The following is a 144179-nucleotide window of genomic DNA, read 5'->3' as shown; positions in this document are numbered from 1 at the left end:
AGTGTGCAGAAGGAGCGAATGACACGAGTGATGGAAACACTGGGGCGGACTCAAATTGCTGCATGGGCAACCAAACACAAAGTCACAAGGAGTGTTTTAAATGATTTACTAGAAACTTTGAGAAAACAAGGACACAGCCTTCCAAAAGACCACAGAAACCTCTGCAGTGCCCGTGAAGGGAAGAAGTTGACTACGCCACCCCTTGGTTTATCTGGAGCAAAGGGGAGCTCGGTGTAGCAAAAAACAAAAAAATAATATAACAATGTAAACCAATTTGGTTGGAAGCTCTTTATATCATTTATTGCAAGCAGTAATGCTGCTGGGTGGTGAGCACCTTCTACAGCAGTCCTTGGGATAATCAATCATGACCTTCACACAGATGGGACAATTCTAGGTTCAGAACATATCACTGATAAAAAGGCAGCAAAAATGGCATGCATATATGTGGTCACAGCACAAAAAAATAACCCTCCTATAAGCCTGGATATGCGCTCAGTCTGCCATAGTGTCGCACAAACCAATTTAACCCTTTTGCACGTAACTTATTTTATGCTATGAAGCGCGCGTGTTAAGTTACATGGTTTGTTATGTTTTCATTAGTGTTACTAAATTTCTCATAGTTTTCACTGCCGCATTTGCTATATTTTTTAATGTTAAATCATTGTTTCCTCAAAGCTATCATTAGCTAGAATTTTTCCAATCTAGTGTTCTAATTGCACCGGTTTTACCGTACGCACTAAACGGATAATCACACTGGTGTGATCATACATGCAAAAGGGTTAAAGAATCTAACCATAGTTAAAAATGCTAATTACAATTTAAAAAGACTAGCTTCCGATTCCAGAAGCTAGTCCTTATGCCACAGCCACAGCGAAAGCATCAGGAAGTCGTACACAATCCAGGAGGTATTCACCTGCAGCTGGGAACACCCCCACAGGCAGAGTCAGCTCGCAGAGGGATCGAATGACCATTACAGACACTTGCAGCTCTAAATTTAAAATGCAAATCTAATGTCTAAACCTAAGCAATCTAAACCAAAGCAAAAAGAACAGTGGGTGACAATACACAAATAAAGATATGACATGAGAAACATTGCAATACTCATTTCGTATTCCTTCTGTGGCAAATTCCCACATAAATGCAAATAATGTGTACAAAATAAATGATAGAACAATTAAGGAGAGCACTTTACTACTTGCTCGGTAGCAGAAACCTGTTTTCCAAGCGGTCTTATCACTTGCACAGTAACTCCTGGGCACTGACGTGGATATAAGATAAGGCCTTCGGCCTGCACTCTTCTGTTACAAACTTTTTAGACTGCGGTATCTCTGTGAATTCTGGCTAAATTATACATCAACTCAGAGATACTCTTGTGGAGATTCTCACAATGTCTTTGGTTCAGCACTGTGATGAACAGTTTTTTAATTATGAAACTTTGTTTGGTCTTTGGTTTCCCCTCAAGGTACCCAGATTAACATTTGATATTTAAATTGTTGCAATGGAGCCAATCAGAGAATGGTGCTGTGAACTTACTGCTCTGTGTCAGGCTCCACCACGAGATACAGAGCAAGTTTGATGGGAGGGGGAGAGGGAGACGGCAAGCTCAATGCACACAAATTCCCGATTTCACTTCCACGTTTGAAAAGCACATATTTTTAAACTGCCGGATCTCCACAAAGTCTGGCTGTACATGGATAAATCCAGTGGCGCCTGGTGAGCTGGAAATAGATTTAAAGGTAATGTTTCAGCCTCCCCTGTTTCCAGCTCACCAGCCGCCACTGGATAAATTATACATCAATACAGAGGATGACTTGTGCAGATTCTAACCATGGCTGCATCCGAATACTCATACTTCCATACTATATAGTACGCAAAAAGCAGTACGTCACAATCCGTAGGGTGTCCGAATACTTAGTAGGCATTTAATAGTAGTCGAACGGTACCCGGATGACCTACTACATCCGAAGTATGCAAACGTACTACACTACGCTATCCCATAAGTCAGCTGAAGCCCGATAACCGAAGAAGAATAATTCCCCGGGGAAAAAGAGAAAGAGGATGGCGGTGTAGTCAACTTGGTTAAGTTAACAAATCAATTGGCTTGTTACGTAACGTTAACTTTTCATTTTACCTCAGGTTGACAGTCAGCTAAGTAAAGCAGACTGATTTTTAAAACATGTAAACATTTAAACATCCGGGTCAAAGGACAAGTAAGATGGCGGCGGAGTACGTCCGAATTGTGTCCTTACTACTCGCTGGCATACTCAATAGTACGTATTACAGTAATGGTGGGGTATTACGTTCTTAACCGAAGTTAGTGCACACTGAGTATTCGGATGTAGCCTATGTCTTTGGTTCAGTGATGACGGTTTAAAAAAATTGCTAGTTTTACCCCCATTCAAAACCTTAAGCGAGAACAGCAGGAGTATTTCACTTCTGTGTTTGAAAATATGTATCTGCAAATTCTGGCTTTGCACACATAAATTATACATCAAAATAGAGGAAAATTAGAGGACATTTCAAAGAGCTGTGATGTATGGTTTCTGAATTATGAGCCTTTGTTCAGTCTTTGGTATACCCTCACTCTGACCATTCTAACAGTTGATATTTAAATTGTTGCAACGGAGCCAATCAGAGACAGCTGGTGTGAAGTTACTGCTCTCTCTCAGGCTCCTGCACCAGACACAGGAGGGAGGGAAGAGAGTGACAGCAACTCCAATACACACAAATTTGCGCGTATGGTCAATAATGCAAACAGGCAACCACACATCTCATTTTCTTCAGGAAATGCAAACAAATCTGTTGTTATTATTATTATGTATTCTTCTAGCTCTAAATGCGCATAAACGGTTGCGCTACAGACACCAAACCACCATCAGTGTGCTTGTACTTTTATGAATTTATAGTTTCATTGTTTTAACAATATTCACGATATGTCTCTACAGCGGAAGACCTGATCTGAATTAGAAAGGGATGTTCATTGGATGCCTTTGATCCAACATACTGTAATGCAATGGCATTCTTCAACTGTGAAGAAGGCCAAATTTCAAAGAGTGGGTAAAGGCGTTAGTTACTAGTGTTTCATTTACAAAGTGCACATTCATGTCTAGTGTCTTTTTTTCTGCGTCTTCCAGCAATTCCATTGCTGCTGACAGGTGTCTGGCTGAACCCTTATACTCTGCTTTGCGCTTCCCTTCCTGCTTGTGTATGTTTTGCCATTCCTCTCTCTGCCTCTGCCGACCCTCTCTCATGCTGGGTGTGGCATATTCTTTCAATACTGGTTGTCTGTGGGATACCTCTCGCATGCTGCTCCCTCCTGTTGGGTGACTGGTGGTGCAACGTTCTCTGCCTGTTGCACCATCTGTACCTGCTGTGTCTAGGGTAAGGTCTGTCTATCAGCCGCAACTTCCTTGAGAGCTCTTCGTCCTGAATTCCCATGACGAATCCGTCTCTGACATGCTCTCTTCCTTTCTCCCCGAACTCCTCAGCCAGTCTGTAGAATGCTCTTATGGATGTCTCAGCTGTCTCACCAGGTTTCTATCTGTGCTGGTGGGAGAACACCCTCTAATACTTTTCTTTGGCACAAAGTGTTCATTAAACCTCTAGCAACAGACTATGGCATTTTCATTGTCACTGTCTGCAAAAACAAATGATTTTCCCCGCCTTATTCTCATCAAGTAAATAAGTGTGCATCAACACTCTCATAAGGAGGGTCCCCACTCACAACCTCTTTGAAGGCATTGTGTAATCCACTGTCCTCATTGACTGTGGAATAGTACTGTTGCAATGAACCGATGCCTTTTGTGTTATTCCAGTGTCGTCTTTCCTTTTTTTTTTCCAGCAGTCTATTGACTGCTGTTCCTGGAATCATTTTCCATTTTTTTCCCACTTGGCCTGGGTTTTCTGGTTTTTAGATTCCCTCTACATACAAAACTCTCTATGTTGTATGTACAGAACTTTGTGACCATCTCAATTGTAAAAATGCACAATACCAAATAATATTTGATGAAGTAAGAGGCTCTTTGAATGACTCTGGTAAAGTTCAGTTGAGAGTCTTTGAGCAGCACTGAAATAACACAATGGTGAAATTTGTCTTCACAATACATAATGATAAACAATTCTCACTAAAGGTGTGGCTGTCTGGCTTCTGCAGTATTGATGACTGTGAGGTATGAAATGGCATAACTTTTTCCTCACAAAGATCAACTTTTCTTAGAATATACGCATGATTTGATGAGTAATTGCATGTCTGAAATTTCTGTGACCTTTATTATTTTTAATGGTCAAATAACAGAATATTATTTATTTTCTCATTTTATAAATGAGTCTTTTTAAGGATATGGTCAGTTTACATTTGTTATTTGATACCAAAAATAAATGGCAGCAAACATATATCTGTATCTCTGAATATCAATTTAATTTCTTTTCAACAATCAGAATGAACTCAGACAATATCTCTTTAATCCCTCCTAGATTCAGAGTGTAACTAAGAGAGCTCTTGCTATGTTCTCAAACATAAACATAAACATGCAGTTTATTCTATACGGAATCGGACTTTGTCTTTAGCATTTAAGGAAAAATTACTCATTTTACAAAGTTCTTACTTCTACATAATTAATTTAACTAATAATTACCACAGTTATTTTAAATCATGCATCTCTGTGTTTAATTGTGAAATTAATTCTCTTATATAGCCATAAACAAATCTAGCAATATAGATTCATAAGGGGGCATCTTCCAAGGGAAGTTTGTCAGTACACATTATATGTACACACACATCAAAACAAAACATGTATTTTCTAATGCCAATGTAACATGCATAATGTTAATAATTCAGTTGCACACATATACTAAAACAGGAGATGCATATCAAAGATAAATCACAAATCGAGACTGCAATATCATTGACACAGTTTCTTAAAATGACTGTATGTGGTGCTCCTGAAATCTACTCTTCATCAGGTTCTCACCAAGATTGCGCAGGACTGTACATGGATTGTTCTTACATGTTCTCACATAACAATGTATGATCCTGGTCATAAGAAGATTCTTTGGCTCTAGGGTTTTAAGACTGGATTAACCAGAATGGCAATGCTCTGCTCCCTAGATATATTGATATATTATGAATAAAAAAAGGAAATGCATCTTCATACTCATCACCTGTGGCTTGGAAAACATGCTTACGATCTGAATATTTACTCTTCCATTAATTACTCTCACACTGGTGTTATTTTCATGACTGTGGAAACATACACTCGTGGTGGAACAAAACAGGCATTTTTTTGCAAATACAGAAGCTCATATAAGGACCATTTTGTGTCATTTTCATACTGGTTTCTACATATTTATATTAATTCACACTCATGCTTCCTTGCAGCCATGTCATGGTTGGCAAAGGTTTCTAAGAATGACTTTTCCATCAAAATCTTATTTGTTTTGATTGGAGATATAATAGTATCTGTCTACCAGTGTTCTGGTTAATCCAGTTTTCCCCACACAGAGCTAAGGAGCCTGCCTCTCCAGGTTCTTATATCATTGCTTTTGTTGCTACCTGTGGACATTTGTGAAGACCTTTTCACAGACAGCACAGACACACTAAGAGCAAAAAGCTGAAAAAACTGATCCATGGTGACTTTGAATCTAATCAATCTGAAAGTAATAAAACCACACCTTTGAATATAAGTGAACAAACATGTGAGCTGCAGACACAGTTTCGCCAGTAACAATTATAATTGGCTGTGTGAAGCTCTGGTTCTGGAAATACAGAATCCAGGACATGTGGTGTATCATTGTCAATAAAAAATGATCCCATATATTCTTACTTAATTTCCAGTACATGCTGTAAAATCAATAGGGATTTACACAGTAAAATTTTGCAGTTTACAGTTTTTTTTGCCTAATTATTAAAATGTTATACCTTATTCTTAATATCATTGCACAGAAGACAGTCAGGCTGTTCCCAAATAATACATTTTATTCCAGAAAACATACTGGTCAAATTTATTCACACTCATGTAGTTAGCATTTTTAAGTCCTCGTCTGTTCATTTCTGGTTTTTATCTGTGAGCTGTGATCTGAAGCATGGTGATTGAAATAATCAGTTGAGAACAAGTGCTCAATTCCCCAATTAACTGTAGATTTGTATGCATGCTCTTAAGTTTCCATTTCCAGCCAAGCTCCATTTCCTTGCTTTACTTGCAGTGGGGATCATGGGCAACTTTGATGGAAGAGGCCCCTTTTGGGGTTAAGCTACAAAAAAGGCAACTTGAATTTGCCAAGCTAAATAAGAAGCATATCCCTTTCAGACTTAGAGATTCAGACATGCAGATACCTGCATCCAAAACTAAATCCAAAACTAATGGTTAACTGAGCATAAAGTAAAAGTTCTCATCTTATGATTTCAATCACCACCTAAATGTAATTGAACATTTGTGGTTTAAGCTGAAGAAAGTAGTTCACAAATGAAACCACAAGTTTACATTTCACAAGCTTTCCCCACCCCCACCCAGAAGTGCCAGAATCTCATAAAACACTACAGGGAGCATCTTGTAACTGTAATGTATGCCAGAATAGGATTTTAAAATCACATTCTGCTGGAATACAGTGTATTAATTGGGAACAGTATGACTTCGTTCTGTACAATGATATATAGTATATGTGTGCCTGAGAGCAGTGAGACATAACCCTGGCCAACATATGCACCCCTGTATCCCCAGCAGATGAAAGACAGTTTGCTCTAGTACAGTGCACTCAAGGTCATTGTTAGTTGATGCCACAGTTGGGATTGAACCTGAGCTCTAGAGCTCAGCTTGCACTTGAGGTGAGCATCTTAACCACTGAGCTACTTGGGAGGCTTCTTTTAGTCAAAGGTATGAATAAATCTCAATAATGCTATGAGCACTAAAAGCATGTAGCACAAGTGTATGCTTTAAAGATGGCTGGTTGAGTGGCCTCTGGCACTGCTGGTATCTGCAGCTCCAGGGGACAGGTGCTTCATGCCTCCCTGCCCTACTGCAGACAGGGCTTTCACCATGGCTGTAGTCCAAGAGCTCTCCTTCACTGTCCCTCCCACCAGATTTAGAAGCACCTGTCTGTCTGGAGCAGAGCTTACATCCTGTGGAGAAAATATTATTTAAAATTTTGATTACCCCCAATGCACACTTAGCATGTGACACTGCATGGGGCCTGGACAGGAAATCTAGGTCGACAGTCTGAAAAGATATGTCTAGTTTTTGTTTCATATGTTTCATATATTTTTTTAAAATATATGATTAAAGAAGAACTTGACTAACACATAACTTTTCCAAGGAAGTGGCTGTGCTAAATAGGTAAATGATAACATATAAGGTTAAGTATAAAAGAGGTATGCAACCAATAGCATATTTACAGTCCTCTGTAGAACCTGCCTCAGCGTAATCACAGAAAAATAATTCCAGAAAGTGTCATTCTATATGAAATCAATCCATGCCTCAATCATGCTCTGTCTTGCTGGCAAAATTATTAGCAATCATTTATATGAAGATATCTGAAATTTAGACTCTAAATTTCCAAGTCCCAACATATCAGGAAACAATGTTGACAGAGGTCTATTTCTGGTGGCGAGAACAGGGACCACATCTACAGAAAATTACTCATCTTGAAATAACGTACTTGTCGAATTATAAATATTGCTTGATTACGTAGCACTGATATAGCTACATACAGCAAAGTACACTTTTTACTGCTGAGATAATTACATAATGAAATTCATGAAGCGCTCACATCTTTGGTATTTTCCATTAGTTTTGTCATTGTTGCTCTGTGCTTGTTCCTGTTGGTGGCTTTCAATTCCACGGTCCCCATGGTTGTGTCTAGTTTGGACATGACACTGGCTACAGAGCACTCCAGCTGAAGAACCTGTCCAACTAGCCTGTGATGCATAAGAAAAGAAGCTGCAATTATAGCAGAGTATTTTCTTTTTAATTTCCAACACAGCAATGAAACAGTATTTCTGAGTACACATTGGCTATGATTTTATCAGCTGATACAGTACCTTGCAGATGCAATATATCTCAGCTGCATAAAACAGGCTTGTAAGCCACATCACATTGTTGGTCTGAAAGTCAAGTTTACATGGTGTTTCCAAGTGTTGATAATACATAGTTGAAATGCTAGTTCACCCTAAAGAACATAAATTTTGATTGCTGTTGTGATCTTGAAACTTTAAGAAGTTAGAAAAAGACTTTCCCAGAATTGTCTCTTTCAGGAGATCTCTTTATTCACAAGGCTTTCACGAGGACCTTAAATAAATCGATTACCACAGTCATTTCTCATCTGAGTAATATGAAAAGTATTAAGTTGTTGCTGCATTGCATGTCCTACCTCTTTTCTCTGGAGATAAAATGATCTCTTCAATAAGCTGACCAAGCAATAATCATGCCTGAGTTTCATTCATACTTGGTTGTGCCAGCACACCAAACAGAAATCTAAACGACTAATTCAGTCTTTCTGTCAGCGTATGTTATATAATGTATCAATTTATTGTTCCACTCATCAATCTGAATGAGGGTGTGCTGTGCAGACTTATCCATGTTAAAATCAAAACCAGCTGACAGTGATTGTTTCCACAAAGAAAAAAGTTTTACTTCATTTGTTTCTGTCCTTCATATGCTTAAATGTGTAAACAGTTTTTGTTTTTTTTATCTGTGCAAGCATATCTTTGTTCACTAAAGGCAACATGCTTGCAATGTTCACCACTGGGTAGCATTGTTTACATGTATCACAGGAAATAATTTTTTCTTTCATCTATTTAACACATCCTACCATAGATTCATAAAATTTCAGTTTACTTTCCCCCCTCTTTCCCCCTGTCTTTGGAATTACCCTGGGCCTGACTGATTAAGAATGCTATTAAGGGCCAATATTTTATGTGTGCAAGTAAAGCAATTGCACATGCAGTCTCTCCTTTTTGCGGAAGAATATAGTCTAGTAAGAGATATACTATGTAAATAATGACAGCTGCAAAGAGTCAAATTTAAATATGGGCTATTCCTTTCAAAAACAACTGTTTTCAATTCAGTGTGGTTAGATTATATACTATGCATTTGTATAACGTTTTCTTTTGTATAATTATTATATATATATATATATATATATATATATATATATATATATATATGTGTGTGTGTAGGTTAAGAGTGCAAGAGCAGCGCCGTTCACCATTTGCGCTGTACACATACATATGAAACTCCTCTTGGGACACGGGGACCATTTTGTCATGGCTGCCCTTCATAGCAGCTAGCTCTCCAGTCTGGTCAAGTGTGTTGTTACCATAGTTTCTTCCCAGGATGCTTAGCTCAGCATTTAGTGCATCCTAGGAATAGAACATTTAAGGACACAAAGGAAATGGTGAACTGAAGATGACTTTTCTCAGGCTGGTCAACAATAATTGATGAAAAATATACAATGCATGGCTGTTTTGCAATTATAATAATGTACCAAATTTGGATTGAGTAAAATTGATAATTTTACCAAAGCATGTCTTTTACCAAATCCACGTCTTTGATGGATTTATTCATGCAAGCATGAGCATTCCGAAGTACATAAACATTTTGTAAGAGGCCTTAATAAATTCTACTGTCATTTAAACAGAAAGAAATGGAGGTCGTGCCTGTGAGGAGCAGGAAGAGTAGCAGAAAATACCTCCTCAACACATGGCCCTCTCACACAACATGAGACAACATATGCAAGCTAGAATTGCTTTACATGAAACAAAAAAGTCAATTGTATTCATGGAATCAGAGAGGTTTTTTTTGCTGCTGTTGGTTGCTAGGTAGTTGTCCAAATAAAGGTGTGTGCTTGTCTACACAGGACACAGATATGTTAATATTAGCATGGTGTTGTTATCCAAAGGAGCCAGTTATCGTAGCTAGGTACTTAAGAACCCAATCACATATTATTTGTATTAGTAGCATTAATTGACATTATTTCAGTCCTTAAGTATTTAATAAATCAATGTTCATTAGTAATTAGTATTAAAATAGTGAAAAAGTCCCCCTTTTTAACCCTTTTGATTGGAATTTTGGTAGCCACTCACATCATTATTGCTAGGAAATCAATAAACAGTCAATTCAGACCCAAGACCAGTAGCATCCTCAATGATGTAATTGGGTACAGCAGTGATAAACCAACACAACAATGACACTTCAAAAGGCAATACCAACACAATGGTATAATTGTACTTTAAACACATGCTTGCCAACTGGCTGCCACCAGCCCAAGGACGTGGGCAGAGCTGCCCAAGCAGGCTACCAGCTGGCAATCCCAGGGCAGTCTCCTCCAGACCGCACTCTAGAAACACTACGAGATCCTAGAAAGCAGCTATATTAATGTAATCCATTAATAATGTCTTTTACCAACCCGTTTTTTCTTCCAGCTCATGTTTCAGTCTGGTCTGCTCCTCCTCATCGAGTATGTGATTACCATCTTGGTCAAATCTGGAGAACGCTGCAGAGATCTCACTGTCCGCATGACCCATTCTGAAGATAGAAAAAAACTGGGGTATTGCCATATTTTCTGAAGTCTACAATACATTTTGTTTTTGTTCAATAAACAATTCCATCATTTATTCTGTAAATCCCTGTATATTAGTTTTTATTTGTCTTTTTCCTCATTCCAAGCCACACAAGTGAACTGCAGCTGCTACTGATCTGCGATGATGCAGCCTTTTATTATCTTGAGGAAGATACCATGCAAACATCCTGTGAATTAAGAGGTAACTGCCTCTGCTAGGAATGGGACACCGGGGCCTGGGGACATTTTGATAATTGTGTTGTCTGCAATTGCAAGCCTGCAACTCAAAATTCATGCTGACAATTATGATGTTATATGATATTATTTTTTTAAATAAGGGTCTTCAATTGTTTTTTTTTTCCCAAACAACAAAATACATAAGCCTTACATTCATAATTATTGGACATCAGAAAAACTTTACTGTTCACAAAGATTACTACTAAAACACTATAGTAGCTTAGAAGGGTAAACAAATGTCATTCCAACATTTAGGCAAATAATAGTGGTATCATAAACTAGCATTCAGGTGTACATGTGATTTGTATATTTTCTTTAAGCATGTGTCAGTACTTCGGCCCCCTAGCTGTTGTTTTGGTGTTTCTCCCTGTCTGTCAGCGTCGTCCATGTGCTTTTATTTACAGTGCCCATGTGTTCCAGCCCTGCCTTGCTCTCTGCCCTGTCCCCGCCCACCTGATTACCTGACTCGCCACAACTGCCTACCTGCCCACCTGCATCCTATCTCCTCGTCAGCCCCAGGCCTTTATATTCCCTGCTTGTGTCTGTCTTGTTTGCCAGTTCATCTGGTTTTTGTCTGCTTCATACTGACCTACCTGACTAGTTGTTGGTACGTTTGGTACTGATTCCTGCCTGACTTCTGACCTCATCTCTGCCTGCCACCCTGCCTTGATTGCCTGATCGGCCTGCTACCCAGTTTACCCAGCCTGTTGTGTTTTTTGATCCCTGCTCTCCCTTTGGACTGCCTGCCTGGTTTTGACCCTGCCTGTTCTGCCATTACACTTTTCTCCAACAATTCCTATAAACCGCTTGGAACCTGAGTACGTGTGGTCTGCATCTGAGTCCGTGGCCTGAGCCCTGACAAGTATGATGATATAAATTGTGACTCACCGCTTTCAGGCTTTCTCTGAAGTCATTAAACTCCAAATTCTTTCGAACCAGATTGTAGAGGCCTTTTCCACATCAGAGATTCTTTCTTTTTTGAGTTTTAATTCATAAAGGTCTTCATGTAAACTCTGAAATGTAAAACACGTAAACAACTCTTATACATTTTTTACTTCTCTTGTCATACTTCAGAAATCCATTTAAGATTCTACCAGGATACTGTAAGGTGATTTTATTCATTACCTGTTTGATAATGTCAGTGATCTGGAGCTCATCTTTCTGGCTTGACAGCTCCTCCTTAACCTCTGAGTATGTGTCATTAATAATCGCCAGGAACATATTCTAGAAAAGCAGAAATGTTATTTTTTTAAAAGCCTTGTTTATAAATCTTGTAAAATACTTTTTTAAAATGACTTACAAGTAATACGAAGAAGACAAAAAAATACGTAGGTGACAAAATAGATCGGCCCGCAGGATTCTGTTGGCTTTGTCAATGGCATCAATAATCAAAATCTCCCAGGATAATTCTGAACTGCGTAAAGCTAGGACAGAACAGAATCACAAATGAATCACTGCAATACAATCATACCTCATTATTACCAACACTGTCTGGAAATACACCTACCACACCACACCAAAGTGTACAGATTATTATTTACTGCTATTAAACATTAGAAATTAACACTACATTTTTAACATTTTTTTTTGGTGTGGGGGCGGGGGTGACTGACCTCCAAGTAATATTTATTTACTTTTATTAACACCTACTAATCTTCCACCAATATCTTTCCATTTCTCTCATAAATAAATGAGATTTTCCTCTTACATGCATTTCACAAAGGTACTGAAGGACTCCACTTCTGATCCAAAGGCAAATATCCAAGCTGAGCATAAGCAAAAAAATACAATAAAGAACATGAGTGGCAAAACCCAGGATAATCCTTAGCACAGCGAGCTAGTGTGGAGGACAGCTGTGTCATGGTCTTATTGAAACTGATATACTTGAACACCTAAAAGAAATAGAGAGGCAGTGAAAAGATGAGTGTCACATTTGACAATATGAATACACAAACATTTTTAATGAGAAACAATGCTCTGATCATTGACTTATAAAACACATTATAAATCAATTTACAGACATCAGATTGTACATACACTTTAGTTTTATACAGCATTTGAAACAATGCCTTTGATGTCTTTCTGTTGTGGTTTAGATTCACCTGCAGCTTTATCTTTATTCACTGTCCCAAAGTTTGATATCATTTGCAACAAAGGTTTGACTATTTTTGATCACGTCAAATCCATGGAAACTGGATTAATACATAGCTGCCTTTTATCTCATGGACTCAATCACAATGATCTGCCCACCAGTGGAGACTAAAATACCTTGAGATTATCTCTGGAGCAAAAGATCATTTTGTTACATTATCGGCGTTTAGCACTTATCTAGACTGACTTATATCAGTTACAATGTTATCCATTTATACAGCTGGATATTTACTGAGGCAAATTGGGGTTAAGTACCTTGCCCAAGGGTACAACAGTAGTGCCCCCACCGGGTAACCGGGAAATTGAACCAGCTACCTTTTGGTCATGTGTCCTGCTCCTTAACCACTATGCTACACCACTGCCCCTTTTTTGTTCTTGAGCATATATGTGGTTTACTCACACTAGGCGATCCGTACCGTGCCCGAGCACATTTGACCCCCAAAGTCCAGTTCGTTTGACAAGTCACTACTGTGATTGCTCTGTACCGTGCCCGGGCCCGCTTGAAGAGGTAGGCTCGGGCACGGTTCAGTTGGACTTGGTCACGGTACGCATAAGTGAGATCGCTAACCATGCCCGAGCACGGAATTCGAACATCCACAATTGTGCTCAACTGTAGGACTATAGAGGGCAGTGTATTTGATCTGTAAAAAGCATATTTTTCATGTCATGCATCCAGGCACTTATGCAGCACACCCTATTTCTCAAAATTATTTTTTACTGATGCACCACTGAGCTCAACTGAGTGTCATTAGACCCCATATTTTGGTCCTAACTGACTGCTAATTCAAAATAAACATTGATTAATTCTTGGATTTGTTTAAGTAAAGATGTTTAAGTATGATATGGGCCCTAAATATCATATTACAAAATAATTCCTATGAGTGGATTACTGAAGCAGCATTACTATAGGTACACTTGTCAGTATCAGTACCAGCAAAATAAATCTTCCTTCCCATGGGAGAAATCATAGACCCCAGGCTCCCTCTTCTATAACATAATCATTGACATTACTGTACCTTGATCCATGCAAAGAACAAATTGATGGCATTCATATTGTTGTACTGAGTTTGCCAAAATGCAAGAAATTCAAAGTCTGCATAAATATCTGGTTGTTCCAATAGCTTCCCCAGTAATTTGTCCACTTTGATGGTCCGGAACACATTGAATATGATGGCAACAATGGCAAGCTGTGGAAAATAGAATTATTAACAACCACTTTTCAAAGATATTGACAGCAAATAAATGGTCTTTTATTTTTGTTTTTGACTACCATTGAATATACAGTTGATAGCAAACTATATATATGGCTACCAGATTTACAGATGATCTGTTGGATGATTTATGGATGTTTTTATTTTGAAGTCTTGAGACATTAGAATAAACCTTAACAGCCACACATCTCTACAGGTGATTGTTCCAAATACATAGATTGCATTTGTTTAGAAAGGGATACAGTTCATTATAAAGGAAGAAGGACCAAAGGCCCTTTTTGCCCTTGTTCAAAGTGGGTTGTGTTTCATATTGCTGTGGATGTGAATGAGAGCAGAAAACTGCATAGTACACCTAGCCATTCTGAAAAATACTGCTTGGACACCTAAACAGAAAGACATGTTTTACAATGAGGTGCTTCTGTTGTTTTAAAAGCTGATCTGGATTTATTGTAGAGCATCAATATGGAATCCATGAATCTACCTATTGAAGAATGATACGACTATGGCGCAGGTGCCATAGAATCTTGAGTGAACACTTTGAATTAGAACTATCCTATAAATGCAAACAATCTTATTGGCTGCCACAAATATGTAGGAATGGATGAAAATATAGGAAGATGCAGTAATGGCAGAGAGTGGATGAAATATTGAGCACAACCGACTCATCTGTGCCAAGACATTCTAAATAATGTCATATTTACAAAATGAAAAAATGCTATTTCATGTCCAAAAACATTTTAACCATGATTATCCTTATCTGGAGAAGGCCTGTCTTTGTGGTTATCTACTCTGAATAGTGGATGGGTCAGAGAGAATATAAATCTCTTCTTGGATGAGTGCTCCTGTAATGATGCTTTTGGAATTTTCTATCTGCTGAGTTATGTGGGTCGGACCTCATGTCTATATAGCACTCAGAGCTAGGCCCTTTACCCCATACCTATACAGCACTGAGAGTTAGGCCCTTTACCCCATACCTATACAACACTGATAGTTAGGCCATTTACCCCATACCTATACAGCACTAAGAGCTAGGCCCTTTACCTATACAGCAACTACCTATACTGCCAAATGTTTTCTCCCATGGTAAATACTTAACACTTACTCATTACATGTAGATGCAATTCAATAAATCAATCAATCAATAAAATGTTATTATAACATATAAAATTGTCAAAAAAAAACACTGAACATGTAGCTCATCTTTTGCACTTGTTTGATGTTGATGCTACATTTCAGGAAATGCTAATAAAGATGCAAAAATCTCAGAGCTTAATTATTTACTTTAATGTATGCAACTATTTTTTATTTTTCCAGTGAAAATGTCTAATTCACATAAATATTTTCTCACAAATGCTTAACTGAAGTCATCCTTTTTGTGCCACTTTTGTGTCTTTCCAAGAGTGTTTTAAGATATGATTGCTGTTTCTCTAAACACAGCTCACTGCACCAGCCTAAACACAGCTCAAAGCATCATCAACCTAAACACAGCTCACTGGATCATCAACCTAAACACAGTTAATTGCATCATCAACCTAAATACAGCAAACTGCACCAACCTAAACACAGCTCACTACACCATCAACCCAAACACAGCTGACCATGGCAACTCTGAGGACATAAACAGGTCTGTCAACACTCTATGACAGTTGTGAGTTGTGACAGTCCTAAACAGAGCTAAACTTCTCCCGGAAGGTTAAAAAGGTTCCCAGTAATAAGGGAGTGAAATTCCTTTTTATGGACAGCAAAACTCTTGTTGAATTACTTACACAGTGTTTTGGCAGCTTGAAAAAAGGGCATTGATATGAAACTATGACTTGAATTTGAAATGTAAGTTGCCATTATGATGGGAAAGGCAATAACATAGCACTGAAAGTTCAGTGCACAACAAGAACAGAGAAATTGTGTAGAATATATCTACACAGAATATATCACAGAATTTTACACTTCAACAACAGCAGCTGACAAAATGTATTTTCTAAAATAAGTCTTATTTTCTGAAATTGATGCTACACTCACCAGAATGACTACCACATCCAGGATGTTCCAGATGCTTGAAAAGTAGGCAATCTTATGGATGCGAAGCTCAAGAATCTCTTCCACCACATAGTAGAAGATGAACACACAGAAGACCATTTCACAGCCCATAATGAAAAAGTCCCAGGTGTCGATGTAGCGGATCAACTTCACTGTCCTGATCTGGTACGACGGGATTGCTCCTCCAGTGGCTGGAAATTCTATTAATAACCTTAGGGAAAAATGACATTGTCAAAACTCCGTCTTTCACCTTCTTTGATCCAAAAATAAATTCATTGAGTGTTTTGTCAACTCTTATTGACTATGTGCTTCTTAGAAATAAGACAAACTATTTCTTACCTGATGACACAGAACAGATTAATGTTGGCATTGTAAGCAGAGAAGTCAATGAACACAGCCCGGGTTCCTCGGTCGAGCCACAAGTTGTTCCTCAGGTCCACCAGGATCATGGCACTTTCATCCTTTGTCATTTTCAGGTCCTGGTAATAACCTCCACCGCTATATGTAGTAAGCAGTCCCCAGTGAGAAGAGCCTTTTATCTCCTTCTCTGTGTGGTACTGCCAGCTAGATGGTAATAAAAAAAATTCTCTGATGTAGAATCCTACATAGAGCAGATTTTTACTACTCCCTCCTGCCTGCTGCCTCATCCTGCTCCACCTGCACCCTCACCCTCTCATCCTGCTCCACCTGCTCCCTCACCCTCTCATCCTGCTCCACCTGCTCCCTCACCCTCTTATCCTGCTCCACTTGCTCCCTCACCATCTAATTTTTCAATAACTCCAACAGTATCTCAGTTACAGAGAAACCCTGTCAACATGGCAGTTCACCACTTAACAAGCAAGTTATGCATATCAAATCATCAGTGACAAAGAACTATTGGCAAACTTGATATTTTGTGCATTTTTCCAATTTTCATCCAGCTTTGGTAATTGTGAATTGTAATGCTTCACTGTCGGCTGCTGGTGACATGGCCAGTTTTGAATACAAGGTATAAGTGTTGTCCTACACTCAAGACAAGTGCTTCACTGAAACTGAATAACTTTTACCCTAATCAAAATCTTCCTACAATTTTCTAAACAAAAACAAACTCTGAGGCATTGAATGCTTGTTTTACAGCTACAGACAGGTCATTCTTAACTTCTGTTCACTACACATCACCCACTAAGCTCAGGAGATATACTGCATAAGTAATATGAGCTGCCTTCAGAAACAGATTTCAAACCTCACTCCCACACCTTGGCCATGTAGTTGTATTGTTAGTGACAACCACAGTGTCACTAACAATACAATACAATACAATACAATACAATGCATAAGTAATATGAGCTGCCTTCAGAAACAGATTTCAAACCTCACTCCCACACCTTGGCCATGTAGTTGTATTGTTAGTGACAACCACAGTGATGTGTTCAAAGGAACGCTGTTCCCATTATATTCTCTAAGTGTTTCTTAAATTGTATTCATGTTTCTCAAATATACTGGACTGGTACAATTGACACAACTGGTCGGCAGTCAGATTGGTCTTCAAGTACATCAGAACGCTCTCTCTGTCCGTGGCGTGTGGGGAAATATTTTCAGGAAAGAGTGCCTCAGTAAGCCTGGCAAGTTCTCCTGGTTTTAACATCAGTTTTCAACTTTTTCCAGCTTTATTGGCTCGTGCTTCAATTTCCTTTAATCTCAAAATGTTTATCGCAACTTGTTTTTTCAGCAATCATTGAAATCATGGAAACTCATCAAAGAAAATAACAAAAAAAGCTAAAGGCCACATAAATATCAAGTTGAATACTTACAGATATGAATCGAAATATCTGTGTATTTGACATCAACACTGGTCTATAATAGGTCATGGTTTTGAGGATAGTAAGTGTTTTTAAAAGGTGTAACCTCTGGTTGATGTACATGATATGATACATGCTGTCTAAAGAAATGTGTCTGAATGTGTAGCATGCTTTTGAGTAATAATGAATTATTACTGAGGATAATTATCAATCCAGAGGCATCACAACAGTGGCCCAGATGGAATTGGATACATGAGGGTTTCCTTGTATGAGAGATCATGAGAATGTGAGTGTACTCACGCACTTCCGTTGATGAGGCCAAATTCAAAGGTATCCTCTTTGTCGTTGTTGTACACATCGTAGCAGCCTGTGATGTTGCGTTGGAAGTCCTTGTGCACCTTGCAAGAGTTGTTCCTCACTTTGAGCTGCCTGAGCCTGGGGACCCCCAACAGCAGGTTCTCATAGTAGATAAGGGAGTGACTGCTGGCCTGTAGTGACTGATTGTTGTACCACTTTGTCCAGTAGAGGCCATCAAGTAACGGGCCTTGTGTAAACTTTTCACATTTAAGAAATGAAAAACAAGAATAAGAAATCATGCACCCCCAAAACACACAAATAAACACACTTGCTTTCAGATATTATTAGAACTTTCTATACATGTTTATGTAGCTCAGTATAAATTCAACCACAAATGTGCATTTGATTTGTGTAAGTCACTGGGTTACTTTAATTCCATGCCATATAAAATGTCAGTCTGTGGACCTCCTTCAGTGAATAAGTGCATATCCATGTTAACCGTATTAGATTAGCCAAGTTAAGACTGTATTTTGGTCTTAAAGGCCTTGCATTGTCAGAACGTATCAGAGCAATATACAGACCTGGCAGAGAGGAGAGAGGCAAACTCAAGAGTGTGAGATGAGAATGACAGAGGGAGATTACTTTTTATCTGCCCTTGTTTGATGTAACAACTGGGAGATCCACTTCATTACATATGTTTGTATCGATGTTTTCTTTCTAAAAAATTAGTGATTTATCATAATTGCCGACTTTCTGTTTTGTAAATATGGAGGCCCTTGTTCTTGTGTGTGTTTACCTCAGTTCTTTGCTTTCCAAACATGCCACTCAACCAGCAAACTGGGCTGGTTTGTCAGAATAACATTGTAATTTTCAAGTTTTAAATAATACTGTATAGGGACACAGTCTGAGTGTATAGAAGATCTTGAAAATGACCCAACTAACTGACTGATCAACAAAAGCAAATTCATCTATCTCCTTCAGGCCTGTTATATGTTTATACATGTGTGAAGCAGCATGGTACAGTGTCTGCTGACTGCATGCTCTGATCTGTTCTACACTTATCAACACAAACCACATACTTGTAGAATAATTGTAAGAAATTGTAGAATAATGTTACATTTGTAAGCATTCAGCAATGATTTTCATCATATAGTTCACATGGACTGCTGTGTCACTGTGCGCTTTCCTAAATGTCCAATCACTGCATGTCTCTTAGTACTTTAGTATTGAAACTAGCTGGGCAAATATTGTTGACACCATCGCACTCAGTAGAAACATGATACTTACTTCCCAGAAGTCAGCCATGCTACTAATGGACTGAAATGTAACACCATTCTCACTGGGTGTGTTCACAAACAAATCCGTCATCACTTTAGTGTAGTAGAAGGCATTGGAGCTGGCCATGCCATATGTCACTGCAAGGGAAAACAGGTAGATATGATGATGTTATTAAAAATGTAATATAATAGTCTGAGCATTTATAAAAATGAAGTTCAATCTTGACAACATCAAAATATATTGATTTCCGTCATCCATGGTTAGAATGTAGTGGAATTAATTGTATTTTTGAATGGATACATGCTTTTGAAAAGCCTGTCACTCTGACTTTGCTCAGGCTGATACTGATAGCCATACTGACAACTGAGATAAGAAATGTCAATGTCAGCCAAGCAGTGTCTTCATACAGAAGCTGTCATTCAGTTCCAAAGCACATCTTCTTGGCAATCTGTTTAAAAGCATGCACAATGGTCTACACAAAAAGCTTGCTCACACAATGTACATCCAGCATGAATGCACAGGGCTGCAGCCCAGCTCTTATCAGTGAAAAGCAGCACAGGGCTGTTTGTGTTCCATTCAGTCTTACTGGTTTGCCTGACAATTGTTTTTAAATATCTTAAGTGGGGAGTGGTGCAATATGATACCAGCAAAGGCAGTAAAGTGGAGATAAAAGACAAAGGATAAATCAAGTGGTAATAATGAAAAAAGTTATCTTTGCAAAACACAAGCATTTTAATCACTTTGTTTATTGTGGTATAAGGTGAATCAAATATAAAAATGATTTTCTCCAGACTTTTTCAGAGATTTGTTGTCTGAAAGCTCAGAGCTCAGATGCAAAAAAAAAAAAAAAAAATCCAAAGTCATACATTACACAACAATTCATACAGCCCATTTTTGTGGGTTTCAGTTTCGTTGTTGTATTTTAGTTAACTTACATAGACATATATCCACAAGGAACACAATGTAGACAATTAACTCTCTCATAGTGGTCTTCACGAAGAGCTCACGGTTCTCTGCTGTGTTCTCTGTCAATGTGGTGCCCCACAGCCCTGTCCAGATCACACAAAACCCATTACAAAGTGAAACATGTGGAAGGAAACAGGCTGTTTTCTGACTGGACTAAGCAAAACCTGACTCTTTAGATAAACATATAAATTTACTACTGCTGAAAGGGATATTGCAGAATGGAGTTAGGAAAACAGAACAAATGTTGCTTGATGTTTTCTCTCACTGCATTTGCTTTATGATCTGTCTTTTTCATTTTTATTCTAGGCATGTATAAGATAATTTGGCACTTCTGTGGAAGATCACTGGCTTTCTGTTGAAGAGCTGTTCTCTTCTGTTGACATGCTGAGTGTTTAGCAATATTACATAAAGTAGGGTTTAAAATGTCTGAAAACATGAAATGACAAAAGTGTACTGGCTGTTCCATTGTTGACTTACTAATACTCTTTTAAATACTCTTTTACAAATTTATTACTACCAAAAAATTCCAGGTTACACGTAGTATCTAATCTATTAAAGAACAATGGAAGCCTCTACCACACAACATCACAGGTAAACGAGTATACATAATGGACAAAACTTGGATCCATATAGATGTATTGCAATATTTTAGACCATTTTATATGATGAATAACCAAAATATTGTCCCTATTTGTTGGCCAAGAAAACATTATACTCTTGATGTAAATGGTCAGTGATCAGCATAGGTAAAACATATAATTTTCTTACCACGAAGTCCTTTCACAATAAAAGAACAGCATCCAGATGATTGTTTCCCCTTGTCATGGTTGAAGGCCTTTATCTCCGCTTTCAAAGAAGCCGACACCGGGTTATGCATGTTGTCATAGGGGTTCTCCAAGAGAGGCTTGGGATTGTAGATGGTGCTGAGGGGTGACAGTGGAGGAGAGCTACTGTAAGCCATGTTCATTATGCCACTCCCTTCCATGTTGTCTAGCTCACTCTCCACCTGTGGCCTGAAGTGGCTCTGTGCCCGGTTGTTCAGATGTGAGGCATGCATTTTCTATATTATTAAAGTCTACTCTGGCTTACTTCACAATTTCAGCTGAGGACAGACAAGAGTCAAATCTGCTGCTGCATGTAACAGGTCAATAGGCTTTTTTTAATGCAGCTTCTCAATAGCTTCTCTTTATAAAGTCCATGACATAAGGGTAGGAAGAGGGAGGAGCTTTTATTTGTGAAGTTCCCCATAAACCACCAGGTCTCTTAGCAATGGTCCCTGAATCATCCCCATTGCTGTCCATGAACAGCATTTTTATGGAAATTACCCCAAAGAATGATGGGAGTTTCTGTTTGTACTGCTCCTGTGACAGAATACATCAAATCACTGTTTTGCAGAGAAATGAGAGAACAAATTATATTCTACTAATTCATGATAAATCACAGTGAACTCTATGATACTTTTGAGATTCATGAATAAAATTTAGGTCCCATTCATTAAATTACATTACATGCATTTAGCAGCCGCTCTTATCCAGAGTGGCTTCCACCACAATGTAATATAAGTGTAACCATTCAATTTAAACAAGCAACAGTGTCAGACCAGGCTCACACCACACAACACAGGCTCACAACAGGTATTACAGCAGCACTTTATTATCCCAGTGACTGTATTTGATATATATAACCTTAGATCAGATTAGTTCTATCTCGCTACACTGACCTTGTGCTCAGCTTCAGCACTGCCTGCATTGTATGACATCTTGTCCTTGTGCCTGTTGTTTGCCCACTATATGCACTTTTGTACATCGCTTTGGATAAAAACGTCTGCTAAATGAAAAAATGTAAATGTAAACAACACTCCCAGACCTGTGAGTGTGAGCATAATATTATTCAAGCCCTACCACAAGTTAACTTATGCACTCTGACAAAAGCTAAGTATACTATGATAAAGTGTTTGTAAATACAGCATCCGGTAATGGGCAAATATGAAGCAACACTTATCCTGTGTATAAACAGGATTTCAATGGTTCTGGAGGATTTCCAGCATCAACTACAGTTCTGGTTTATAAGGACAAAGTGGCACAGATTGTTAAACAGATTTCACCACCTTATCAAGGATATAATTTTAAAATGTATTTTTTAAATCAAAATGATTGTAATTTGAATCAAGATGGTTCTAAATGAAGTAATCTCACATTTATGGATTAAAGCTGCTGTTGCATTTTTCTAAATTGTAAATTCAGATCAAGGTTGCTGTAATCAAATGGCTGCTGCTTGTCTGTGTGGGGGGAGTCATCACTGGATGACCATGCCAGAGCATACAGAAGCTCTACCCCAGCTCTACTCCCTTATGCAATGAACAGCAAAAGTAGTAACGGGGTTACCACTGTCCTCATTCTTCAATATTGAAAGTTTAAAAGCAGAAATGTGTATGACAGACGGTTAGCTAGCTACACTCAGGGTTCCCACACCTTGGTTAACTTCAAATTCAAGGACCTTTCAAGGACTTTCCAGGTCCAATACACTCAAATTCAAGGACTTAATGTGGCGATACATTTCAAGTGAGAGCAAGGTTACATCGTGTTACCTTGTCAGACCAAGGATACCATGTCACAGTTTTCATGTGTCGAACACAACTATGCAAAAAAGCTTATTTTTGGTCATATGACAGAGATGTGGTATTCTATTTGTCATATTTTGCATGAAACTGAAGAATATGCAGTACATCCTATACTGTATTCTAAAATTATCTGAAATTAACTTTTGCATGGATTTGATTGAAAAGAGCTTAGGCTCATGTAACCAGAAATTTTAAGATATATGAATATACAGTTAAGGTATTCTTGCGTCATGAGTTTACATTATCTTAACAAGCAAAACTAGTTAGTTACAGTAGACTTGTTGGTTTATTCAACATTACATTAAATAAAATATTTGGGCAACCGGTTATCACAAATGTTTTATGTTTATTTAACATATTTAGGTTCACAGCGTAAGATCTCCCAAGCTATCCACTTTGATTGATTTACAGCAGGCTCTGCACCAGGCCATGTGATGGTTCTTTGGATCTCTGGCAAGCCATTCTTTAAAATCCTATTTGGTGAGCCAAATATCTTGAAATTTACATTTTTCAGGCATCACGCCGATCAGCCGATGGTGTGTGTGAAACAAACATTGAGGTACCGTCGTAGCTTCGCGCGCGCATGAACGTCATGGCAACGTAGAACACAAAGTAGAAAAGTAGCCGCGTAACCAGGATTCGAGTTATGATTTCATCTCTGTGGGGGTCTCCAAACTCTTAAAATAAATAAATAAATAAATAAAACGTACGTATAATTAAATAGGTGCGCCTTTTGGAAGTGAAAGGCTACGTGCTTTATTGTACAACACTTGCGCGCACACACAGATGCATACACGCTGATCTTTTTTATTTTTTGTTGAAAATATTGTTTGTGGTATTTTCCTACAGCCCACGCAACAAACTTTAAACAGAGGGAGAATGCATTCTAGTAGAAAGTAAAAGCCATCTCTTACCATTACGCAGACAAAATAGACTGATAGGCGCACCTATTTAACTTATTGATCTTTGTCTTGAAAACGTATCCAAGGAATGAAAGCAAGGTCAAGTGTCTTTTTCGGATTAACGTTCGCGAGCTCACAAATTGATAGTTTGCCCGCATAGTGGCGTGAGATCAGAGCAGATCACCTTTTTGTTTTATATTAATGTTCAGAGAGGAGTAACAGTTAGATCTTTGTATGTGATAAGGCAATTAAATCAATGGCGTGCTTGTTTGTTTGGGGAGTTTGACCTAGGCCTACAATTCATGCGCCTACCATGTGAAGGTGCATGCTCAATGGAAAGCAGCACTAAACAATGTGAACTTACTGTACGTGGAGAGCTACCCCACAGATAGTAATAACAGTAATCCATACCATATATATCCTAATAGTTACCACCATACCTGGCTGAAAATAAGCATAGGACAACTTTGTTGCCTGTTGTTGGAAATGAAAACGGTTTTTTTTCCTGTAGGCTAATACGTAAGCAGGCATACATGTTAGCACAGTACATCTACAGGTGTTGTATATTATAGTCTTTTCACACATCTTTATCAAGGGAACCCTTAGCCTAATAATTTTAATAATATTATGATGACACGATATGGACCTAGGTCACTCACAGCAATGTGGGCTTAGTCAACGCGATGCTGATAAAATAACGTTAGCTAGTTAACGTTAGAATAGTCAGTCGAAGTTGCGACTGCATTAAGGAACTACGCTAGCTACAAACGGAATGCCAAATAGCTTATGCTGCGCTATTTGACATTGACTGAAAGACTGACCACCAGCAGTAGGTGACGGTCTCACTTTATGATAGCGTTACGTTATGTTATCATCGACATTAATTGAATTAATCATCATCATCCTCATCATGGCATGGCTCACACACTACCTCCCTGCGAATCCTTGTTAATCATGAAGCTACTCCATGCTTACCGCTTCAGCTACACTCTCCTCCTGTTCCTGCTTACTTTGTCCCTCGGCCCTGTCATGCTCACTCTGGCCCTCATCGGCTTCCCTGTCACACGCCTGCTGCTCTGCCTAGCCGTGGCCATGGCCAGCCAACTCTCCACCTTCAAATTCCACCTGTTGCTGCACAATGTCGGGCTAGTGTAGATGTTGAAGCTACTACAGCCCCTGCAGCAAACATGTCTGTTATTTTTGCACATTTGGTGGCATCCGCCTCTAGATTTTTCATTTTTTGGCCCGCAACTTCTCCGCACCCCTTGTGCTTTTGTTTATCCATTTTGACGCCCTCATACATCCACGGATTTTTGGCTCCGAGCCATGACATCTGACACGAGAAACAGAGGACAAAGGGGGAGGGGTGGGGCCTTGTAAAAGATGTGATTGGGCCAACCCAGTGTCAGTATAGAAAATAAACCAATGGGCCGCTGTCCCTGCTTTATGGGCCGGTCGTTGGCCGTTTTTTTTAATTAAAAATGAAAACTCAAACTATATCAGCCCCAAGGTGCATCTAAGGTGCGTCGGCCCACCGGGAAAATGCCTGGTGTGCCAGATTACCAGTCCACCTCTGCAGCGTGGCTCTCTCAAATCGTTTGTGTGACAACCAGTTTCTTCTTGGCGTTAACACAAGACTGCCTAGGCTGAATAGCCTCTCCACCGGCGCAATGGCTGGGGTAGCGGTGTTGAATTTTATGAATATACTCTTTATTGTAGGGAAGGGATTCAGGACTTCCATCTCTGACCCCGACTTCAAATACTCGAGGACTTCTGTGTCAGAGTTGAAGGAAGCTGTATCCTTCCTCCCCTTCATCGAAATCAAAGAAGTTCTTCTCAGAGGCAGTGGTGTAGGAGGCGGGAGGTTTCTGATTATGCACACCCGGCTCCGTATCACGGGGTAAAGCACGACACTCAAGTCAGCAGTGTCCGCACGGCTTCTCTCCTCTCCTCTTCCCTAAGCCATCGCTAGGTTAGGTTAGCTAGCTAACTAGCTACCGAAGTACTCAATCTATGGTCGATCTTCATGTTTGCAGGAACTAAATGGCTTATCCATTAGTCACTTTTAATAAGGACTTCTGGAAAGTACATGTGGAGAACAACACTGTAATGCAGGGTTTGACATTAACGTTTAGCTACCAGCCACTGCGGCTAGTTGATTTCCAAAGTTAACATTAGTCGCCAACAGGTGTGTACTGGGAAAGAAATTCAATCAGTCCTGGACTTATCTACTAGGACCGGCCCCGGGGGGTGTGCTCGGGAATTAAAATGTATTTGGATACGATTCTCAAGTTCTGTCTACAACTGAGACCTTATAATGAGTTAATGTGCGTGGACTTTACAAACGATTATATTCTTCTGAATACACGTCACGTAGCAAGTTTTATATCATCGCGTTTAATGCTAGCTAGGTACAACTTCAGGACGAGCGGTCCTGAAGTTCCCTTTAACCCCCTAGGTGGCCAGCTAGCTAGCTAGCTTGCTTGCCGTGATAACGGGACACAGCTAACATTGAAAACTTGTCTCGTTTTATTTAGCGTTAATAAAAAAAACGGGGGTGACAATGCATTATTTTATTTAGGTTAGATGAGCGCATTGTTGGTAAGCTTGCGAAACTAAGCTCTGTTTGAACTAATCGTGACGTGACTTTGTCAGTGCCAAAGGATTACATACGAATGTGTGTCATTGAAAACTGCTGTGCAGCATGCCTTAACAATGAAAGCATTCATGAAATTATGGTATCTTGTTATTGAAATAAACGTTCATTTCTCAGTCCTCGCCATCAGATGACAGGCACACAGAGGGAGCCGGTAAAAACTTTATTGATTTTTTTTGACGGTACACCGACCCACCGATGCGGCGGCCCACCGGGATTTGTCCCAGTATGCCCGATGGCCAGTACACCACTGGTTGCCAGCCATCATTTTCACCAGGCAAAGTCTTTATGCCTAAAGTGTAACTGCAATTTATATTTTAACTAAAAAAACAAACAAACATACATACATACAACATACAAACATATTAACATATTGTGGTGGATATCCCCCTGGTCTGGGCCAAATGGACCGAGGGTCTTCCTCCACATTTTGATGCCTTCCAGAAAATAATAAGTCCTCACAGAGTCTGATGTAATCATGGTTGTTTGGTTTATTGCATATGGTGATCAATCACATACAGTAAACCAGGTTGGTCCGCGGAGCAACAGGAGTATATGCGGTGTGTATACATTCACAAACACTCCCCAATCACTCCGCCTTCCCCTCAGCCTACATCCTTCCTTTATGCCTTTTCTCACTCCTCCTATCCCAGACCACAATTTCCAACTCCTCCCAGGCTCCTCCTTCAAGATCATCCCATTTTCCATTTTAATACACCATTATTTAATTTTTAATCTGTTACATTTACCCCGCCTGGAAAGTCCCATAAACTTCCCATTATTTCCACTCCACACCTATATGATTTTTAAACATAATTAAATAATACACAGCATATATGCCTGGAATATTACCATTATTTCCAGGCCCACATTTAAATAATAAAAAAGGTTAAGTAACTCAGTTAGCCAGCCCGCGGTGCTGCAGACTGTAAGAAGGCACACAGATATCTATGTGCCATAAGCTACAAGGTTAGGCCTTAAAGCAAAGGGTTAATGTAAGAACTAGGCCCCGTCTGGACACGGCCCAGAAGACGGGCCACAGGAACAAGACAAAGAGGAATTAAACCCCGCAAAGGGGGGCCGTTGGCTCAGCACTACTATGATGGGCAATTATGACAAACTGCAGTAAATCCACATACAGTTCGCAAGCATTTGCCAGTAGATGTCAGCTAGGCCAAAGCAGGCAATCAGCTCTTATTTTCTAGCTGTATGACCTCTAAAAGAAAATATAAAACTAAAATGGGATGCATATGTTAAAAGGAGGCAAAAACATGCTGACACGCTGTAGGGGCATGTCAGGGGGAGAAGATACAATAAGCGAAGGTGGCATGACTATGAGTCAGAGAAAAAGGATACAATAAGCGTAGACCGTAAACCAATAGGAGAAGTGAAGGGAGAGAAGATACAATAAGCGTAGATTATGAACCAATAGGAGAAGTGAAGGCAGGAAAGATACAATAAGTGTAGACCATGAACCAATAGGAGAAGTTGGCATGACTATAGAACAGCAACATAGTGCACGAAGGTTCTGGGGTAACTTCCAGGGAGGGCCAATGCTGAAGGCAGTGTTCCTTCTCCAAGGTCACCCACTGTCCTGTAATAGCTCCCAAGATTACCCCCTAGTCTTACAATGGCCTACATGCAATGTTTATAACCTAGGGTAACCCCCAGCATTATTTAGGCATAGAATCACATCATATTACTTTTCAGTAGTAGTGCTTAATGCAAACAATATTTTCCACTATACAAAGTATAATAGAATACATATTATTTCAATTCAATTCAATTCATTTTTATTTGTATAGCGCTTTTTACAACACAAGTTGTCACAAAGCAGCTTTACATTGTTCCCAGGCCTGAGACCCCCTGAGAGCAAGCCAACAAGGCAACAGTGGCAAGGAAAAACTCCCTATGAGGAAGAAACCTTGAGCAGAACCGGGCTCATGGGGGGGGGGCCCATCTGCTTCTGGCCGGCACTGGGCAGATAGAGTTAGACACAAAATTATGCAATGTACATTTGTTATTGACAAACAATAGCAGTTAACAGTAGAGTGATTATAAGAATGTCTCCTAGGATGTCCGGGTCTTGGAATGCAGTTGGCTTTGATGGGCAGGGCAGCGAGGTAGCAGGACTGGAAAACGAGATGAGACGCTTGGGCTACAGCTCCGGACAGGAGCCCGGAGCAGGGAATAGGAAGCAAACAGAAAACAGTGGTTAGTGGATGATAAGAATGGCAGGGATGTAGAACAGAGAGTTAAGAGTATTTAAGGCTAACATATTAGATTGTCTGGTTTCCTTATACACTTCTAGACCTCCACATGTACAGTAAAGATAAAGTAAATAGCTAATGTAATATATCAATAACCTCAGTTAATATGTCAATAATTGTGGTTAAAATCAAAAGCTAACATCTGTTGGCAATGCTTATGATGTTTGCTGGCAATAACTTATTTCCACCATGTAACAAGCTTAATCGTACCACGTCAAGCTCCGCTTTTCTCTGGGGGGGGGGGGGGGGGGGGGGGGGTGAAAGTGGCAATACTCATAATTTACATATGGGGTATACACTTTATCAAAAAATTTCCACCACAATATGCATATAACACCTATTTTGGGATAGAAAAGGGACACTGAGGGAATCCAATCACACTTAGTTTCTCTATATATCTGCCCCTTTCTTCAGGCAGAAGGGTATTGAAATAGGCTGGCTTTTACATTTTTTGTTAAAGCTGTTTCAAGACACGGTGTCCCGCAACTTCCCATTCACTCCCGTCTTCGCGGAATGTTTTCCCCCCACGGGGGCGTGGTTTCCCTCCGATGACGTGTTGCGCTCTGCCTCTATAGGAGAATCCAGTAATCTTCGCGTGCACTGTTAGGAACTGTAGTGTGATTAGTGAATTTAGAACAGTAACGCGTTACATTACTGCCTTACAGACAAATGTAATGTGATTACAGTAACGCGTTACACCCAACACTGTTGAAGAGTATGATATATTGTGTTAAAATGAAGAGCTATTGTCTTCCTTCATTCTTGGTAGAAGGGTGTTTTCCAATGCTACCCTGGTCTTTTTTGTTTGGATGTTAAGTATTTCGTGTTGTATGGGAAAATGTTTATTCAAAGAAATTAAATTTGATTTTAACTGTGATTTTAACTGTAAGAAGTGTGCAATGTATTATGTTGCATTTTTGCATTATGTTTGCATTTTAATATCCTTCCCCAGATGTCATAAAGACTAAACATTTTAGAGCAATTTGGTTGAGAAAAATTCTGGCCTCCTCAGATTTACAGCCCACTGGCTGCCATTGTCCTATATACGCTCTAGAGCAGTGGTTGTTAACTCCCCTGTTGTGTTCTGGTCAAATTTGACAGATTTACAATTTTTATGGCTGAAAAAAAACTCCATGACATTGTGCACACAGGCCATTTGAAAACAAAATAAATTTAGATCATTTTCATTACATTCAGGGGGTTTTATGTAACTTTTGTACATCTGTGGTGTTCCCAGTCAAAAATGACTGGCCATTGGATATTAGTTGGTAAGGCTACATTAGGAGAAAAAGAGAGAAATTGAGAGTTCAGGAGCATGTCCACCCATCAGATGGACACACTGACACTCCCTAACCCCATATGTGCATGTGTGCATGCATGCGCACACACTCACACATACACACACCCTTCTTGGGTTTCCCTGGCAACTCTGGAACCTTTCCCCTGTGGAATCTTTCCCTCATGGGAACCACAACTTTCACAGAAAATATTATGAGTATGTGTTGTGGGAATTTTTATATTTAGACCGCATCACAGCACAGAAACCGCTCTCTCAAAAGTGCTTAATGACCTACTTCTCTCTTCTGACAATGGCTGTATCTCCCTACTTGTGCTCCTAGACCTAAGTGCAGCCTTCGTTACTAACGATCATTTTATTCTGTTAGACCGACTTGAAAACCTGCTTGGCATAAGTGGAAATGCTCTATCCTGGTGCAGGTCTCATCTGTCAGAACAACATCACTTTGTCTTCATTAACAATAAGTCTTCCAAACGCTCCAGAGTAAGACATGGAATACCACAAGGATCTGTGCTTGGACCATTGCTCTTTTCTTTATACATGGTGCCTCTTGGAAATATCATTTGTATACATGGTGTAGCGAAGGGCAAGTGCATTCTCCCCACTCGAACCCGGGTCTATGGGGTACCAACCATGCGACTTTGACCGCAACACCAAAAAGCCTGGCTTATTGGTATGGCAGTCAGAGGGCATACTCAACCGTAGTGACGGCACTCTGTCACACATGGTATTAATTTCCATTGCTATGCAGATGATACCCAGTTATACATATTGGCCAAACCTGATGTCTCCTTGAAATGTCAAACATGGAAGCCTGCCTCAAAGACATGGATGGCCGGTAATTTCCTCCTTCTAAATTCGGACAAAACAGAAATGTTGGTTATTGGCCCAAAGTCTATCACAAGCAAACACACCAATATTACATTAAATCTTGATGGTGTCTCGCTGGCCTCAAGTGCAACCATCAAAGACCTTGGTGTCATGATTGATCCTGAGCTGCCTTTTGAAACACATATAAAAAAACCTCCAGGACTGCTTTCTTTCATTTGAGGTAGGGCTATGACCTATAAATGATATTGTGATATTTTGAGGCTATATCGCAATACACAATATATATCTCAATATTTTGAAATCTCCTCTGAAGCACTTCATAAATGCTCGATTTAACCCTTTGATGCATACAATCACACCAGTATGATGATTCTAATAGTCCCTGCAACATATGTCTGCATTAAAACATTCTTGTTTATATTCATTACTGGTTTCTATCGGAACAAACTATTTTAATCTTGCATGCAAAAAGGGGGAAATCACAACCACAATCACAAGTTAAATTTAAGAAAACAGTATTCAAACCAGGCAATGGTTTTGCTGCATATTTTGCAGATAACCGTTGTTTGTTCAACATCTTCATTGCGATACCCAAACCAAGGTTTCCGTTATCCGGTAATTACCGGAGTAATGAAACTTGTCGGTCAAAATGTCAGGTAATAATGATTATACAAAACGTAGCTATAACAAAGGACATTTGTGTTTTGATAGCGAAACGTGCTTATTTATGAGTTCAGCGAGTTATACCCCGACTGGGCTACACTGGCTAAAATTGCCTGTGTTCTGCCCGTGTCAAGTGTGCCAGCAGAGACGGGCTTCTATCTGCAGAGTAGAAGAAGGCACTGCGAAGTCGTCTGGAGGAGGAGAGAGTGACGCGGCTTATGCACATTGCAAGCTGCAAACAGCAAAGATACATTGGACACATTTTATTTCAACTCGGCAGCAGAGGACTTTGCCGCAATGAAAAAGTAGCCTATAGGCTACATTTGATGCCATGTAGGCCTAGTCTTTTTTCTTTAAAAAAAAAAAACAGGCTACAGATGTTTTGTAATAGCCTACATTTTAGCGGCTAATGTTGAGGTTTTGCTCAATCGTTACTGTTCATTAAATAGTCAAACTGATTTGTGGTCGTTGCCATTCTTTCGACAACCTAGGTGTACATTATATTTGCGTTTGTAACATAGACTGTTATTGAAACTTGACCGGTAAGTTTCAGATTTGTCCGGTAAAATAAATTCTTTCTGGACACCGGACCGGCAAGAAAAAATCCTAGCGGAAACGCTGACCCAAACCACTACCAGACGGTGGATCCAGTGCTGTTTCTTATCGGAACCAATTCGCCCGCTTTCATCTTCTATTAGGCTACCGTTTCCGAAGTCAACACGAATAAACTTTGCTTTCGCTATATCGCGAACATCGAGTACAAATTGTCACCTAATTTTTTTTAAAGCAGCTGGCATGAGACTTGCTTTGGCGTTTCGCTTCTCTCCCTCTCTCCCTCTCACAAACACAAAAAGAAAAAAACTCACACACACACTCGCCCAGGAGAGTGGTCTGGATGGGCGGGCCAGGGTGTGTGACGTATGTATGTGAGTTTTTTTCTTTTTGTGTCTTAAAAAATTACGTGACAATTTGTACTCGATGTTCGCGATATAGTCATTTCATCCCACGTAGAACAAGACGTGACACATCGAGTATATTCGATATATCGCCCACCCCTAATTTGAGGAATATAGCCAAAATCGGGAAAATTCTATCAATACACAATGCTGAAAAGTTAATCCATGCTTTTGTTACATCCAGATTGGACTACTGTAATGCCCTCTTGTCAGTATGTGCATATGTCTCCCTAAAGCCCCTTCAGTTGATTCAAAATGCAGCTGCTCGTATTCTAACCAGAACAAAGCGCTTTGAGCACATCACCCCAGTATAAGCCTCTCTCCATTGGCTACCTATCAAATACCACATTGATTTCAAAATACTTCTCCTTACATTTAAAGCTTTAAATGGGCTTGTCCCTCCTATCTTAAAGACCTTCATCACCCATATTCTCCAAAACAAACTCTACATTACCAAAGCACGGGAGACTCTCTCCACCTTTAAGTCTAGGCTAAAAACTTACTTCTATTTCAAATCTTTTAGTTGAGGGACATGGCACGGTGCTGGCATTGATCATAGAGTCTCTGGTGGACTAAGTGGTCACTGCTGTCACTACATCATGGCTTGGTTACTCTGTGTTCAGCTGATCCAGCTGTGGTCTGGTGTTGACTGCCTTAGTGTTGCCCTCATGATCGTGCTGGCCCCTTGCCTCTTGTCCTCTAGGTATGCTGCCATAGTGCTTATCTGCCGCGATTTTTCCTTACTGCACACATGCATCTCTCTTCGCCCCTCTGCTCGCCCCTTGCCTTTATGCCTTTATGTTTTCATTCCTGCAATTAACATCCACTAATCACTGTTTTCTATTTGTTTCCTGTCCCTGCTCCAGGTTCCTGCCTGGAGTTGTAGCTCAAGCACCATGTCCTGATTTCCAGTTCACCTCCAGCTACCTCGCTGCCCTGCCTATCAAGCCAACTGTGTGCGAAGAACCGGACATTCTAGAATTACATTATATTATTTGATTATACATTTATAATTACTCTGTTGTTAATTACTACTGTCTATCAAATTCAAATTTCTTAAGTACATTATACAGCTTTAAGTATTCTCTGTAATTCTATCTGCCCAGTGCTGGCCAGAAGCAAATGTATCAAATACAGAAATAACAATCTCCAGAAATTAATACAAATTGTACCTCAAAGTCTGATGCAAATAGGTTTATGGTACATGGATCAGAAATCACATACAGGGACTTCTGGTTATGGCGGCTTTCTAGGAAGACGTTGTCAGGGCTCCGCCCCCTTAAGCCTGTGCTTTTGTTTCCCTTGTGTTCCAGCCCCGCCCCGCCCCGCCCCCTGCCTGGTCTACGCCCACCTGATCTCCTCATTACCTGCACCTGCCTGCCTGCTCACCTGCATCCCATTGCCTCGTCGCCCCAGCCCTATATCTTCCCTGCGTGTCTCTGTCTCGTTGCTAGTTCGTTTCAGTGATTTCCTGTCTCGTCCCCGCATTTATTCCCGTGAATTGTTTGCTGTCGCCATTCCTGCCTGATTCCTGACTTCGTTTTCTGCCCGCCGATTCGGATTTGTTTGACGTCACTCGCCTGCCTGGTTCCTGACTCTGCCTGCCTCGACCACCGTTTCTGGATCTGCCCCGGACTGCTTCCCCGTGTTTTCGAACCCTGCCTGTCCGTGTACCACGAACTGCCTACCGATTACGATTAAACGCTTGGACCCGTATACCCTGTGGTCCGCGTTTGTGTCCCGATCTCCGATCCTGACACATTAACCTAATTGATAGATGTACACCTTTACCTATCTCCTTACTTGGAAGAATTAGTATTTTGAAAATGAATATACTCCCCAAGCTGCTTTATTTATTCCAGAACATCCCACTGCCTCCTCCTTCAAATCTATTCTCAAAGTTATAGAAATTATTTATAAAATTTCTGTGGAAGAGCAAACGACCCCAATTACGCTTATCCTTCCTGTATTTATCCTATGATAGAGGGAGGCTCCAATGTCCTAATCCTCTCTGGTATTACTGGGCAGCCCAGTTGAGAACCATTATGTTTTATTTTATAAAGGACAACCCTCCTGCTTGGAGAGAGATGGAATCTCACTCTTTAAAGTTACCTCTTCCCATACACATGTACGAGGCTAGTCCTAAAATACTCCAAAAAAGAGAAACTAATAACCTCATTAGTTGAAACATGATCAAGGTTTGGTTTGAGGTGAAGAAGTACCTGGGTGAATCACTTCCTATTTCACGTTTTAGCCCAATCTGGGGGAAATGAAGATTTCGCTCCAGGCAGAACTGACATTGGGTTTAAGATTTGGTCAGACATGGGGGTGCAGAAAATTCAGGATTTATATAGGTTAAATGATGATAAATTGATGTCTTTTGAGGAGCTTGCAATTACATATAATATTCCACGTAAACATTTTTTCAAATTTTTACAAATTAGAAGCTTCATTGGAGCAAACCAAAAACATTCATTAGATATACCTCCCTACTCACAGTTAGGGGAAAATATTTTAAAGGTACTGGAAAAGCCATAATATCTGGATTCTACAACTTACTCATGTCTAGGTCCTCTGAGTCCTCTGAAGCTAAACTTCAAGTTTGGAGAGAGGACTTACAGGAAGGTATTTTATCTGATGAGTGGGAAGATGCTTGTAAAGAAGCTCAAACACAAACAGCTAATACCCGCCTTAGGCTTTTGCAATACAACTGGCTGATGTGCACCTATATCACCCCAGAAAAGCCAAATAAATTTAATAGTAACATTCCTGATTTATGTTTTAAATGTGGACAATCCAAGGGCACATTTTTACATTGTGTGTGGGAATGTAACAAGATTCTGTTCTGGGAAGAGGTAAAACATATGATAGAAGAGATTTTATGTGTACAATTAGCAATGGAGCCCAAATTTTTCTTATTAGGCTGTTACCCCAAAGAACATTCTTTAAGAAAGAAAGAGCAGATCCTTATAGATCTATGTTTGTTACAAGCAAAATGGATGATAGCATCGTCATGGAAAAATGTACATAGACCAAGTGTTGGTAAATGGTTAAAGGAACTGTCTGTATGTGTATCCTTAGAAAAAAATACTTATTTTATGAAAGGAAAACAAGAGCTCTTTAAAAAAAGTGTGGGGGCCTTTTATTAACTATCTTGAACATACAAATTTGGAAAGTTTGTTGGATCGGGGGAATGAAATTGAGGATGATTAATCGCTCTTTTATTAGGAGTAGGATGTGGGCCTAGCACACCTCGCTGTATATGGTCTGTATGATGGGTTGAAGTAGGACACTGGTGATTGCTAGTTATAGGAGAAACATTTGTTAGATAGTTATCGATTTATTTTTATTGTATAGTGCATTTGGATGTAGGTATATGTATACAGGTATGTGTATTTATTTATTTATTTTTTGTTTGTTTTCTTGTGTTCATTTTTGTTGTAATTATGGGTTGTCTGTTTGAAAACGTAATAAAGAAAGTGTTAAAAACAAAAAAAGAAATCACATACAGTAAACTGGGCTGGTCCACATGGAGCAAAGCAGTCACACCCTCTCTTGAGAACCAGGTCTGAAGAAGCACCTCAAATTCCCCTTCTTTTATACCGTTTTCCTAACCCTTCCCATTGCTGAGCTCACCTGCCAGCTCCCACTCTCAAGGTCCACCCTCTTTTTCTCTTTTTGGTTTATTTATGCTTTTACACAAGTATTTATTTATTATTCTCAATCATTCTTAGTTTTTCTTGGGTTTTTCTTCCAATATTTTCACGCCAAGCCAAGCTATATTTTTTAAAATAGGTGGCGCTCTTCCAAAATTTAGATTGGCAGTCACCCAGGCTTCCTGGGTCCATTACACCTGTCCTGCAATGACCTTAAGCATGCACGGTGAACTTAATACAACCTTTTGGCGGTGAGCTCAAGCTAATACACAGTGTTGCTAAGATAACGTAATTTTTTCTACCACACCATTCTCTATACATTCTAGAGACTGTTGTGCATGAAAATCCCAGGAGATCAGCAGTTTCAGAGATACTCAAACCACCCTATCTGGCACCAAAAATCATCTCACGGTCAAAGTCACTTAAATCAGATTTCCTACCCATTCTGATGTTTGGTATGAACAGAAACTGAACCCCTTGACTATGTCTTTGTGATTTTATGCTTTGAGTTGCTGCCAGATGATTGGCTGATTAGATGTTTGCATTAATGAGCAGATGTACCTAATAAAGTGGTCACTGAGTGTAAAGCTTCCTTAGGGACTTGCTCACCATTCACTTTGTGGGACCACAGTGACCAAACACTATACTATATGTGAAGCTCTTGACCACATCTTTGATCCTGACACTGGCGAGGAGGGGAAAGTCCAGGATGAAAGTGCATCAGAAGTAGAAGACAACACTGACTATGATCCAGACCATGCAACAACTGATGAGGAGCAATCAATTGCTGATAATGGTCCTGCTGAGGTTCCTTATACATTCTGGTCGAAAGAATGGGAATTTGTCCTGGTCTTCATCCCCAACTGGGAGGATATGTGATATCTCAACACCATAATGATAAACATGAACAACTTGGAGGGCAGACATGTGTACAAAGACAACTGAAGTGACCAGACAGATGTGGCATGGCAAAGTGTTAATGTGTAAATAGGCTTAGGCCTATGTCCTTTCTTTACTAATAAACTCATAATGGTCAGATTTGACCAGGAACACTACAGATGGTAGTTTGTGCCACTGTTTTAAAAATTGAAAGGGTTTCAAAATTTCCTAGTTAAACATTAAATCAAAATAGTCTGTGATGAACAGGACAGTATGTTTAGTCTGTTATTTACTATAGTCAAAATAATCCATAAATGATGCTAGTTTTACTCATGTGTTGAGTAAGCTCAGGTCATTAAGACATACTGGCCAAATGTTCCAAATAGAAATACAAAACCTGCAAAATAAAGTGTTAAAAATGAATGATTAAACGCCTATATCATTATTACAGGTTTATGGGCTATCCAACAGTGTACGAAAATCTAATACTGAGTATACAAATAACAAACCTAAGGATATAAAGGACTAAAACTAATCCTGTCTTTATTCATGATCACAGTCTGTGAGGCTGTGAATGCATTATAGCATTTGCTAACACAAAGGCCTAATCTGAACACAAAGGAACAATTATGCCCACTGTGGAGAGGAAGAGCCATGAAAGGAAGCACTGCCTTTATTTTGAGATAAATGCCCATTCCTGATACGTCACACCTATTGATTCAAATGATTTGGATTCATGAGAGAGAAAGAGCATAAAGCTCACATTCATTGGCAGGGGGGAGAAACTGAGGTGTGGTCCACGTGTCTGAACCATTTAACTAGGCACACACCACACCTACTAATTGTGCTTTAAAACTATTTTTATAAATAGGTGAATAGACAATGAGCATAAGGAACAATAAGTGAACGTTCACGATGCATGCTTGGCCTTGACAGGCATTATCAGTGGTGATATAAAGGGCTAGCAGGGCTTTAAAGATGGATGGAAGGCCATGTTTATAAAATTAAAGAGAGACAAAACCGTATTTGAAAAATAAGCAGAAATGCCACCAAACCAGAGAATTGCCAATATAAACAACATATTACACAAAACGAACATGGCAATGTCATCACAGGTGGCTACAAGCAGGATGGCAAACAATAAAGCAAGAAAAGAGGGCTCCATGTCCATTTCTTTGGTTGGTCTTCCTTTTGAGAATTCGGACTCAACAATATATGTCAAAAAACAGATGCTGGAAGAAAGGTCAGCTGATCACCTAGCATGCAGAGAAATGCATATTTGTAAATCACACAGTGTACCTGTGAAACAAAAAGTATTGTGCTTGTAGAGCACAATTTGTAGTTGTAGCTTCCAATCCACACTCATGAAATAAAATGTAAATTTCAACAGTCAATTTGCATGCCTCATCTTGTACCAGTAGGTGGCACACATATGAGCAGTTTTATTACTGAAATCTTAAGGCAAGTACAAAACTTTAGTACAAGTTTCACAAATTTTGATTTATGAATTACAGAATTTATTTTTCAAATGCTGCTAGATTTGCATGCTACTACTTCTGGAGTTTAATATAAGAAATCATAGCCTTACACAATAAAACAATATGTTGTTTATATTGGAAATTCTCTGGTTTGGTGGCATTTCTGCTTATTTTTCAAATACGGTTTTGTCTCTCTTTAATTTTATAAACATGGCCTTCCATCCATCTTTAGGTGGTTGCTTGGGTATTGCTGGGTGGTTGCTAGGGTGTTGCTAGGCAGTTGCTAGGGTGTTGCTAAGCGGTTGCTAGGCAGTTGCTTTGTAGCAACACCCTAGCAACCACCCGGCAATACCCAAGCAACCACCTAGCAACAACTTAGCAACACCCATTCAACCACCCAACAACGCCCTAGCAACCAAATCATATACCTTAGTAACCATCTAGCAATGCACTACCAACCACCTAGCAACACCAGCAATCAAATCATATACCTGAGTAACTATCTAGCAACGCGCTACCAACCACCTAACAGCACCCTAGCAACCACCTCATATACCTTAACAACCACCTAGCAACAGCCTAGCAATCACCTAGCAACGCCCTGACAATCACCTAGCAACAGCCTAGCAACCATCCAGCAACAACCTAGAAACCGCTTAGCAACAACTTAGCAACACCCAGGCAACCACCCAACAACACTCTAGCAACCAAATCATATACCTTAGTAACCATCTAGCAACGCCCTAGTAACCATCCAGCAACAACCTAGAAACCGCTTAGCAACATCTTAGCAACCACCTAGCAATACCCTAGCAACCACCGAGCAAGACCCTATCAACCACTTAGCCACTTCCTAGCGATCGTCTCATATACGTTACCATGTTTTCACTGCTGGGTTGCAAGCACATTCTGCATTTTCTTCAGGAAATGCACTTTTCTAGTTCTTCATCTTCTTCTTCTTCTTCTTCTTCTTATTCCACCAAATTTTGTCCCGCTTCTCCTCCCACAGTTTTCGAGATATTGACTCCAAACCAACTATAACCCGTCTGGTCTGACCCCGATCGGTGTGCTTGTATACAGCTAAGTCGTACCTGCACTCGTTCTCTGGTTTTTGTCATTTTTTCATCCCTTTTTTCCCATAGACTCCCATTCATTTTCAAAATCACCCCCCTCACACTTCATGGCCTTCCCACTTGCTCACTTTTCACCCCATAGCCACCATGTGAGAACACGTTGTCTCAGAATAAATCACCCAACACTGATCCAAGATCATCTTGACCCGCACTTGTCTTTTTGTCGTTCACTCATCCCTCCATTCTGCTATTGACCTCAATTCAGTTTTCAAAATCTTACCGCTCGATCACCTTTCGGCCTACGGTCATAGTACCTTGTATGCTACCTTAGGTCATGCCAACCAACACTCATTGAAACCCACACTGACCCCGCACTTGCCCTTTACTTGTTTATTCATCCTTCCGTCCTCCCACTCACTTCAGTGCATTTCTCAAAGCCTTACCACTCTGTCACCATTTGACTAATAGCCACGGGACTTGATTTGGCACTTTGGGTCATGTGACCCAGCACTCATCAAAGGTGGGTGTGTCCCTAGCAACCATATTGTTTACCCTAACAACTGCCTAGCAACCACTTAGTAACACCCTAGCAACCGCCTAGCAACACCCTAGCAACTACTTAGCAACACTTTGGCAACCACCCAGCAATGCCTTAGCAATGCCAGTGACCATATTGTTTACCATAGCAAACACTTAGCAACACCCTGGCAAACACCCAGAAACGCCCTAGCAATGCCCCAGCAACCATATTGTTTACCCTAGCAACCACCTAGCAACAACTTAGCAACACCCTGGCAACCACCTAACAACGCCCTAGCAACCAAATCATATACCTTAGTAACCATTTAGCAATGCCCTGCTAACCACCTAGTAACACCCTAGCAACCACCTAATATACCTTAGCAACCACCTAGCAACAGCCTAGCAACCACTTAGCCACATCCTAGGGATTGTCTCATATACGGTACCACGTTTTCGCTGCTGGGTTGCAATCACACTCTGCATTTTCTTCAGGAAATGCACTTTTCTAGTTTACAACATATTATTCTAATTTTAGGGACATTATAAGCACAAACTGTACAAGTACAAAATTAATTTCAAGAAAATGAGAAGAAAAAAATTAATGAGCTCTTCAGATAAAACAGAACAGGAAATGACTGGGGCTTTCTGTATCAATCACAGTGCACTACCCACTAGCACAATCCTCTGGAAGGGTTCTGGCCCTGTATGGTTCTAGCTGGTGTGTTTCAACTTGTGACTACTGTTTTCCTTTCCTGATGTAGTTTTTCCTTGTTTGGAGTATGCCGTCATGATTTCAGATGCTGTTCCCCTTGACATATTAAATAATTTTACTGTTTCTGTGACTGTTGCATCTGCTATTTGGGCACCAATTATTTAATGTCTTTTAAAATCTGTCAGATTTGTCATGTTGATTTAGAAACTATCATATTGAAGTGTTGATATTAAAACATCTTTTATAGCCAAAGCAAATTTTTATTGGCATTGATATTATCAAACATAGACATAGATTTCTTTAGTTTTTTATCTGATGTTTCCGTTATTTTGTCTACCCACTGTATATCTTTCATGTATATCTTTCAATGAACCTCATTTATGATACATTTTTGTCTATGCAAACCTGTGTATCATGTGGTTCTTTTGTGACAAACCATTAAATTGAAATATGATGATACATTCAGTTGAATACATCCACAACGTGTTTGAGCATCATTTGATCCATTGTTTCATCATGATAATGCAGATGATCCAAAGAGACATGTGGTAAGGGAGTTATGTGGTAAGTTAAGATTAGCTATGTGTCATCGAGCAATACAGGAGACAAAAGAATTCATTAAAATTAAATTAAATTCTAGTCTGAGAAATGCTATCAAAATTAGCTATCAAACCATTTTGACAACTTAGATCAGGTTTGGGAGAATTTTATTCACTATTCAGGGCATTTCTATGAGTATGTTCTAGTGAATGAATTCCTAAAGCCAAAAGCAAAACTACAGTGTCGTTTTGTATTTGGTTGTGTATCTGGCCATCACTTGTCACTGGGCTGAAGCGTTTCATTTGACAGCGTTGAATAAATCCCTTTATTGGTAATACCCATGGCTCCTGAGCCTCTGTATCTGAGAAACTGCCTTGCTCCAGTCCATCACGCCCAGGTCTGGGTAAATAGTGATCAAGGTCAAGTATCAATAGATATCATAATTTGAAATCAATTATATATTCCTTAAGAAATCAATTATATATTCCTTAAGAAATATTTTTGCTGTAATGATCAAATATTTCATTTGCAGAGGCCAAATAATATTAGCGCAATCCACATAATTATCTAAAGAACATTTATATGAGCGCCAGGAAATAAAAAGCTTACACGATTCTTTTGACAAAATTCTGTTACAGACATAATGAAGTATGTTCGAGAAATTACAGATTCCCCCTTCTCACTGTATAGAATCAAGTGGTTCTGTAAAGTTCTTCATTTTCGTGTAGATGTTACCCATAGCTTGTCCTGGCGCATAAAAAATAAATATGTCAATAAAACAACAATATATGTCAATAATATAACACACACTTATGAAAAAGCGTAACATAAAACAAATGCAAATACTATTTTGTAACAAAGGGTATAAAATAATGTGAAAATGAATGTATAGTTAGATATTGATATCACATTGAACTCTGGTAAATAATAGAATAGATTTTTTCCACTGTCCTCTGAAATGGCTTTGTTTCCTCCACAGGAGAATGTGTGTGAATAAAAATCAAGCCAAAACCAAAAGATACATAAAAAACAACAAAGATTCCTAGGGGTGAAAGGAACTGAGTGATTACTTACATTGTGAGTGGTGAGTCTGAAACAAATCAATTTTGAAAAAGAATTTTTCATTAACTGCAACCAGTAAAGAATATACAGTATACAGCAGTTTGAAATTTGATGAAGCCATATCTTAACTTTTTGTGACTGCATTACATATGTTCCAGAACATAAAGGATTTCCTGAGGCTACAGGCTGAAAGTTATTCAAATTAGGCTTAATTTCTTTCATGTATGTATCACTTTAACTTTGACACACATTAGTATGCAAACAAAGGCAAAGGATCTACAATATCCATCTGCATAATTTATGATGCAAAATATAGCTCATACATGTAAAACATGTATGATGCTTGAGCAACACAATAAGCTTAAAAAACCTATTGTTATGGTTGTATGGAAAAATCTTACTTCATAAATACCGTTTCTAATCATCTGATTTGCTACAGCTAATGAAATGGAGAGTATGACAGCTGACACAAAATCGTACCTCCCTTTTCTTAAGAGCATAAGAGTTGGGTAAACTGTAGCTGTTCATGCTTCATCGGCATTGAATGCAGATATTACACACACACACTGCACCACAAAAGACTTAGTGTTCCCTTGGTCCCCCGTTAGCAGCAAGGTCTGACACACATGCTGCCATTATGGACCCATAGTGGCACAAGCCACACATAAGTTTCAAATTAACATCTGTGGAACAATGCTCCCCCTCACAGTGCTCACAAAGTCTCATGACTATATTATCCTATTCTCATCATAGGCTTAACAAACAACAATGTAATATATTCTCAGAAAAATTAGTTATGCTCACACCACCATTCTATGAATACAAATGCAGCTGGAGTATCCCTGTTCCAGTCATACCCATCCTGATTCAAAGCTGCAAGACACAGCTGGCTAATACATAAGACAAAATATATTGCTTCAAATACAGTAGAAAAATATGCATTGACTTAGAACTTATAGTTGAGACACTTTTGCATCTCATATTCATATCCAACAGTATCAATGTGTTTAACATTGATAATATGATAATATTGGAAGGATAAAGGTACACTGTTATTGTAGTATGAGTAAACTGACTACATACAGTAAGTAATGAATGAATAGTGGTAGTGAATAGCACTTGTTCTTGCCCTTCATGTAATTGATTGTTAGTTGTATGGAACTGTTAGGTGTAGAGAGCAGAAAGGTAAGAGTAATTTCAATAGCCAGAGACCATTTTCAATAGCCAGAAATCAGCCGCGCTATTACAACAGTAATTGGTGACATCATTTTGTTCTGTTAACCTATGCCATAGTGAGTCATGTGAATGGGTAAAAGTTTTCCTGTCATTGGTTGTTTGATGTTTAAAAATCCTTGTCTCTGTGGGAGAGGTGGGTTTGCACAACAGGATGTGGCTGGATGCCCTTGTGAGGGCCGGCTTTATGTGTGTCTGTCCATCTGTTTTAATGCATTTGCATCTTTTTTTTTTAATTAATTCTGTGATAAAAATAATTAAACTATGTTTTGTGGTACATGTGTGTCTATGGCTGATTCGGACATAAGCATCCAGTCAAGAAAGCCAGTCTGCCGAAGCACTTATTGCTCGCAGAGGAGGAAAAACAAAGAAAGGAAGAGAGCAAGAGAGGAGAGACAGAGGGAGAGAGGGATAAATTATAGCAGTATTCAAAGAGAGAGTGAGTAGTTAGGTCCTATGACCAGGAGGGTGAAAGTGGGAAAAAGCATTGGACTTTCTCAATTTAAAAAAGAACTGTCCTATTTTCACTCACCATTTCGTGACAGTTTGCTGTTTGGAGAAACTTGCCTTTGTGGCATGCTCAACTTGTATTCTGCTCAGTAGAGTTAATCCAGCACTTCCACTGGTCAAATATAAATACATGATAGTCTGAGTGGGAAGTTATGAAAGTGCAAGTGGGTAAGATAGGAGAAGAAGGTGTTTGTGAGAACCTAGATAGAAGTGGGGGGACATGCTTCTTTAGGAGTGTCAAGAGAATAAAGACTATTCTGGGAGAAATAGAGTTACTCTGTATAAATATGTATATAAGTTATATAAGTTATAACATATATACAATGTATATGAGTAATAGGGAAACAAAGTGAAGGGCATTTTTGATCAATAAAGAATGAGAGATGGGTTGAAGATTTCCATTTTAACACTATTAGATGTGATGCTAGTGATGTAATAATTGCCACTATGTTGAGAATATACTTAGACTTCTTAATAATAGAAGTTAGAATGCCAATAAGGCAATCATAGGGGTAGGTTTAACTTGCAGCTGTTATAATTCTGAGAGAGAGGAAAATATTTTGGTCCAAGCTTATGCATAGACAAGCATATAAAACCTTAAAATGTCTGTTAACTTTAGTGGGTCTGAAGTAACACTATGTAGAGTTTGTATTTGTGACATTGTCCTGCACCTGTGCAATCCCCATACTTCAAGTTATCAAACTAGGAAATAAGTTGATAGTCCCAAACATTGGTAACATTATTTATTGTCTCTCTTTTACCATTTACCTTCTTCTCCTCAGTGTGGAATCTGGTGAAGGGTAATTCATTTAAATTAAATAAGCATTTGACTTGTTTAAATAAATTAGCTTCTTGGTTTCTTTTCCCACTTTCTTAAAAGTGAAAATCTATTAATCTAACTCAGGACAAAGTGGACATATCTCATCATTCCCCTAAAATCAGAAAAAATCTATTTATGGACATTGGAGCTGGATCAAATCCGCAAATGGGAATATTAAATCATTTTTAAAACACTCAATTTAGCACCATTGGTAAGCAGTTAATATGTGGCAAATTCCTTATGAAATTACTTATGAAATTCCTTCATGGTGAGCTTCAATATTTATACTGAATTCAAACTTCATATTGAATTCTTCTAGAATCACTTTAACATGTAAATACATATTTATCTTAGCACACACTTTCCCCGCCAGGGACTGCAGTATCTACTTAGCTCCCTGACTAACTTCATGAGGAAGATTAATGCAAGCTGGTTGAAATTTTGTCATATCCTAACAGACTGATCACAAACTGATTATAATAAACAAAACCAGTTTTAGAAATGACTCTGTAATATGAGGCCAGGAAGGTAATTGCAACAGGCAGCACAGCTCTTCATTTCCCTAGTACAGAATATAGATTGTTATAGTTCCATAGTATATACAGTTTTTTTTTTTAAATGGTCAAGCGAACTAAAATGGTAGACCTAAATCACTGCTTTGTAAGAACCCCTGCATATTTGCCATAATTGAAGCCTGAATGCTGAAGCATGAAATTTCCCCATCCACTCTCACCTTTATCTGACACAATCCTATACTCACAGTTGATGGGAAACATTTATCTTTTAGTCCTGGGAGAAATAAAGAGAAATAACTCTATTCATGACCAATGAGCTATCTCTCTTGAAATGAGGAAGCTTATTTTGAAATCATACTGCAAAAGAGGTGGCTTGAATTTTGGGTCCAATAAACCAGCTGAATTGACGCATTGGTAAGTGCACAGGGTAGTTTGGTCAGTGGCAGCCATTATTCTGAGCACAAGCATCTTGGTAAGATGCCTCCCTTTTTCTCTCCAGCACTAAAGCTAAGCATGGGTTAGAAAGCAAGCACAAGTAACCCTGAATAACTGGGTGCTGAAGCATACCTTGAGGTTGTGGATAAAACCCAACAACACAAATTAAGCGAAAAAACAGGCTGAGACACCAAAAAGGTCAAAGGTCAGCCCCCTTTTTGACTTCAATGATGCAGTCATTAGCTAGCCAGTGAACACTGCTGTAAAGCAGAACTGTCAGCATACAGTTTCACACATCATGTATTGCACAACACTAGTCACATCAAGAATTGAACAACAGAGCAGAAACTGTTCAATAGACAGAACTTAACATAAAATACTGAGAAATCAGTAGTTGGAAACATACTATTTAACAATAACATCACTTAAAAACTCAAATTGGTTTTTGAAGTGTGTAGTGTAGTAGAATACACCTTTAAGAAATTATATATAACGTCACATCCAGCAGTCCTGAAGTGAGCTGGAATAGTTAGCATATGCAACAAGTTATGACCCTACCTGTAAGTTAAGGAATTGTTCAACAAAGCATTTACATTAACTCAATACATATGAGTGGATATCAGATCATTACAAAGAGTAACCACTGAAAACAATTTTTGATATATTTCACAGGCAGATAAGATGTAGCCACAGCTAGAACATAACCGCTCATTCTCATGGTTTATTTTTATTTTTCCAATATATCAGTAAGAGTTTTCTTTGAAGACAGGTCTTAAACCTCAAACATTTGGTGAAACATTTGAAACAAAGCAATATAAACAATGTAAATAACAGTGATTTAATTGATAGTCTTCAACTCTCAAAATCTTGTATTAATTGTATTACATTTTGAAGACCCTGTTTAAAAATATTTTTTATATTTATACCTTTGTAATTGAAAGTTTAAAATAAGTAATATCAAATATTTATTTCAATTTCAAGCCTTCATTCTCTTTTTAATGGCTCATTCAGCAAAAGACAGGACAACACACATTAGCTTATTCACGATGAATAATCATGCCAATTTAAAAATGTTCAAATAGCCATGAAATTAAATTCACCTTGGGTGACCTATTGACAGCTAATTGCCTCATTTAGCCAGATGCTTGGTGCTGCCTGCTGAGGGTCCGTCTGGCCCTTGTGCACAACCTCCTCTTTCTCCCCACAAACGAAGACTCCCTCAGTAAACATGCATTATCCTTTTTCATGTCTGTTTGGATTTCATTCTGAACATTTGAAATGTAAACATTGTGTAAATTTTAGTGCACAAATTCATCTGTCAATTCTTATTACACTTCACTTCACTTTGTCTTACTGTCAACTTTTTTATTACATAATCTTAGGTTCCAAAACTATATATATATATATATATATATATATATATATATACATATATATATATATATATAATAAATAAAATAAATTATACATAAATAAATTTATATATATATATATATATATATATATATATATATATATATATATAGTTTATTATTTATTTATTTTTTACATATCCTATGAGGCTTTGTTGGACTAAGAATTAAGACAATAAGATTGTTACAACAAAAACAATACGTGCCAGATAAAAAATCATCTACAGTTTATGATTAGTAATTAAGCCATTCTGTCCTTGTACTTGAAGACATATAGTTTCAACTCACCATGTAGCCCATCCAAAATCCATTTTTGATATTTGTGTTAATGTTTGCTCCCAATTTGTGGGGGTGGTTGCTGCTTGTTATGATATTTTTGTGGAAACAAAAAATAATTCTGTATTCATATTGGACGACATACTTTAGCAAGCCATTCCCAATTTAATGTAATTTAGTGGTCATATGTTACTTCAGTGCTCATCTTTTTCTCCAGGCAAGTTTTGTAGTACTCCCCAATGTTTATAATGTTTATAATCTTTGTAAACTGAGTGATATCAGACAGGACATTTCTTCAGTGTGACATATGGGTAGATGAGCCTTTTTCTGTCCCAGACAAGCATGTTGTGTGATCTGGTGGAAAGCTGAGGAAGATTTGCAAGTTTCCTTTGATTAGAGCAGGCGGCAGCTGGCCAACTGCACCAATTTGTAATCAATGAATCAAACTGGTGCATGGGATTATATGCCTATTTGCACAGCAAAATTGCCCATCCACAGCAAGCAGACAGCTGGGGTTTGTGGGGCAGATAATGACCCCTTCAGGATTTCATTAGGGATCTGATGTCTTGAATCTGGAGAATATTGTTCCTTACAATATCCCTCAATAACAAACTATGGACCTTAGTAAATCAACATTGTAAACTATCCTGTAACCTATATTTGAAGGGACTTACGCAAGCAGAGCAAACTACCTTGACCACAGAATATGTCTTATTTCTCACTGGGAGTTAGTTTTGTTGCATCAAGCATTTAAAAATATGGAGAAATTTTTATGGTGTACATATTTATAACCTCCAACTTCATCTCATAAAACTACACCCACCAGTTTATCCAGTTGCTTGAAAGCTTTTATTGTGGTGTTTTGTAAAGGGCTTCTCTATGACAGTACTTGACGTTAGGGGGGCTGGGGGGTTGCGTGATGCAGTGTTGGTCTGCCACAGACTTGCTGAAGTCATTAGTGACAGATGTGAAAGGAAAACAGTTACAAACAGTTTGTCTTGTCTGTCCTAGTTTGTCAGACAGCTAGACAGACAGATGAATTATGTATGTAACAGATGTAAATGTATGTAGAGACCAGCATGTAAGGAGCACTAATTAAAGACACATTAGACACACCAGTGTCACCCTTTTTGTTCTCAATGTATCAACAGACATGGGAACATCAACCCTCACATACTGTCTATATGTCAATAATTATCAAAGGGAACATAAAAAATGAAGGCAAAATATATTTCCCTGTATACTTCAAGTTGAATATAACATATCGGAAAATGCAAAAAACACATACAAGCATCCATCCTGCTAGTGCCCTTCATATTTATTGACATCTCTGATTAAACTGAACCAAAAGATAACAAAATACATTCATGTATTTGATATATTGTATATTAATACATAATAGCATTTCATAAAGCATATTGTCATACATAATGATTTTTTTTTTCTAGAAAAATTGGGTCTTTTAAGAAATTTTGAATTAAGTCCAAAAAAATAAAAATCTACACCAACCTTATGCTTTCTGAAAGTTGAATAAGAGCTTCAGAAATTATATAGTGGCATCAAAAGGCTTCCCACTTCCCTGGGGTATTAAAGGAGATAACACACTCAGAAAAGATTCATTAGTAGCATTCATTATTGTAGTTAAGGTCAGAGAGCTCTTAGAAGACTACAGGCCAGTGGTCATGGATAGCCACAAGTTGGGAGATGGGTGTACAATTCATGAAGGGTTGAGTCTTCCACTCCATTGCAATGTACAGCTAGTGCCACAGTGCCAACCCTGTGAGAATTGTCTTGCAAGCAGAGAGAAGTCATTCTGGAGGCAGATGTAAATCCAGCAGTGGTAGCTGGAAATATTTGAAACAAACTGACATCTTCAGGACACAAAGTGTCTAAGTGTCTAAAAGTACCATTCAGTGGCACCCTGCATGAATGTGGCACTCATGGTTGGGTTGGAAGGAAGAAAACTTCATTTTTGGGTGAACAAAAAGCATGGGCTTGTTGAAAATTACATCTGAATGGCATCTGGGAGTCTGCAGCTGCAGCTCCTGCTTTCCTTAGTAACTTAGTAACACCACTCCGGCACCCACACACAACATTTTAATAACAATAATAATAAACTTTATTTATATAGAATATAGTATATGTATATAGCATATAGTTATTTGTTGCCCAAAGTGCTTCACAAAAAAGATAATATAAAATGACAAAAAATCTAATAACAAAATACAGTTATAAAACAAAATAGAGTCAAATAAAACAAAAAAGGTTTTATTTCCATTTCGGACATAGCATACATATACATGCAGGGATCCTAGACATCTGTAGCATATGACATAAACACATAAATATAACAGAGGCATTATATATATAATATATATATATATGCCTCTGTTATATTATAAATATAACAGAGGCATTATTTCCATTATACTTTCATAATGCACCAAAACTTCATTCTCATAAAAATGAGCCAACTTTGACAACAGCAGTGTTATACTTTTCAACTTTAATAAACATGTGGCATTATGGTGTAGTACAGTGCTGTTATTGCAAAGAATGATTGTTATCATTCATTTGTGAATTTTGGTTTTGTACTGTCTTTGTTGTCTTCCTTTCATCAACTTCAGAATTTTTTTCTCTGAGACTTGGTTAGCTAGCTGGCTGGCATTTGTCTATATGATGGGAGTTATTTTCAAATGATTACTGTCTTGTCTGTTGTCATGTCAGTATATAGATAGCTATAGCATACTGTACATTATAGCTACATCAAATTAGTTTTATCTGGCTTGCTAACTTGCTAGCTGGCTAAATGATATTATTGGCCAATGAGTTAATGATATTTCATGGCCAGAAGGTGTTGGTTAAAGATGTAGGGTGATCACACTGGTCCCTTTAGACTTCTGAATAGAGTTCTGAGGCACTTAATTACATGACAATGGAATTATTACTTTATGTTGGTTGTAGATTAAACTTTTTCTGACTGCCCAGCAAATTGATGCAATTAGCTACACAGTACATAGGCTGCAACGTGTCATGATAAGCTATACAGTAGAGCACAAAATGCTCACACATAGTCTTAAAACTGGGTAGGTCTTTTTGGTGCAGTGCTAGGCTGTTTTCAATCATATCATATATGGGGAGACATTTTATTCTTGCTTGAATCATCAGGTTTCAGAAAGGGTTGATATTACATTTTTTTTCCTACAGGGCTCTCTGTCTTTATATATGCTTCCACTTGGTAGAATCACTTACAAAGTTTTGCTGAGGATACTCAGTTTTACATCTTTATGGTTCCCTATGAAAAAAACAACAACAACAAACAAGTGCCTCAGACTTCACAGAGGAATTCAAAGGTGATTTCACACCCAGATTTAAGTTACCAGTCACATATAAATAGTGTTATCAAAACAATTTTTTCATGTGAAATATTACAAAGTTAGACCACTTAGAACTTAAATTGATGCATGCACTTGTTACCAGCAGAGCTGATTATTGTAGTATTCTACAATTATGTAACTCCTTCAGACTGTGACTGTGAGTATATTGAATGTTGAAAAAAATAACATCTCCCTCACATCTGTTCCTGTCTCCCTGTGTAATGATTGCGAAAGAGGTTGACATCTCCGCTAGTGAGACCGAAACCTCTGTTCTCATAGCCCCCTGCCTCCATAGGCAGCAACACTAAGTAATGCAGTGTCAGGGAGTGATGTTACCTCTGAAACCACTCTGCTAACTGTTATCCAGTCAATTTTATGCAGGACTCAAACATTTACATTTACATTTATTTATTTAGCAGACGCTTTTATCCAAAGCGACTTACAAAAAGTGAGTGGTTTTCCTTTGAAATTACTATAAAATCAAATTTCAAAAAAACATATACAGCAAAACCAGTTACCTTTGAGAAATATAAGAAAACTATGAGAGAAATAGGAGTTAAATATGAGAACACTGCATTAAACTACTATGTCAGCTGATTTTTGATTCTTTTTTGAAAATCATGAAACAAATTCTGAGATGAAATCTGTGGCCACCAGACCATGTGACCTATGGACATAAACACCAATTAGGAGGCTCTGCACTGCCAGTAAAGGGGCACATGAGATGTTATGCTGCTAATACTCTTTTATGAAAATGGGATAGGAAGATGAAAAAGGAGAATGATAACAATGCTACACACCCTCCTGGCCCTGGTCTGGCCCTCCTTAACACTGAACTTGATGTACGAAATTTGACTTTGATACAGTTTTTCCACAAACAGAATAATGATCACATATTTAATACACCATGGCATCCTTCCATAGATATATTTGAGAGTATATCTGTGGTTTTAGTGTTTGTGAGAGTGAATTAAATACTGCATTCCCTCATAAATATTGGCATCATATTAATTATATATAGCTTCCCTTGGCCTGACATCTGTCATGCTGGAATACAGCACAGCTCAATTACAAACCAGTTTCACTCTGTCAGAAAGCACAAGATTCTGCAGTTTGTGAAAATAATTTCCTAAATAAAAGTCTCCCACAAAAACATAGTTTGGGATATTCACAAAGCAAACTCATCTTTTTTAATCATATTTTTGTTGTGGTCCCTTTACACCAGAATTACTGCATATCTTTATTTTTAAACTATACACATTCATGTTAATGCTTTGTGCTTAATTATATTATATTCTGCTTATTTATATTGCTATTGCACTGTATATAATTGTATTGGTTATGTATCTTTTTACATCAACATACAAATCATTTCCTAATTCTTGTGTTGTGTTTTGGATTATTCTGCCTAAAATATCTGTCTCACAATGCACACACACACACACACACACACACACACACACTCAAAGGATTAAAGTATCAGTCAGGATGGAAAAGCATGGGAGGGTTATAGGACACCCATGTAATGTTGCATTTCCTTATACTTGGCTTTAAATCAAGCAAAGCTCTTAGATATAGTTTTGCTCACTCATGAGGATTCCATTACCAAAGCCAGATGGTAAATTATCAGTTTTTATAATGCATGGCTGTGAGTGCAGTTTCAGGCAGGCAAAGCCTGTGTTAATTGGGATTTCATTAATTTTTTCTGTGTGTGTGTTTCCCAGGGAGCGATGCTTGGATGTGGGGCAGAGAGAAGCCACCCCACCTGCTGCCACCTGTTCACCTCCCTGCCCTGCTGTATAAAAGCACTCTGCCCCCACAGAGGACAGCACACAACACAGACCAGCTGAGCCTGGGAGAGGCGCCACAACATTCTGCAAGTTTGACTGCTGTGTAAAGAAATGCTGTTATTTTAACAAGCAGGATCAAGGATCCATTATGAGTCCATGATTGCATTATTTACAAGCACTGAAGTATTTTTTACAATATCAAGCATCAGTTTTTTTTTTTTTTTTTTTGGGGGGGGGGGGGTGGGGGCAGTGCTTGGTGACTGAGGACTGTGGAACAGACCCCTATTGAGAGCATGAAGTCCAGGTCCAGGTGTGCAGACTCTGGCTCTGAATTGGAATCCAAAGGCTCAGAGAGGTACAAGAGTGCAGCCAGGCGCAGGATGGCCGCCAACGCCCGTGAGAGGAAGAGGATGCAGGGACTGAACAGTGCCTTTGACTGTCTTCGTAAAGTGGTGCCAAAGTGGAGCCAGGATAAGAAGCTTTCCAAGTATGAAACATTGCAGATGGCACTGAGCTACATAATGGCCCTCAGCCGTATTTTAAGTGATACCAGGAGGCATAACACCCCCCACAGGCAATGGTTGGACCTGCATATTGAAAGTTCACACCAGGAAAACTATCATTGCTATGTAGGCCAAAGCGCTCAGAGTAGTAGCGAGTATGTTCTCTCCTCCTATCCTTATCGGTGTGACAGCTTCCAGATCACTAATTAGACTGAAGTGAAGGACACTGGTTATGGAAATATAAATATGTGTGATTCACTGATAATGCAGGTAATGCACATTCTCCCAAAAATAATTTTGCAAAGAATGTATAATTTAGCTGTTGTCATGTTACAGCATATACAACAGATGGTAAATTACATGTAATTACGCATACTAAAATCTGTCATCAATTGATTGAAAGAATATGACTTAATTGTTTGAATGATATTGCTTAAGGAATTAAGGTTTCTCCAATGCCCAGGTAAAGTGTTCATTTACATTAAATTAGTCTTACAACATGTATTTTTAGACACAGTTGAAAACCTTTGAAAAGGGTAAAGAAATCTCCAACAAATTGTAACATTTCAGGACCAGTCCTGTGTATTTTCTGCAGTTTGAAATACTTATATTTTATTTTATATTCTCATATTCTTATAACTGTTGTGTAGAGAATGTTGCATGTTCCTTTTCCACTATAGTACTATAGTGATTCTTATAATTTGGAATACAGGTTTGTTACATACAAACATTATATATATCATTTGTGACTGTAAATGAGATTATAGATTTACATTATATAATTGTGTGTTTGTCAGTTTTTTGTGTTTGTCTAAAGCTACCCTGGCTTTTAAATTGAATTGCCTTTCTGCAATGGTTATGCATATCCCATATATTGTTTTATAGTATTTCACTAAATTTTTCGCAAAATATTTACTCAATACACAGAAATGGACAATTACAAACATTTTCATGCAGAAAGCATTCCTATTCACTTACTTCAACAACAAGAGTAATAGCTCATTGATTCACATTCAATGACAATATTTCTTTTTATAAAAGAGCATGAATTAATTTACAGAAACTTAAACAGTAATACGGATTAGAATGTGCTGTACTCTCACAAAATAATGTGGAATATACTGTACTCACACACAGCCATGTAGAATATGCTCTACTCTCACATAGTAATGCAGAATGTTTACTCACACACACAGTGAAGAATTTTCTGCACCCTCACACAGCAGTGTAGAATATGCTGTACTCACATATGGCAGTGTAGAATATGCTGTACTCTCACACAGCAGTGTAGAATATGCTGTACTTTCACACAGCAGTGTAGAATATGCTGTACTCACACACGGCAGTGTAGAATATGCTGTACTCTCACACAGCAGTGTAGAATATGCTGTACTCGCACACGGCAGTGCAGAATATGCTGTACTCACACACGGCAGTGTAGAATATGCTGTACTTTCACACAGCAGTGTAGAATATGCTGTACTCACACACGGCAGTGTAGAATATGCTGTACTTTCACACAGCAGTGTAGAATATGCTGTACTCTCACACAGCAGTGTAGAATATGATGTACTTGCATAAAGCAGAATATGCTGTACAGATAAGCAAGCTAACCTGCTTTTGCGAGTTTTAGCTGGCGATCTTCCAGGCTAGCAAATAGTATTAGTAATTAAACTTAACAAGACAAGACCCACTGTTCATTGGAGCTATATATCTTTACATACTATTTAAAGCACTTTAAAATTTTAAGTAACTCATCACCTTCCAAGACAATTTTTGTTCTGTAGCTACAGGTTTCTTTCTTCTCAGGCTGAGCTATGCTAACGTGACATGATGACAACTTGTTCCGAGGGTACTATTACTTACATGGCTGGGAGAATACTATACTGGTTCAACAGAATAAACAGGTTGGAAAATGTGGAGGAAGGGGTGGAATTTCATTATTGGTTGGTAAACCGCCGCTTTAATTAAACCATCATTTAATTACTCAACCAGCTGAAGTTGCTAGAATGTAGTTCCGGGTACTTCTAGTCCAGTTTAAATGCTATTTCTGTCTGAATGTTTGATATAAAAAACTGGATGCCACAACATTTCTTCCAATTGAATGAAAACAGAAGGTCTTCTGGTCCCAAGAAGCAGAGAGATGTGAGTATAGTAGCTAAGTATGCTTGGCTAAATATGAAATATTATGTTAAAAGCAAAATGTCTCTTTATGATAAAAAAGCAGACAATAAGGTTATTTTTATCACTGTCAGTTGCTGAGAAAATCACCCATGCTTTAACCTAAGCAAGATTATATGACAGCAACTTAGTTATACTATTACATTTTCCAGTAGCTTAAACACATTCCACCAAAGCGTTCAAGGCCTGTAAGGTATGGTACTACTGTGCAAGTAAGGTATGGTACTGCTGTGCCGGTAGGGTAGGATTTGGTACTGCCGTGTGGTAAGGTACCCTACCCTACCTTACCAGCACAGCAGTACCATACCTTACTTGCACAGTAAATGAAAAATGTACTGAAACAATAAGTGAACTCATTTCAACAGTTATAATCAATGCAAAGTAGAAATGGCAATGCTGTGCTTCTTTTTGCATTCATTTATTTTGTGAGTAATATGCTTTTCAATTTATGCAAAAGGCCCAGAAAAGATTTCTTAATAGGGCTGATAAAGTCTTTTTATTTTATACTATATTGTAAATACATTGGGAAATAACTAATATTCCTGTACATCTAAAACTCCTTTCAAAACTAGTTAGTTGTCACCCCCCAGTTCCATTAATATGTTCCCTTTTTAAGAGTCATATGGAAGTGAAATGATGACTGCTATCTGGAGTGAAGTGAAAAGTGAGAAAATGAATTCAACTTAGTCTCACTAGTGATCAATAAAATGTTAATAGGGAGGAACTCAATAGAAAAACATTTTTTTTTGAATAAATACAACTTTATTCACAGAAAAAGAGATTTTCTTACAATTGATGCAACTTTACAATAATAAATTATTTGCTTATTATCATTCAGCCTATTGCATCTCAATGCTTACAGAATGTATACTTGAAAGCACTGTCAACTCCCTCCAAAACTGTGCAAAACCAGTCTTTTTTCACATTGATTTATGTTATTCAGTTTTTTTAACCCAAATGTACTATAATTTTTGTAAATTTCTGCTGATGTAGGAAATTGTATAATTTCTGACTAACAATAAAATAACCCCTTTAATTACAGCATCAGTGACAATAATGTGAAATAAAAATTTAGAATGGAAAAAATACACTTGTGGTTAGATTGTATACAGCAAAAATAGCAACAAAGACACCTCAACTTATAAAAGTTTAAAATCCATAATAATGGATCCATAACACAAATGCTGTAAATACAACTTTCAAGAGAGGTCCTGGATCTATACAGCCTTAAATATGATTACATGTTTAGGATGGAACTAACTACCTTTCAGTTTGTTTTGTCATCACTCACATGACATTTTGAATCCAAGACCCAATGAAATAAATGAAAAATGTACTGAAACATGTACTGAACTCATTTTCAACAGTTATAATCAATGCAAAGTAGAAATGGCAATGAAGTAAGATAATCCCAACCTCATTTGCAGGCTGGAACAGCAATAAGCAAGTGGTATATTAGACAAAGTTGGTTAATTACTTTCTCATTTCAGACAATAACTAAGTTTCTTATAAATGCTTGTTTGTGTACTTATTCTAGTTGATAATACACTGAAATGATGCAATGGAATACATGGAATAAGTTACTTAGAATAACCTAGTTTTGTTATAGTATAAAGTATATTCTTAAATGACTGAGCACATTTTTGCTTCTATAGATAACTTAAAAGATAACATAAAAATGAGAATTAAACAAACTCACACAACATATCTAAAATGAAGAAAACTGTAAGGTCATAGCTGTTTTCATCCTTAATCCCACCATCACATTTAACAGGCATTAGAAAAGACTAAATATATAACACAAAATCTTTTTGAAGGTAATACTCTGTTAACATCCATTTATTTCATCAGAGCAGAAAATCATTCAGCAATCAGTTATCTAGGTGTAACCAATCCTGCAATTTTTCAAGCTTCACACTTTAAAGCTTACTTTGCTGGACAACAAAAGGCAGAAATCTGGTGAAAGACTGCATTCATAAATGTGGCAAGGCTTATTTGAGAGGGCTAGAGTTTGGGTTAGCCCAACGCCACAGGTCATGGGCTGGTTCCTCCAGGCCCTTACAGCTCCTCACTCTCCAGGACTGCTTCTGTGGGGGAGCTGGAGAACAGGATTGGGTCGCTGTCTGTGCTTGGGAAGGCAGACATGATGTCCAGGCCTTGGCTAGTGAGGGCAGCATAGCGGCTACCCGCGGGGCGCACATTCCTCATAGGCAGGGAGATCTGCTGGTGCCACTGAGCTGCCGCCAACAAAGAGAGCCAACAGGGAGGACTTAGTGCAAGACAACCCACAGTCACTCACAGGAAATGACACAGAGGAAGCAGAATCAGCGGTGAAAGGAATTAAGAACAGCAGTGAGAGAAATTAAGAGCAGTCTGTGCTGAAAGACCAGAGAGCCTTTACAGACCAGTCAAAGAAAAGACTGTATGGATCTTATAAATTCATGATTAGTTGCTAGTTGTAAGACAAGACATATCCAAAATATTTTGGGCAGAAAACTCAAGAAAGAGGGCAATTTTGAAAAAAAAATGTGGTAAAAAGTACCCATTTCATGGAAATACACAAAAACATCCACACCTCTGCCTGAAATTTCCATACCTACCAGACATTGGATACATACAGATTTCTAAAATGATGTAGTCTGTGTTGGCTAAAATCCTGAGAAAAACACAACAATCTAGCCTGGTCCCAAGCCACCAGCTGCGGTGGGTTTGAGGCAAACAAAGCTAACCTGCTGTTAAAGCACTAAATGTGCCAATGTGAACAAGGGATCCAAGTCCTCACAGTAATCTAGAGAGAAGACGGGAATTTAAAGACATTTGAAAGGATGTATCTAAAACAGAAATATTACTGCTTTGAGTTACCATCTCATTGTAATTTAAATAGCTATTTTTAGTGGTACTTTTCCTTCTCAAGGTGTAGGGGACATTCAAAATGATTTGCAAGCTATTTAACAATCAGATTCACAGATATAATCACCTTCTTTATGTTTTTTTTTAACCTCACCTTAAGCTTCTTTGTCCAAAGGTTACATCATGTTTGTGGCAAAACTTTAGCAGTGCAGTGCGAGGATTCTGTGGTACTGGTCAGCAGTACCATGGAGTGTGTGTAACTTTTGGGTGCACTATGTAAACTGTACTGGATAAGCATCTGCTGAATGATTAAATTGAAATTGCAATTATGTACTCACATGCACATAATAACAATATATTATAATACTTGGCAACATTACAAAATACAAAAAACATGTCAAGCACTGCTTCTTTCACACATCAGCCCCCACACCCATCCCCTTTCTGTGGGCCCCTAGTCATCATCAGCTGATTCAAAGGGAATGCTCTGGCCACTGAGCTACTTGAACTTTACGTGAAGTTACCATGGTTATACAGCAATTGGGTGGGCACTCACCCTCGGCAGAAGTAAATCCGTATTTGATGGATAATTGGTGATATAGTCCAGTGACAGGACATTGTTTTTATCTTTTCAGTGTTGAATGCTTGTCTATCTTTTATACAAGTTTCAAGCAAACAGTGGCTGAGGAGTGTACAGTATGTTTTTAAAATGGACATTAAGTTACCAAGCTAGCTGTCTAGCTAACTGCCACATGCCACACATTTTGATCTGAGCTTTGTTTCATATATGAATTAAGCATCCTGCATGAACTTGCATTGTCCTGACAACTAGGATACCTCTTTTAGACATACACTGAGGACACATTTGCATACCCTACCCACTAAAAGACCCAAAAAGCCAGCTAATGATAGTTTCTTTGCTAGCTTGATACATGTTTGGAAAGGGGCACTGAGAGACTTGTCAGCAACTTCCCATGGATGGGTACCAGTCAGTGGGCTGGGGATACAGAAACACTTCTGTACATCATTTATCTGGATAACTCTGAGTACCATGTATACAATAATATTAGCGGCTGTCATGTGTGAGAGCGTATGTTTGAGTTTGACAATGGTGGGGACACATTTGACCATTTATATGTTTATCTGAACACTTTTTTCTCTCAGGCAGCAATTCAAGTTGAGAGGTAATGACAACAATGTGGGGCTGTTTTTAGGGTTTGGGCTAGGACCCTTAGTTCCAGTGAAAAGTAACATTAATGCTACAGCATACAAAGACATCTTAGACAATTGTATGCTTCCAACTTTATGGCAACAGTTTGGGAAATGTCCTTTCCTGTTCCAGCATGACTGTGCCCCTGTGCAGAAAGCAACGTCCATAAAGACATCATGGTTTGACCAGTTTGGTGTGGAGGAACTCCAGTGGCCTGCACAGAGCCCTGACCTCAACCCCATTGAACACCTTTGGGATGAATTAGAACTCAGACTGCGAGCCACGCTTTCTCAACCAACATCAGTGCATGGTGCAACTCCATATTAATGCCCATGGTTTTGGAATGGAATGTCCAATAAGCTCATATAGGTGTGATGGTCAGGTGTCCACATACTTTTGGCCATATCGTGTATCTACTAGCAATTGACTTATGTTCAGTCATAAATGTGCACTTAAATAAGGTAGTCCAAGATAAATTATACTCATAAAATATATTTGCACGTAAATGTAAATTACATATATATTTATATATTTACACTTATAAACCTGTATATATTCACACAATTACAGACTTTTTCCAGACCCCAATTTACAAACCTGCTCAGCTGAATTTTTTTAGGCTTGTGCTTTTGTGGCTTAGGCTGCAAGCTCTTATACATGCTCATTCACTCAAGAGAATGTTTGGCTCAAAAAGAAATCTTAGCTCTGAAGGCAGAGACTGGGTGAGCTGGGTGTTCAGACTTGTGCCCTTTACCCTAAACATAAGGCTGATTTCCTAATGTTGATGTCATGTCAGTTTTTTCCTTCTTCCAGTACATCTGAACATGTTTTAATTGCGTTAGATATTCAGAATGTGACACCCCCCTAGCATCTAGCATCAGCACCCCTCTTCCAAACCCCTCTGCCTCAGCACCCCTCTGGAGTGCCCCAGCTTAGAAACCGTAGGTTACAGCATACGACTAATGTTGCAGTGCCATTGATCTATATTTGTGTTGGTTGTAGAGTTGCAGCCTAGAATACCGAATAAAAATGCTGAATTAGTTTTGAACCTGTGACCAGAGTATGGCAATGGTATAGAATAACAAGTGTTTTTGCAGACATTCACTAGCTTTTTTCAGACTTGTCCCGGGCTGGAAATGATTAATTTTAAGTTTCCAGACTTTCAAGATCTGCACAGAAACCTTGTAAACAAGTAAATAAATTATTAACATTGTTATAGCAGTGGAGATAAATTAAGCTATCTTTATCTTACCATATATGTCTAGCCTGGCTGTGCATGATATTATTCCTGCTTGGTTTTTAGCTGATACCGTGTACCAACCAGCATCCTCTTTCCTGGAAGGCTGAATCAGCAGGCAAACATATCCTGTTGAATCCTGGTGCATGCTGGGATCAAAACAAATTTCTTTAATTAGTTTGTATATAAATAACCTCAAGTGCATGTTCTCACAGCTAAGATAATTCATGGAAAATGTAAAAATGCATTGGTTAAAATCATATCAAAATCCAAGTAATTAACCAGAGAAAATGTCATATATAGAGTGCATACATAGTTGTATATAGTATTATTTGATCTATTATAAATAATCTGTTTGATGGCTATCCACACCCATAATGAAAAAGCTATCATGGAAACATACATTCAGTTTGCTCCATATTCATTTTAAAACATTATACAAAAAAAGTGTGTATTAGATAATTTTCAATTTAATTAAAATATTGTCATACTTTCATCTCAATAACATTCCACAGAGCAAAGCCATTCTGGACATGATTACAATAATAATGAAATAATTATATTCCAGAAAACAGGAGAGTTGTATTTCTTTACAACCATGTCATCAGTAATTTATAAATTCTCTTCTGGCATTGATTACACTGACAAGATGTTTCCTATAGACTTTTATGAGGATCTTAGAGGGATATTTGAGCATGTCTACAGAGAGAACTACTGTATGTCCTGATCTGATGGTTTTTATTTTTGAACCTCTTTCAACTGGGTTCAGGTCTAGAGATTGAGGTGGCCATGGGAATATACATTTTGTGCTGAATTCACCATTTCTCTGCAGACCGGGTTGAATGTTTAGGATTATTCATTTTCACTTCACTTTCACTTGTTGGCACTAGTGGGGCACAGGCCACCAACGAGAGTTCTCCAGGCATCTCGATTCTGGGCCAGTCGCTCCAGCTGCCCCCAGGTGAGTCCCATTCTCTTGGTGTCCGCCAACGTGTTCCTTGGCTAGCCTCTTTTCCTTTTCCCCTGTGAATTCCAGATGAGAGCTTGCCTTGCTGTGCTGGATGCGGATTTATGGAGGGTGTGGCCAATCCATCCCCAGTGCCTTTGGAGGAACGCTTCATCTACAGGCTGCTGTCCCGTTCGCTGCCACAGGTTTTGGTTAGTGATGGTGTCAGGCCAGCAGATCCAAAGGATCCTTCTGAGGCAGGTGTTGATGAACGTCTGGATTCTCTTCATGGTTCTTACGGTGGTTCTCCAGGTCTTGGCTCCATAGAGTAGCACAGGCTTCACGATGGTGTTAAAGATCCTTATCTTGATGTTGGTGGTCAGGTTCATGGAGCCCCAGACGTTCTTCGGCTGATGGAAAGCTGACCTTGCTTTGCCTATCCGAAGTCTTACATCGGCGTCTGTCCCACCCTGCTTGTCGACAATGCTGCCAAGGTAGGTAAAGCTCTCCAACTCTTCTAGTGCTTTGCCTTCCAGCGTGATGGGGGTTGCATCAGTTGCGTTGACTTTTAGGGCCTTACTCCCTCTGTGGACGTTGAGGCCCAGGCGTGCTGAGTTTTCCGCAATGGTGCAAGTCTTTTCTTGCATCTGTTGCTGAGTGTAGGAGAGAAGGGCCAGGTCACCGGCAAAGTTGAGGTCATCCAGCTGTGTCCAGAGGGTGGATGTCATTTTGCTTCTGGGCTGTGGACGTCTTCATAATCCAGTCAATGGCCAGTAGGAACAGGAAAGGTGACAGCAAGCATTCTTGTCTCACTCCTGTCTACACTTGGAAGGCATCAGTGGGTTGTTCGCCATGGACCACTCTGCAGGTCATCCGTTCATAAGTGTTCATCGTGGTCGATGAAGTTGATGTAGAGGGGTGAGTTCCACTCCAGCGACTGCTCCAGGATGATGCATAGTGTTATGATCTGGTCGATGCAGGATCTATCCTTGCGGAAACCAGCCTGCTGGTCTCGGAGTAGGGGGTCAACAGCATCTTTCATCCTGTTCAGGAGGATTCAGTTGAAGACCTTACCCGGGATGGACAGAAGTGTTATCCCTGTGTAGTTGGAACAGGAGCTGAGATCGCCTTTCTTCGGGAGCTTGATGAGGTAGCCCTCCTTCCACTCTGATAGGATGTGCTCCTCTTCCCAGATCTTGCTGAAGAGGGGGTAGAGCATCTCGGCACTGGTTTCGTCTTTAGCACCTTTAGCGCCTCAGCCGGGATGCTGTCAGGTCCTGCAGCCTTGCCGTTCCTCAGCTGCTCGACGGCCTTGCAGATCTCCTCCTTTGTGGGCGTGCTGCAGTCAGTCAGCAGGTCACTGTTGGCTGGCTGAATGTCCGCTAGGTCCTGTGGGGCTGGTCTGTTCAGCAACTCCTCGAAATTCTCCGCCCATCTGTTCTTCTGTTCCTCCTCGTTAGGTATTGTCTTCCCTTCCTTGTCCTTCACTGGTCTCTCTGGCTTGCTGTTCTTTCCGGAGAGCCTCTTGATGGTGGCGTAGAGGTCCTGTATGTTCCCGTGGTGCGCTACTTTCTCTGCTTCTGTTGCCACTGTCTCCATGTAGTTTAGGATTATTATCATACTCTAATGTCCTTTTTCCAGAACCCTTCAGAGGCCTCAATACTGATAGTGTACATTTGTTGTGATTTATTTAAAAGATTAAGGTGTGAATATCTGTGTCTCTCTATCTGTGTTTTACCTTCATTCAATGACTGGTCTGTGAAATGTTAATGATTAAAATATACCAAATTTTTAAGGGGACTGTATTACCCAATCGGTATTTTTTAGAGCGTCATATGTTTTGTTTCCCTTCATTCAGGGGTATGAATAAATATGGAGGACAATGTATAGTGTATGTTTAGAGATGTGCTTTTTATACAAAAAGAGCAGTTACTTTTTGTGGAAACTGAGCTAGGCTCTTTTGCACTAAAGTGCATTTGATGGAAATTGTGAAATATGGCACCAACAATTCTAAGGATAATTCTATAAATACTATTTCTTGGAATTAAGGTGTGGAATGACATGAATGACATCTTCTGAAGAAATTGCAAATGGTAAGCATGGAGGAATTTTGTTATCCACTAATGACAAACAACAACGTTTTCATTTTTATTATTCAACAATTGTCACCATATGCTACAATGACTGCAAAACTGCTACAATGGCTGTAATGTTTCTAAAATTGCTGTAAAGTTACCCTAGCACAAAAGAGCAAAGCTTTTTGAAGAAAGTAAAATGCCAGTGGACATTCTTATATTGTGATTTTAAAACTCCACTTTTTGTTTCTATTTGAGTTATTTCAAAAAGTAGCACAGCAAATATATTTGCATGTGATCTGTGCATTCACACAATAGTCCTTTAATTATAGTGCCATTTTAAGTTAAATAAACCCAGAGGAGATACACAGAACACAGAATGTGGTCAATACAAAGACACACATGACTGTAGAGGACCCAATGTGCATTACACAGCTTTGATCCCCAACCCTGGACAGCCATGAAGTCTCTGAGCCCTGCACATGTCCCCTGTCTCATGCAGTAATCATGTTATACCAAGCCCCTGCAGCACAAGGTCACCTGCATGTACTTCCCTGATACATGAGCCAACATTTAAAATAAATGCTATGATGCAATGAAACAACTCCAGAGCTCTGGCCCTCCCCACACCCACCCACTGCTGTTCCAGAGGACCATCTGACATTCCTGGTTTTTTCAGAGAAACTTTCATCAATTTTCATCAATTGTGCAATTATTTTAAAACAGGTGAACATCCATATTGTGCTTTAACTTACTTAATTAGCTTAGTAATTTAGCTAATTAAAGAAAGCTGCTAGATAATGGAGGATTTTCTAACTTCACTTTACAAACATATGTTTCTTTAAAAATAAAGAAAACATGAATTTACAGTGTTAATTACTGTTATTATAAAGATTAAGCAATAAGGCCTATTCATATTAACATTAACATTAATCTTTAGTTGGCAGGGTTCTGTAGGTCTACAGACATGTAGACAGAAGCATCAATAAATGTAACAAATGATTTTGGCTCCAGTTTGTATGAATTAAGTACAAGTTAGTCTTTTTTTTTGCTTGAGCAGAAAAAATGCACTACACCATAAACACTGGGGCACTTATGATATATAAATGTTCAAATTTGTATTACTCAATAAACAAATAGATAATTTGAATTTCATATAATTAATTGTATTGACGCAAGCCTTTACACATTTTTATTTTTAAGTTTTATGTCATCAACACTGGGGGACCCCTGATAAAATGCATTACTTGCCCACTTGCCACTTTCATAAGCAAGCAGAGAAATTTGTTTGAAACTACACCATAAAAGAGTTAAATCACACCATGCAAGCTCAAAATTTTAACCTTCCAAAATAATGTCTCTTCTTCTGTCCTCCCTTTCCTCCTCCTTTACTTATCTTTTTAGACTCACTGTTGTATAATTAGCATGATTTATTTACTCTACATCAACTGTGGGTTTGAAATTTAACATGTACTCACTGTAAGTTAGCTAGCTACTGTACCTGCTTGCTGAACAACTAGCATTTAATAATCATCTATTGTTTTCAAAATAATATACACCAACTCCTACACTATCTTCTCAGGTAGTTAATGTAATAAAGGCTTAACATATTTCACATTAAAATGTATCTATTATCAATGCAAAGAAATGATCTAACTAGCTCAGGAACAGTTAGCTAGTCATCATATGTGCAGTTACAAGTAAGCATAACCTGCATTTGCTAGTCAGTTAGCTAGCAATCTTTCAGGGTAATCAGCAGCATTAATAATTAAAATTAACTAGACAGGACCCCATGTTAGGGACTATATGTCTCAAAGTATTAAACCATTAACCATTAAACCAGTATTTAAACCTAATTTTTAAAAACCATTAGCTAAATATAATTAGTTAACCACCATTTTAAAAGAGATTGCTTTAGCTATATAGCTAGAGATTTCTCTACTTTCAAGATGAGGGGACCCAACACTACAGCAATTTTTTCTGTGGGTAATTTTTTCCTCAATACAATGTTACGTTAGACAGACATCACTTTAAAATTCTTTTTTTCTGATTGGTTAAGAGAATGCATGGATTAGACAGAATAAACAGGCTGGAGAATGTGGAAGATGGGCTAGATTTTCAATGTTAGTTGCTAAACTGCCGGTCCAACCTAAAGTAATTAACAAATAATTATTTAACCAAATGAAAGCGGATGTTGGCCATTTTAAATCCTGTGATCACTTCCTGTCAGATATTCTGGTATTATTCCCAGGTTACACTTTCTACTCTGCCTTGTGTCAAGAGGACCTTTCAGTAGCAGTATTTTAGGTTCATTTAAATTTCACTGTTCTTAGCATTTGCAACTCTGGTACAGGTGTGCTGTCTCAAAATAACAAAATAGCACTTCCATACTGTTTGGTGCCCTATATGTAGCAGCTGTAGACTTGTAGATTTACATTTTTAATGCACACATGGCAAGATGAACAGGAAGCTAGTGGTGTAACTACATTGTCTGAATGTACACTTTTTAAATGCAAACAAAAATTGGGGAAAAAATGGAAAATATCTGAAATCATCTAAGCCTGCTAATGAATATGATCCAGATAACGGCAGGGAGCTGGGTGCTGAGTTTAAAAAAAAATCTCAGATTTGTGATCACTAGACCTCTATTTACCAGCTACTCACAAAGTATAGTTGGACAGTGATTAATGTAGCTGCCCTGCTGGATTTTAGGTGTAATACATTAGCAAAATGTTAGCAAGGACATTCACTCCCTGGACTCTACAGTTGGACTAAATTATTTGCAGTGTTATTTGCAAGTAGAGCAATATCTAGCTACTACTCATTCAGCACAAGCCTGGTTTTATCAACATGAAAACATGCTGGCAATTCTAATACCTCTGTACTGCATAAATGAAAACACAGTCCACACCTGAACTTAATTGTTATGAAAGAAAATGCATTTATATTTTTCTAAGCTAAAAAATATTACATACTCCCTGCTTTGATTTGATAATGGGATTGAATATGCAGACAGTAGAAGTGCCCCAACATTATACAGAAATACATAAATATTTCTGTTGTCCCGGTTTAGTATAAATTGGAGCTTTAATCATATGTTCAGTTTTGCCTAGTTTTCCCTCCATATTTCTTTGTACCCCTGATAAAATAGGAACAAAAACCATAATATATAAAATATTTAAAATGTGCATAGGATCATAGGATCATATAGGTATATGATTCTGCTTAAATAATTCTAAAAATCTTAATCTGAATATTATTGCACATTGCAATATTTTCTGCAGAAAACAGGACAGCCACAGTCATTCACAGCCATGTAGTGAGTATTTTATATTCCTTTGCTTTTAAGGGAGATTTTTGAAATTTCTCCTTGCAGAATGGCTCTAGGACAATTCTGCTCCCATGACACTGAGCTAATCAGAAAAAGAACTGAATGAGGGAGAGGGCTCACCTGAATCTCTCCTTTGAGGGAGAAATGGTATCATTGTCTTTCTTCCAGTAAATATTGGGTGGGGGCATCCCCACTATTCTGCACTCCAGCCTCACAGGGGCACCTTCTGCAATGCCGATGTTCTGCAGCTTCTCCAAAAACATTGGGGCCTTTTTCACCTCTTTTTCTAGAGGGAAAACATAATTGTAACATAGCAAATCATCACACATGAAAAATAAGTACTGTATATGTTCAGATATTGAAGGGATGGAGTATAAGGTTACCATTATGGTGCTGTTACAATCTCTACTATGGAATCATTTTCACACATAAATGTTGTCACTAAGGATATGCTCTTGTCACTTGTTTTGCTTAGTGCACGGTTTGCAGAAATACAGCCTCCAATGACTGTTGGCTGAGGAGGAGCCTACAAACTGGTGGGCTGGACACAGAAAGCAATACTTATATGAAATAAAAAATAAATTAAAAAAATATATATTTTTTTGTAAAAGTCCATAATAACTTTCACAATTTGATGATTGTGCTTTAGTCAGTTTTCCTCTTTCAAATGTATACTTTTGTCACAACCTTCTGTAACTAGTCTTTTTTCACTCTGCACAGCAAACATGTTTATCTTGTGCTGTACTGAGATGATATGGCATGAAAGAAGACTTAAAACTCTTACCTACAACACTTAATTCCAGAGAGAATGAATTCTGTCCTGCTTTGTTGGTGGCGATGCAGGTGTAGGTCCCTGCATCACTCTGCTTCAGTGGATCAATGAGGAGAGAGTGGATGCCATTCTCTCTCACAAGCATCCTGTGATAAATATCTGGAAGAATGGGTTTCCCATCCAGAAGCCACATGAGCTCTGGGTTTGGTAACCCGCTTACCTGGACCATAACAAGAAAAGCATGTTTCAACAATACATTTTCACTCAACAGCAAAGTTATCTGCTAGAAATTAGCTCTGTATGGAGTTAAATTGTTCACTGATACTGATTCACTTCAGAAAATCATATTCTATACCCTGACATGAGGATAAAATTAATCCCATAATTTAAAACAGTCATAAACATCTATCCTGCTCTTGTTTTATAATCCATTATATTCATGTAATGAAAAAGCTTCAGTAAACAAAAACCAATAATTTACTATGCAAAGATATGATTGATGAGAAGTATCATACATTGACCTGCTATGAGGCTTTAGGTGGGCGTGAAATACCTTGCAGTCTAGCCTGCAGAGCCTTCCTTCATGAGCCAGCATGTCTCCTGGGGCTTGCAGAAAGTGAGGCCTAAAGAAACGTTCTTGAATAGGCTCACCATCCTCCACTTCCTGCACTCGGGAACGCACTCTGTAGAGATGCAGAAAGGTTGGAGCAGAACATAACTAGATGCTGCCATGTGTGTGGATTCACAGCTCTTAGCTTAAACTGTTTGTAACTAACACACAGTTTAAGCATCTCCAGTCAGCTACATCACTCCAAACCCACCGTTACCCCATGTACTGGCACCATAGTAAGAAATGTCAAAGAAAAGGCATCTACCTAATGGACCCTCTACCTATATAGCTTAGCCCTCCACTCCCTTACTGACATCAAAGAGAACTGTTACAGATTGGTCAAGGGCTGGTTGATGGTAAAGAGTAGAGCAGACAGCAGATGTAGAAAATTCATGCTGCTAAAACTTCCATTGCAGAAATTTTATAGTGCTAAGTAGACAAACACAAAGGAAAAACATGCTACAGGTATTCAATGCTATGCTACGCTACGTCCACAGACACAGTGTTATGATTACAACCCGCCCGCCTTCATCGTTCAGACCAGACTAACTACAGCAGCAAAATGGCCTCCATTATTAAGCTTCTGCCCTGCCCATTTGAACTACTTTAATCTGCTATCCCAAGAAAACACAAAAGAAAACATCAAATTATGCAGAAATCAACAAGCATGGATGCCACCTATAATAACATACTTTTATATCACTTGGAGCATTTAATATTGATCTAATAAGCAGTTTATCACATCTTCATGTGCCTTAAGCTAAACACCACCACTCACAGAGGCTACAGTGGTACTGCCCTCCACACCAGGCAGAAACCCCTCCAGAAATATGGAAGTGATAGTCATGTCTGTTTGGCAGGGATCAACAAACACAGAAGAACGAACATCTTGTCTTTACTTATAGCTGTGGCATTCTGCTGATGTTACTAATATTTTGCTTAGAATCACCTCAGCAAAGGAACATGAATGTGAACATGATCAACAAAATACAATGCTTCAGCTATCTGCAAGTATACTCAACATGCAACATCCCCCCAAAGACCATGCAGACACAAAGTGGAGCAGTGACATAAACATTATTACTATATTAGTAAATGAATAAAACTGCCTTTAGCAGCACAGATTCTAATTCCAAATGCTGTTCCATTGAACACATGCTCATATTGGGCCTCAGACCAGCAATATCACTTTCCACGAGCACATAACCAATTAATTACGCTATAGTAATTGCTTACAGTATTAACTGTTTGTGATTGGGATGGCAGGCATGCCATCCACCAAGTTATGCAACCCCTTTTTGGACTTTCCTATTGAGATTACCACAATGATGCTGAGCTCTAACTCTTAATAAACATTGACTCTACCTCAGTCCCCCTAACACCTGCCACTTGCTGTTTATTTTTTTTTTTACATGTGGTATTGTGATGTGTTTTGGATTGGATGGATAAATCGATGTACTATAGCATGTGCAGCATAACTTTGCTGGGGGCTGCATGTGAGTTTAGCAATTGTACGCTAATGGGCTAAAACTGTGGACTTACAATCCTTAGGTAGCTGACAGAGACAAGTGGGGCACAGCCGCAATTGGCTGCAGCAGGAACAATTAACCACTGTTTTTCCCTTCTTTTTTTGTAGAACTGTTTTTATTCTATAAGTCGATTATTGTACATGGGTTTTATGAGTGTTTGTTTTAACTGTGTGTCCTGTTGAGCATGCATGGTGCTTTAACGGATTCGGTGCAATATATAGAATTAATGACCCTATATTAGCGGCGTCTGTGCACAGTAGCAGGCAGAGTGCAATATTGAAGCCAAGCCTTGAAGCGTATGGCCGTAGCCATCTCAAGGGGGTAGTGCAATAGTGGGTTAAGTGCAATATGGAATTGCGGTGCATTACTTTTGTTTGTGTTTAATCGTGTAATCGTACTTGTGTGTGAGTGTAGGTTACTAGCTAACCTTCATGGGGGGGTAACGCAATAGTGACCAGTGCAGTATTCTACTACAGTGCAATCGTTGTGGGGGTTGATAAAATATAGTGTTGTGGAATCTGAATTTTAATTGGCTCCCTTGCTACGGGTTAAGTGCAATATAGTGGGTAGAGTGTAATTCAGCGTTTGTGCAGACGTACTAGTTGGATCCATCCCTATTGGACAAGTCGCACGTTGCCCCCCTCCTTTTGTTTGTGGTGGCATGCTTTTGTTTTTTTTCTTTTTGGACAGTCTTGAATTTATGATCACTGAGTTGTTTGCCTTTTCTGTTTTGGGGTAGTGTTTCACAAAGTACAAAGTTTCCAAAACTGTGTGCTGTGTGAAGGGGGGGGGGGGGGGGGGGGTAACGTGTTTTCATGAGAAGTGGAGTTTCCTCTAGATCTACACCTGAATGCTTGTTCTGCCCCTTGTATCAATATCTGTGTTTAATACTGTGTGTTATATGCCCTGACATGTAATCATGTTTGGTATTTGTACTTGGTATTGCTTTTGATGAACTTGCTTATCATCTGTTTGTTTTTGCTTTTTTTTACTCATAATGAAATATATACTTTGTACATCAGTCTGAGTACTCTGTCCAGTTCTGTACTGGTGAGCTTGAGCGGGGAAGGTTGCAAGCCTGTTCATACAGTGCGGGGTTCTCCCACCCATCCATGGGAGTGGCATAGTCAAGCACAATTAGACAGCATTAACTGTACTCTTTGATATACTATAGGCCACAGTGTAAATATCTAACCTATAATTATTGGAAGCTCCGTAGGGAGGTGGGAGCCTTTGTTTGGTCTTTATTTTTACTCCTGTTTAAGTTAGGGAGTGAGGTAAAGCTGATTGTTTCAATTTTAATTTTCATTGTCATGTATGTAGATCCACCCCCCGCCCCAGAGTTTTGATTTTGCTGCCTTGTTTGTTTATGAAAATGAATTTTTCTTTTGGTGAAATTGTTGCTGTCATTGTTAGTGTTGGGGACGGGAGAAGGGACACTCCACTCTCTATATTAGATATGATCCCTGACCCTAGACCAGGGGTCGTAACAGTATTGTTGTTAGCCTGGTCTTACACCTTTGCTCATTCATCTTAAATGGATACACTTACTGTATGTTTTATTGTGCTGGAAGTCCCTCTGGATAAAACCTTCTGCTATATACATGCAATGTAATGTAATGTAACGTAATGACTCCTGTATCACCTAACCGTTATCTTTATCCCATCTTAAAACTATCATGCTTGAAGCTACAGTTACTGCAACAATTCTAATACTTATGAAGTATAGGCTTCCAGCAGCCATGTGAGATGCTGCATGAATGTGCTAGCTACCATAGGTTTCATTATTGGAAGCAGACATGACCAGTTACCAGACATAAATGAATGCATTCAGAGGTACAGCAGATGTCATATTTAATGAAGTTCCTTACCATGAGAAAAATAAAAGAAGCACAACTGAACAAGCATACAGACGGCAACACTGAACTAGTGTACAGACCGCACCACAGAACCAACATACTGATTGCACCACTGAACCAGTGTAGTCTACTGCGTACCTTTGAGAGTGGATCATAGGTGCAAGTCGATTGCGGACTGGGCCAGTCTGGACAATCAAATGACCAGAGCAGCTGATTCTTCCCTGTTGAAAATATAATAGCTACCATTAATGAAGTTATTTATGAACAATTAATGAAATGTCATCGACACATCAGTGGAGTTACTAAATATTGTATCACTTGAAGAAAATGTAAGTACCTGAGGATTGGCTGCCATCACAGTGTAGTTGCCATCATCATCATTATTGGTGGCCTCAATATGTAGAGCACAAGTACCATCTCCCTCTCTTATCTTCTTATAATGATCAGCCTTCTTTAATATCTGCTTTCCATCCTTAAACCAGTACACCTAAAAACAAATAAAAATGCCTTAGTGCTGAAGGCATGATGATGTCACTAGAATCCAAATGTCCCTAAATGATAAACACATTTGTCAAAGTATCTAATAATAGTGTAAGTATTTGGGTGTATTTGGGCACATTATTGGGTGTTCTATAGGCAGGTGTGCTAGGATGAGCATGCTCAGACCTCTGTTTGGTTCATCCATATACATTGCACCTCACCTACAACAGGGTTGGAGTTACTTCACTCTAATACTCTGACCTACCAAATTTTTCTTTTTCTTCTCATGAAGATAATGAAAGACATTGTTTTCAATGTAAAGAGCTGGAAAGAGGCAATACTGTGACATAGCTACTCCTGAGAACCCTTGAAGTTGCATGTTTCTTATGTATTCACAGGAGGGACCTAGATGCAGAGATCATCCAAAAAAACAGAAGGGTTTTAAAAGATGAAGAATCTTTACAGGAACCATACAAACCTGGACACAGGAAACCACACAACACAGGGTAGCTCAAGAGTGAGCAGGGAACCAAGCCACAGGCAGGGTTTAAATAGAGCATCAAACACATTTGGGGGGCAATTGCTCTTTCGTTAGCTTAGTTGTGGTTTAGAGTTTAACACGGTTTTAAACATGCATGTTGTGAAAGAAGTCACGTGGCTTCTTAAGCTCCATTGCTGTGTCATCGGTACCTGTGGTTTAACCCAGTGTTTCCCAATCCTACTCCTGGAGGCACACTGTCCTGCATATCTTCTATCTCTCCTTGCTCTACCTACCTGACTGAACTCATCAGTGGCACTTTGATTAGCTGAGCACACCTGATTTAATTGAGCAGCAAGGATAGAAGCATGAACTCAGAAACTGTTACACTGGCTGTCCTGTGAGGCTTTGCGACCTGCGTTTTAGAGATTCTTATGTTTAGAATAAACTTACATTGTTAGATGTAAACCCTCTAGTTCTGTAACTAATAACTGCAAATTTACTTTTTATAGACCGCTGAGTACTCAACTGTATCTTTGTGCTGTGGTTGTGGTGGATTAGTGTTACGGCAATTTTCGTCCACTTTGTTATTGCAACACTGCTGGATTTTCGGCCGGTAACAGACTGGGGGCTCGTCCGGGATCTGAACCCTGGACCTCTCGCACCCCAAGCGAGAATCATACCCCTAGACTTTCTACTTTATTTATTGTCTTAAGGGTGGGGGCGTTATGACCTTTTTGGTTTTTTGGGGGCCCTGGGCTGCTGTGTTTTGTGTTCCTATACAGATGGAGGTGAGGAGGCATCATCGTTGCTGAGTAACCTGACCAGATGATGCGGTGGGGAAGGACGCACCAATGACCATAGCAGAAGAAGAAGTACGCACCGACAACCGTAGTGGAAGAACCTCCAGTCCTATAATTATAACTCTCTACATCATCTTTGAAAAATTGTAGGCTGTTTTTTTCTAATCACAAAGACAGACAAAACATGCTTAATCTAAATAGCGCATTCTATATATACAACAAACAATTTAGCGAACACATTTATTTCACAGCCATTTATTTATTGCAGGGAAATAAACTTTATTTTTGGCGAATGTGAAGTCAATAGTATAAGAAATATATAAGCCTAATAACAATTACAATAGCCTATAATATTTATATTACATCGAGGATCCAACTCGCAAAGAATCCTAAATTATGTCATTAAGTGGCATTCCTGTTAACTCTATGTTCTGGCAGACAATATCTATATAGACGGGCTATGGTTCTGGGTAGATCTCCAACTTCTGGTTTCCAGACAGTTTAACTGTGAATCAGCTTAACCTGTGCGTTGTTACACAGCAATCACGTTTAGCTTAACATGCAGCTGCACGTTAAACTCATGATACTCCGGTTTAAGTAGTACAGTTCTAAAGCGCAGCTAAGCTATCTGACAGACCAATTGCCCCATAGAGACTTATTACACACATGTGAAAACAAAAAGCTTGGGGAAGCAGCAGGTAACCAGGCCAGACAGGCTTTCACAAGGACGCCTGCTGGTTGTTGTTGCAGGAAGCAGTCTCTGACACATACAGCTTTGAAACTATTATTATTAATTTTTTTTTTTTCAGAGTTTTCAAATGTCAGCTTAAATTGCTCTTGTATTTTTGTTGATAAATCTTGTGTTCCTGTAAGTTATGCACTTGTTAAAATTCTGTCTTATTATTATATTCTGTCTTATACTATTACCCGATATATAGACAACTGTGTTCTCAAGCACCACATTGAGTTTTAAGGATCACAGAAGGCAAGAAGAGCATACAAGCCACCATCTTGGCTTATTCCATACAACTGTCTTAAGAGGGCATTAGTGCTCTCATCTCATGTTGGTAAGAAAATGATTTGTCACTCACTATTCAGCTAAGGTACTGATTAAACATGCATCCCAGGCTGAGCTGATCTGCAGCTTACATTACATTATTGTTACAGTTAGTGAGCTTGGTATTGATGAGTTACTGTTTCTCAGAGTGTAAAAGAAGTTGTTTTGTTGAGAGCAAGATTAAGTCTTTTGAGTCTTGCTGAATAACTTTTATTATGTTTGACATCAGGTACCAGTCTTGTTGTCTCAATGTTCTAAGGTGATTCAGACAGAATTTTAGGACTTGTAAACAGTTTTATTTTATTAACAGGCAATTTCCTATCTTTGCTGAAAACTACAATTATAAAACTCATGCTTAAGAAGCACAACCTGGATGTCTCTCTTCTTGGCTGGTACAGACCCATTTCAAATCTCAGTTTACTAAGTAAAATTGTTTTTCTTTTTAAACATCAAATTACATTCCCTGAACAAACAACATTTATGAGGAGCTGCAGTCGGGCTTTCACACTAAACACAACACTAAATCTGTTACTGAAGCACACTACTGAATCACAGTACTGAATCTGTTACTGAATCACAGTACTGAACCTAATTAGTGAGCAATTAGTTAATGATTTTTGTTTTAGTGTTGTAATCATAATTATAATATTAATAATGATCATAATAATTTCAAAATTATTACATTACAGTATTACATTACATTATAATTTGAAATTGACGTTATTGTGGCTATTTTTATACCTTTATTGAGTTTATTGAGCTCTTATTGAGTCGTTTTACTGTATTTCTCAACTCATCCTATTTTCCGGAGACTTAGTTTTAGTCTTTTTTGGAAGGCACCTTCAATGCAATGCATGAAAAGCACTGTATTATTATTATTATTATTATTATTACTATTATTACATCACAGGGTTAAGAGTACTGGAGCATCAGTGGACATCGTAAGTGGTTTTCTCTGTTCATTGTAACAGACTAGCTGACTTCTGATTTACATTCATATTAAAAATCTTATGACCCATTCAAGGTGGCACTGTGTTAAAAGCACCAGAGAAATCTATGAGCACCAACTTTAGATATAGTTTAGTATTTCAAAATTGGGATAGACCTAGTGCAATAGGTCTTTGGTGGGCAAACTGTGGTGGATCTACTGAGCAACTTCTTTGAACATCAACTTTTTTGATGTTCAAAACTATTCATTACAATGCATTTTAATGGAACAGGATGAAAAACATTGTTACATGTGGAGTTATTCTTTCTTGTGTTTATTGTACAGGGCAGGGATTTCCATACTCCTGGAATGGACAACTCTGCTAAAGACCTAGTTGTCAATTAGTTATTACCTAGACCAGATGCCTTGTTTGAGTTTATGATATTACACCTTTTTCCTCCTCAATAGCAATATCATTTTGTGAATTGTGTATTGCAGCATGTTTTTAATAATAAATTAACTTCCATGCATAGATCCCTACATATTTGTCCTTGCACACAACTGCAAAGCACACACTACACAAAAACCTGAAATCACTTTTATTCAAAGAAAGTGACCTCTCACCTTTGGAATGGGTATTCCAACTACTTTACAGGTGAATGTCACTGGGACTCCCTCCATAACCCGAAAGTTCTTCAGTTTCTTGTCAAAGATGGGGGCAATACACTTGCCTGTGGGAATTTCATCATGCTGTATCTCATCATCGGATTCCTCCACAGGTGTTCGCTCCAATCGAAACTCAATCTCACTCATGAGCCTCTGCTCAAAGTTAGACACCTTATACTCCTGCAAAAAGCATAGCATCATTACTCTCAGAATCATCTGTCAAAACAAATTTTTACTTTTAGTACATACCATGTTAATTATGTTGCATGTATGGTAAGCAGCATGTTTAGTATATTGGAAAGAAGAGAAAAGAAATTTGCTCTTTGTGCAACAGCTTTGAATCAATAATCAATAGAGGAATAATCAATAGAGGAATGATACATTTTGTAGAGATACATTATGGTTGCATGTAGTCTGAGTCAATTTTTAATGTTAGGCTGCCCCTTACTAACACCAGTTACACTTGTAAAAACTGTGAGTTAAACACAGAGGAAAACTCCACAGAACATACATTTGACATTTAAAAGTGAAAAGTATATCTAATAAAGCTGGAATGACAGTATTTATGAGACACAGTCAACCATTTCACCATGCATCAGTCCTGTACAGTTCTGTGGTAGGTGACATGCAGAGCCATTGGAAAGACTAAATTGTAAGAGGTGCTTCTCTCCTGATCTCTGCAGGAAAGCCACACTGGAACAGCAGCTTACTGCTACTGAATGCATGCCTTTTATATATTTGCCGTTTTTCCCCTTTTCCCCTCCCAACCCTGTTTTGAATTGGCAAATTATACATTTGGCTTGTCTCACAGCAGCAATCACTGCATTCGCTCAGGAGCACTTAGGAGGGACAAACAGTCCTCCAATACATGCCTGTCCATGGTCTATGGCTGTTTTTCTTTTTGCAGGTCACACAGCGGAGTGAGTGCTCATTGGTAGACAGGCACTTTTCTTCTTATGTCATCCAAGTAACTTGCAGGGACCCGACGGGGTGTGCAGAAGGACGAGGAAAGCTGGCCTACCCACTGCTATCCCCGGGGGAACAAAGCCGATTTGCTGTTATGGGCTCTAGGTCATTGTTAGTGAATGTCACAGGAGGGATTGAACTCGGCTGTAGACCTCAGCTTGCGTGATACCACTGAGCTACCCATGTGTGTCACATAAGCCTCAGATATGAGTGTTTGTAACACTGGGCCTGATGGTCATAAAATGCAGGGAGTGCCTGTTGAATATTTGGGGTGCAATGGTGTTTTGGCACAGCAGGATCTTTTCCCTTTGTGATTTCACCACCTGAGACCTCCACAGAATGTATTATGAGAGACATGGCAAAGGCATCTGTTGACAAATGCCACCATTCTTTAACAATGATGATGTACAATAACTTCATTCATAATTCACAATATCAATGATTTATTTTATTAATAACAGCATTGTTATTTTGAAATTGGAATCCATGTAAAACAATGCCTCTGGCATGCCATTACTACAAAAATTATCACCAAACGAGACCATGTACAATGAGAACCAATCCAATCAAACATTTGTGGTTTGAACTCAAGAAAGTAATTCACAAATGAAAACAACAAATCTGAAGAATCCAGAGCAATTCTGCCTGGAAGACTGATCAAAGCTCCCACCTCAGAAGTGCAATAATGTCATAAAACACTACAGGGAGCATCTTGGCCTGCCATTTCAAAAGTACTGTCACCATGACATGGGCATCACTGCTTAGATACCTTGCAAGCACCGGGTTCCACCAGTCACACAGACATGTTGTAGCATGCCATAGGAGACAAAAAGGACATCCGAAAGACATGTGCTTGTGTACCTGAATGTTCACGATCCCCTAATCATGACACCGTCTCATACCTGAGCAGTGTTTGTAGTTGAACAAGTAAATCAGTAACATCAGTAAAACATTGACTGAAGCTATTTTTTTCATAAAACTGTAAAACCCATGACTATGCCATTCAGAACCCAGCTAGGTTTGTCATACTTGAGTCTTGAGTATATCTGTGTTAAGGTTTTCAACACTCTCAGCGATTCTGCTTCCACTATGAATGCTGGTAAGCTATTCCATGCATTTATAGCCTTCCCACTGTTTTTAGGGTCTTTTAATAAGTTGATGCCTGGAACCAGTACTTCTCTGTACTTTCTTAGGAGCTTCCATGTCCTTCTTATAGTGTGGTAACCAGAATTGAACAAATCATTCCAATTGTGGTCTGACAAAGGCACTATATACCACTAATATGACCTCATTCAATTTGTAATTGATATTTTTTGCTATGTATCCCTGCATTCTGTTTGCCCTTTTACAGCAAAATGTCTACACTTGTGCAGATTGGAATAGACTATTACATCCTTTTCAAGTTGTACATAACATACAACATCATCCATGGAATTCCTTTAGCTATTCGTGCAAATGACATATTGTCTCAGAGAATATGAGAAGCTTCAGCAGCAGAACAGAATTCATCTCTACTGTGGTGTGTAAGCATATGCCCAATATTTGATTCCACTTAGCATTAGGGAGCAAGGCTGTACCTGGAAGGGAGAACACTCTTGTACCTCATCATATTTAAAGGCAGTTGCAGGATTGTTTGGTCCAAGCAGTCTGCCAGATGTTTTCCTCTCATATGCTGGTTTCTATGAGAGGAGAGGGATGCACACACATACATCAAAATGTGTGATTAATTTCACAATTCAGACACACATGCACTTCTGAAAATAATATACACTAATAATATGCAATACTAAATGTCCATATACAGTGCTTTACAAAGGGTATTCAGATCCTTTACCGATTCTCACATTTTACAGAATTACAAATGATACATTGAAATTTTGTTCTGTGTTATATTTTATTTAGAAACAGGATTTAAGGTTTAAGATTAATTATTTTTACTGGTTTTAGAAAACATTTTTAAGAAAAATAAAAAATTGAAATATGGTGTTTGTATGAGTATTCAACCCCCATACATTAATATTTAGTAGAGCCACCTCTTTTAGCAATAACAGCTTTAAGTCTTTTGGGGTAAGTATCTACCAGCGTTGCACACTGTTTGGGAATGACGCCAATTCTTCTTGGCAGATTTGCTCCATGTTATCCATGTTGGTTAGATGACCAATTTTGAATAGTGCTACAGATTTTCAATGGGACTGAGGATGACTGGCAACTGTAAGACATTCAGTTTTTTGTTCTTGAGGGACTCCAATGATGCTTTGGCCTTGAGCTTGGGATCATTGTCCTGCTCAAAGGTAAACTGTCTCCTAAGCTTCAATTTTTTTAGCGGACTGAAGCAGGTTCTCTCACAGTATTTCCCTGTATTTTGATCCATCCATTCTTCCTTCAATTTTAACAAGATACCCTGAAGGTTGTTTCTGCACACCTGTGTCTCATCAACTCATCATTTGCCTGCCTACAAATACCCTGCTGCTTCCTTTTTTTTCAGATTCAGATGCCTTACCTGGTTTGTTCTTGCCTTTGTTAGAAAGCCTGTTCTGTACCTGTTTGTTGCTGACTCTGCCTGTCTTGGATTTTTGCTGACCTGATTGCCTGACTCCTTTTTGCCTGTATCGACCCCGATTTCTGCCTGCTGTTTGCCTGTCTGTCTTCCTGGTAACAAACTCTGCTAGTAATCAAGATTCTGACTTTTGCCTGCCATTTTGGATATTGTCTGTTTACTACTGGAATTTGGGCTATTGACCTGGACTGTTCTCTGACTTAAATTAAGCTTGTGATTTTTTTTATTTGTCAATAAAGAATAGCCATTTTGTACTGCCTGCATTGTCTACACCTGGGTCCTTTTCTCACAAACCTTGCCACTGTTGATGAAAAGCATCCCCACAGCATGATGCTGCCACCACCATACTACACTGTAGGGATGGTGTTTCTTGAGGCAGGGGCAGTGTTAGGTTTGCACCACATGTAATGCTTTGAATTTTGGCCAAAAGTTGTCTGGGTGTCTTAATATTGTGGACTGGTGTACCTTTATTCCACTCTCAGCTCCTTTAAAATGATTGTTGGCCTCAGTGGCTTCTCAGGTCTCCTTGCTTGGATGCTGAGTTTTGAGGGATGGCCTTTTCTATGCAGTGTGATGCAGCTTCCACTTCCTGATTATTTATCCAACAATGCTCAACTGGATAGCCAAGCACTTGGATAATTTTGCACCCTTTTCCTTATTTATGCTTTGTATTACTCTATTCCATAGAATTGCCTTTATCTTCATTTTCACACCTTTCCTTCAGATCCACAGCCTGACCTATAATCCTTCAACAGAACTGAGTTTGTATCCAGAAAGGGTGACAGTTACTTTGATGGTTCACAGGTAGAGGCCAATGGTAAGACAAGTGTGTCCTCATTAGGGCATTTTTTCATGTCTAAACTTGAATCTCCCAGAGGTTAGAGGTTGAATACTCATACAAACAGCATATAAATAAATAAATATTTAACAAGTCCAACTTAAATTTGAGTTTCAGTGTTTTTTTAAATAAGATACCACACAGGATGACATTTTAATGTATCATTCGTAATTCAGGACAATGTAGGAATTAGTCTGAGCACTTTTGGGAGGCACTGTATGTGTACATGCAACCATATACAGTGCCATACAAAGCTGTTTATGCCGCTGATTGAATTGGAACAAAACATAAAAAAAAAATTTAAAATGCAAATATTAAAATGTACCTTAATGTTAATATCACAGTGCAAAGTCACATTGTTCACAAAGAGTGATTTGGAATTATTCACACAATATAGTGTCTATTTGCTAAATCCTTCTCTGACATAAGTTACAGTACATGCACACTTTCTTAGTGTTTTATGACGTTCTGACACTTCTAAAGGAAGATTTTTGACCATTCCTCTGGGCAGAAATGGTCTACATTCCAAAGATGTTTTGGATTTTGTTGAATTTTTTGCTACTTTCTTGTGTTCAAACTGCAATTGTTTAACTGGATTGAGGTGAAGTGACCAGTTGAGAACATGTACATTGTGCTCTGTTAACCATTTTTTTATGGATGTAAATGAATGCTCTGGATCACTGTCATGCCTGAATGTCTACACCCATCTATGCTTTTTGGTAGAGGAAGCAAAGTTTTTGGCCAAATGAAAGCTGCCAGAGATGACAAAAAGAATGCTTTCTTTGTTGGAACGACAGCTGTTATTGATGGGAAAGAAGTCAAAGCTTAAAAGGTAATCTGTTATTCAACTACGCTAAAAATTGGGATTCCTATGTTGAACTTGGCTCGTTGCTTGGCCTCAATCTCATATTGGCTATAGGCCTGAAGGTTAACACATATTCTATTTACAAAGTTTTAGATATTCTTACAGGTCAATGATAATTAAAAAATATTGAATATTTTGCTTTCGAAAGGCAATAATTCACTTTATAATAATTCACTTTTTTCCCTAGTTTATTTTTCTAATATATTTTTATAAGGAAAAAAGATTAAAGTCAACCACATTATTCTATATGAGGCTTAAATGTTTATTTTTTATAGATATTTCTTATACTTTTTATTATTTTTAGGTAAAATAACAAAAACAAAAGCTATGAAAATAGATGTTGATTTATGACAACTTAAAATAGCATGGTTCCCTCTTGTGGATTGTTAAAACATTGCAATTTAAAACCAGGGTCATTTTTCTGACAATGTTAAACAGGGTGGGAAACTTTATTTCGAGTGGTTAATCTTAGCAAATATTTTGCTGTTTTCATTTCATATTTCATCTGTATCAATTTCTGTTATGTTAACTGAGTTTATGTTCAATTAATGTAAGGGGTATTTGTTACACAGTAAAGCAGAAAGCCATCTTTCTGTACTGTAAACGGTTCAATTCAGATTTTTATTTCTTACAGGAAACCCATGCTTGCTCAGCTGATTTTTTACTTTGGAAAAACCAATGGGGCAATGATATGCTACAATTCAGGAAGATGGTTGCTACTGATCATTGGTATAAACTGTAAAATGCATGTGCTTGGAAACATCTATGGCTTTAATAATAAACAAAGCAATAAAAGTTTGTTTCAAGAATTAGAAGAGGAGATAAACAAAATTAGAGCAACATTTCAGGATATGAACGTCATTCTGGGTGGGGACTTTAATGCAGTCACAGATGCACTGATTGATAGACTTCCCCCTCCCAGTGACCCTAACTCTATTAACCCAGATATTACTAACCTATGTAACACCTTGGGCTTATATGATGTTTGGAGAGATCTATTTCCCAATAACAAAGAATTTACATGGTCCAATAAAGATATGTATCAGCAATCTAGAATAGATTTTTGGTTAATTTCAAACACATTACATAATTATGTGAAAAATGTTTCAATTGACCCATCCATTCTTAGTGATCACAAAGCAATCTGCATAGCATTTAATTTTAATAATGATGGTATCAACACACAAAATAGAAGCTACTGGAAGTTAAATAATATGTTACTGTATGACAATAAACTTCAGATAGAAATAAAGAATTTAATTAACAAATACTGGACTCGAGCACATACAACAACATCATATGCAAAATTCTGGGAATTGATGAAGTTTGAAGTCAGACAAGCAGCTATGAGGAGAGGTAAAGAAATTGCACTTATGAAAAGAATAAGAGAAGATAATCTGATTAAAGAAATAATCTTACAGCTTTAGATAACCTTACTGAAGAAGTAAAAACTAAACTTTTTTCTCTCCAACTAGAGCTGGAACAAATATACGAAGAAAAAGCAAAAGGAGCTTTTACTCGCTCAAGGTGTAGATGGTTAGAAGAAGGAGAAAAAAATACAAAATACTTCCAAAAGAATGCAGAATTTTCTTATCCTCATAAGCTTTATGTAGATGGTGTGGAGAGCCAAAATCAAAATGAAATATCTAAGTATATTTCAGACTTTTATTGAAAGCTTTATATTAGTAATGCCTGTCCAACTAATGACATATCTGCCTTTTTAGGTCTGATTAAACAAGGAAACTAGTTGATGGAGATTTTAAAAAGGATTGTGATAAGCCTATAGCAAAGACTGAAATTATTAAATGAATAAATAAATTGAAAATGAATAAGTCCCCAGGTAATGATGGCCTCAGTGGAAAATTTTATAATTTTTCCTTTTGCATATATTTGAAGAGGCAATAGAAGTGGAAACACTTCCAGCTTCCATGAGACAGAGTCTTATTACACTAATACCAAAACCCAATAAGGATCACATGATGATAGATAACTGGAGACCAATCACATTGATGAACAATGATGGAAAGCTCTTTTCCTCTGTATTTGCAGAACGATTGAAGTCAGGTCTTGATCAGATCATTGACCCATCACAATCAGGCTTTATGAGGGGTAGACATATATGCAATAACATAAGATTAGTACTGGACCTCATTGACTATAATAATTTTATTTTAGAAAATAGTTATATATTATTTGTGGATTTTTACAAAGCTTTCGATAGTGTTTTTTATGTTGGAGACATTAAACTTTTTTGGTTTTGTTGAATATTTTTAGAAAGCAATCAAGGTTCTTTATAATAACTGCAACAGTTCTATTAAACTGGGTCAAGGGACGTCACAGAGATTTGACATAAATCGTGGAATTAAACAAGGATGCCCAATTTCTTCATTTTTATTCTTGCTTGTCACACAGATCATGGCTATTCACATTAACACACATCCATTTAAAGGTATTCAGATTAGGAATAAAGAAATTAAATGTTCACAGCTTGCCAATGACACAACTATCTTTTTAAGGAACCAGTATGAAATTAAGAAAGCTATAGAATGTATTAAAGCTTTTTCCTATGTATCTGGACTACATTTAAACATTAAGAAATGTGAATTGTTTCCTGTCAAGTCATGTGATGTCACAACGATATATGACATACCTGTTATATCTGTTATACCTGGAATTAAGATTTGTAAGGATCAGAAGAAAAGGTCTGATTTAAATTTTCTACCTATTGTTAAAAAAATTAGGGAAAATTTGATATGTGGCTTTTAAGAGATCTGTCCTTGGGTGGCCATATATTATTATCTAAAACAAAAGGGTTGTCTATACACTAATACACATGTAATTAAACAGGTTTATGCCAAGTTATTTAGGTTTATCTGGAGGAATAAACCTCATTATTTAAGAAAATTTATGCTGTGGTCAAAAAGAGGGAAGTATGAATGCCTTAGTCTTTGATTCCTCAAATAAAGTTTATAAAGTTAAATGGATACAAAATTATCTCCGAAATAAAAATAGCATTTGGAATCTTATTCCTAGCTTAGTTTTTCTAGAAGTCGGTGGTTTAGAGTTTTTGTTAAAATGCTGTGTTGACGTTGGAAAGATCCCAATCAAACTCTCAAATTTTCATAGACAACTGCTTCAAATTTGGAATCTCATGTACAAACAAAATTTCACTCCACATACATATACAATTTGGAACAACAGGAATATAACACACAAAAGCAAATCGATTTTCTCCCATAACCTGTTCAGCCAGGATATAATCTTTGTTACAAAATGTATTACTGACATGGGTGAATTATACAGCTATGGAGACTTTATAACCAAGTATGATGCCCCTATTACACAGCATGAATTCCAAACCATAATTGAAGCCATTCCTCTTGGTATGATTAACCTTTTAAGAAACTATGGAGACACCCCTTCTCTTTCCACTCTAGATTTTATTGCCGCATTAAAGTTATCCTTATCCTTATCACCGGCACCATGCGACACGGAAGATGGACAACTGCATTGCGCTGTGCTATATACTCCATCCATGGTCAAGACTGGTACCAGCTCGCGCTAAAGCTGGCCAAACATACGGAAAACATATGCTATGTGTTTTCCAAAGCTAATAACTAAGTTAACCAACATATAGATACATCATGAGTGGCGTTTTTTCCCCGGAAGCATTTCACATGGCCTTGGAAAATTGGAGGTGTGCTCCCATAGATAGAAACGTAGCTGTATGTCACCGCTATGCGTCTGCGTGGTTGCCATATTGGAGCGGTCAAGATCCGCTAGCAAACAAATACAATGTGTATTGAGAGATGCAGACTTCTCTACAAACTCGACTGTAACTCGCTTAATTCTGAACCCACACCTCTTCGCTTTACCTCACTTTATTATATCTAGACTAGTCTCTTGAATCAGGACCTGTACTCCTCTGCTCCAGCCCTGATACTAGAGAAAAGAATTTGGTCACAAGACACCAGTTATAGGCTGACTCCGGGGTGGCTGAGACAGTTCAAAGTTCAGGCAGTTCAAATGTAACTATGGCCTAATTTCCAAACTGGCTGTGTAAGAGCCTAAAATGATGGGAAGCCCACAGTGGCATTACAAATTTGACTTAGCAGGAATAGAGGTGAGTGGGGCGGCCAGGATCACCTTGTCACTCTGTTCTCCACACCCTAAAATTGCGTGGGCGCCCATAAGTTACTCAGATAACATCAGCATGGGCCTCCTTGAGCACTGTGAGACTTGTAATGTGAAAAACAGTTGCAGTAGGCATGCATTTCAGAGGATTGCGTGCACCTTGCCCTGTAATACTACAGGTGGGTGAGAAAGGGGAAAAAAGAAAAATAACAGTTACAGTATCTTCACCAGCTGCTAAAAAATCCCAAACTGATGTCAAACTATTGTTTTTAATATTAAGACTTTGCATGGGCTTGCATGTGGCTATTTCCAAAATATTCTAATAAACTACAATCCCCCTGATCAGCTGCATTCAGTGGATGCTGGCTGCTACATAGAAACAATTCAGGTTGTAGAGCTTTGTCACACAGAGCCCCTCTACTAATATCCTACCATCTTAACATTTTGCTTGGGAATTGCACACAATGTCTAGAATAAAAACATATAAGTGTAGTTTGTTGTGTCAATGTTGCCAAACAGTGCTGAGATGGAGGGTACATTGTGGCTGTTGTTGAAACCTGTCCTTGCTGGTGCTTCATTGTTAGTTGGCTTTCCCCATGTTTGAGGCAGGTTTCTACTCTCAATACTACCCTGAACACTCTGTCACAGGTGCCTGGCCTGACCACTCCCTCTCAGCTGCCATGCACTCCATCCAGTGCTTTGTGTCAATTTCCCAGTAAAATATATATAAATTACAGTGATTGAGAGGGCCATTAGAGCTGTTGTTGCAGTGAACATGAAAGTAGAGGAATAGATTTCCAACCACCACCAGGTCCGTTGTCACATGGAAAATATTGTCTGCTGCCACTAGGCCCTGCGGATACTTAGACAGAGGAAGTTGTGAACACTGACACCTCTGTTAAGAAAATGTGAGAAAAGAGTGTCAGGCTATATAATGAATATAGCCTGAGGCAGGGGGATAGCCCTCAGGACTCTGCTAGCTGATAGTGAATATGGCCTGAGGTAGGAGGATATCTCTGAGGACTACGCTCTACTAACTGATGGTGAATACAGCTTGAAGCAGGAGGATAGTCCTGAGGTGTTCTGCTAGCTTCTACAAGGTAGAAAATGCCAGTATCCTTTATGAGATATATGATTAGCGGTCATGTATGAGTACATACATACACATTAAAGGTCCATTATTATTTTCTTAGCAGGTGCTCTTATCCAGAGCATCCCATCACTTACATAACTTGTATTTTCTGTGAACTAAAAGAATTGAAAGATGAGCAACATATGATGGTCAGCCAGTACCTGTTGCACATGATGTGCAGAGTCTTCTTTAAACCGTAGCTTCTTCTCCAGGTCATGTAAAATGGTTTCTTTGCTGTCATAGATCTCATCATCTGATACTGATCGGAGAGTTCTGGGGAGCTTCTTCAGGATGCCTTGGGGTGGCCTGTGCATAAGAACACAGTGTGAGTGACAGCGGGGAAGTAGAATGTGTTCAAAGTTAGATCTCCTGTGGATAACACTGTTGCACATTTTATACCTTAAGAATAAACAAGGAATCTTGTTTAGTCATAATTTGTTTCCATTCAAATTTTGTCCAAAATATCATGACCGTATCAAAAAAAGTGAATAAGAGCAAAACAGTGGAAGCATGCCTGTAACCAGCTATAAGGTCACCAAGGTCCAGACCTCGGTGATTTTTTAGAGCTAAAAATAACATTTGAAGCTAAATACAACTGGATAAAAAAACAGTGGTTGAGAACTTCTCCTCCGAGATGAGTGTATGGTTAATTCAGTTTAGAATTGTTGTTTAGTGTCCGCTGTGTGTGAGAGTTGTGAGAGAGGGCGTGAACGCAGCCCGTTGCATGATCAGCACTTCCACTGACAGCAGCAATTGGAATTTACGCACGTTGGCAGCAGCAGGTGGCTTGTGTGTGAACTGGCAGCATACTATTCATTAAGACAAAGCAATGATCGTTATGCCATTATCTGTAACAAACGTTGAAAACAGTAACTTGTTACAGCGTTTGGAGTAAAGGCAATTGTATGAAACATGTTAAACGTGTACTCTGGCCATGATGAAGGCTAGGCTATTTCCTTCATATTAAAAGGCTAGTTAACGTTTCACACAACACCATTGATTAAAAAACAGCTTATGTAGGCGACGGTATCAATAATAGTAGGCCTACGAAACATTTCAAAGCCAAATTTGGAAGTGAATATAAGTCTGACGTTAGCTTGTAATGGTGTTACTCTCTATTTTTCTTTTATTTTTATAGCTAGCTAAGGTTTCAAATAAACTTAGCTTAATTATCATACTTCATACTGTAGACTTATGTATTTTGATGCTCTAGATCAGGGGTGTCAAACATACGGTCCGCGGGCCAAAACCGGCCCACCAAAGGGTCCAATCTGGCCCGCGGGATGAATTTGCGAAGTGCAAAAATTACAAAGTAGACATTAACAGCGATTAAAAAAAAAAAAAGTAACTGCTATTCCTAATTTGTCCACTGGGGTCGCACTGTTTTAGTAAGAGTAGCGGACATAATACAACACTGAGACCCGGAAATAAACAGCAGATGGCAGCAATGCGCGATCGATTGCCTGCTTAACCCAAAGTGGAGAAGAACGCAACACTCAATCAAGCTAACTGTTCATGCTGAAGCTGCCGGTGGTTTGATAAATGCCAATTTTGCCTTATCATTATTAAGATCTATTCTACATGCTCTTTTTCTGTCAAAATTACCCTCTGTGGCACCTTTATTACCCAAAATGTCTATGTCAAAAAGGAGAAAAGTGGACATAGAATGTAGAGTTTTCCAAAAAAATGGACCAGTTCCTATTTATTCACAGAGGTGAATGGGAAACCTGTGTGCTTGGTGTGTATGCAGCAAGTTTCAGTGCTCACGGAATATAATATTTGGCGCCACTATGAGACTCATCATGGCGAAAAATACAACAGCTTGCAAGGACAACTAAGAACAGAGAAGATGAATGAATTGTTAGCGGGTCTGAGGAAACAGCAGTCTGTTTTTACCCATAGCCGAGAGGTCAGTGATTCAGGAGTGAAAGTCAGCTACCTTATTGCAAGCGAAATAGCTTTAGCATCAAAGCCATATTGCGAGGGTGAGTTCGTGAAAACATGCATGCTGAAAGCTGCAGAAATCATGTGCCCTGACAAGCGACAGGCTTTTGCCAACATTAGCCTGACAAGAAACACTGTGGCAGATAGGATTTCAGATCTTTCGGCAGATTTGGACAGCCAAATGAAGTAAAAAGTCAAGTCATTTGTTGCATTTTCAGTTGCGATTGATGGGAGCACTGACATTACAGATGTTGCTCAACTGGCCATATTCATTCGTGGTGTTGATGAGACTTTGACCGTCACAGAGGAGTTCCTTGAGTTGGTGCCTATGACGGACACCACAACAGCAGATGACATTTTCAGCTCTCTCGTTGGAGCGCTGGACAGGGCTGGAGTGGACTGGGCCCTTTCTGTCAGCCTGGCTACAGATGGCGCACCGTCAATGATTGGGAAAAAAGCAGGTGTTGTGACAAAATGCAGAGAGAAAGTACAGGCTGCAACATAGTTTTTGGACTTTTTACTGTATTTTGCACCAGGAGGCATTGTGTTGCAAGTCGTTAAAAATGGATCACGTCATGGAGGTTAATCGAACTCGAACTGTTAATTTCATCCGAGCCAGAGGTCTGAATCACCGTCAGTTTGACAGCCTTCTCAGTGATAAAGACGTTACCTATGGCCTGCCATACCACACCGAAGTAAGGTGGTTAAGCCGAGGTGCCACGCTGAAGCGTTTCTTTGATCTACGAGAGGAAATTGGACAGTTCATGCCAGTGATGGAATTCCAATCCCCAGAATGGCTGCAGGACCTTGTATTTATGGTGGATATTACAGAGCACTTGAATAATCTGAACAAAATGTTGCAAGGCCGCAAAAAAGTTGTCACACAGTATTATGACAGCAAACGCGCATTCAAGTTGAAGCTGACTTTGTGGGAGACACAGCTGTCAAATGGTGACCCATTTTGTGACCCATGTCAAATGGTGCTCATTTTCCTCGTCTAAGAGATGTGCGCACGACCGGAGTTAATGCCGACATGAAACGGTACAAAAACAAGATTACGGGATTGCTGCGGGAGTTTGAGCAATGATTTCAGGTCTTTGGTGAACTTGAGACAGAATTCACAGTTTTTTGCTCACCATTCACAGTAAAAAACTGATTTTATCAGTATCTCTTGCCAGGGTACCCCAGATTAACAGCCCTGGCTGCGAAAATTTTGTGCATGTTTGGGACTACCTACCTCTGTGAACAAGTTTTCTCAGTAATGAACATCAATAAAACAAAGCTGCGCTCAAGGCTTACACACAAGTACTTAAATGACATTTTGAAATTGGCTATTACTCAGGATTTGACGCCTGATATTGATGCACTTGTGAAGGCTAAAAGATGCCAAGTTTCAGGAGCAAACTAAACAGTGAGTCTTGACAAGTTGTTTTGATCATAAAGTTAAATACTATATTTTTCAATTCCAGATGCCTGTTACTAAATGTTTTGTGCGTTTGTAGATCCACTGTGATCTGTAAATTGTAATGCACATGTGTGAATGATAAGCTGAGGCATAATATTGTTAAAATTTCACTTATTTTTCTTAAGAAATTTCAGGTTGTTCATGGTTGTTCAGGTTATTCATATTTTTTGTGAAAGGATAGTTCGTTGTAAACATTTCATGTAGAAAACATTTCATGTATAAACATTTTCATAATGTAATTTTACTTTTTTGCACTAAAACAAAGAGAAAAATTTGGAGTTGTCATTATTTATAGGTTGTTATGCTATTATTTTACTGGTCCGGCCCGCTTGAGATCAAATTGGGCTGTATGTGGCCCCTGAACTAAAATGAGTTTGACACCCCTGCTCTAGATAATGTTCTTACGATTTATTATTCATTCAGCAATGCATATTAATATGAAAGCTCCACACCTACCTTACAGTAAGCTATCGGCACATTGATAATGGGTCTAATTTAACAATGCCTATCCCTACAGAAAACAAGCAGCACCGAGCAGGGCAGAGCAGTACAATCCAGTTCAGATGGTGTACTTCACAATTAAAACACAAATAACATTTGTTTCTTGTAAATAGCAACAGGTCTTTTTCCATGTATGGCTTCATTCAGTTTCATTTCATGAACAAAACTAGTTTTGAAACTATAAGACCTTTAATCAGGTTTGAGGGCATGGTTTTCCCACAGTAAAATCAGTTTCCCTCTGCATATCTAAAACCATAATAACAATGATATGACTCACACAGCAGGTGCACTCCGGGGCAGGCCCATTGCATTTGTTGGTGGAGATGTGGGCAGTGAAGGCAGCACAGAGCTGAGAAAGGCCACGGGGTTCTGGATGGGGCTAGGGGTGGAGCTGCCTGGAATTGGGGAGGGTGTCTGAGGGGGTGATTGTGGCCGTAAGGGGAATGTTGAGGGGAGGTGGGTAGGTGGCAAGGGGGGTGGGGACGACACAAATGCAGGGGGGCTGGTAGGGGATTGCAGGACCCTTGTTGAAAACAGTCTGGGGGATTGAGTGTACTGATTGACTGCAGGGGGTAAAGCTGAGACACTCGGCTCCATGAATAACTTATGGGGCAGCTGGGCTGCCATGGCAGTAAGCATAGGTACAGGCGATTCTGTGGAAGAGAGACTACTGACAGGGGAAAGGGACTGTGCAGCAATGAACTCCTTAGGCCGAGTGTAATTGAAGCTTTGCGTCATGTTGGTAGAGGTTGTAGGGGAGGTGTGTGGCACAGGCATGTAAAGATTCATAGGGGCTGGCTGGGGTTCTTGGGGAGGCGCTGGAGACCAGGGAGATTCCTCTGGCTGTGTCTGAGGGCCTCCTTGCTGTTGCTCCAGCAGTACTTGGTTGTGGAGAAACTGAAGTTGGACAGGGTCCCTGCAAAGGCATAAACAAGGAACTGAATTATCTATGACCATGCTATTGGTGGTATGGAGCATTCAGTAAAATGTGCACATATCTGCATACTATGTACAACATACACATTTGTAAGCTGTAATTGTCAATACATCCGAACTATACATTTGCATAAGTACAGGACTTTTACATAGAAATCATATTCAATTGGTCACATGTGGCAACAATAATGTCTTTAATTGTATGTTGTTCCTGCCATATAGTGTCCATGAAGAACTATATTCTACCAAAAAAAGAGAAGGAATTTCTGTAACTTTGTGATGGAAATTGCAATGGAGAGAGAGAGAGAGAAAGAAAGAGAAAGAGAAAGAGAGAGAGAGAGATAAACACAGTGAGAGAATGTAAGTAGAGAGCATAGAATATAAAAAGCATAGAAGAGAATACAGACAGTAATGGCAAGAGGGATCTCATTTGAACAGGGAGTTGTGGGAAGAGCCCTGCAGGGGCTGGTGTTGGGACCTCTGCTGTTCCTTATTTACATAATGGAGCTGGATATTAGATATAAGAAGCAAGATTCAGCTATATTACTAAAAACACCAATCACTGAATGAATCAGTATGCAGTACAATGATCCTTTAAGTGCCTACAGTTCCTTCATCTAGTTCTTTCAGCTCGTAACTATGTGGGTCAGATGCAGTTCACTGACTCACACTACTGATTTGTTCAGTTCTTCTTTTAATATTTTGATGATTGTGTACTTTGTAAAAACAAAAAAGAGTAAAACAGAGACCAACATTCAAAAAGGTAATATTGTTAGGTAATTATTAATGAAGCTTGTTGCTATGCTTAGATTGTTATTAAATAAATACTTATTTCTGGCAGTATTATCTTTAGGATAAATGCTATAGCTCTATTTCGACATTTTGCTGTGTAATTTTAAAATTGTAACATGCCAAAATAAGTTACATTATAGGATACATTGCAGTGACAAAGCTATTTATTTGATTATTTATTATATTATTTTATTATTTGTTACATAGTCAACTTTTGAATTCTGCTAAAGTGCCCCAAATGTGTTTTTAAATGCTGAAAAAAACCCTAACAAACACACAAACAACAAACACTCTACTTGTAGCTGTGTCCAATTTAATATTATATCTAGTCACTCTAATATAAATGGTAGATCTAGTAGTAGTTATTTGTTAAATGTATTGCAATATTTAAATTGCCATTTCTCTATTGTTCTCGGTCATTTTTCATAAGAATATGTCAGCATTTTATTTACTTTATTGGCATCTGGTGTTGACAGAGTTTTCACAAACAAATCTATCACATGAGCTGTGTTTTTTATTTCAGTATTTCACAATGAAGTGCAGCCTTCTACCATTTAGCAATACATGTATTTATGCAGGCATCACATTTCAGTAACTATCATGACTGAAGATTTTTAGTGTTGTAAATATTTGGTATTTTTTCATAGTTGTCATGTGCTCTGCAAATTAATGAGACTATTTGTCACCTTGGTTTGTTTATTGATCATCTTAAGCCGAATGACAGAGCAACTCCAAGCTGCCACCCTATGGTCAGAGAAGGAATCACATGTACTGAAGGAACTAGAAAAACTGAACAAGACACAAATAGTCATGTACTGAAAGAACTGGATTAAATGAAAGAATCAGTGAAATCTGTAATGTGTAATTTCATTCCTGAGAGAACTAGTCTAGAGCAGTGTTATTCAGATGATGGGGAGAGAGCTTTGTTGTGGTGTGTAGTGAATAATATAGATTAATTTTCAGTCTGAATGAGATCACTGAATAAATCAGTGATTCAATGAACTGTAACTTTGTACTGAACTGATTCAGTTCACTAAAAACAATGAAAATATTATTCACTAAAACAAAGAAGCCTAATATGATAGTTTTATAAAATAATTATCAAGCATGCTACAGCTGTTTCTATTTTATTTTTTTTTTCCTTTTTGCAATCTGTGTTGATTAAAGTGATTGGTGCATTTTTAATCAGCAGAATCATGTCAAAAATTCCATAAACAACACTTGTTACTATGAATATATTTCCTCCTAAAGTAACAAAGATTGATTGATAATCACCCTTCTCAGCAAAGAGAATCAGTGGTCAGAAATATGTCATTTACACTCCTAATATCTGCTCTGTCCCTCACCTCTAACTCTTTGCCTTGAGCAGAGTCTGTCATTGTGATTAAAACTGAATCTTTTTCCCCCATTCAGCAAAGCATACTGGACTGAGACTGATGATGTGTGCACCTAAACCATTCCCACTACAGACACCAAACCAATGCCAACTGGTTCATTCACCATTGGTGTGGTTGTACTTTTATGAATTCATAGTTTTAACGATATTTTTAAAAACGCTCTAATTTTGCCCCCATTAATTAGGATTTTAGAGTGTGGGTCTTTGGCCTTCACTCTTCTGTTACAAACTTTTCTGGCGCTACACACATAAATTATACATCAAAACAGAGGATAAAGTCTGCAGATTTTCACAATGTCATCGGTTCAGTGCTGTGATGAAAGGTTTTTGAATTATGAGCCGAATTATGAACTAAAACGCAGAGTTCAGCCACCGCTGTAAGTCTGTGCTACATGTTAGCACATACATAAAAGTGCTAAATATTTTGAGTATCTTAGGGCCTTTCACAGCTGCAATGTGTTGCTTTGTCATGCCGTTATATTGCTGTGGGGTTTGCATTGTGTTGAAATGTGTTTCAGGAAATACAATTTGCAAGAACTGATATTTAATATTTCATTTTCTTACACATATGTTAATATTTTGAGGCCTTGAGGGCATTTTTGAGCTTCTTGCAAATGAAAATTTTCAAGTCTTAGTTGTCAGAGGCTGAATAATGCAGGTAATGTAAAGAGAGTGGTAACAGTATGAGGATTAATGTTTGTTTTCCAGCTATACGAGCATGTCCCATGGGCTGCTGCACCATTTAAGGCAGTGTGTTCTCCTGGTGTCTAAGCCACACCACAACAGTTTCCCTGCTGGCACAAGTAATGACTCAGACCATATAAAGGAAAAGGTTTGGCTTAAAAATATGCTTGATATTCAGAATAATAACAAACACAAGGACAGTGAGCAGAAATTGACTTTGGAGTAGGGGGAACAGAGAGTTGTTTATGTTTTACATCTATAGGGACAACTTTAAACTACATATCCACAACTAGGTCAAGCCTGTTAGACATTCAGAGTGTGTTAACTTTGGAGTGTGTGCTGTCTGTCGAGAATGTGTAGTCTTTAGATCTCTGCTCTCCTCATCTCAGTTCTGTTTTTCCTGGCTGTGTGGTGCTGACTGATTACATTACATTACCTGCATTTAGCAGACACTCTTGTCCAGAGCAACTTCCAGTAAGTGTATCCATTCAAGTTAATGAGCAACAGTGTCAGACCAGGCTAACAACACTCATAGACCAGTGAGTGTAACCGTAACACCATTCAAGCCCTACTACCAGTAAACTTGTGCAACCTGACTAGGCAATGGAAGCCAAGTACCCTATGATACATCAGTCACTATAACACAAAATTCAAAATACATCATAATACTACATGTAAAATAAACAGCAAATCCTAGAGGTAGCAGTTTTAGAGGGTGGGGATTGAGGTGGACCATTAAAGTAACAGTACAATTACAAAAGTGATATATACAGCACTGCACCATTTCTTGAAAACAAACAGTTCTGGAAATGATGGCCACAATTACTCACTAGTGAACTAGAATAACTCAGATGAATGAAACCTTTATCCCTGTCAACAACAAATCCATTTATTAGTAGACTGCATACATTTTAGCAAACCTTTCATAAGCTATGGGGTGCTTCCATGATATAATGAATAAATGCCACAAACTGTCTCCAAGACTGCCACACAATTTATTTGGTCAGGAGTCAATTCAAATGCTGTGACTGCAGGATAAAAAATTGATTGGTCTTGAAAGCAATGGTTTGAAGGTTGGTATATTTTTTACAGTAAATTTGGGGAGAATCTCCTTATGATTATCTTGTTATTGCTTGTGCCATTTGTTTTGTTTATCTTGGTGTGCTCCTTTCATTCTCTTTGCTGCAGAGAGCATTCACCCATCTTTTGGATTTTGCCAGCATGAAACGTGAATGTAAAAGTAATTTTTTGTTAATGAATCAATCATTTACGTATTCATGGAGGATTGTTCAAACTAATCAAAATAAAATCAAAGCATAACTTTATGTATGTATTCTATTTCTACAAGCTTGTTTATGACAGTGTCCTAGTGTACAGTGTATACTGTATACAGTGTTTGTATGCCCTTTATTGTATGAACCCATGGTGTACACTCTGATGTTTTATATTTGTTTTACACATAAATACATACATTTTCATGCTACATCTAAAATGTGATTGCTTTTACAAGAACATTTAACAGAAAGAATTCTACAGCTGGACAGGGAAATGATGATCATTCAATAATTCAATGAATTGCTCAACAGTAATGAGGAAAGCAAGACATGTCAACAATAAAAGTAACACATGAAAAAAACAACCACTGTCTCCTTGAAGCAATAGAACTTGCACTTACCTAAAGCACTTCAGTCAGCTGCGTTTCTGTCATTCTATTGAGTGCCTCGTTATACAGTCAAGTAAAAACCAAAGAAAATGGCTGTGTGTGTGTAAAGAATCCCATATTTCCCCTGCTTCAAACAGGTATCTGTGCAGTGCCTAGCAATGCTGTGACGTTTCAAAATCTGCTCTGGTTTTTGTACTTTTTTGACTTTAATCTTCAGAATGTGATCTCACACTCTTCCAGCTTCAATGTTTATTCTATCCCAATTTGTATGTACTATACACATAACTTTCAGATGGGGAGTGGCCAGTTATTGTAAATTGTTGCTAGAGAGCTCAAGTTACTCAGCAGCTTGCTTAGCCTGTAAGGGAATCAGATTTTAGACCTCGCAGAATGCAAGGTCCTACAATGGCCCAACAATTTAGGAGACCGGCAGACAGAAGGGCTAATAGCTCAATTTATTCCAGAAATGTACCATAGTCAGACTAGAGAAATAATAAAATAATTTTAAAAATTGAGTAAGGTTGAAGTTTGTTTCAAGTTATTATACAAATATGAGCATAAAGTATTCATTGTCAGCTGTAGAGCTAGCATTTTTACATGTCTCATCTTTGAGACATCAGCTTGTGCTGGAATCACAGGAAATGTTAAATATCTCATAGAATTAATTAAAGTTATTGTTGATTGCCATTGCACCGAATTCTCTTGAAGATGAAACTCAGAAAAGGTTTGTCAGAAGCTAAAGAGAAAATGTAAGCAAAAGAAAGTCGACAAATGGCCAAATTGCATGGATGAATATGCGTTCCCTCCATTTAACACTTCTGGAATCGAAAATTGTACATTAAGGTCCCCTCACTACAAGATCCTCTACACCCACAGCGAACACAATCCTTTGACACAGTCAAACAGTAGCCTAGCACTAGCCACACAGCAAACAGAAGCTCGTTATTTGTGTGTAAATGTAGCCTGTGCACTTCACAGCCAGCCTCCATGTAGTTTACATTCTGCAGGTATGTATTTGGTATTTCTCTGACAATTCTTCTATAAAATGAAGTCACTTGTAATGTAATGTAAAAGTCACTTAAAATACAGGGTGTCTAATAAACATTAAAGATATACTCACAGTTTGGGCTTGGCCAGTACAGGTGGAGGCTCTTTATTGGGCAATGCTGTGGGCAAGTCACCATGCGGTTGACTGCAGCTCATCTTCTGCATGGAGCTGGACTCCTCTGAAGATGTGTCACTCTCTGCCTCATCCTCTGGTAGTTTGAAATGCACACGTAGTCCCACACGGGAGCTGGAACGGGGCTCATTATGGTTGACCAGGACTCCTTCTAGTTTGGGTTTAAGACAAGAGCTGAGGGCCTCTGGGGCAAGGATGCTGGATCTGGGCTCAGTGTGGTTGGCTACGGTGCCCTCTGCCTTAGGCTTCAGACAGACACCAGGATCCGCTGAGGTGACGCTGGGTTTCAGTTCATCCTGGCTGTTGAAGCTCCCCTCCACCTGTGCCTTAAGAATGGAGCCGATGCTATCGGGCGGAAGGTTGCTGGAGGAGGGAACAGTACTATTGCCTCCAAACCCCTCTAGCTTTGGTTTAAGACCATAAGTGGGAAAATCTGAGACTAAGATGCTGGAGGGGCATTCATTCTGATGGCCAAAGCTGCCAACTTCACTTCCCTTCAGACTAGAGCTCTGCTCTGCGTCACTGTGATTTATGAGGGTCAGCTCCACTTTGGGCTTCTGACCAGAAATGAGAGGTGAAGGAGGAAAGATGCTGGATCTTGGCTCATGGTGGTTTAATTCAGTTCCATCCAGCTGAGGTTTTAGACAGGATCTTGGAAGATCTGGAGAGATAATCCCTGGTGCCTTGTTCTTGACAGACTCAGCTGCAGTCTTGCTCACTGCTGTGCTGTTAACTTTGCTGCTCTCATTGCCTTATCAGGTAAAGAGACACATATGATCAGGTATGACTTAAAAACATTTATCTGAATTCATTCTGTACAAAGTTAGCACAATACAAGGCTAGGAGACCTATACTATACACCAAACTACATGGGCGTACCACTAGGCAGGTTGCTGAGGATTCAAACGTTCTCTTTCAAACAGCTATATAGATAATCTAAGACAAGGTTTCCTGGCATCGATATCTGTCTGTCAATTCCTCACAATGTTAAAGCTACAGCATGTTGCCAGAAATGTGAGACAGTCTCTGGGGATGCCCACCATTCTTTATGAAACAAATGCCAACCATGGCTTCTGGAATAGGGTCTAGTCAACTGAATTCTAATAATGAATCATTGGCTAGTTTCACATTACCAAAGGGTGCTCTACAATAGAGTGACTGCCAGCAGTACATCTTTTTCTGATGACTGTCTACTAAGCCATTGGTGCCTGGTGTGTTGCTAAGAGCTACTGATGTAGCAATGAGGTCGGGATCTCTGGCCAAGGTAAGCACTTTCAACTCCCATGGGCCATGGCCAGTGGCAGCTACTCCCAGATGCGACTTCTGGGATTCTGTGTGTGACACAACTTAGACCCAAAGTAGCAATCCTTGGACTGCAGGCTATAGATCTTAAGCTCATAGCAAGCCCAAACTGAGCCAGTGAGGAGCTCTTCCAAGCATTTAGATTCAGTATTTAACTTATTATATGCCTGGGGTATAATATTGCCTTTCCATAAATAATATATAATATTGTCTTTTCAATCTAAAGGCATCCACTGTCTCATGCTGGGCTAGTGTGCATGCCTGCCATAAATGCAGCTCTCAATATCAAAACTCTACCTGCTCAGTTTACAAAATGTACCTGAAAGCAATATTCAGTTGTAAAAACTGAAAAAAGAGAAAACAAGAAGACCAGTTAAACAGGTGACTGCAATAAAAATGTATTGTGGTTGCAGTTATGGCCCTTGTTATATTATTGAATATTGTTTCAAAGTATCTGAATCTAATATATGCACTGATCACTGCCCCACTGTTTGTTAGATGGTAGCTGGCTTCAGAACCAGGCAAAAGCAGTCCTTCAGAGTATTACAATAGTATAAATGAAGCAGGTTGTTTTTCATTTTGCTTTTGTGTATTTTCATGCTTTATGTAAGTATAAGAGGTTTAAATATTAATATAGTGAGATACATTACAATAAAGAGATAAAGAGATAAATTAAAATAAATAAAAAACTCTATTACCCAATATTTAATTTTGTTCTCACTGGTTGCACATTAGCTGGTGCCCAGAAAACATGGAAAAGGGATGAAAAATTAATAGTTAAGGTCACAAAAAACCAGCTGGAAATTTTTATTCCCTGATGAAAAGTACTTTCAACTAAGTCACTTTCAATACCTGGAAGACACAAGCAGGGGTTCCTCATTTGCAAACAGTTTTACCTTTCACTTTCAAATAAGCGATGCTGGATACTGTCCCATATTTGTTGCTTGCTGTACAAGTGAATGTTCCAGAATCTTCAGGGAACACTTCAGCAATCACCAAAGAGCAGATATCCTCTAGATGTAAAAGAAAAGGGTAAAACAATTTAGTAATCAAATTATCATTGTTTACACAAACAATTCAGCAATTGTCCATAGAAGTATACCGTGATCTATGATTAGGTGTTTGAATACTCATACACAGACAGTTTCAAAGTAACAAAGTAAAGTAAAAGGTAAAGTTCATGTGGAACTAGATTTGCGTGAATTTCCTGAGAATGAGATGTGTGGTTGCCTGTTTGCATTATTGACCATACACACAAATTTGTATGCATTGGAGTTGCTGTCTCTCTCTCCCCTCCCTCTGTGTCTGGTGGTGCACCAAGCCTGAGACAGAACAGTAAGACACTAGCTGTCTCTGATTGGCTCCATTGCTACAATTTAAATAACAAATGTTAATCTGGTCAGAGTGAGGGGATACCAAAGACCAAACAAAGGCTCATATCTCAAAAACTGTACATCACAGCACTGAAACGAAGACATTGTGAGAATCTGCACAAGTTTTCCTACCACTAGATGTATAATTTATAATTTATACCTATAGTCCCAGAAATGAGGGAAAATGGCAGTCCAAAATGTTTGTGAACGAGGACTCTAAAATCCTATCTATTATAATGGGGGTAAATTTTAAGTGATTTTTTAAAAATATCTTTAAAATTGTAAAAATATAAAATTACACAATATACAAGTACAAGCACACCAATGACTGAGGAGGTCGATTTGGTGTTGGTTTGATGTCTGTATCACAAATGGTTAAGGCTGCATTAAAGCTAGAAGAAGAATAAATAATAATAATAACAATAACTAGATTTGTGTGCATTTTCTGAGGAAAATGCAATGTGTGATTGCCTGTGTGCATTATTTAGCACACAGGCATTAGTTGCCATTTGCGCTCCCTCCCCTCTCTGTGTCTGATGCTGTGAGCTCCCTGAGACAAAGGAATGTGTAAACATTGAACTCTGTGACTATTTCAGCTCATAATTCAAAAACCAATCATCATAGCGCTGAACCAAAGACGTGAAAACCTGCACAAGTTTTCCTACCGCTAGATGTATAATTTATGTGTTTAATTCTATTTATGTATGTAGAGACAGAATTCACAGAGATATGGCAGTACAAGCACACCAATGGAGAATGGAGAAGATTTGGCATTGGTTTTGTGTCGGCAGAGTGAATGGTTTAGGCTGCATTAATGCTAGAATAATAATAATAATAACTAGATGATAATAACTCCTGAGGAAATGCCCATCCCTCCTCCCTTTGTGTCTGACGCTACTGTGCAGCCTGAGACAAGGCAGTGTAGTCACGTGACTTAGACCAGTGGCTGAATTCTATGACTAATTAGGCTCATAACTCAATAACGGTTCAACCCAGAACTGAACTGAAAGTATCAATACTGAGGTATCAAGACTCATGAGTTATTAAAATACTGAAATCCTGTGTTTCTGGGTGTGATTAAATATTTCAATACATCAAATACCATGGTAATCCCTTTTTTCCATGTTATACTTGCTATTTGAGTCAACCGAGCAGTGCAATTGCACTGTATCCATGCCAAAGCATGCATATTCATCTCAAATATAAAGAATGTGTAATCTAGGCAATTTATCTCATATTATGTATTCTTAAAATTATATTTTGAATTAAGACAGTTCACATTTCAGTTCACATGAGTTCCATGAAGCATACCCACATGTGCTGGGTTTGGGTATACGTCTGCTGCAATTCTATATGTACTACACCAGTTTTAATAAAGGATATTAGTTCAGATAGTCACCAACTTCACGTCTTGTTAGTTAGTATAACTAATTGAGCTGCTAGCAGAATTCTTGCAATTGGAATTATAACACTAGAATAATTTATTATGAAGTCATAGCCAAATTCTAGAACAGCAGGTGTGCACAAGCTGAAATAGAGTACAGAGGTGGCTACGTCACACTGGTGTCGGACGTGAAATAGTCATAGACATTTTTTAAAATGCACTTTTAAAGTACTTCTAGTGATTTATGGCTTACTATCAATTTCGAGATTATATATTGTGATCCCAGCTTGCGACTAATATTGTTTATTTTAATTGCTAAATTTTACGTAATTTAATTTTTTATCTTATATGCTAGTACAATGGTTTTCCTCATTCCCGCTCTCCGGCCTTGCTAGCTAGAGTGTGGCTAATCATCGCTATCAGCTATTACTACAGCAGCTTGCAAGCTCGTCTTTAGCAGTCATCACTATCAGCAATAGCAAGCTCATTGTCAGCAGCAATGGTGTCGCTTAGCCATATTCTCCTCTTCTTTAAGTCTGAGACCCAAAGTTTTCAGCCGGGTGAAAACCATTATAAATCAGGGCATGTGGAGGAATTCAGTTGTTTTGAGGGCCATATTGCCGGTTTGGTCAGGGTGAGCATGAGGGATAAGACCTACAGGGTGTCAGTGAGTGTGGGCCAGTGTAACATTAGGTAGCATAGCTAACCAGCTAGCTAGCTAGCAAGCAAAGTCAGTTTACCACATCATCACCCATCGAGCTTGCTAAGTGGACTGATGCTGCATTCCATTTTCCTCGGAAGTCGGACGTCGGAGCTGGGAATGATACACCCGAGTTGACCATGGAGATGGACGCCTCCAGGAAAACCTTTGTTGTGCTTGCTCTTTCAAAATATAGACAACTACAGAACAAATATGAGGTCCACCTCAAAAACATCTTAGAAGAAGTTATATCCACTAATGAATAAATGGTCTGGCGCACTTAACACTAGCTAGTTAACTAATGTTAAGTTGCTAGCGAGCTAGCAAGCAAACGGTACTTAAGATCATAAGTCAATACCTCAGCTTGCAGTATGAATGTTAAAATTAACCATTTGTTTAGAAGAGATGTGATGAAGTTGTTTTTGTTTGATAGCTAGCTAACAAAGTGCATGAAAGTCAAATTAGCTAGCTACTTGCACATTCAGCTGAAAAGTACAAGTACCACCTTATAATCACAAATCTATCTAGCTAGCTACAATACAAACAAAACAATAAATGTAACTAGCTAGCTACTATCACATTCCACTGACAAATACAAATATCCCCTTGCAAACAAACACATAGCTAGCTACAATAAAAAACAATGAACATAGAAAGCTAGGTAGCTTACTAGCTAGCTAATTTGGCTTTCACGCACTTTGCTCAACTGTCATATTACTAATAGCTAGTTAGCTATCAAACTAATACAGCCTCATCACGTCTCTTCTAACCAAATAGTTAATTTTACCACAGACACTGCAAGCAACCTGTTGTGACAACTACTGTTAAGCTAGCTAGCTACCCCTGACCCGCCATTGTTAGACACAATATCAGTTGATAACAACCCATTACACGGTATTTTGCGCATACAGAAACTGTAGCAACATGTCCACAGATAGACATTAGACAGTACTGTGTGTACGACTGATTTAATGAGACACAAATAAGACAGGACTGTTAATAAACAGTATAATACTACAGCTTTCACTACTGTTGATGCCGGAAGCGGCCATCTTGGATTTTGAAGTCGGGGTTGGTGAGGTTCCTCTGACTTTCCAAGTCGGAAATCCGACTTCAGGGGGCAATCCAGTTGAAATTTCTCACTGGGAACTCGGAAATTCTGACTTCCCAGTTCAAGTGGAACGCAGCATGATTGTTAGCCCACGATTTTGAATGATGAAAAACACCCAAAGCCTTTGAGACATATCAGAGTCAGAAACACCTTGATGTTTAACCAAAAAGAACATTCTCCTTACACATGTAGATTTGGGCACTCGACCTGATTGAAAATGCACATTCAGTTAGCTATATTTGATAGACGTCTCTCTGATGGTGTGCTTACAGAGATAACCTTCACAGTTTCCATGATGTAAAACTCAGCCATGGGGCATTATGGAAACCTGAAAAATTTGCAGTCGTTCACATATGTACGGTGGCTGCAGTCCAGGACAAAGCACTAAACCATTTTAAAATGATTACGGTTGTTTGTTAGATAGCTAACTACAAACTGTCGTCATCTTTGCTACTGTGTCTTCCACTGGCAAACCTAGAGCCAACGGTTTTCTAAACAGAAGATCCCTGCATGCCAGGATGAGATGGTGGTATCTGATTTGTCAGGACGTTCCCTCCCACATTGCTATATGATATGTAGCTCGAAAAGTGGACTACAAAACAAACAACAAGTCTTAAATCTTAACATTTTTGGAAAACATTGAAACATTTGACGAGTCCAAATATATCCTCACACCAAACAGGTTAATTCAGGAAATTCCCAGCTCCTGAAATTTGAGTAAAGATGGATTTTGTGCGAAGCCAACAATATTTTCCATAGGGAATGTGCTTCCGACACCAGCAAGAACCAGTGATTCAGATTCAGATTTCAGATTCAGATTTCCTTTATTGTCATTTTATCATGCACTTGCATACAATCAAGAATGAAATAATGTTTCTCCTGTACCAACAGTGTACATAAATTAAGAAAGAGAATAAGAACAACATATATCTATATACATTGAACACTGTACAAACAAACAAGGAGTGTACTGTAAATAGTCTTTGAGTTTTATAGCAGCATGTATTTACAGTATATTTGGAGGGGAATAGCAGCATGTATTCTGTCAATAAATTATTGATGTGATGATGTACCCACCTCGGTACTCTATAAGTCACACTGGGAGGCAGTTGGAAATATTTCATATCGTACATGTGAAAGGGTTATGTGTGTGAGCATGTGTCCAAACTTTTTGTATGTGTTTGTCTTTTACCCCACTCCCCCCTTCCCCCCTCCTTTGTGTCTGACGTGGCTGAAGTCTGCAACTAATTCGGCTCATAACTTATAAACTGTCCATCGCTCACATGACGACATTGTGGAATCTACACAATTTTTCTTAAATTCCAATGTATAAATTATGCTTCTATAGCCAGAATTCAAGGAGATACAACTCTGTAAAAAACTTACTGTTCAAAGTTGGGAGTAAAATATCTCACCCATTCTTTGTTAGCAGGTACAAACACCTGTCCCTGATTGGTTGCTTGGCAACATTCCAATACAAACTGTCACTTGACACCAGCTGACTTTGGCTCAGTTGCAGCAATTTAAATATCAACTGTTAAATTGGTCAGAGTGAGGGGATACCAAAGACTGAACAAAGGCTCATAATTCAAAAACCAATCATCACAGATGAACCAAAGACATAGTGAGAATCTGCACCAGTGTAGCTGTGTTTTGATGTATAACTTATGCGTGTAGAGCCAGAATTCGCGGAGATATGGCAGTTCGAAAAGTTTGCAACAGAAGAGTGCGGGCCTCCTATCTTTTTTAATGGGGGTAAAATTAGAGAATTTTTTAAAATATCGTTAAAACTATAAAACTATACATTTATAAAAGTACAAGCACACCAATGGTGAACAAACCAGTCGATTTGGGGTTCGTTTAGTGTCTGTAGAGTGAAAGGTTTAGGCAGCATGAAAGCTAGAATTATTATTATTATTATTATTATTAGTAATAACAATAATAATAATATATATAGCTGCTAGCAGCAATGAAGGGGCCAAGCACCACATGGTAACCAGGTAGACAACTAATCAGAACAACCCCTGAACAAGACATCAGTTCATCACAGGGTGAACAGACAGATTGACACCTACTCTTACACTCACACCTATGGGCAATATAGCATGTCCAATTGACATTACCTGAATGTGTTTGGACTGTGGTAGAAAACCAGAATACCCAGAAGAAAGCCACATGAACACAGGGACAAGGTTCAAACTAAACGAAGACGCACCCCAAACTTGACACCTCCATATTGTTAGGCAGTAGTGCTACCCATTTGCACCACTGCACTGCCCCCCCTACATAAGTCAAGCTTAAACGTAAGCAGTGCCATAAAATGCAGTGTGCCTTCTTGGGACAATGAAGTGCCAATGCTATTGGAGGAGTGCAATTTTTGGGTATTTGAAAAAATCCAAAATCGTGGGAAAAATGGCAGAGAACATACCATATTAGCTGAATATCATAAATTGTCCCTGATTAGAAAAGGACCCTTCATTTTTCAACACCTTTTTTAGGTAAAAGATTTTTTGAAGATTAAATATTATTTATTTAAAGAAATCATTTCATTTGATACCACCAGGCTTCTAAACAGCTTTATACCCCAGGCTGTGATGATCATGAACACCTTTGCCCCCCTCCCTCACTGAACCATTTACCCCAACATAGGACCAGACCGACACTTCTCTCCACTAGTGCAATCCTTTTCATGCTGCACCTAGCACTTTTTGTACAGAAAAAAAGATTTATTGACAGTACATGCTGCTATTCCTCTCCAAATGTTTACAAAACTGAGTGTGTTGTATATAGATATACACTATATGGATAAAAGTATTTGGCCACACCTGTTTTTCAGGGTTTGGGCCTTCCAAGAAAAGTGGAAGCTGTTATAGCTGCAAAAGGGGGACCAACTGCATATTAAAGTGTATGTACTGTATTTGTATACATTGTACAAATGTCATTACAGTCCCTGTTGGTGTAATGGTCAGGCGTCCGAATACTTTTGTCCATATAGCGTATGTTGTTTTAATTCTCTTTCTAATTTTTAGGTACACTGTTGGTATAGGAGAAATGGCATTTCACTCTTAATTGTATGCAAGTGCATGATAAAATGACAATAAAGTAAATCTGAATCTAATCTGATATCAATTTAATAAAATACACTGAATAAAACAACGTACACTGATATATTTTCTACATCTTTTAGATGAAATTGCCACATTTAAATAAAAATAAAATGTAATCACATTTTCAAATGAATAAACTATTTAAATGAAAATAAAAATAAACTAGTCTACTGGGATTTCTAATACCACTGAACAATCTCAGATAAATGGCGCCAACTGCTGTTCGTAATGTATAAATGACATTAAAAAGTCTTGTTCTCCTATGTAAGACAACCCCACTTTTCAGATGTAATTTCTGAAGTAGAAAAAAACCCTGTCTTACATTCAGGCCAATATGGAAAGTCCAAGTGTTTCTTCAACACTATTTAGTGTATTAATTGTGCAGTAGGTCAAAAGGTGCAGGAGATGTGCCTGTTTTAAGTGCTACAAATTAATTGTATCTTAGCAGCCATGCCATTTGGACTATGTGTTCATTTCCCAGTTAGGACCTGACATGCAATGATGTAATGATCTACAAAAAATTGGTCACAATATCTGCTTTTCTTTGTGTGGTCTGTGCCTTGTGATGTCCATTGGAACAAAATGCCATTAAAATGTAAGTACAGGGACACATGGGTGTTTGAACCTGTTTTTCAGTATAGCACCCCAAGGTGCTCAAATTTCACTAAACTTGATGTGTGTCACTCCGGTCTCATGGTAAGCATGTGTACCGAGTTTTATGCCAATGAACAAAAGCATTGCAGAGTTATGGCACCTTCAAGGGCAAATTTGTGGGTACACTGCAGCCATGTTTTTCAACTTGGGAACTAGCCTTTAACAACTCTTAAAGACAATGGTCCAAAGAGGTAATACACAAAAACCCATTGTGCCATAACTCTAGGAGGAGGTGGTTAAATGTGTTTTTGACAAAATCAAAGATGGATGAAACACAAAATGGCTGACGTGGAGGTTTCATAAGTTCCCAGTTAGGATCCTTAACTTTGATGAAGCACAATAAATTTAGTTGAAATATCTGCTTTTGTGCCAGAGTAAGGGGGATTTAAATGATTTAATGGTATAGCATCCCTAAGTGGCCAAATTTCATGAAACTTGGTGAGTACCCAATATTCCTAATACCAACAAAGTGTACCAAGTTCGGCATCACTCCAACAAAGCACTGCTGAGATATGACTCACTTCCTGCTTTGGTGTATTCACCATGGAATTTCATTGGACGACAGCGGCCACATCATTTGCCCTAGCAAAATTCTTTGAATAACTTTTGGTCAGACCCCTCTGTAGACAATACGTACCATTTGGTGGTGATAGGATCAATGGTCTAGGACTAGTTCGCAAAAGTAGGTTTTTCGAAAAATTCAAAATGCCGGAAAATCCAATATGTCGGACTTTAATGCCAATGGGTGCATTTGAATTGGGATGACCCAAGGAGTCAGTGAAAAAATAAGATCACAACCCTAGGACAAACAGTTCAAAAGTTATTAGCAGAAATATACCTTGAAATTTGGCCTGTTGGTGGCGCTACAGAGATGGATGGATTGACCCCATGTTTACATGTGTTCAACTTGACCCAAGGAATCAAACGTTATGAGCAGAAATTCAAGTGTTTTAATTATAGCGCCACCTAGGGGTGAAATGACACAAAACTTCTTGGACACTCTCAGGACTGTGTAGGAAGTCCATATACCAAGTTTGTTGTGAAGACACAAAAGCATTGCCGAGATATGACCTCACTTCCTGTTTGGTGTCTTCGCTCTCAAACTCATTGCATGTTACGGGCGAAAGCTTTGGAATATCAAAATGGTGGAAAATCCAATGTGGTGGACTTTGACAGCAATGGGTGCTTTGGACTTGGCATGACCTAAGGAATCTAAAAAAAAGAATTTTGAAAAAATTCCAACAGGGTCAGGAGTTACGGCCAAAAATGTTAGCTGAACTTTGACCTGATGGTGGTGCTAGAGGGCTTGATTTGTTGACCCCAAAATTGGTGAGTGGACAGCTGGGACTGTCCTCTATGAGTGTGCCAAAATTCATAAAAAGCATGGGAATGGGAGCGTACGAATGGGCTGCCATAGACTCCCATGGCAGATGTATAATAATAAGAAAACATACAAAAACAATAGGGTTCCAGCACCTTCGGTGCTTGGCCCCTAATAATAATAATAAGAAAGCATACGAAAACAATAGGGTTCCAGCACCTGTGGTGCTTGGCCTCTATTTCTAACAATTACAATAGATGCCTAGCACCTTTGGTGCTTGGCCCCTAATAAATGACCGTATGTGCGAATTTGTGTATTTCAGTTGCCGTCTCCCTCCCCCCTCCCTCTCTGTCTGGTGCTGGACAGAGCCTCAGAGACTCATTTTTGGGAATTTGATACCTTTCCTGTGATGGCAGAGTTGTGCGTAATGTGGCAGAGTAAGGCTGTATTTTATGAGAAAATCTGAGCTCTTTGAATGAACACTTCAATGCAAAATACCACCCTAACCCCACCCACTCAGTGCAGGTGCTAAGAAACGCTATGTGAATGGTACCAACGTTGGGGCTGCTTTTTTCTATTTGTGGAAAAAAAAGTCCCAAGTTTTTTGCCAGTTTTTTCATGTTTTAAAAAAAGACCAGGTTTTGAGTTAGAATTGGGTACCATCAGCATAAACGTGGAAACAAAGACCATGGTGGCAAATACTTAGGCCAAGAGGAAGCATATAAAAACAAAACAATGGAGGGCCTTGAACAGAACCTTGTGGCACTCCATGCAGTACAGGGGAAATGTCAGATGCACCTCTATGTACCTGTCATACAGTGCTAATAGAGAATAGAGAATTAACATGCACTGTTCATACACAATAGAGCATTACCATGCTTTGCTAGTAGTAGTTGAGCATTAGCATACTTCAGGCTATAGGTAGTAGAGCACAAACATGCTAATAGGCAGTAGAGCTTTACTAGGCTCTGTTAATAGGTAGTGGAGAATAAACATGCTAATAGATAGGAGAACATTAGACTTTCCTGCTACTGATTATTTACTATGATGATTTTAAAAATTAAATTAAATTTATATAAATACATAATATTTATGTGAGAAGGAGAATTACATCCATATCCCAGTAAAGGGAAAGAAAATATTGTCCAAATCCTGTCCAAGCAATTGCAGATAGCAATTGCCTTGAAGTTTAAACCCTTGGAAGAGCTTTCAACCTGAAGACATCTCATTCCCTTTCATGGCTGAAGTCCTGGATAAGAATTCTTGGCTCTTGTTCACTGTAATCCCACCCACATCAGCCATCCTCCAAAGTTTGCACATTATTTCCAATCAGCAAGATATATGTCAGCTGATGTGCAGAAAGGAAGAGATTTCTGTTTACAGACAGAAAAGTACAGCATGTTTCCTTTTAAACAGTTGGTTTTTATGTAATAGAGACAGTCTTTGTGTGTTTGAGCTTAAGATTTATGCAGATGGTTTGCATTTGAACAAAAAAAATGTAGAAATCAAAGGATAAATTAGCTACTTTTTTCCTTGCTCCTTTGTCCTGACAGCATGCTGTTTGAGAGGTGTTATGGTGAATGATCTGTGAATCACTTTCCCAGCATGTTCCCATGCCTTTCCCTCTGCTACCCTGGACTATGCTCACCTGATTCAGCCATGGACCTGGGTTCTTTAAAACAAACACAACAGAAACACTTATCAGTACTTACTTCAAGTGATACAGTTGCCTGAGATTTATCACAGTTGCAAATGAACTGTATGTCTGCTGAGTGAGTGTGTATGAGCACATGTGTGTCTGTGTGTTTCTATCAATATGAAGTATAGTTGGCTCTCCCAGTTAAAATATGCCCTGAGGGATATGAATCCTTGTTTTTACTGAATTCCCTCATATAGCTGATATAATGGACTTGGTATCTGTGAAGTCTTTTTATTTTGTGTTCTAATGGCCAAATACATAACTGAACAAACTGTTAAAGTGACACTACTTTACTTTTGTATTTACACATTTACACACTGTAATATAATAATAGGTAATGCCCTGAACAGTGAGTATATTTTCCAGTGTTTATTCATGCATTAAGGATTTATTATAAATATTTAAACACTGAATATAACTATGTGAGGTGGTCTGACAGATCTGTACTTAATTATCATGCATTTTCGGCTCCTATTTGGCTTTGTGACATATACTGTATCTAACCTTGCAGTCAGGAAATTATTCTAGAAATATCAGTCCAGGGGACACCTTAAATATATTTCTCTGTACATTTGTAACTTTGTTACTGGACATCTCTTTGGATGATAAAATAATGTACCAAATGATGACAAAGTTGGTTTGTATAGAGTCAGCTAAATATATTATCAGATGATATTCCAACTTAATGGTTTGTGCCAAAAAAATGCATGTAATGCAGATTTGCATGAACACCTCCAAAATACATGTTAACTGGCTGTTACCAAACAGTAATCACTTTTTTGTCTGACAGATATATTTTAACAATCAAATATTACATGAAAGTACTTATACATACCTACAAATGCATATATGGCATTAAGGTTTGGCTCAGTAAAAAAGTTAAGGCTATTTTTATATAGGGAATTTAACTGGGAAAATCTAATGGCCACCATAGAAAATAGACATAACTAAATGTTACAGAAGGAACAAAAGAGCTTTTGAAAGACAACCAATGAATTAAATAATGAAATATATGCATTATGCATTACGTAAAGTGGTTGTAAATTACTACTCAGAAAATGAGTTCTGTGACACAAATTATACACTTACATATTTTTCTTTTTATAGCATGTACTGATTTCACCTGATATTTAATTGAGGACTGAATTTATATTCTTTCAATAGGTTAAGAATATCTTGCAGGTCCTTAAGGACTATAACTTTAGTAATTTCAGAAATTTCTAAATTTTGGTTAACAAACAAAGGATAAAAATAATAGGTACTAATTTTCTTTCTTCTTCCAAGTATTAACTACCTATCTTGTGGCAACTATGCTAAAGGACCTACAAAATGTCGTAAAAAAGCCATTCGGTAATATGACTTGACTCAGTAGGTTGAGTTGATGAGCACTATATAAACAAAATGTGAAAATTCAGTTGAGAGAATGGAACCCCTCATACAGTTTTCATACACACAGTATTTATGAACATGTATATACCTGGCTGGGGTCCTGTGGTGTTTGCAAAAATGTAATGTCTCCATCAAGCGTACTTACTCTTTTGGAGAATGCGGAAGTCAGGAGAATCATCTATCAAAGTCCCTTCTCTGTACCAGTCCACTCGAGGGGATGGCACGCCTTTGACACGGCACTCCAGCACCACCAACTGGCTCTCAAAGGCATTGACATCCTGGAGACTCTGAGCAGAATCAGAAGCAGACCACCTTTACATTGCATTACATTATTGGCATTTAGCAGATGCTTTTATCCAGAGCTAACCTACATGATTACAGTGTTACAGTGTTTTTACAATGTTATCCATTTATACAGCTGGATACTTACTGAGGCAATTGTGGGTTTTTCTAAGGAAGAAAGACATATATTAATTAAAAGTGTAAAAATTTACCTTTGTAAAAACTGGGGCAGCCATTAGTGGTCTTCCATCCAAACCTTGTGGATAGCAGTTAAAATTTTCACCCTGCAGAATATTGATAAAACAAAACAAGAAATAAGTATACAAGCACATACCGATATTAAGAAAAAATATACCTCCATTTTCTAAGCTTGTAACCTTGTCCTGTGCGTGAAAGCTTGCTACTGGGATTTAAAATGAAGTGCAGTGATGTTGCCTTAGTGGCATAGCATTAGAATTTTTTCTGTATCACATGCTTATGTGCATGCTTATGTGTGCATCATACATCCTGCAGCAAACTGACACACAAACAAGGAAACCATCATTCCCCCATGAACCAGGGCCAATGATACATGCCTTCACCATGAGTCCACCACTCACAGTCCACAGGGCTGCCATACACTGTGTAAAATGGGCCAATACTGAAGATAGGGATTAAAGACCACCCCACTAACACACCCATGATGCAGTGGGGTTGCCTGCTGTCTTTGTACAAAGGACTATGTTTCCACCTGGTAATTTCCCATATGTAAATGTATTGTTAAATGTACTCATCTTGTACATCACTCTGGATAAGAGCATCTCCTAAGCTACAAAATGTGAATTGTGTAGCTATGTGATGTAAAAGAGTCCTTCCACTACTCTAATACTCCCAAGGAAAAAGTTCTCACCCAACTTTACGCTCTGCAACTATGGGGCAACTGACTGTCCCGTCCCGATGGGGTCCCTCCTCTCAGACACGATCACTGAATTATTCCCTCAGTGGTAGAATGACCTCCCCCTTAGGACAGGGGAATCACTGGCCATCCTCCGATGCAGACTGAAGACCCACCTCTTCAGACTGCATCTTGGCTCCACCTCAATCCCTGCCCTCTAACACCTGTTGCGTCTAGCATTTCATAGTTGTTTTATGTGTCGTATTGTGATGTTTTCTCAATTTTGTGTTCTCACTGGTCTGAGAGTGTTTTAGCCTAGTCTGATACTATTGCTCATTTAACTTGAACAGATACACTTATGTTCTATTCTGCTGGAAGCTGCTCTGGATAAGAGCATCTGCTAAATGCATGTAATGTAATGTAATGTAATGGGACTGCTCCTCTCTGCTGGGATGTGGGAATCTCACCTTGAGTATCTCTTTGGCTAGCAGGGGGACTGCTCCTCTCTGCTGGGATGTGGGACTCTCCCCCCATCCCATGCCACATTCAGACACAATAAGAAATTGGAGGAAACCCACATCTGCAGAATATGTCACCCAATATGCACGTGAAGGAAAAGAGACTATTCATGCATATAGACACTCATCCATGTGTATTAGCATGACTTAACGAAAGCATCCCCAAGCCATGTGGCTGTGGTGGGCACACTGCACTTCTCTGTACAGTCCAGTAGCTGTCTGTGTCTGTCTACAGTAGTTTTCTTGATGCTGATTAGAAAGCATAGCTGAGAAAGAGCACAAATAGAAATAACTGAAAAGAAACTGCTGATCAACAGTTTGTGGGATGGTGCATTACCTCCTGTAACGCTGACTGTGGGAGGACCAAATGTAGAGGTTGCAGTATGGAGCCTTCCTGTACAGGCAGTGGTGTATATTCCTGTACAGGTAGTTGTGTGAAATCCTCTTGTACAGGCAATGGTGGGTAATCCTGTACAGGTGGCGATTTGGACCCCTCAGGTAGAGGTGGTGATGTGGTCTCCTTAGGTTGAGGTGGTGGTGTGGACTCCTTAGATAGAGGTGGTGATGTAGACCCCTCCGGTGCAGGATACTGTACAGGTGGTGGGCGAGTGGGTGGTAATCCTGAGAGGGAATCTACCTCACTCACAGGCTCTGCGCTGGCTGATGGAGGCAAAACTGGTAAAGACAGAGAGGTCTTCTTCGGTACCCTTTGTATAGGAAATGAAAAGAGGTTATGAACACAATGTATGGAGGCTGATACGCTAAGCATGTGCCTCTGGTATAGATTAGTGACAAGAGCTGGAGCTGTCTGGAGATACATACATCACTATAACACAATTAAACATTTCCTATCAAAAATAATGCAATACAAGAGATTTACTGTGGATAAATATTAAAATATTTTTCAGGGTGTTTCCCTCCCTTTGCTTCTTTACCTTGCTCTACTTCCTTTGTCCAATCACATTGTTCTCATGCAATTAATTCATTCAGTTGTCTCGCTCGCTTTCTGTTGCTGCTGGATTCCTTTCAAAACCCTTGTATTTGCTTAACTGTGTGTCATTTGTTTCACAGTATTCAATACATAGAATATTCAGTCTTGATATTTGGTGTGTCAAGAATCATTTTGGGTACTCACTTTGTTACATTCACAAAATTCTGCTCTCCATCAGAATCAGAAGAAGAAGCACCTGTGGAATGATTTGACATAAGTAGTGTTCAGTACATATCTACTTATCCAGCAGGTATCTAAATCTACACAACACCATAATTCGATATGTTTCAGGATGACAGGAAAATTATGTTAGAATTTCAAGATAACAACATTGCTTTGTAAAAACTGCAGCATGCCCTGAAAATGAAGTGGGTTGTAAAACCTAAGTTTTAAAAATGCAACTTGCTTGAGTGAATAAAGATTATTCACAAGACAGGATGTTTTAAACACCCCCCCACCCCCCCCAAACACACACGCACACGCGCACGCGCACACGCACACGCACACGCACACGCACACGCACACGCACACGCACACACACACACACACACACATACACACACATCTTTTGAATGTCTATTTCAAAAACTAAGCGCCTCTCTGGGGTTAAAAACTTCCTGACTCATAGAAGATGCAATCCTCTGCAATTTTTTAGGATTTTATAAACTTTAAAGTCCAGTTTACCACCAAAAACTATTTACATGTTTTACAAAAAAAAGTTGGCATCCTCCAACTGGCAGCGGCCTTAATTGCATTGTGGGATTTATAGTATTTTAAATAGCCATTTGCTACAGTTGAGGATCAGTGCTGTGTTTGTGAATTGCACATGCTTGTTGTGTCCTCTGAAAATGCAATTGCTGTTTTATACTTTTTGGGTTTGATAAATTGCTTTTTTGTTCTTTTTTTCTTCCTGCCCTTTTTTCATTGAGGTATCACTCCCAATTTTGCTGGGATTTGAACCAAATTCAGCAGGCTTGTCAGAAATGTTATGAAGCTTTGCATTCTTATGAAAACATAAGCCTCCTAATGTTCCTGGGGCTTGAACTTTGGTACACTGGTTTGATTCATGTCATACAGGTTTTATTGTCATGGCCTTTATTTTAGGGGGTATGAACACAGAAATTTACGTGAAACATTAGCCCTAAAACTACTGTAGAATCAGTTATCTGTTATATGTGGTGTTAGCTCGCCACATACCTTCAGCACAAAGCATTGCAGTTGGTTTGATGTGGGAGGTTAGAGTTTTATTATTTTACCATGAGTCCTCAGCTGTGTTCCATCGGTGGCTTCTTTCATGAAGCAAGGTCTACTAAATCAACATTGAATTCATGGAGGCTAATTCGGACAAAAAGGTATCTTTTAACCTGAAATTTAACTTGAATGATCTGCCTAATTGCATGTGCCTATTTTACTTATAAAAGGTGTCATTAGTCAAATTCTCCACTTGTAACTGTGATTTCCTGTAGAGTAGTAAAAGTGCAGGTAAATTTAAAATACTAATGGAGCTCTCTGAAGTGTATAAATCCACCATAAATACAAAAAGCAATACAGCAGACACTACTACAGCAGGACTTAAAAATGCTGACAGGCTAAAAATGCAAGTTCTACATCATTATATAAGGGACCATAGTGAACAGCTGAAATAGCTGGCCATTACAGTAAATGGGAAACAGATTAACACAAATGTGACTAAACTGAAATATGGACTTATGCCATGTTGTATTCAAGTGTATCATTGTTTCAAGTAGATTTTTAAGTAGGATAATTGATTGTACAATATAGTGGATGCAGTAGATGTAGTCATAAAGAAATATTGGTTCACAGCCTTAAATCATTAAGGTTAATTGTTACATGTAGACTAATGTTTGCTTTCATGCATGTAAGTCAAATCCAATGGGCATCAGGTCTAATCCAAATCATGATCAGATACAAAAACTTTGTCCAAAGTGGCAACAGCATTAAATAAAAACAGCAACAGATTCATAAAAACCTCAGACTATATAGTGGTGTGTCATCTTCTTTGTTGGAAGCAACTACTGAACAAAGGGGGGAAATATTGTAAAACTCAAGATACTGAATAATAAACAGCACACTGTATTCAGTCCTTTTGATTAACTACTTCATTCTACCAAAACACTCCATTCAACAACCCAGATGTTCATTTTTACCATCTGGTATTCTAAAAGCCAAACTTACCAAGATGGCAAAACTTGAAAAAGTACCATCCCATTTGTGACACTCTGCCCCCCTCCCCCAGCCATGTGCATTTTGAAAGATTTTGCCATTGAGAACCAATCCCCTAGCCTGACCAGACTAGTTTCCTTTAAAACTATATAAATGAGTCCCCTTCCTTCCACAGAAATATCATGACACAGAATATATTAACATGCAATTTTATATTTGTTTGAACAGTGTTTAATGAACAAATCTCTAGATTGTCAATTTGTGTTAACAGAGAGCTTTCAACAAAATCACCAAAACGCAATATCTCATTTTGGAGTGGGTTAGAGAGGCCACTGATAATGTGTTTCTGTTAGCTTTTATATTTTCAAGTAATGAAAATTATTAGAAAATGTAAAGCTTAAGTGCTAACAGAATTAAAATCACCTCAAAATCTCTTTATTTGTTGATCAGAACTGTGCCACTAAGCCTTAACTCCCAACCTTTTGAAATTACATTTACCATAGCCCTACTTTTTCACTCTAAACCTCACACTCAAAACAGCACACATAAGCCTATTTAAGAAAGTTTCCTCTTTCATAGCAAACTACAGACTACAGACTACAGTATATATTTACAAGGTTGTTTTCTGAGTGGCTTCATATAGTCAGGCAAAGATTTAAGATATAGAGACTATATATAGAGACATACAGAGATATAGATATAGAGCCTGTCAATGTCAACAAATAAATAAACCAATGTGAACTGCATTTCTTCCACAGAAACACTGGCAAACATAGTCACATGAAATTCAAAAGTGTCATTACATGGCCAAGGATCATTAGTACTGTTTCATGCTATGGGCCCGGAAGTTAAAAAGTATCATGGCACAGCCAAGAATGGGTTTGCTACAGTGAGACATTTATTTAAGGTCTTCTGCATCAAACCTTCATGTGCATGCTGCTGCTGTTTGAATTCACTGTTCAACAGTAATATTAAGTTGCTTATAACCTTCAGTGTGTGAATCCAGCGCGTGTCATTGCTGTGTGATAGTTACATGTACTGTGTGTTTTACTTCCAGGTAAAAGCCTACATTAATTCACTTTTTGGTTACGAGTCCTGCTCCATAACCACTATGCTACACTGCTGCTCTTAGCTAGCTGTCTCCCTGGGAAAATTATTTTGAATATTTTTGATTATCTATAAGACATACTGTACCAATTGGTCTTTTGTGGTATTGTGTTACATACACATTAGATATTGCCTTTTATTTTCATTGAGCTTGTCAGAGTTGTGAGAATGGATTCAACAACTTTGTATCAAGGTGGAGTTCCATTTATGAAAAAATGTTGGAATATATAACTGCCACAGCGTCAAATGCAAATCTTGTCAGTCTCTGAAGTTGAGTGACATTGTAAATGCAAGCAAGACCACTCTGAGGCATGGCCATCTACCTTCAATGTAGATTTCTGCAGAGGTGGAGTCTGTGCCATAAAAGTTAGAGGCAAAGCAAGAGTAGCGGCCAGTGTCTTCTTCAAATGCCTCAGCAATGATTAGTGAGTGCAGTTCTCCATCACTGAGTATCTGGATATCAGGACTGTCCTCCAGCTCCTTCCCTTCACAGAACCATCTAGAAGGCAAACAAGACATGGGATTAGAAATGACACTCACAATCTGCACATTGCTGGCCGTTACCAGCTTTAATGACATCACAGTAATCCTGGCTCCCGGGACAAACAAAAATTAAGGTTTCATCCACAAAATAAACATAAAAGCAAGACTTAAAGTTAAGTTTTATCTTGAAGGTGAACTTAAACATTGATAATGGACTTGGCCACGTCTGTAGTCCAATGTAATGAAATGTGGGTTTAAAGTCTCTACCACATGGCGTACATTGATGGTTGTGTGCATCTGTCTGCTTATCTGCATGTCTTCAGGACTGCCAACTATGTGTGAGGTTATTTGCTATTAAATGCCTCCAAATGTCATGCTGTCTTTTTTCAGGTAACTTACTGCTATTTTGGTGCCAGAAACAGCAATAACCCTTGACATCTCATTTACCACTTCAGTGGAAGGTTTCAAGACTGCTGTTAAGACTTCAGTTAAGACTTATAATTCCATTGGATGGAATTCTTGTTTGGTGATTCTGGTTTGTGGTGATTCTCACTGGTCTGGAAACTTGCAATAGGTACTTTTATTATTAGAGGGTTCTAACTGAACTGCAGCATTTATTTGCAGCGCTCATTACCACACGTGCTTAAACGAACCACATTCAGTGCAATAGTGTCACCCACAATGCCCAGCACTCCTGCTCGTTAGCACCCCTAAAGGCAATCCTTGATAAATCTGACTGTTTATGTCAGATCATTTGTGTCACAGCACTGTTTATTATTCAAAAAATTTAAGTACATGTATTTGACATGACGGTAGGCAGAACTATATATATATCTCTGTATCTTAATATTAAACTGTATTGTAATATTTTACTCCTTTTCAGGCAGAAACATTACTTTAAACATAAGAATCCCACTCCCTGTAATTTATGGTCTTCCAGCTAAGACTACCCTATAATTTAAAAATTTATATAAGGCAACCACTGTAAATCCATCTGAGATTTAAAATATTTTTTTTTTCAAACTCTTGACTGATACTGTGATTCAGATTAACATGAGCCTTCAAATTCAGCAATCCAGTTTCAGTAATTTCCCTAAAATGGTCTGCAATCATTTGGCTTGATTAAATGATTATTTCATGATTGGGTATGAAAATATGGGTATGGAAATATCTTATTTATGTGAGTTCATTTATGCAGTAAAATTCACCATCTGCTATGGTAAATTTGATTAGAAACAGGGAGTTTTTCTGTGCTGCAATTAAATGGAACTCTGATAAAATTCCCAAACAGAGGCATTGCACAGATGTACACCCTGGGGTATGGGAAAAAAACAAATCCTGGATGAACAAATTCTGTGGAAGGGCACAGTTAAGGGCAAGTGAAAATTAATGTGACTATGCAATATTCTGAGGGAAAGTGCTTAGCCCAAGTGAGTGAAAATACCATTTAGGACACACCCATAATTTCTAGTTAATAGTGCTGGCACTTCCCATTTGGGAGCATCATTTCCCGTAATTGGGAAATTTCTGTCTCTGAAGGATAATCCACTCCTTCAATTATGATCAATAATCCACTCCTTCAATTCTTCAGGGCTGGCCCAAGCCCTTATGAGGCCCTAAACAGAATTTGATTTGGGGGGCCCCCACGGCCTTGGTGCCGCCAATACTATTGACTATTGTCAATGCTTGATCATTCGCACACCTACTGTAAATCTAACACATCCATTATCAATTTTATTAGTTGTAGCTGTGTTGCTTACATCATACCAATGCTTATTCAAGCACTCTTGGGGGCCCTCTAGTGGCCACGGGTGCCCTAAACAGGTGCTTAGTTCGCTTATGCGTTGGGCTGGAGCTGCTGTCACTCCCTTTATTCCCCTTTAGTTTAAATGCCCTGTATATATGCAACACTCTGCCACTAGGCTCCTAACAAAACAAAGCACATATTTACACAATCTGGGAAGACAACAGAAACTAGAAAGGAAAATTTGAGGACAAACTGTAAATTGGCTTGAAAAAGCATAGTAGTAGCAACAGGCTTTGCTCAAGAATTTGTTCAAGTGTTAGAATAATCAAATTTGGAACATTTTATCCATGTTAGTAAAGGAATATCTACTATCAGGAATCAGGAATATCTACTATCATTAAATATTTTAGGCATTGACACAGGAAGCTCAAGAAACACAATCCTGTACTAGAGGAAGATATTGGCCAAGTGGCAAGCTGTAGGAGGAGTTAGGTATAGAAAATTGGATGGAACAAGAAAAGAAGAAGCAGAGGAGGAAGAGTATGTTAACAGAACAATAATTTAATGCAATGGCAGTTTTCTCATTTTACAGGTCACACAGTAGTGCATTGTCTTTTGGCACAAAAACAATCTCAACAGTGATGTTGGTGATCAATATATTTAATTTTTACTGTCAATTTGTTGTACCAGTGATTCACATAACAGGTGTGACATACACCTTAAACCAGCAAAGGACCCATAACGGGATCAAATAAGTCAGCATGATTATAATGAGCTTACAATATGCAGCATGCAGTACAATAAAGTGTGTAAATACTTATGGGGAAATTGTCTTGATACATTTTCTCCAAAGAAAATGAGGTCATGATTGGAGTTGAAATGTTGAAATTTTAGTCTAAAGAGATGGTTAAGGCATGCTGGACCTTGTTATTATGTTGTTGTCTGGGGGGGGGGGGGGGTGTTTAGGTTTTGTCAAAATTACACATATAAACATTACATTCGTAAGAACATTATCTAGAGAATCAAAATACATAGGTCTACAGTTTGAAGCATGATAATTAAGCTAAGGTTATTTGTAACCTTAGGTAGCTATAAAAATAAAAGAAAAATAGAGAGTAACAGCATTTCAAGCTAACGTCAGACTTATATTCATTTCCAAATTTGCCTTTGAAATGTTTCATAGGCCTACTATTATTGACACCGTCGCCTACATAAGCTGTTTTTTAATCAGTGGCGTTGTGTGAAACGTTAGCTAGCCTTTTAATATGAAAGAAATAGCCTAGCCTTCATCATGGCCAGAGTACGCATATTTAACATGTTTCATACAATTGCCTTTACTGTACGCTGTACTAGGTTACTGTTTTGAACTTTTCATACAGATAATGGCATAACAATCATTGCTTTTTCTTAAAGAATGGTATGCTGCCAGTTCACACACAAGCCACCTGCTGCTGCCAACATGCGTAAATTCCAATTGCTGCTGTCAGTAGAAGTGCTGATGATGCAAGGGGCTGCACTTGCGCCCTCTCTCACTCTCACAACTCTCACACACAGCGGACACTAAATAACAATTCTAAACTGAATTAAGCATGCACTCATCTCGGAGGAGAAATTTTCAACCACTAATTTTTTATCCAGTTGTATTTAGCTTCAAATTTTATTTTTAGCTCTAAAAAAATTACTGACCTCATAGCTGGTTACGGGCATGGGCACAGACCCCTGTAACTACAGTCAGTTGACTTGGGCCATATCAGAATTACTGATTCTGAATGCTTATTAGTATTAAATGATATCAAAACACTTATCATCATGAATATGGCCACCAAAAACAGAAGAAAGGAATTCTTACATTTACTTTTCATTTCATTTACTCAGAAATCATCTCATGAACCACTGTGCTCATCTGTGTGAAATATGGTATGCATAATCTTTGGACAGCCCTATCATCAGTATTTGCATGAGAAAACTGTAAAAAAAAAAAAAAAAAAAACTCAGTATGACTTCCAGGCCTAGATCAAATGTCCTATACATAGTTCAAATAACATGAATCCTATAAACCTTCTTTGAAATATGTCAGCATTAATAACATTGTATATGGCAAAAGGAATCATCTGCTCAGTGAATTATCACATGGGTTGGCCGCCATTGTGGATTATGCTGTAATTTTAATGTATTTGAAAAATTTAACAAGGAACGTTTTTGTAATGTAAACCACTAACTTCTGCACTATTATGTATTAATTCTGTATTTTTACATAATGCTTAAGCAACAGGAAATGATGAGCTGAAACACACAAAACCTGCCTAACACATGTGCTGCCATCTGTATGATTTCTTAAATACATTTTTGGCTGAAACATTCACTTTTAAACAGCACTATCTTCAGCTAAGAATAATTTTAAAAGGGCAGGCATGCAGATTTGGGCAGTTATTTTCAACAAAGTTACAAAGACAAATGTAAATACCAGTTTAGAACAGTTGCAATGTTTATATGCTATATTCTATTTGGACAATGGCACAGTTTTTGTTTATTTGGCCCTGTACTCCAGCTATTTGGATTTGAAACAATACAGTGACTATGAGCTTAATGCAGGCTGACATTTTTTATTGTGGGGGCATTTTCATCCATATTGGATAAACAGTTTAAACATTACAGCACATTATGTGCATGGCCCCTTCCATTGCAGGGTACCGCGAGTATTTGGACAGATTAACATTATAGTTCAATAATGTGGTCATGTTTAGTACTTAGTTGCATTTTTTGCATGCAATGACTGCCTGAAGTCTACAACCAACAGATGTCACCAGACACTTGGTGTAACCCCTGGTGATGCTCTTCCAGATCTGTACTGTAGACATCTTCGCTTCTTGCTTGTGTTGGGGGCTTTTTGCCTTTAGCATGTGAAATGCATGCTCAGTTAGATTCAGATTAGGTGATTGCTTTGGCCAGTAAAGAATGTTTCCCTTTTTCTCCATGAAAAACTCCTTGGTTGCTATGGTAGTGTGTTTGGAGTCATTTTCCTGCTGCATGATAAGACACTATCCATTAATTTGGGAGGAATTTGGTTGTAACTGAGCAAACGTGATGTTTGCTATGCTTCAGAATTCATGCTGCTGCATCTAAGAAGACAGATCCAATTCCAGTGTAAACCATACATGTCAAAGCCATAACACTGTTTCCACCATGTTTCACCATGTTCCAGTTCCTTTTTTTCAAAACTTTCCTCTTTCGATCACTCTGGAATAAGTTACTTTGTTTCAGAACTCCACGGGCTCTCTGAGGTACATTTTATAAAACTGTAACGTGGCCATTCCATTCTTGAGAGTTCCTAGTGTTTTGAATCTCGCAGCGTACCCTCTCACGTTCTGCTAGTGCAGTTTTCTGTGTATAGTATTGTTTAACACATCTATCCTGAAGATTCTGTTGAACCATTTTTAGGGGAGGGGGTCATCACTATTTAAAATGCCTACTGTTTTGACTGTGTTGCTGATTGATTCATCCTGATTTTTCAGCCTCATGATGGCCAGCTTTAATTGCATTGCAAGTTTTTTACATTTAACTATAGTTGTATAGGTCAAACCCAAAACATATGTTTTAATAAAACCTCACCATGGGCCAGTACAAATCAGTCTAAATATAGCTCTGTCAGGCACACTGACACAGACTCAGTCCAGTGCCCCCCCCCCCCCCCCCCCCCCCCACACACACACACACCACCAGCTGTCAGTGCCATTCACAGTCACTATGACAGTACTCATGATATTGCTATAGTAACCTGCAATGAGAGACAAGGGCAGCCTGCTGAAGCCTGGCTGTAAAAAGCTGTGCTTAGGAATGATCTGCCAATAGTTGATGGATGGACACTTTTGGTCTTCTGCCAGTTTTATTGTAAATTTGGTGCTGGTCTTTGTTCTATTCATTAAGAAAGGTATCATGAAGTATTCAGTGTATATAGACAGCTTTTTGGGTCTTCACATGCATGGGTTTGTCAGTTACAGATGATGTTTCTTTGTACTTTATGCTTCACCTTGGTAGTGATGCACTGTTTCCATGTACATCAGCATGTTTCTTTTCGTTACAGAGGAACACAATTCAAAGTCAATATCCTTATCCATATAAGAAGACATACTTCATGTTTTGTAAATTGATTGTGTGTATCCAATGACCACACCCCTCTGAAAATTAGAATTAGAATAAAACAATAATTCATGCTTAATGAAATTTTAACCTACTAACCTCAGATTTAAAACCTCAAATAGATGTCGATGACATACTAAAATGTCAAGAGAGATCTTGGTTTAACCCTGCTGAAAAGTGTAATAACACATGAAAATCAATTAATTCCACTAGTTCTGTTGCTGGATCAAAAGAAAAATCATACCAGCACATTTGTAAAACTCTCACATTATTATAATGTTGTGAAACATGCTTTCGCCTTTGAGGTCTTTATCAAAGCCCCCCCCCCAACATCTATAGCTTATGTGTGACTAAGACAGCACACAGCGAGCTGTGACTCAGATTGCCCCACTGCATCTGATATTTCAGGACCATTCTGCCTAGGTATGGATAAGTGTTGAGTTACATTCCTCATGCGTAACAGTCTAATTTGAAAGCATTAGCAGTACAACATTGCTTTTCCCTCTTGGTCCTGCAGCTGTCGTTGTTTTCATCATAAGGAAAGATGCCCCACAACTTGGGCCAAAAGGAGTCCACACTGTGGTGCATACCATACTAAAGCTCCACACTCCAGGCAGACACAATTCTAACTTGAATTCTGTGGTTTGAATGCAACCAGGAATTAATGTACGAATACAGTGTTCTCTCCTATACATAGGCAAAGCAGATAGTGTCAGCAGTGGGAGCTGTGGTCCTTTTCTCTTGGCACTCTCTATTTTGATTGGTCTACATACCCAATTTGACTGTATAGTTGTATTTCACCTTTATATGTATTGTATTTTTACTGATTAATGTGTCTTATGTGCAGTTCTAATGCCAGAGGTGGAAAACCCCGGCTTCAGACAGTAAAAGTCCTGCCACATATTTGTTCCACCCATGCACGATATGAGCTGAATTTAATTAGCATAACTCTTCAGCCAGGAAATCACCTTGTTTAGTGAATGGCTAGAACAAATACATGGCAGGACTTTTATTTTCTGAAGCCAGGGTTTTCCACCTCTGTCTAATGCCAAAAACAACATTTGACAAAAGCAAGAGTCTTACAGATTCTACAAAAGTTAGTTTTCTCATATATATGTATTCCTATATTATTCATATGTTGATGTCTCCTCCATATATTCATTGCATGCTATTTCCTTCATGTTATTTCTCTCATAATATGTCATGTTGTAGAAGTACTGATGCAGACTTTTGTAGTGTATAAGCCTAATTTTACTGGATTTGATTTACCATTGTGTTTAGATGAAAACAGTGTTTTACTGCATTTTAGCACAAACTAAACAATGCAATCCAGCCCTTGTCACTCACATTTATGTGCTGGGAGACATGAAGACAATAAATAAGACAATTTTTTGAGCTGTGCATTGTTTTAAGTGACCCAAACACACAAATACATTGCTAATAAACTGCAGTACATAATTTCAATGATGAAGACTGGCACCTCAAAGACACACCATGGTAGTTGTTACTGAACCACATGAAAATTGAGGGCATCACAATGTCTAATGAAGGGTTCTCATTTTCATAGTGTTGGCCTTGCCTTAAGTGAGACCTGTCATGTTGTACAAATCAGTAGCATGCAGATTTTATCCTGTCATTTTTAAGCACCTATTTATATGATATTTATACAACATTTGATAAATACATTACTACCAATTAACTATGAACTGATATCAGGTTCTAACATTAATATTTAGAGTTAAATATATATTTAGTCAAATGAAAAGCCAACAACTAAAGTGGACATCTGTTTTTTAGCTTGTTCAAAATTGAGTTATACAAGTTAAGTTGTAATTTGTTTTTTAACAGTATGAACAGTCCCTGTAAATTAGTTGTTTCTTTTGCAGGAATATTTGCATGTACAATTGTTTGTTGTACTAACCATCTAACAAACAAAGTAAGCTGAAAAGCCATATTGCAGTATACTCTCGGCTTCTTATGAACATTGGTATTCAGAAGTTATACAGAGGTTATAACAGTAACTATGTATTCTCTGCCACAATAGGTTAGAACTGGAAAAAAGCTGCTTGAACCTGTAATGTAGTTCATACCACTCCCTTGATTACAAATTAGCCATACTATAAACTATACAGTCAAAGAAGGAATGTGGCATAATATTACAAACAAGTATAACAAATAAACAACACTAAGGTAATGTAATTAAGATCACTTACCATACATCTATTTTTGAGAAATGCCATGGCTTGAGGTTTATTATTAAAAAGGCCTTTTCTTATATTATGAGGAAGAGCAAGGTCCACATTCAGCACACAAACGCGAATGCACCCAAGAGGACTGAAGTCTTCAACATCTTTGAGCACCACCCATCTTTCATTATAACCTTTGGTGTTAACTACTGTGCTTGTCTGTCATGTCCAGAAAGAATGCACTCCAACTAAAGCCAAGGACAGCTGTTGCAGCTGATTTACTCCTCTTTCTTCTAGAGTGAATCAGTGTTTGTCATACTCCATCCTTAATTTCACTGTGGTATAGCAGCCCACATGAGGAGTGGTGTATTAAGTGGGTACCAATGCACTGCAGCGCTGTTCGCTGGCCTCAGGGTGATCCAATGCTGCGGTTGCCGCTTGCCTGGCTCCAGCTGCCAATGCTTTTCACTTGTCTGACATACAGACTTCTCCTCTGTGCCTCTCTGAAAAACACCAGAGCGGCCTTGGTTTCCTAGCCTCTGTAAGACAGCACTTCTACTGGGCTACAGAGAGAACAAACCTAAGTCCTTTCAGTTTCTTTCAAAATAAAAAGAAATTTTGTAGTGTTTTAATTAGGGCTGTCAATGTTAACATGTTAACACTCGCGATTAATCTGGAAACCTTAACGTGTTAATTTTTTTGACGCAAATTAATCATATTATCAAGTTTGACCCCAACTTCCTCCCATAATTCCAGCATGGATTTTTACCTGGCTGAATTACTGAAAGGTGTGGCAAACACACGAAACACAAAGACTGAAGAGATATCCCCCAGTGTGCTGAATGGCAAATTTCATTTTAAAAAGCTTCCAGATGGAAGTTTCACCGAAGTACAAGAAGTCTGAAGTACCATCTTCGGGCAAAGCACATCTTTGCTGATGTTAGCAAAGATGCTAGCACTGAGACAGGATCAAGCTGTGTTTGTCAAACTACACTGGCAGAGTGCAGTCGGGCAAGTCTGTCAACAAAGCGACAGCAACTAAGCTAAATAATGCAATCGCTAAATGGATCACCATGGACTGCAGGCTCATGAACACTGTTGAAGACCAAGGGCTTCAAAGCATTTTCCAGATCGCCTCAGATGACCTATCATACAAGCCACCTTCGAGGGGAACTATTGTCACAGGAATTCATGAATTGTATGGCAGTGAAAAGGCAACGAAAGCGGAGCAGTTGGCACAAGCTATATTTATTGCACTGACTGGAGATCACTGGACATCAGTAAGCAACCATACCTACCTTGGTGTAGCAGCACACCTAATCGATGACAAATGGCAACTGCACTCGTTCGCGTTAGGTGTGGTGAAAACAGAGGAAAGGCATTTTGCTGAAGTATGCACTAGCCATTTAATACAATTAATATAATAGTCACTTTGTTATTGTATTTTAGAAATAATTTTAGGCCTGTCCCCTAAATGGGCGTTAACTGAATGAAAAGTGATTAATTATGCTGGTCTTGTGTGTTTGTAGGTATGTCACTCCTGGGTGGTGACAAATATGTGTCCTGCTCTGTGGTGCTGCCTGCACTCTGCCACCTCTTGCGTACAATGGAGGTCTCAGATGTTGACCCTGCCTATATAGTGCGCTTCAAGGCTGCATTTACAGAGGACCTCAACAGACGAAAGGAGAACACAAACCTGTCATGGCTAAAGGTAGCAACAGCTCTAGATCCCAGATTCAAGGACCTCAGGTGCCTGCCCAGAGCAGAGAGTGAAGAGGTGTGGCAAAAGCTGAGTGAGATGCTGAAGGACAGAGAACCTGCATCACAGCCCTCCAGAGAGGAAATGGAACCAGAGCCACCTAAGAAGAAGATGGCCCTCCTACTGATGGAGTCAGAGTCTGATGATGAGGCACTGTCCACAGACAAAACTCTAGACAGGTATAGGGCAGAGCCCAGTGTCAGCATAGAGGCATGTCCACTACAGTGGTGGTCGGCACACACAGGTGCCCATGGTAAGCTGGCCCATATTGCACAAAGGTACTTGGCTACACCTGCCTCAGCAGTGCCATGTGAGAGACTGTTTTCTTTGGCAGGCCACATTGTGCAGAAGAAGAGGTCAGCTCTGTCATCTGAAAATGTCAACAAGCTAGTCTGCCTGAGCAACTGGTTCAAAGAAAAGTAGACTTTATGAACTGGTTGGCTGAAGTCATGTCACATAAGTTCACACTGTTTCAAGTAATCTTATTCAACTAAAATTATTACATTTTTTATTCAATTGACAGCACTAATTTTAATATGATATTCCCTAATTGGAATCCCTTAATTTCACTTCTATTTGTTTTCTATTTGATTTCTTTATTTGAAACTTTGATATGGATTTATGCAAAATTATGCAGTAAGGTATTATTATTAATCCAGTGATGTATCTGTAATGTTAAATGTTGTCATTGAAATTTTAACAAGATTGTTGATTTAGATTTAAATTAATACTAAATTTTAAGTGTCACAATTGCTGAGGAGTCATTACATAGCATGTCATATTCTGTTAAGTTCCACAGCAAGTGGAAGAGGAAGTGTGAGAATATCACAAATGTTTTTGAGGATACAGCGTGAATGGTTAGACTTAAGTGTTTATGTGAACAAAGATGCAGTTTGAGTTTTCAGTCCAGAATATGGTTATAATAATAATTAGCAGTTCTGACTGTTGTGGGGAGCTCATTCTACCACTGGGGGTCAGATTAACAAAAGGTGTGACCAAGAAGATGGAAAAGGGATGGAAGAGGTGACTAGAGGTTGTGGAGCAGAGCAAATATGTTAAGAACTGCAACTTCATGAAGCATCTTGAAGCCAATCAAGACATACTGTACATTTGCATACATACACTATGTGTGATTTCATAGCTAATATCATATTAAATTAAATTAGACTTAAAGGACAGACATAATGCTCCCACTTCAGATCATGGTTTGAGTTTGACCTGCACATATTTATGGGTTCTCACTAAGGCTCAGTGTTAGTGTCTGCTGTTGTTCAGGTCCCATGAACAAAAATGGCCTATTACATTATTGTCATTTAGCTGACCCTCTTATCCAGAGCAAATTACAGCTTATCCACTTATATAGCTGGACAATTACTGTGGCAATTGTTGGTTAAGTACTTTGCCCTTGGGTACAACAGCAGCGCTCAAACTGGGAACCAGCGACCTTTTGGTTACAAACCATGCTCCTTACCACTACACTACACTGCTGGCATGTAAACAAAACTGACATTAGTCTGCAATGTCTAGGATTCAGACTAGAAATAGTTAATTCTGTTGCTCATGAAAATAATTCCTGGTTTAAAAACAAATCATCCCTAGGACTGTTTCATACTCTGGCCTGCATTTCACCAGCCTGGCCAATAATTTTATTTCTATCATCCACATGGGTCCACAATGTATTTTTAAGATATCACAACACGCAGTCTAATTTAGTCTATGAAAGGTATCATTTTATAATGTGATGACAAGCAACTGCATCTAAGATTTCACATTTGTAACAGTCTAAATATAATACAATATGACTCAGTGTGCTACTGCATTGTACACTCTGGAATGAAAAAAACACCCTTTCATACACAAAAATTGTTTCATTTGGCAGTAAACTGGCATGGTTCACTGTTTACCTAAAGTTTTTCATCTTACCATCTGAAGAGAATGAGTTATTTCAAATTTTGCATTATATCCAAGTGCAGAATTTTGAAAAGACTCAAAATAATAACAATACGCAAAATACTAACAATAATGAAAATGTTACTAAGGTTATGTATTAAAATTAGTGATTTCAGTGCAAGCATTGACAAGTACAGGGGGAAGACAAAGATAGTAGATAATTAGATAGATAGATAGACAGTAGATAATTATTACAAGATAATTATAAGTTAACTGCTATAATTTATCAGCTGTGATCTCAGAGGTCACAGAGATGGCTATGTTCGTGCTTTTTCTTGGATGGTTTTGCAGGATGCCAAACAGTACAGACATGTAGTGGTTTTGCTGTAATGTAAATGTTGATCTATATATTTATTTGATATTTATTTGATAATGTTAGTAAGTATAAAGCAGCAAGGAAACAAATAAAGCTGTTTATTATCTCAGCTGTGGTGAATTACATTAAAAGCAAAGATGGCATATTCCCTCACAGTTTGGCATTTGACATGAGCTTTAAAATTTCGAGTGTAGAAAAGGTGCATACATGTTGAGGTATTACAACAATGTAAGTGTGGGTCTTTACTATATGCTCTTTTCTAACTTTGGACTTTAAAAGGCAGAGATGTGAAGCTCCAAGTAACATATAAGCAAGCACGGCCATATTAAATCTGGAGGGTAGTTTTTCAACCGCAGTACATGGCATAAAGAGAGAAGCTGTCTCGCGTGCTGACATTTTCAGCATTTGAGATAAAGTTGTACAAAATAATTTAATAACAATTAGGTAGACTGGCTTTGGGGGTCTTCATTTTGATGTCACCAATTTAAGGGTAGACCTGTTTTGGTTATGTTTCTACTGACATACAGAATGAGTATTTAGTATATGTGAGTACCTTGACGCGAGTGTCTGTGTCTGCTTAAATTGTTTTGTGTTTATCCTTTATTTTGGTACTATATGTTATGGCTTAGAATGATACTATGCATTTGAATTCATGTAGTGTAATAGAGGAGAATGCTGACAATATTGTTTCAATGAGGGAGCTTGTGAGGGCTATCATGATGCCTTTGTAGTCTGTAAATGGTGAATCTATCAGGTCAGGGATGCAGTACATGTTATGTGCATGTTATTACCAAGGTAACCGAAAATAAAATAATTTAGTTAGCAAACCAGTGTTATCCATTGTAAACTTTATTTCCAAGATAGATAGCTGGCCAGCAAACTGTCAGTTTTCAAAGTTATCAGCTAGCGTATGAAAATGCTTAGGACCACCATTTCATATGAGTGCAACACAATATTGTCAAAAAGTCTGGTAAGATTACCATGCAATATTTTTGTTACATGTATTTTATTCATGATTTGTTCTATAAGCCCTTACATAATTCTACACTTTCATTATGACCAAACCGGAATATGTCCTGATATGTCATCACAGTACAGGGTATACCAAGATCCTCCTTTCTCAACCTGTCATCTTAAATGTGATGTTAAATGTTGTGGCTGACATCTGTCATCTTATGGCTGTAGAATCAGAGGCTGATACACAAAGTCCCTGTGCTCTCCCTGTCACAGTGAAATTCACATCTGCCCTCTCTGGTTCTGTCTCTCTCTCCCTGTTGCTCTACTCACCCAGCATGCTTTTCACCATCTAACCATGTACTCAGTCTGTATTCCAATTCATTATTTAAACCTACTGTAGTCCTTCATGCTTGAATTAATGCTGGAAGCCAATGCTGCAGGCCCAGGCAGATCAACTGCCAATGTGATTGGCTTGAAAAAAAAAGACATACACACAACAATTAGCTGGAAGCCTCAACCTCTGACTAAGGGCAAAAATTCGATCGTGTTAGAAATTCTGTACAATTTGAGAATGTGCATGTGGATGTGCTCTCCTCTATATATATTCTCTGTACATGCTAAACCCCAAACTATGTATATGAGATTGGGAAAGGACAATATAAATCCAAAGGTAGGTGTATCAACACTGTAAAGTGAAAACACTGTTTTTAAATATTAAAGAATATTTATCACAGATTAGGTGCAATCAAGTCATCCATACCCTGCTGAACAATAAGCAAAAAACATTGAATTATGTCATTTCTCTTTTGGGAAAAATATAACCTTAGCTAACATGGAAAATTATGTATATGTAATTACTGTACCAACATAGCTAGCTAGCCATTTAGCCAAACAAGAGTAAAATTTAGGAAGCTAACCAAAGGAGCATGTTCAGTTGTTTTTCATTAACACCTAAAGCATCGGCAAACTGTAAAGAGCTCCCTCGCCAGTGTCAGGAACTTCAATAGCCTATTCAATAAAGAAACACTAAATTCAGCATTCCAGTCATCCACCCATAACATCCAATGCTTTTATTTTTCATGCCACAGACCATTTTCTATTTACCCACCATTTTAAAGAGCAAGTATTTAGCCATAGAACATTTCTGTGAGGAAAGCTTGCATGTAAATGAACTGAACATGGGAACCCTGATTTTCCTAGATCTAGATTTTATTTGTGACTAACACACAAAGGGATGTAGTTTTAACCAAAAACAAAAGCCTAATTACAAATTTCATATAATAGGTGGTGACCATTTTTAATTTGTATTTTTACATATTTTCACAGTCCTCCAGACACTGTCAAATATATTTTCATACCTGAGTTATGTCCTTCTTCTCAGTTGTTTTACATGAAATAACCTAAAAACCCTCTCTATTTCGCCATCACATTGTATTAGAAATGTACTGCCCTCTGCCTGCCCCTCAACACTCACCTGCTGCAACCGTACTTGGTTCCTTGTGACCAGCAGGAGCTGTGAAATTTGGTTTTCTGGCATTATCACATATTATATAATGATATTTGTATTGGAGCAATCAACACTAAACCTTTCATCTAACTTATCCTTGTATAGTACCTCATAATGAGAATTGTCCCATTTGGTCATTTCTGATTTGATTTCTCAATACTGAAATATTCGATAAAGATGAGCCACTGATTTCATTGTAACGAAATGGTGATTGCTGTCTTTCTGCATTTTTCCCACATTGCTTTGTTTGAAATGTCTCTACAAAAACAGGAGTGCAAAGTAAGGTAAATGCAGCTACTACTAATGGATTACAGCAAAAGAAAAACTGACACAGTATGACTAAACCATTATCCTCGATCTTACCTAACTTCCGGGACAGGAAATCCTCTCACAATACAATCGAGCTGCACTTTGCTGCCTTCTGGGACCTCTCTGCTTTTCAGTTTTTGAATGAAGCGTGGTGGCTCCATCACAGGCTGTTCAAGTTGCTCTGGTTGTGAAGCACAGCCTTCTACCACTCCTGGGTCACAGCCCTCTACAGCAACACTGTCCTTTTCTGCACACAACTCTGCTGCCTCCAAACCATCATCGCTTTGTACATCCTGCTGATTTGAATAGGAGGGAATGGGTCTTTCCCTGTCATCTGTGCTGAGAGCAAAAACTGCACTGTCTGACTGAGTTTTTGCTTGGTATCTGCTCCTGTGAGCTTTGCAAGCCCTTGGCCTTATCCTCTTGGAGCTGTTTGCTTTAAAAAGAGAAGACAGTTCTTCTATGAAATCAGCTGCCTTGTTAAGGAATTCCTTCTTGGATTGAGTCTCAGGTCCATATGGGGTGTTTCTGATTTGTCTTTGAAAATCTCTATGAGGTTCCTTTGGACTTCTGCTGCTCCTCATAACATTTTCCTTGGGGACAGGTTGAGGTGTTTGCCTGTCTGATGGTAATGGTTGAGACAGTGGGAACTTCTTTTTTTCAGATGCAGGGTTAATGGCAGTAATCTGTACACTGTGGCGGTTTTCCTCCTCTCTTTCTTCTTGTGGACCTTGATCAATGGCTTGCTGTGCCAGGCTGACACTTTTGTGCAATTCCTCTTGACTTAGAAAGGCAGAGAGGTCTGGGAAATCATCTTGTCCTCCAATGTCTTCTGACTTTCCGGCATGAGTCCCATACACCAAGTGACACGGTGAGGTATCCATGTGGCTCATCTCACTGTGCTTGTGGTGAGGTCTTGTCTCAGCCAGGTAGCTCTCTCTTAACAGCTGAGATAATGATGCTGGTTCCAAGTTTTTCTCTTGCATCCTGCAGGAAATTAAGGTACAATGTCTAAAGTGCTAATAGCATTCAGTGCCTTTTGATTAATTGACAAAAATATGTATTCTACGAAAGAGTATATAAGTCCTTATGTTCAAAGTTTTTTTCTAGAATTAAAGTTCAACATTCAGGGTTATATTTGTCCAATCAGTTATTGTAGGTCAATGAGTGGGACAAAACATGAAAGGAAGAGATTAGGGCTGAATTATTTTCAGTTAAATATATTCTTGGTGACTTTGCCATTACTGAGAAAGTCACTTAAATATGGTCCCTTAATAGCAGTGATTTTTTTTTTACTTCAACAATGTTGTGTTGCACAAGACACAAACATCACAGCCCCTAAAACTGAAACTATAATTAACCAGATATTATTCCCCTTTTTCAATATCCTAAAAACATTTGGGATATTAAAAAACAATGTTATCATTCAATAAACTTGCATATCACAAATCACTCCATATCCCCATTTTTGCATAGAGCTGTTCACAGTATTCATCTGTTTATGAAAACTGTATGCTTTAATTACTTACACTGATTCAGTCCTTAAGCAAAGTTTAAAACTTATTTTAATTTACGAACATTTATTATGTTTAAGAAAAGATATTCTCTTACATATGCAAATTTGAGATGTGCTTTGCTTAGTGGCTTAGGGTTGTTACTGAATACAGAAATGGGATAGCACACACAGATGCTACTGACACTCAAATCACAGCAGTTAGAAAGCCAGCACTGGCCCTCCAGCAGACCTGTTACTGCAGCTGCTGCGTACATTAATCCTGCACGCACCGCCTCCAAGCCCCAAGCCACAGCTAAATATAGTAAGGGGAGTCATTTTACAAGAAAGAGAAAAATAAGCAATCTATCTCATCATTTACCTTCTGAAGGTATTTGTTCCCCCAGAATAAGTAAAATTAAACAATCCCAGATTCATATGCTTCTGTTCAGTACTGTCTGTTAGGGAAATAACAGCAGAAAATCACTCTCCAGCAGGAACACATTGCACCCCTCCTCTGTTATGTATGGAGTAACAGACACAGACCTCAACAGGAATTTTTCTCATCTAAATAAACTCAGCACAAGTGTTCTGCTTTCACTGCTGGAATCTGTCAAAGGGATAATAATAGCTGTATAAACAAGCATTTAATTTCATGCAAACTTCCAATTGGCTGCATGTTTGATAGATCAATGCCACTTCAGTTGTTTTAACCCAAGCAACCTGCAAAAGGAGGCTGTGAACTTCTGTAGCAGGGCATTTTACCTTCTGATAAACCAAGAAGTACCCGTCCAGAATTAGCAGTCCACAATGAGCAACAAAGGTTAGAGACAATGCTTCCAAAGCTCCGGGCCTTGAGGGAAAGAGGGGAGTGAAGCTAAAGCCCAGGTTTCCTTTTCCTCCTGCCGATAGGTAACCTTTGAGTCTAAGGGACGTATGACAGCAGCAGCTTGGGCAGCATTTGTCAGCATGCTGGACCCAGGTTATTTTGGGGTAGTCTGACCATGTGCGTAAGAAGCGTTCCACCTGATTGGACAGGAGACAGCCTCTGTGAAGGGAGTCTGCCCCTATGAAGCACCTATTGCAATCTGTCAAGCCCTCTGTTTATAGAATCAGAAGGAGGCCACAGGGAGCCATGGGACAGAGGACAGGCCCAGTTGTACTGAGGACTAACTGATGAATGGTAATTCTGCTGAGGAAAATTGCTGAAATAATGGCTAACTTTGAGCTAAAACAGTTTAAGTCATTTTACAGTGACAGTCCTATCATCTCCGTGATGAGTGTTTGTTATTAGATACTGCTTCATTTAAGGGATAGAGCTGTTCAGTTAGATTTAATCTATCATTATATAGTGCCATACTGTATCATAACTGGAATAATATGTACCATGACATTATGTGGAAAATAGTGGTCCATTGTACATGCATCCTTAAATCTTTATACCTGTATACATTTATGGAAACATGTAAATAAATAGTTTCCTGAAATATGACTAAACAGTCACTAAATAGTTATGAGCTAAATGAGAAAATAGCCATTTTTTTGCAAATGAAAATGCAATGCTAAATTTGTGAACACAGGCCTCACGTAGATGCTGTTACAGATAAGTGCTCTGAAATAGATATGAGATTACAGCATCAGCATGGAACGTCATGCCCAGAATGAAGACATTCAGGGGGTTATTCCAGAAAGCAGGTCTAGTGAAAACTCTGAGTTCGTTAACCCTGAGATGAGAGAAACTCTGTGTTTTCCATTCCAGAAAGAGAGGTAACTCAAACTCTGAGTCAGTTACCATGGTAACTGACTCTGTGAACCTAACCTGCTGGCTGGTAGGCTTTTTGTAACAAACCCTGAGTTTCTCCCTATCTCCTCCCTCCCACTGAGCCTGAAGCAGCCGTCGGACATGGGGTGTCCTTTCCTCATTAACCCAATTGATGTTGAAGCTGAATTAATTTGCATAGCCTTACGTCGGGAGAGGATTTTGAGACCCCAATTAGATCATTCCCTAATGACTAATCGAACGTTACCGTTTTTCGTCACACTCTATCATTTATCTGAACAACGTTCTCCAGCCTTACATCTCTAATATTACACACCGCGGATGTCCTCTCAGATCAGAGCAAATTCTTTACGTTGCTCTTCGTTTTTTGCCAACAGGAGTTTCCTTTATAACATTGGCAACGGAGAACATATTGGGAAAGCAACTGTTTGTAGAGCCGTAAGAAAAGTGTCTCTTGCACTTAAACGCCTACTGCACATTTTAGTAGTGTTCCCTGGGCACAAACCTCTAAGGACCATCAAAGAGGAATTCCACAGGATTGCAGGTGACTGATGTAGAAATCATTCAGTTGAAGTTAATGACGATATTTTAAATTATATTCTGTTCATGACATTCTGCTGCGACCTCAGACTGGGATCAGTAATTAGTTTTTATGTTGCAGGGTTTCTCAATGTTATAGGCTGCATCGATGGCACACATATCCCTACACTGCTCCTTCAGTTAATGAAGTAGACTATGTGAATAGGAAGTCTTTCCACAGCATTAATGTGCAGGTACATTGACTAATGTCTTACAATAACAAAGACAATACATCACAATATACTGCAACTAATATCTCTCATTCTCTGCTCTGCAGCACACTTGATCACAAATGTTGAAGCCAAGTGGCCCGGCTCTGTGCATGACTCACGAATGTATTGTGAGTGTACCCTGAGCAACAGATTTGCACATGGTAAGTAAAGCTTTGTACAAATATCATTCCCTTGTCTCCCTCTTTTAACACCCTTAAAATGTTTCCACTATATAATTACAGAAGAGTTTGATGGCCACCTGCTTGGTGACAGAGGGTACCCATGCCAGCCCTCTCTGTTGACCCCTTACCCTGACCCTGAGCCGCGCCCCCAAGTGTTTCAGTGTAGACTGCAGGACTAGAGCCCGGGTTAAGATGACAATAGGCATGCTCAAAGCCCGGTTTCAGTGTCTACGTAAACTCAGGGTAACCCCAGAGAGGGCATGTGGTATTATTGTGGCATGTGTTGTTCTCCATAATATTGCCACAATTAGAAGAGAGCAACACCCTGCCGTACAAATGAACGACCCTGAGGAAGACCATCCCATCCACCCTGCAGATGTCCTGGATGGAACAGTTATGTCTGAGACATAATTTGCCGGAATCACTTCACAGATTAAGCTACCATGACCCCCAGCAGTCAAATAAAAAAAAAATCATTCACATTTCATTTGGTCTTCTTTATTTCCTACAAATACAACAATTAGTATTTTTATATTGTTCCAACAATTAACATAATTCACCTGTGACCGTGCACCTACTGTTACACCCACCAGGCTTGTTTGGTGAGGCAACATAAATGGGAGACCACGCATGGATAATTTATAAAGAAAGTAGTTTATTAAAGTAGTTTACTAATACTCAAATACTAAAATAGCGTCCTAGATGAATGTAGCAGTAAGACACAAAAGGGTAACGCAAAAGCAAAGCAGACGTCCAATGCGTGCTGGAAAGGAGAGAGGGAACGCCACACATCAGCCAGGTAGCCCTTTTATGGTCCCAGCAGGCCAATCAGGTGAACTACCTGCACCTGCCCTCTAGCTCCACCCTGCAAGACAAACAAAAGCCAGGAAGGACAGGGAAAAAATGGGCAGGGCTGTAACACCTCCCCCCTTAAGACAGATAATCCGCAAAGAGGATTTCTGTAAATCTATAATACAAACACACATAACAATTACATTAAAGAAACTTAATAAAGAAAGTTAATACATATATATCCAATATCAAGATCAGTCACTTATCTTTAGTAGGTCCGGTAAATCATCCGATGGATCTAAAGGGAGCCTGACAAACATGAACCACAGCAGCAGAATAGCAGTCTCCCATAACTCCAAACACCTCATCCCCCAGCAATCCCCTGCCAGAGACAGAGAAGAGAAAGAGAAAAGAGAAACAAAACAAAGCTCGTGCCCCAGCTCACTTGGGGCACGAGACAGGGCATTGGCCAGCACATTGTCTACACCGCGGATATGTCTTATCTCCAGGTTGTATGGCTGCAAGAACAGCGCCCAACACATCAGGCGCTGGCTAGGACTCTGTAGAGAGTGCAAAAAGGTGAGGGGATTGTGGTCTGAATAGACCACTACTGGAAGCACACCCCCACCCACATAAACATCAAAAAACTGAAGGGCCCAAATAAGAGCTAAGGCCTCCTTTTCTATTGTTGAAGAATTCACCTGGTGTTTATTAAACTTCCGAGAAAAGAATGACACTGGTCGATCTACCCCTTTATCATACGCTTGCAACAACACTGCACCTGCACCTACCTGGCTGGCATCCACTTGGATCTGGAAAGGCTGATCCAATCCTGGAGCCGCCAGGACCGGTGCAGTGCTCAACAATAATTTGATGTTCTCAAAGGCCTTCTGGCAGGCAGGAGACCATTCAAATTTAGCCTTACCTTTCAAAAGGTCAGTTAATGGAGCCACCACAGTCGAAAAGTTCTCACAAAAGCTCCTATAGTAACCCACCATCCCCACAGTCAATGGCCTGGACCTTGGCATGCACAGGCTGTACTTGCCCCTGTCCAACCACTTTACCTAAATAGGTGACAGTGGCCCTCGCAAACTCACATTTGGCTAAATTTACAGTCAAACAGGCATCTATCAACCTCTGAAACAATGCACGGATGCGTACTATGTGTTCTTCCTATGTATCGCTGTATACTACAACATCATCTAAATAAACTGCACAACCTTCCAGTCCAGTAACAACAAGGTTCATCAAACGCTGGAAGGTTGCAGGCACGTTCCTAAGGCCAAAACTCATTACAGTGTACGAATACAAACCAGACGGTGTAATAAAAGACGAGATCTCTTCAGCACGAGCAGATAAAGGGACCTGATAGTAACCTATTAAGTAGATCAAACTTGCTCACATACTTGGCTGCCCCAACACAATCCACACAATCTTCCATCCGGGGAAGAGGGAAAGAGTCAGGCTTAGTGATGCTGTTCAGCTTCCTGTAGTCAGTACAAAATCTGTATGTAACGTCTGGTTTACTGACCAACAGGCATGGTGAGGCCCAGCTGGCGTTAGATGGCCTTGCTAAACCATTGTCTAATAAATACTTTACCTTCTAACCGGCGTTCCAGTAATTCAATTTCAAGATCTGTCTTCCTAATCTGCCACTCTAAGTATACCATTTCTAGTTCATTTTTTGCCATTTTCTTCATGAGATGCATTTTGTACAACACCTTTACTGGTAACTGGGAAAACAAAGATGACATTAAATTCTACAATTCTACATGCAGAATTACCCTGGCATTTAATGAACATCTCACTGTGTTAATCTGTGCTGTGGAGGTTGATGGACCCTCCTCCTGGTAATGCCCAGTCATGCTCTGTTAAAAAGGATAAGAATGTGCAAGTTGTTTTTCCATTAATAATTTGTTCTCATCACTTCAATGTACATTTCAAACTCAAAATTCCACACAAGAATGTAAAAAAATTAAATGGGAAGAGAACTATCAGTAGCTACCATATATAATATTAAGTATACCTAGTATATCTAAACTTCTGAACTAAACAGACGTAGTATGCCTCTGTAGGCGTTTATGAATCCGTCTCTGTGGCAGCAGACAACGTGTCTTCATCATCATCATCATCCTGTGATGAAGAGCATTCTGTTTCAGTACACTTTAAACTACTATATTTGGCAAAATCTCTGATGTATTGAGAACAACTGCAAGGAGTTCTGTTGTGGCAGGAGGCTCAGCAAGGCAGATGACACCATCAGTGACTGTTGGGATAAAATGCAAAACCCAAAAAAGGAATATATATAGTATACACACGCACATTGGCTCGGATGAGCTCCCTCCAGGGATGCCTTCAGCCGCTGGTCACCCAGCGCTATGGCTCAGGGCCAGCTCTTCTGCCTCTGTCAGACGTGGTGGTGGTGGCCCTCCACCCGTTTTGCGGGATTCTGCCTTCTTGCTGTTAGAACTCAATTGTTAATCTACTAAGCAGGATATTAGGCGAGAGGACATTTATGTATGTTAAAACAGCATTCTGTTGGGGGTTAAAGCTACTACAAGTTGATATAGCCACTGAATGATATTTACATTGTTTAATATGTCAAATATGATTAAAACCAGTGAGGTACAATCATGAGACTATAGGCCTAAGCAAAATATGTCTTACCTGTTTGAACTATGTCTTTATATTTCATTTTCAGCTGCTGCCAAGTGCACTTTGTGCCCATGGGATTGCACCTAAATGAAAATACAATTTTATTCAATAACATTCCACCACTTTTTCACCTGTAATATTAAAAGGAAGTGTGGTTAAAAGTTAAATGAACAGATTACTGCATTCAAACTTATGCATTGACTCGGGCAGCAATTCTCTCCCATGCCAATTGTCTCTCCATTGGCGCTGCAGCTGTGTTGCTTTTTCTTTCTGAAAATGTGCTCATACCTGCCATAAGCACGTATCACAATTTCTAACTCCAGAGGGGTAAAATGGACAACCTTTTTTTCTCGCCAGATGCCATGGTGAATCATAGTATCGGAGCTCCATTGATGATAGCTTTTCATAGTCATCACACACGCGCTTAACTCAGAGTGAACATACTCAGAGTTGGTTGAACTAACTCAGATCAGCTGTTCTGGAACCGAAAACTCTGAGTTTCCTATCTCAGCGTTCATCAATTCAGAGTTCAGGGTTAGACTCAGCGTTTGTTAAACCTGCTTTCTTGAATACCCCCCTGGTCTGTGCCTGGGTCCTTCCACCTGAAAGCCTGACAAAAAAGTGCAAAAACAGTCATTGTGTGGAGTTAGTTAGGGATGATTTGGATTTTGGAGGCCCAGATGTGCAGTCTACATTGTTTCCCAAGAACATCTACGGCAGTTGTTCTTTTTAACCATGAAGCATGTCATTCTTACCTATCGCAACTGTTAGCTGCCTTATAACCAGTTAATTTGCTTCCATGTCTATAAAATAGTCAGTTTTAATCTTAGACATGACAGTTTTCTGGTGATGAGTTTTCACTAATGTCATTACTGCAGCTGGTTGAGTGGCATATTATGAGATGACAGAGATTTTCAGAGTTTGAGGAGAAACTGGAAAATGTCTGGGTGGCAGTGTAGCATAGTGGTTAAGGGCCAGGATGTGTAACTGAAAGGTTGCTGCTATAATTCCCCCTGGGGCACTGCTGCTATACCCTTGGGCAAGGTACTTAGGTCAAAGTCTTTTATTTGTCGTTTACACAGATCACACAGGGTAACTGAGCATTAAAATTCTTGAGGTAGGCTCTGCTAACACGTAACATTGGAGACTAATGACAACGGGCGGCAGTGTAGCATAGTGGTTAAGGAGCAGGACTTGTAATCGAAAGGTTGCCGGTTCGATCCCCGCTGATCCACTGCTGCTGTACCCTTGGGCAAGGTACTTAACCCACAATTGCCTCAGTAAATATCCAGCTGTATAAATGGATGACATTGTAAAGAACTGTAACCTATGTAAGTCGCTTTGGATAAAAGCGTCTGCTAAATGAATAAATGTAAAATGTAAATGTAACACAACATAGAAGAGACTGAGTGAGAGGTAGTAAGTTATAAACAATTAAACTTGTGCAAAAAGTTTAAGCTAAAAAATAGCTGAACAATACAGTACAATACAGTACAAACAGCAGTGTGCAGCATATAGCCTGGATGAGGGAGCGCCACCTTCAACTCAACTTATCCAAGACTGAGCTCCTAGTGATCCCAGCCAGCCCGACAATCCAGCAAGACATCACCGTACAGCTTGGCTCAACGACACTGGCTGCGTCCAGGTCTGCAAGGAACCTGAGGGTAGTGATTGGTGACCAGCTGAAATTTATTGACCACATCGCTACAACTACCAGATCGTGCAGATTTGCATTGTACAATATAAGGAAGATCAGCCCCTACCTATCCGAGCATGCTGTGCAGCTCCTTATCCAGGCACTGGTCATCTCAAAACTGGACTACTGCACTGCTCTTTTGGCCGGCCTACCTGCATGCACTATCAAACCTCTGCAGTTGATACAGAACACAGCTACATGTCTGGTTTTCAACCAACCAAAAAGGGCTCATGCTACACCCCTCTTAGTCTCACTCCACTGGCTCCCTGTAGCTGCCCACATTATGTTCAAGTCCTTGATGCTCGCATACAGGGTGACCAACAAAACTGCACCCAAATACCTGAACTCACTGCTGCAACCCTATGTTCCCTCGCGACTGCTACGCTCTGCCACCGAACGGCGCCTTGTGGGCCCATCACATCATGGCGTTAAATCACTATCTGGGACTTTATCTGCCGTTGTCCCCCGTTGGTGGTATGAACTTCCACACCTCATCCGTTCTGCTCAGTCCCTCTCTGTCTTCAAGAGACATCTGAAGACACAGCTCTTCCGCTCTCACCTGAGCACCTGAAACCTGATAAAAGCATCTGCTAAATGAATAAATGTAATGTAATGTAATGCATATACATGATACAGCATTGGTTGACATGTAGTGGGACCGGTATAAAAGTGGCTCAGTAAAGTAGCAGCAGTGGGCAGAGTAGGCAGCAGTGAGTTGTTAGTGGGGTGAATATTGGCTGTTGAGGAGTCTTATTGCCTGGAAATAGAAACTGTTTTTCAGTCTATTTGTGCATGCTTGTATGCTCCTGAAGTGCCTGCCGGAAGGCAGTGTCTGGAACAGATTGCGTGTAGGGTGATTGCAGTCCTTGGTTATTTTATGGGTCTTCCTCAGACACCATTTCCTGTAGGTGTCCTGAATGGCTGGGAGTTTGGTGCCAGTGATGAGCTCTGTTGATCTCACCGCTCTTTGCAGGTTCCTGCGGTCGCAGGCAGAAAAGCTGCTGTACCAGGCTGTGATGCAACCACACAGAATGCTCTCAATGGTGCATCAGTAGTTGGGGAGGATGCCTGAGGCCAAGCCAAACTTTTTGAGCTTCTGCAGGAAGTACAGGCGTTGACAAGCTGCCCTCACTACTGCGTCTGTGTGGAGGGACCAGATGAAGTCATTCCCCAGATGTGCACTCCAAGGAATTTGAAGCTGGAGACTCTCTCCACCTCTGCTCCATTAATGTGTAAGGGGGAGTGCCCTCCCTGTGCACCTTCCTATAGTCCACTATCATCTTTGTTTTGCTGACATTTAGAGAGAGGTTGCTGTCATAGCACCACGCAGCCAGGTCTCTGACCTCCTCTCTGTAGGCTGTCTCATCATCATCAGAGATGAGGCCTACGATGGTGGTGTCATCAGCAAACTTCATGATGATGTTGGTGCCTCACCACACAGTCGTGTGTAAACAGGGAGTATAGCAGGGGGCTGAGCACACATCCCTGCAGAGCCCCCAAACTGAGGGTGAGAGTGGAGGATGTGAGGTTGCCTATTCTTACCACTTGGGACCTCTCTGTTAGAAAGTCCTTGATCCAGTTGCACAGGTGGTTGTCCAACCTGAGAACCTGTAGTTTTGTGATGATCTTGGTAGGGATGGTGGTATTAAAAGCTGAGCTGTAGTCAATCAGTAGCATTCTCACATAAGCGTTCCTTTTCTCCAGGTGGTTCAGGGCAGTGTGCAATGCCAAGGCAATGGAGTCATCCGTAGATCTATTGCTGCATTAAGCGGACTGAAGGGGGTCCATGGAGATAGGTAGAGAGGAGCATATGTGTGTTTTGGCTATCTGCTCATAGCACTTCATGATGATGGAGGTAAGTGCTACTGGGCGGTAGTCATTCAGGCAG

At 38.9% G+C, this 144179-nt stretch overlaps 2 protein-coding genes across 3 annotated transcripts; both read right to left on the bottom strand.

The window, feature by feature from the left end:
* Nucleotides 1–4732: 4732 nt before the first annotated feature.
* Nucleotides 4733–21560, bottom strand: pkd2l1 (polycystic kidney disease 2-like 1). The gene is given in 20 exon segments (XM_036546333.1): nt 4733–7114; nt 7762–7909; nt 9219–9354; nt 10402–10534; nt 11677–11736; nt 11739–11801; nt 11914–12012; nt 12089–12112; nt 12114–12140; nt 12142–12171; nt 12173–12212; nt 12497–12542; nt 12545–12680; nt 13956–14126; nt 16167–16395; nt 16524–16748; nt 18263–18516; nt 19547–19674; nt 20473–20586; nt 21272–21560. Coding segments are annotated over 20 exon segments (2538 nt in total). The 3' UTR covers nt 4733–6928.
* Nucleotides 21561–57433: 35873 nt separating this feature from the next.
* On the bottom strand, nt 57434–135313 carry LOC118790538 (myopalladin-like). 2 transcript variants are annotated; one of them, XM_036547488.1, is made up of 21 exons: nt 135161–135313; nt 132958–133890; nt 117876–118051; nt 114406–114457; nt 113608–113977; nt 112091–112162; nt 111742–111883; nt 110157–110180; nt 99755–99871; nt 97497–98307; nt 91183–91821; nt 87157–87301; nt 79047–79148; nt 76462–76683; nt 72429–72578; nt 72230–72312; nt 68647–68776; nt 68106–68313; nt 67442–67607; nt 60985–61118; nt 57434–57909 (listed from the first exon to the last, which is right to left on the bottom strand). In XM_036547488.1, exons 2-21 carry the CDS (start codon nt 133887–133889, stop codon nt 57731–57733), a joined length of 4854 nt encoding a protein of 1617 aa, XP_036403381.1. In that variant the 5' UTR covers nt 133890; nt 135161–135313; the 3' UTR covers nt 57434–57730. The 2 variants fall into 2 exon arrangements, with proteins under 2 accessions (XP_036403381.1, XP_036403383.1); XM_036547490.1 differs by lacking the exon at nt 110157–110180.
* Between the last annotated feature and the right edge of the window lie 8866 nt (nt 135314–144179).

Source organism: Megalops cyprinoides, chromosome 15, assembly GCF_013368585.1.
Source record: "Megalops cyprinoides isolate fMegCyp1 chromosome 15, fMegCyp1.pri, whole genome shotgun sequence".
Taxonomy (NCBI): domain Eukaryota; kingdom Metazoa; phylum Chordata; class Actinopteri; order Elopiformes; family Megalopidae; genus Megalops; species Megalops cyprinoides.
Note: the sequence above shows the minus strand (reverse complement) of the source record. Positions and strands in the feature narration are given on the sequence as shown.

Bases quoted from the DNA above. Each gene is read 5' to 3' on its own strand.
- LOC118790538 (XM_036547488.1), bottom strand. From the start codon at position 133,889: ATGCAAGAGAAAAACTTGGAACCAGCATCATTATCTCAGCTGTTAAGA. The intron at 114,458-117,875 runs GTAGATGGCCAT...ATCATTCCACAG, and splicing joins TGCAGAAATCTACATTGAAG to GTGCTTCTTCTTCTGATTCT. The intron at 110,181-111,741 runs GTAAGTACGCTT...TTTGTTTTAAAG, and splicing joins CTTCCGCATTCTCCAAAAGA to AACCCAGGTCCATGGCTGAA.